This window comes from Loxodonta africana, chromosome 4 (assembly GCF_030014295.1).
Source record: "Loxodonta africana isolate mLoxAfr1 chromosome 4, mLoxAfr1.hap2, whole genome shotgun sequence".
Taxonomy (NCBI): domain Eukaryota; kingdom Metazoa; phylum Chordata; class Mammalia; order Proboscidea; family Elephantidae; genus Loxodonta; species Loxodonta africana.
In genome coordinates, this window is record NC_087345.1 from 80,923,760 (window position 1) to 81,060,792 (window position 137,033).

General features: G+C 46.6%; 10 protein-coding genes across 24 annotated transcripts in view; 6 read left to right on the plus strand and 4 right to left on the minus strand.

The window, feature by feature from the left end:
* Positions 1–7,016: 7,016 nt before the first annotated feature.
* Positions 7,017–8,824, plus strand: APOF (apolipoprotein F). Its single transcript, XM_023557603.2, has one exon. The coding sequence runs from the start codon at positions 7,700–7,702 to the stop codon at positions 8,618–8,620; it is 921 nt and encodes a 306-aa protein (XP_023413371.1). The 5' UTR covers positions 7,017–7,699; the 3' UTR covers positions 8,621–8,824.
* A 768-nt stretch (positions 8,825–9,592) lies between these two features.
* On the plus strand, positions 9,593–37,052 carry STAT2 (signal transducer and activator of transcription 2). Of its 2 annotated transcripts, XM_010598028.3 has the most exons (24): positions 9,594–9,789; positions 25,561–25,725; positions 25,885–26,038; positions 26,391–26,489; positions 26,852–26,941; positions 27,034–27,109; positions 27,489–27,574; positions 27,736–27,884; positions 30,030–30,188; positions 30,295–30,387; positions 30,606–30,665; positions 31,068–31,088; positions 31,309–31,402; positions 31,555–31,602; positions 31,683–31,766; positions 31,937–32,035; positions 32,147–32,282; positions 32,412–32,461; positions 32,579–32,673; positions 33,282–33,418; positions 33,621–33,803; positions 34,039–34,096; positions 34,888–35,210; positions 35,507–37,052. In XM_010598028.3, the coding sequence occupies exons 2-24, from the start codon at positions 25,595–25,597 to the stop codon at positions 35,650–35,652; spliced, it is 2,571 nt and encodes an 856-aa protein (XP_010596330.1). In that variant the 5' UTR covers positions 9,594–9,789; positions 25,561–25,594; the 3' UTR covers positions 35,653–37,052. The 2 variants fall into 2 exon arrangements, with proteins under 2 accessions (XP_064140135.1, XP_010596330.1); XM_064284065.1 differs by lacking the exon at positions 26,391–26,489 and having other exon boundaries at positions 9,593–9,789.
* IL23A (interleukin 23 subunit alpha) lies at positions 36,457–44,952 on the minus strand. Its single transcript, XM_003405556.4, has 4 exons — positions 39,126–44,952; positions 38,803–38,904; positions 38,483–38,629; positions 36,457–38,376 (listed from the first exon to the last, which is right to left on the minus strand). The coding sequence occupies exons 1-4, from the start codon at positions 39,288–39,290 to the stop codon at positions 38,215–38,217; spliced, it is 576 nt and encodes a 191-aa protein (XP_003405604.1). The 5' UTR covers positions 39,291–44,952; the 3' UTR covers positions 36,457–38,214.
* Positions 44,953–45,014: 62 nt separating this feature from the next.
* On the plus strand, positions 45,015–59,172 carry PAN2 (poly(A) specific ribonuclease subunit PAN2). 8 transcript variants are annotated; one of them, XM_064284056.1, is made up of 26 exons: positions 45,015–45,282; positions 45,928–46,330; positions 49,277–49,446; positions 49,555–49,675; positions 49,841–49,918; positions 50,312–50,579; positions 50,932–51,274; positions 51,474–51,570; positions 52,439–52,558; positions 52,775–52,894; positions 53,175–53,303; positions 53,437–53,636; positions 53,745–53,893; positions 54,007–54,113; positions 54,329–54,427; positions 54,547–54,620; positions 54,726–54,873; positions 55,170–55,313; positions 55,449–55,508; positions 55,715–55,805; positions 56,466–56,623; positions 56,723–56,866; positions 56,999–57,178; positions 57,301–57,394; positions 57,643–57,840; positions 58,182–59,172. In XM_064284056.1, the coding sequence occupies exons 2-26, from the start codon at positions 46,049–46,051 to the stop codon at positions 58,214–58,216; spliced, it is 3,609 nt and encodes a 1,202-aa protein (XP_064140126.1). In that variant the 5' UTR covers positions 45,015–45,282; positions 45,928–46,048; the 3' UTR covers positions 58,217–59,172. The 8 variants fall into 8 exon arrangements, with proteins under 8 accessions (XP_064140126.1, XP_064140130.1, XP_064140127.1 ...); XM_064284060.1 differs by having other exon boundaries at positions 54,726–54,867; XM_064284057.1 differs by having other exon boundaries at positions 53,745–53,890.
* A 203-nt stretch (positions 59,173–59,375) lies between these two features.
* CNPY2 (canopy FGF signaling regulator 2) lies at positions 59,376–62,734 on the plus strand. 2 transcript variants are annotated; one of them, XM_010597999.3, is made up of 6 exons: positions 59,376–59,491; positions 60,359–60,471; positions 60,631–60,746; positions 61,737–61,940; positions 62,099–62,195; positions 62,541–62,734. In XM_010597999.3, exons 2-6 carry the CDS (start codon positions 60,384–60,386, stop codon positions 62,582–62,584), a joined length of 549 nt encoding a protein of 182 aa, XP_010596301.1. In that variant the 5' UTR covers positions 59,376–59,491; positions 60,359–60,383; the 3' UTR covers positions 62,585–62,734. The 2 variants fall into 2 exon arrangements, with proteins under 2 accessions (XP_010596301.1, XP_003405178.1); XM_003405130.4 differs by lacking the exon at positions 59,376–59,491 and adding an exon at positions 59,555–59,779.
* A 6,876-nt stretch (positions 62,735–69,610) lies between these two features.
* On the plus strand, positions 69,611–101,454 carry CS (citrate synthase). 2 transcript variants are annotated; one of them, XM_010597982.3, is made up of 11 exons: positions 69,611–70,012; positions 89,660–89,710; positions 90,392–90,499; positions 91,452–91,517; positions 91,841–91,972; positions 92,211–92,399; positions 97,903–98,102; positions 98,669–98,798; positions 98,923–99,024; positions 99,356–99,565; positions 99,889–101,454. In XM_010597982.3, exons 1-11 carry the CDS (start codon positions 69,971–69,973, stop codon positions 100,057–100,059), a joined length of 1,401 nt encoding a protein of 466 aa, XP_010596284.1. In that variant the 5' UTR covers positions 69,611–69,970; the 3' UTR covers positions 100,060–101,454. The 2 variants fall into 2 exon arrangements, with proteins under 2 accessions (XP_010596284.1, XP_064140136.1); XM_064284066.1 differs by lacking the exon at positions 69,611–70,012 and adding an exon at positions 74,089–76,901.
* Positions 101,447–106,103, minus strand: COQ10A (coenzyme Q10A). The gene is made up of 5 exons (XM_003405129.4): positions 105,827–106,103; positions 105,174–105,320; positions 104,087–104,279; positions 103,335–103,436; positions 101,447–103,021 (listed from the first exon to the last, which is right to left on the minus strand). Exons 1-5 carry the CDS (start codon positions 105,946–105,948, stop codon positions 102,854–102,856), a joined length of 732 nt encoding a protein of 243 aa, XP_003405177.1. The 5' UTR covers positions 105,949–106,103; the 3' UTR covers positions 101,447–102,853.
* Positions 106,104–111,520: 5,417 nt separating this feature from the next.
* Positions 111,521–130,021, plus strand: ANKRD52 (ankyrin repeat domain 52). 3 transcript variants are annotated; one of them, XM_023557517.2, is made up of 28 exons: positions 111,521–111,624; positions 111,942–112,025; positions 112,466–112,544; positions 112,742–112,812; positions 113,825–114,025; positions 114,545–114,632; positions 114,779–114,921; positions 115,208–115,420; positions 115,681–115,759; positions 116,070–116,184; positions 116,377–116,459; positions 116,566–116,683; positions 116,895–116,963; positions 117,144–117,284; positions 117,364–117,444; positions 118,986–119,097; positions 119,312–119,383; positions 119,627–119,828; positions 120,294–120,381; positions 120,459–120,576; positions 121,115–121,334; positions 121,546–121,633; positions 121,747–121,830; positions 121,942–122,087; positions 122,322–122,404; positions 122,621–122,703; positions 123,422–123,576; positions 129,808–130,021. In XM_023557517.2, exons 1-28 carry the CDS (start codon positions 111,598–111,600, stop codon positions 129,912–129,914), a joined length of 3,150 nt encoding a protein of 1,049 aa, XP_023413285.1. In that variant the 5' UTR covers positions 111,521–111,597; the 3' UTR covers positions 129,915–130,021. The 3 variants fall into 3 exon arrangements, with proteins under 3 accessions (XP_023413285.1, XP_003405176.1, XP_010596281.1); XM_003405128.3 differs by lacking the exon at positions 129,808–130,021 and adding an exon at positions 122,849–122,940 and having other exon boundaries at positions 123,422–128,091; XM_010597979.3 differs by lacking the exon at positions 129,808–130,021 and having other exon boundaries at positions 123,422–128,091.
* SLC39A5 (solute carrier family 39 member 5) lies at positions 128,982–134,665 on the minus strand. Its single transcript, XM_023557557.2, has 11 exons — positions 133,754–134,665; positions 133,114–133,467; positions 132,442–132,625; positions 131,546–131,708; positions 131,223–131,392; positions 130,858–130,998; positions 130,385–130,481; positions 130,145–130,303; positions 129,878–129,958; positions 129,550–129,740; positions 128,982–129,285 (listed from the first exon to the last, which is right to left on the minus strand). Exons 2-11 carry the CDS (start codon positions 133,398–133,400, stop codon positions 129,142–129,144), a joined length of 1,617 nt encoding a protein of 538 aa, XP_023413325.1. The 5' UTR covers positions 133,401–133,467; positions 133,754–134,665; the 3' UTR covers positions 128,982–129,141.
* A 117-nt stretch (positions 134,666–134,782) lies between these two features.
* NABP2 (nucleic acid binding protein 2) overlaps positions 134,783–137,033 on the minus strand; it is a 4,524-nt gene continuing 2,273 nt past the window's right edge. For all 3 annotated transcript variants that reach the window (XM_010597969.3, XM_023557548.2, XM_003405126.4), the window contains exon 7: positions 134,783–135,312. In XM_010597969.3, coding sequence (XP_010596271.1) covers positions 135,113–135,312 — 200 coding nt within the window. In that variant the 3' untranslated portion in view covers positions 134,783–135,112. The remainder of the gene's footprint in view (positions 135,313–137,033) is intronic.

The following is a 137,033-nucleotide window of genomic DNA, read 5'->3' on the forward strand; positions in this document are numbered from 1 at the left end:
AAGGGTGTTACATCCCACCCTAATCCTCTTTAACCACAGGCAGAGTTATGATTTATAACACACAGGAAAGTCACAAAATGGAGGACACCCACACAATACTGGGATCATGGTCTAACTAAGTTGGCACACATTTTTGGGGAACATAATTCAATCCATGACTCTGATCATAGAGGAAAGCAACCATCTCTTGTGCTCCTGGGATGAGAATGGGACAGAGTGGCTCTAGACCTACCCGAACAGTCTCACTCCGCACCACCTGGACTGTGTGGTGATTTGGATCACCATAACTGCATGGACAAAGTGAAGCAGAGTAAGTCCCTGGTGATCTGGAAGGGCAGAAGACAAAAAGAGCAGTGGAGTCCCATTCCCATTTCCTGGGCCCTACCCTAGAAGCATCCTTAAGTGGTACAAACAGTTAACATGCTTGGCTGCTGACCAAAAGTTTGGAGGTTTGAGTTCACCCAGAGGCACTTTGGAAGAAAAGTCTGGTGATCTACTTCCAAAATATCAGCAATGGAAAATGCTATGGACTTCTATTCTGACACACACGAGGTCACCATGAGTCAGAGTTAACTTGATCGCAACTGGTTGGTTTGGTAACCTTAAACCAACAGGAGCTGGGATTTGATGGGCAACATGTCCTCTAACTGAGCCATGGGCTCCTTTCAGACCGCAGCCCTCGGAAAACACTTTGAGTGTTGTCTTCCGTTCTAGCATAGTCTGAAGCAGCTAGGCATTACCTGAGACCCATCGTGACCTGCTCCTTTACTGCCTTCTGCTGCAGCCTTTCGCTGCCATTTCATGTAGTATCCAGTAAAGACCATCATGCCCCTTCCCTTGTCTCTGGGGTCCCAGCCACCCTCTGCAGACTGCTGGTTTTCCCAGAACCTGCTCCCACAGTCCCTGCCTCGCTTCACCCACATGGCCCCTCTACCCGAATCCTGATGAATACCCTGGAGTAGGCTGACTGACAGTGCCTGGAGCCTGCACCTTTGGCTCTATAGGCTGAGGCATACGAAAGCCATGTAGGTTTTCTTTGACCAGATGCACGGCACTGCAAAGACAGCAACTCAGGGAGGGGCTTCCCAGGGGATGTCCTGATCTCCCCTCTGGCAGAGTTCAGCCAGGTTCAGAGAGAGTAAGACATGCCCTCTCCAGGGTAGACTGTGAATACAAACAGAAGCATCATGTGTACAACATGGTCCAGCTATTTCCAGGAGTAGGATCTACTGCAAATGAAGTCACAGCTTTGTATTATGCTGCTTAGAACTGCTCTGGCAAACCCAAGGAATGAGGCTGATGTTGGACCATAGATCTGGGCTACTACCTTCTGATGGCCATGCCAAGTCTGTTTGGGGACCCGTGGGCTACTGGTAAACTCTGTGCTTAAATTAAACCCGAAGTAAAGGCGGGGGTTCAGCAGCTGATTCAATATTACTATGAGAAGAGGCAAACATGGCTCTGCTAGAGACCAGTGAGGGAGGGCTTGGGACACTACAGATGTGAGCCACCCAGGAGTGACAAACAACATCCATGGCCTCAGAGCGCAAGACTTCAGAAGAAGTGAACTCATTTCCCTCCTTATTGTGGGCCTTATTCAATGGGAATTCCAGAACATTTAATTGTGCTTATGAGGAACCTGTACATAGATCAAGAGTCAGTTGCTCTGACAGAACAAGGGAATCCTGTGTGGTTTAAAGTCAGGAAAGGTGTGGGTCAGGTTTGTATCCTTTCACCATACCTATTCAATCTGTTAAAGGAAACAAAAACTCTCACAACTGGACCAATAAGCAACATCATGATAAACAGAGAAAAGATTGAAGCTGTCAAGGATTTCATTTTACTTGGATCTACAATCAGCACCCAAGGAAGCAACAGTCAGGAAATAAAAAGACATTGCATTGGGCAAATCTGCTGTGAAAGATCTCTTTAAAATATTGAAAAGCAAAGATGTCACCTTGAAGACTAAGGTGCACTTGACCCCAAACCATGGTACTGTCAATCACGTCATATGCATGCGAAAGCTGGACAATGAATAAGGAAGACGGAAGAAAAATTGATGCCTTTGAATTGTGGTGTTGGCGAAGAATATTGAATATACCATGGACTGCCAAAAGAACGGACAAATCTGTCTTGAAAAAAAGTACAACCAGAATGCTGCTTAGAAGCAAAGATGGCGAGACTGCGTCTTATGCACTTCGGACACGTTGTCAGGAGAGATCAGTACCTGGAGGAGGACATCATTCTTGGTAAAGTACAGGATCAATGAAAAAGAGGAAGACCCTCAATGACATGGATTGATACAGTGGCTGCAACAATGGGCTCAAGCATAACAATTGTGGGCATGGTGCAGGACTGGGGAGTGTTTCCTTCTGTTGTACATAGGGTTGCCAGGAGTCAGAACTGACTCGACGACGCCTAACAACAACAACAACAACATTCAAGAGCCATGACTTAGATACTTTTTCTGGGAGTCTTGCACTTTATAAAAAGAGGCTAGGCCCAGAAGAAATATATACTAATTCTTGACAAGCTATAGATGTGGTATTCAAAATCCAACTAAATGTCAGGTCTGATATCGATAAGACAGGCAGTACTTAAAAATTGAATAATTAAAAAGTATCACCAACTCCCTTGTCCTACTCCCCACATTTAGAATGGAATACTTAACTATGATTATGCCAGCCTGTGATTATCCATGCAGGTGAAGAGAATTCCTCTCACCTTAAAAAAAAAAAAAAGAAAAATTTCTCTTCTTAATAAAAACCACATGACTCCTTAAATCATACCTATACTTGCTTTATTCTGTTGGGCCCCGAATGCTACAATAAGTTTAAATTCCCCAAAGATTTGATGGTCATGGGAGGGGGAAAGGGGAGAGATGGGAAAATGCCACACAGTCCAGCAGGTCTTTCGCAAATATAATAATCCACACATTGACAATCAAATGTGATGTAAGGTTTTTCTTTTTAATTGTACTTTTAGTTGAAGGTTTACAGAACAAACTAGTTTCTCATTAAACAGTTAGTACACATATTGTTTAATGACATTAGTAAACAACCCCGCGACATGTCAACACTCTCCCTTCTCAACCTTGGGTTCCCTATTACCAGTTTTTCTGTCCTCTCCTGCTTTCTAGTCCTTGCCCCTGGGCTGTTGTCTCATTTTCTTTTATGGGCTTGTCTAATCTTTGGCTGAAGGGTGAACCTCGGGAGTGACTTCATTACTGAGCTAAAAGTGGGCTATACTCTCGGGTTTCTCCAGTCTCTGTTAGGCCAGTAAGTCTGGTCTTAATGTGACATAAGTTTTAATAGTCCTTTGTAGAAATTCCAGGTGGCTGGAATGCGATGATCCTCTGATCAGGGTGGGGAGGATAAAGCTTGGTGGTGCATTTAAATAGAATCAGTTAGAGTCTTAGGGGCTATTTGACCTCTTGTACAATTTCTAGACCACTGCTGTCCAACAGAACTTTTAGGGATGATGGAAATGTTATATATTTGTGCTGTTCAATATGGTAGACACTAGCCCCATGTGTCTACTGAGGACTTGAAATGTGGATAGTGTGACTGAGGACTTGGTTTTTTTTCTTTGCTTTCTTTTTTAATTTTATTTTCAGTGTTATATATTGTAAATGACTTTTTTTGGTCTACGGGTCTATGAACTTAAAACATGTATAGACCCATGTAACCATCCCTATAATCAGAATATAGAACAGAATAACTGAGTTTTTATGTTATTTAATTTTAATTAATATAATAAATAGCCACATGTGGCTAATGACTACCATATTGGACAGCACAGATCTAGACTTCTTTTAGAGCAGAGTTCCTCCTCCCTATATTAAGAGCACTTACTTTATCCCCAAGCAGATTTCCGTCCTTGGAAGAGATCTAGGGACAGTAGGGGTTATGATGTTATAAATACTTAAGCCAACACTTTTCTTGAAATACCCTCAGCAAAAACAAATGAGTAAATAAATTACTTAAATTAAAATAAGTAAATGAGGGGGTGGTTGAAAAATAAACAACAGAAAGTTTGATTTTGAAGCTGGGTAAAGGGTATATGAGGTGTCATTGTATTAAAAAAAAAAAACCTAGACTCCTTATTTTTGTGTGTACTTGAAAAATGCCATAATGAAAACAAAGTTTGAATGCAATATGGTATCCTGCATTGAATCCTGGAACAGGAAAATGACATTAGTGGAAAAACCAGTGAAATCCTAATAAAGTATATGGTTAATAATGGGAGTTCCTAGGTGGTGAAAATGGTTACCACACTTGATTGCTAACTGAAAGACTGGAGGTTCAAGTCTACCCAGAGGCACCTTGGAAGAAAGTCCTGGTGATCTGCTTCCAAAAAAAATCCACCGTTGAAAACCCTATGGAGCACAGTCCTGCTCTGACACACATGAGGTCACCATGAGTTAGAGTCAACTCAATGGCAGCTGGTTAATTTCAGGTAGTGCTGGACTCCTTTGCACCTAGTTTTTGCTTCTTTCAGTTTTGGCCCTGTGCCCCTAGAGACCTACTCTTCTTCTTCCTTCTTCTTTTGCTCTTAGTTGTTAGGAGCCCCTCCTGAGACGTGAATGAAATGGAGGGATCCTGGACCTCTTTCATTGGCCTGTTGTTCCCTTTGGTTGTCTGACAGAGGCAGATCACAGCACCAGAGGAAACTTTATGACACAATAATATGTGGGAATTTGTATTTAGAAGCCACCAGATCCTTCTTCCCCTAAATTTTGCACTGGAGTTACCCTTAAAAAAAAAACAGATAAAGCTCAATTCCTAGAGTTTTGGTGTAGATTTAGACAGTTACATCACTAGGGTTGGTGTCACCCAGTGTGGTAAGTCATGGTGTCATCCCCTACCATGGACCTCCTCCTGTATCAGACCATTCAGAATCCTTAGTAATGTTTATTATCAATTTTAATCATGGAATAATATGTGATTAATATAGTTGTAAATTGCTTAAATGTAATATTTCTTTAATTGGTGGGATCCGAAACACAGGTATAAAGAAACTAAAGCAAAAAAGATATTTGGATTGTCTTGTTCCTCTGGCTTGTGTTTTCCTCAGAACAATGAAGATCTCCCACAGCCTCTAAGTGCTAGGGTGAGGTGTGTTTAAGGTAATCAGAGTTTCCAAGGGCTGAGATACTTCTTCACTGTTACTCATCTGGTGTTTTTTAGCCCTTGCATTATTCTCAGAGAAAGCACCCTAGGGCTTTCCCCACCTTCCAACCTGAGCACTGCTTCTTTCCAGCAGGCTATTCCCGCTGTTCCACTATGGTGCAAGCTTTGCCACTCCTTTGCTGTGTCTTGCTGTCTCCAGTGGCTGCCTGTCCAAAAAATGTCCAGAATGGGGACCTGATTTTCCAGCCATCTTACACAGAGCTGGGGCCTCTGCCAAACATGCTCTCAGGCCAGGTCCTTCTCACAGATCAGTTGCTGGAATCTCTTCCTCAAAGCCCTCTCTCCTCCCTTCCAGCCCCTTTGCCTGAGTACCTGTCCAGTGTAGCTCTAAGGGTGGCTCTGGAGGAGATTGGCTGCCCAGCTGAGGCCCACCTTCTGCAGTTTTAGCAATTTCAGATGGGAGGAAAGGACACCACTGTAACCCTCATCTGTGAGATTCAAAAGCTCAATGAGGAAGAAAAGATTGACAATGCTGAGCTCGTTCTGACAGATTTGGGGGAACTCCCAGGGGAGCCTGGGTAAACCCAGCACTCAGCTATCCACTCTGCGGAGTATTTCACAGTGGAGAGTACACCTACTGGGGTAGTTGGTCTCTCATTTACTTCAGATGGTAATTGAGTTTGCTGAAGAGCTATCTCTCATGTTGCTGGTGCCATAGTTCAAATCTCCCTCTGTCAACACCACCAAGAACTTAAAGTATGAGTATTGGGAGAATTTCGAAGAATTAGGCAAAAGGCTGAAGAAGCCCCCAAATTAAGAACCTCTTATTGTCATTGTCTATGGATGATTAGATACAAAATGTTTATTTTTTTTGTAAAAACATTCCACAGCTATACTGAAGGCCTTTATAGGAGTATAGAGTCAGGAGTTTGTTCAGGTATACCTCAGATACGCAATGCCACCTAGGTAATGAGTCTCCTTCCTCAGGGTTGTGTTCAGGAAGGGGACACAGCAGATAGTTAGAAATGATAGAGACAAAGTAGGACAGATATACCTCTTCATTTCATTCCAGTGCTAAAAGACACATGTAACTGGTGTCTCCTCCTAGTAGGTCCCAGCCCCTATTTCTTATCCCATCTTCTCTTTCTTTTTCTTGCTTTCAGTCATCAAATATTGTGTATTTGATAAGTTCTAGGCATGACAGGCAGAGACTCTGGGTGGTACGAACATTAAGGAGCTAGGCTACTAACCGAAAGTTTGGAGGTGGAAGTCCACCCAGAGGCACCTCTGAAGAAGGGCCTGGCGATCTACTTCCAAAAAACCAGCCATTGAAAACCCTATGGGGCACAGTTCTTTTCTGGCACACATGGGGTTTCCACTAGTCAGAGTTGACTCAACAGTAATTGCTTTTTAGGCATGAGAAATATTTTAACTTTTTCTCATTCATCTACTCTGCACTGTCTAAATCCCCCCAGCTAAATGCTGTAGCTTATTTAATTTTTAAGCTGAAAAGAGAATCATAGACATCTAATCTCTCCTGACTCTGGGTCTCCCTGGCTTCTGTTATGAACTAAAGTGGGCATGTGGCAGGGATATGTAGGAAATGCCACAGGACAGGGTTTTCAGTATTGAAGATGAGTATGTGACAAGGGGACAAGGTTTGTGCAACCAGTACAAATGGGCAAATATTTGTAGAGATTACATCCTTAACTGGTCATAGGGGAAAGCAAATATCTCCCCTTCTCACAGGATACACAACTGGGCAGAACAGGACCGAGAAGCAACCAAACCAAACCTACCAGGGCAGTGTCACTTCTCAATGACTGGACCGTGTGGTACTCTGGGGCCCCTATAAGTGGGTGGAGGTCCCCGGGTGATGCAAATGATTAGCACTTGGCTACTACCCTAAAGTTTGGTGGTTCAAACCCATCCAGTGGCACTGTGAAAGAAAGGCCTGGCAATCTGTTTCCATAAAGATTACAGTCAAGAAAACTCTATGGAATCAGGTGGACACTTGAGACTGTGTTGGCATCTCCTGTCTGGAGGGAAGATAGGAGGGTAGAGAGGGTTAGAAACTGGCAAAATTGTCACGAAAGGAGAGACTGGAAGGGCTGACTCATTGTGGGAGAGTAAGTGGGAGTATGGAGTAAGGTGTATGTAAGCTTTTATGTGACAGACTGACTTGATTTGTAAACGTTCACTTAAAGCTCAATAAAAATTATAAAAAAAAAAAAAAAAGAAAACTCTATGGAGCAGAGTTCTACTGTGTAACACATGGAGTCGCCATGAGTCGGAATTGACTAGATGGCAAGGGGTTTGACTTTGGGTTTACAAGTGGGTGAAAGTAAAGCAGAGGAAGCCCCTGGTGACCTGAAAATGGGGGAGGCCAGATGGGAACAATTGGGTCCCATTTCCCATTTCCTAGGTCTTTATCTAAAAGGAAGAGAAGCTTGGAGGTGATAGGTGAGAGGTCCCCCAAGTCCTAGGTTCCTTTCAGATCACAGCAGTTAGGGAAATGTTTTCGGTGTTTTGGGCTTCTTCTCACTCCAGCGTGCTCTGTTCCAGGCATGGGTGGCCTCAGGCTCGTCATGATGCCAGTTGCACTGCTTCTTTGCTACCTCCCGCTGCATGTGGTAGATGCCATTTCATATGGAACCCAGACAAAGGCCTCGATGCGCCTTACCTCCTTGGGATCCCAGCCACCCTCCTCAGACTTCTTGTTCTGCCAGCTACTGCTCCCGAAGTCCCTGCCTGGCTTCACCCACATGGCCCCTCTGCCCAGGTTCCTGATAGGCCTGGCACTGAGGAATGCCCTCGAGGAGGCTGGCTGCCAGACTTATGCCTGGACTGTGGAGCGTCAGCTCTACCGCCTGGGAGGTGTGAAAGCCACACAGCTCCTCAACCGCCATCTCCAAGGGCTCCAGAAAGGCGGAAGCATACAGGGTGAGGCATCAGTGGAGGCCCTAATCTCTGCTCTGCAGCTACTGGCCAGGGAGCAGCCAGGCCCAGACAGAGCCCGGCGCTTCCTCTCCACTGAGGACTGTGAGCAGGAGCAGGAGCAGAGTGTGCAAAGTGTACTCCGCTGGTTGCCAATGGTGGGAACCTACTACAACCTGGGTTCAGCTTTGTACTATGCTGCTCAGAACTGCTTGGAAAAGGCCAAGGAACGAGGCCAAGATGGAGCCATAGACCTGGGTTATGACCTTCTGGTGACCATGGCAGGGCTATCAGGGGGCCCAGCAGGACTGTTGATCAGCTCTGCACTTAAGCCTGCAGTGAAGGTTGGGGTTGAGAGGTTGATCCAGTATTACTATGAGAAAGAGACAAACACCCCCCAACCAGAGACTAGAGAAAAGTTTAGTGGGCATCACAGATATGAGTGGTCTGGTGGGTGGACAACAACTATGGCCTCAGAGGTGTCAGAGGTAGTTAAGTTCAGTTTCCCATGGGAGGTGGGGCCCACTCAAGATCCATTACTTAGACGCTGAGGCTGGGAGTCTTGGGCTATAAGAAGGTTGTAGACACAGAAGAAAGGGGCCCTGGTGGGGCAATGATAACTAAAAGGTTGGCGGTTGTAACTCACCCAGTGGCTCGTGGGATCTGCTTTCCTAAAGATTACAGCCAAGAAAACCCTCTGGGGCAGTTCTACTCTATCACATGGGGGTCACTGTGAGTCAAGAATCAACTGGAAGGCACACAACAACAAACAGAAGGAATAAATCTAATATTCTGACAATTTCTATGTGTGTGATCAAATTCTAAATATCGGGTTCATTATTCAGGAGGAAGGCAGTGCTGTAAAATGTAGGAATCAAAAAGTTTGGAATTTGGAGTCTAAGGATTTGGCTTTGAATCCAGATTCCACATGTTTGTGCTTCTGTCATCACTGACAAGCGACGTCTTTTTCGAAGCTCAGTTTTTCAATCTCTAAAATGGAGATAATGATTCTCACCTCGATTGGTTGCCGTGGAAGTGAGAAGTGGTACAATGAATCTAAAGTGCTTAGCAAGGCACCCTCAGTAAAAGGGTAACCCGTTGCCATCAAGTCGATTCGGGCTGTCTGCTCGTGACTCTAGAGAACAGAGGGTTTGCAAAGAGTGGCGATGGATTCAAACTGCCGACCTTTTGGCTGGCAGCCTGAACTCTTAACCACTGTGCCACCAGGACTCCAACCTCTAAACACCGAAATTCCGGTCCCACCTCTTTGTACCCAGCCCTTAAAGCCCCCAGGGTCCTGGGCCAGTCTCGCTTCCGCGGCCGGGACTCAGATTCTCGGAAATCAGCTGTTTCGGGCTATTCCATTAATTGGATTCCTTCCCTCCGCGGGTACGGGGCGGGGCTTACTCGAGCTTTCCCCCCAATCGCGGGAGCTGAAGGTGTGGTTTCGGTTCCAACAGAGGGGGCGGAGTTGTGGCGGCACCAATGAGCTCGCAGCCTAGGGGAGCCAAGGATGGGCTTGGTTGAGTGGCAGCTAGGGTCCTGGTGCCCGGCTGGGAATCGCGAGTTCCGGGTTCAGCCGCCCACCGAAGCCCGCTAAGCAGGGTTGGACCGAAGCTGACGACTGGGCGGGCGGGAGGTCCTGGTGCAGAGCTCGCTCTGGGGACGGGGGGCCTCGACAACAGCCACCGGTGGGAGCGGGGACTGCGACCCCAATCAGGTACCGGCTCTGAGAGGGCGGGAGGGGATGGGGGCACGGATTCCTCCCTGCGAAGGAAGAGAAGCCATGGGGGTTACACACTGGAGGGGGCAGCTTCTGTCCCGAGGTTGAAATAGGAGCCGTCACTTGCTCTGCCCTGTATTTCCCGCTCTTGTCCAGCCTAGCTCCCAAACCCTAGTGCCCCCCTCCTGCAATTCTCCTGCAGCCTCCGAGACCCAGAACCTGGCATTATTGCATAAGTTCACTGTCTCAGCCAACGCTTTTACCTTCTGATCTGCATTATTATTTTTTGTGTGCATCATTTTTGATTCTCACAAAAAAAAAAAGTACAAAAGTGCATACGGTTTATCCTTATTTGTTACGTAAAAAGTATAAGGCACAGAAAGGCGAAACGATTTGCCTAAGGCCACACAGAAAATTCCGTTCCTTTTAGAAAAACTTATTGAGCATAAATATGTGCCTAAGAGAGTGAGAGATATTGGAGGAAAAGTAAAATGTTAACAGCCCTTCACCTCACAATGTTTGCGGTCCATATGGGGAGACCAGGTTTTCTTTCATAATTAGAGTTTACTGGCTGCCTTGCTCTTTTAATTTCAGCTGATTACTTCCTTGAGAACTGAAACCTCTTCATATTTTCTTTCTTAAAAGTAATGCAGGTACATAGTTTAAAAAGCCAAGCACTTGGTGAACATAACTGATGTCACCGAATTGTACACAAAAAGTTGTTAAAATGGCAATTTTTTTGTTATGTATATTTTACCACAGTCAAATTAATAAAAAAAAAAAAGTCAAGCACTGCTAAAAGGGTTAAAATGAAAAATAGGAGCCCCTGCTCAGTCCCTCCCCTTCCCTGTACCTATTTACAAGGTAGAATGGCAGCTGATTCATGCTGGTGGAGGAGAATCTCTCCCATCTCAAACATTTTTCCTTGCCTTGTAATAAAATCATATGACTTTTTAGATCACAGATGGGCTTGCTTTATTCTATTTTGTTAGGCTTAGGCTGCAACAAGAATAAGTTGTAGTTCACCAAAAAGACATCAGATGCAGTGGACAGGAAAAGGTGGGAAGAAAGATGTACGACCCAGCCTGCTTGGTGACAGAAAAAGCCAGTTTTTAGTGAAATTTCTGGGTTATTCACAAAGTTGATAATTCACGTTGAGAATCGGAGATTAACAGAGGTCGTAGAAGGTTTTTAGATTGAAAACATTATGCTGAGTGAAGTAAATCAGTCAGAAAAGGACAAATACTTATCCCACTTATTTGAAATAGCTAGAATAGGCTAATGTACAGAGACAAAGCATCTGTCAGTTTGTTGTTGTACTGTAGGGGCTTGTGTGTTGTTGTAATGCTGGAAGCTATGCCACTGGTATTCAAATACCATCAGGGTTGCCCATAGCATACAGGTTTCAGCTGAGCTTCCAGGCTTAAGACAGACTAGGAAGAAGGACTGGTTGTCTACTTCTGAAAAGAGTTAGCGAGTGAAAACCTTATAAATAGCAGCAGAACATTGTCTGATACAGTGCTGAAAGATGAGCCCCCAGGGTTGGAAAACAATCAAAAGACGACTGGAAAAGAGCCGCCTCCTCAAACTAGAGTCATCCTTAATGACATGAATGGAGTCAAGCTTTCTGGACCTTCATTTGCTGACTCAAAATGAGAAGAAACAGCTGCAAACATTCGTTAATAATCAGAACGTGGAATGTACAAAGTATGAATCTGGGAAAGTTGGAAATTGTCAAAAATGGAATGGAATGTATAAACATTGATATCCTAGGCATTAGTGAGCTGAAATGGACTGGCATGCCCGTTTTGAGTTGGACAATCATATAGTCTACTATGCTGTGAATGGCGACTTTAAGAGGAATGGTGTTGCATTCATAGTCAAAAAGAACATTTCAAGACCTATGCTGAAGTACAGCACTATCAATGATAATATCCATATACCTACAAGGAAGATCAGTTAACACGACTAATATTCAAATTTATGCACCAGCCACCAAGGCCAAAGATGAAGAAATTGAAGATTTTTACCATCTTCTGCAGTCTGAAATTGATCGAACATGCAATCAGGATGCGTTGATAATTACTGGTGATTGAAAAGCAAAAGTTGGAAACAAAGAAGAAGGATTGGTAGTTGGAAAATAGGGCCTTGGTGGTAGAAACAACACACTGGAGATTGCATGATAGAATTTTGCAAGACCAATGACTTCTTCATTGCAAATACCTTCTTTCACCAACATAAACGGCGACTATACATGTGGACCTTGCTGGGTGGAATACACAGGGATCAAATTGAGTACATCTGTGGAATGAGACGATGGAAAAGCTCAATATCCTCAGTTAGAACAAGGCCAGGGTTGACTGCGTAACAGACCATCAATTGCTCCTATGCAAGTTCAAGTTGAAGCTGAAGAAAATTAGAACAAGTCCATAAGAGCCAAAGTATGACCTTGAGTATATCCCACCTAAATTTAGTGACCTTTCTAAGGATAGATTTGACATGTTGAACACTAATGATCAAAGACCAGACAATTTGTGGAATGACATCAAGGACATCATACATGAAGAAACCAAGAGGTCATTAAAAAGACAGGAAAGAAAGAAAAGACCAAAAAGGATGTCAGAAGAGATGCTGAAATTGGCTCCTGAGTGTCCAGTAGCTAAAACAAACAGAAGAAGTGATGAGGAGCTGAACAGGAGATTTCAAAGGGCATCTCGAGAAGACAAAGTATTATAATGACATGCGCAAAGACCCGAAGTTAGAAAACTAAAAGGGAAGAACATGCTCGGCGTTTCTCAAGTTGAAATAACTGAAGAAACAATTCAAGCCTTGAGTTGCAATATTGAAAGAGTCTATGGGGAAAATATTAAATAATGCAGGAAGCATCAAAAGAAGTTGGAAAGAATACACAGAGTCACTATACCAAAAAGAATTGGTTGACATTCAGCCATTTCAGGAGGTAGCATATGATCAGGAATTGATGGTACTGAAGGAAGAGGTCCCAGCTGTACTGAAGGTATTAGCGAAAAACAAATCTTCAGGAATTGACAAAATACCAATTGAGATGTTTCAACAAATGGATGCAGGGCTGGAAGTGCTCACTCATCTATGCCAAGAAATTTGGAAGACAGCTCCCTGGCCAACTAACTGGAAGAGATCCCTGTTTATGCCTATTCCAAAGAAAAGTGATCCAATGGAATGAGGAAATTATCAAACGATATCATTAATATCACACACAAGTAAAGATTTGCTGAAGATCATTCAAAAGTGGCTGCAGCAGTATATCGACAGGGAACTGCCAGAAAGTCAAGTTGGATTCAGAAGAGGGCGTGGAATGAGGGATATCATTGCTGATATCAGATGGATCATGGCTGAAAGCAGAGAAGACCAAAAATATGTTTACCTGCATTTTATTGACTCTGCAGAGGCATTTGACTATGTGGATCATAACAAATTATGGATAACACTGTGAAGAATGGGAATTCCAGAACACTTAATTATGTACATGTGGAACCTGTACATAGATCAAGAGGCAGTCGTTTGGACAGAACAAGGGGATACTTGTGGTTTAAAGTCAGGAAAGGTGTACGTCAGGGTTGTATCATTTTACCATACTTATTCAATCTGTATGCTGAGCAAATAATATGAGAAACTGGACTGTGTAATGAAGAACATGGCATTAGGATTGGAAGAAGACTCATTAATAACCTGCATTATGCAGATAACACAACCTTGCTTGCTGAAACTGAAAAGGACTTGAAGCATTTACTGATGAAGATCAAAGACTACACCCTTCAGTATGGATTACACCTCAACATAAAGAAAACAAAAATCCTCACAACTGGACCAGTAAGCAACATCATGATAAATGGGGAAAAGATTGATGTCAAGGATTTCATTTTACTTGAATCCACAATCAACACTCATGGAAGCAGCAGTCAAGAAATCAAATGACACATTACACTGGGCAAATCAGCTGTAAAAGACCTCTTTAAAGTGTTAAAACGCAAATATGTCACTTTGAGGACTCAGGCGCGCGGGTGATCCAAGCCATGATGTTTTCATTTGCCTCATATGCATGTGAAAGCTGGACAATAAATAAGAAAGATAAAGGAGAATTGATACCTTTGATTTATGGTGTTGGTGAAGAATATTGAATATACCACGGAGTGCCAAAAGAAGGAACAAATCTGTTGTGGAAGAAGTACAGCCAGAATGCTCCTTAGACGCAAGGATGGCGAGACTTCATCTCACATACTTTGGACGTGTTATCGGGAGGGATCAGTCCCTGGAGAAGGACTTCATGCTTGGTAAAGTAGAAGGTCAGGGAAAAAGAGGAAGACCCTCAATGAGATGGTTTGACAGAGTGGCTGCAACAGTGGGCTCAAGCATAACAATGATTGTGAATATGGTGCAGGACTGGGTAGTGTTTTGTTCTGTTGTACATAGGGTCACTGTGAGTCAGAACTGACTCGACGGCACCTAACAACAACAACAGCATAGAGACCAAAGGTTATTAGTGGTTACCAGGTGTAAGAAAACCAAACCCACTGCCATTGAGTCGAATCCCACTCATAGTGACCCTGTAAAACAGAGTAGACTGCCCCGTAGGGTCTCCAAGGTTGTAAATCTTCACAGAAGCCAATTACCACATCTTTCTTTTTATGGCGTGGCTGGTAGGTTGGAATCACTGACTTCTTGGTTAGCAGCCAAGCACTTTAACCACTATGCTACCAGGGCTCCTCCCAGGGCAGGAGGGAGAGGGAAAGGGGGAATCATTGTTTAGGCAGCATTGAGTATCTGTTAATGGTGATGGAAATTTTGGTAACAGGTATGGATGATGGTCACTGAATCGTACATGTAAAAAATGTCGAGTTGGCAAATGTGTTACATATATATTTTCCCACAATTAAAAAAAGTATTTTTAGAAATTGCAAGTGGTTTGAGTGAGACTGATGCTGTGGTCAGGGCAGGGAGGAGGGCCATGAAGATGCGTTAAAATAGAGTCAGGCACAGCCTTAGGGACTGAGTGACCTCTTGTATGGTAGACAGACATCTTCTAGAATGAAACTCTCCCTTTCTACACAGAGGGCAGTTTATAGGGCAGACTTTCCTTATCTCCAAGGAAATTTTAGTGCCTAAAAAAGCTTTGGGGGGGGGCCAAGATGGCTGACTAGGTAGACGCTACCTCGGATCCCTCTTGCAACAAACACTTGGAAAAACAAGTGAATCGATCACATACATGACAATCTACGAACCCTGACCAACAAACACAGATTTAAAGAGTTGACCTGAGTGACAGAGACCGTGAACGAACAACTACGGGGAAGCAGTGACTGTTTTCGGAGCCTGGAGTCAGCGTCCCAGTCAGGTAACCTTGGCGCCGGGCTTTGGACTGGGCGCAGGGGAGCTGAGCACAACATCCTGTGACGGCACAAACACGGGGCGCAACCCTACCCCCCTGAACTGACCTCGGGAGGGGGCCCAGCCAGTCAGCGCGGGCGGCGGGGCGACGCGGCTGGCGGGAGGAGAAGTCGCCGGGAGGCAGCGACTGTTTTTGGAGCCGGGAGTGCAGCGTCCCAGCCGGGGAACCTTGGCGTGGGGCTTTGGACCGGCAGCAGAGGAACTGATTGCGGCTTCTGAGACAGCTCAAGCACGGGACAGGGGCCTGACCCTCGGGGGCAATCTCTACCCAACCAGCGCACACAGGCAACGCGCCCCTCCGGAATCTCAGATAAAACAATCATCCCAAGCAAGATAAGTAACTATGTCTATATTCCGGGGTGCTACTCTCTCCTGTTTTTCTGAACCCGCCCCCCACTTCCTAGGCGGCTTCATTAACATTGGAATTTCCTGAGCCAGAGGGAGAACTGCTCCGCGCTTTTCCTTTTCTTTTTTTTTTGGTCTTTTCCTAACCCATTCTTCTGGCCTGAGAGAAGCAACCACAAAAAACCCAGGGACCAAAAATCCTTCCCTAATTGGACTAAAAACACAGAACCAGCTCCAGCCAAGCATAAGTGATCCACAGTCTCGGGCTTTCATCCCTAAAGGGAACAAGGTGGCTATTATAATGCAAAGGCATTTCTGGTAGGGATCTGACTGCATTTTTTTTAAGTGGATTTACTGGAAAGACAAGTTTCCCAGGTCTGATATCTGTGCGTATTCAACAGAGCCCTCACTGACCCACAACAGGGAACTGAGGGCTGAAGCTCCCCCCAGACCACCTAGCCTCCTGCCTTAGGGGTCTAAGGAGGGTGACACCTACCAATCTGTAGAGGTACTTGCCCTGGGGGCCTAAGGTACAGCTGCAGAGCCCACCCACCAAGGTGCTTTAGGAATAGAGACACACCTACCTCACTGACACTTGGGGGAAGCCTGTCAGCATCCTGCCCCCCCTGGAGTGTGAACCCCAGCTGCTACTAGAATCTGGTGCACACAACTATCACCACTACTTCTCAAGGTGGATAGGCGACAGGGTGCATCACACACTTGATGACCCAAAATCAGATTCTACTCAAGAATAGTGAATGGACTCAGGCATATATATCTGGTAACAGCCCAAACCAGCTGGTAATAGGTCATAAGTAAGTCAAGGGCTACAACAATTAAGACAGCACAATCTAGTAGCCCATCCATGTATACTGAAAGAAAACAAAACAAGATAAGACTCAGTGAGCAAATATAGAATAAATTACTACAATATCTTAGTGATGGCTCGGAGTCAGTGTCGATATCAAACCACATAAAGAAACAGACCATGACTGCTTCTACAACCCCCCAAACAAAAGAATCAAAATCTTTCCCAAATGAAGATACAATCCTGGAATTATCAGATACAGAATATAAAAAACTAATTTACAGAATGCTTCAAGACATCAGGGATGACCTCAGAAATGAAATAAGGCAATCTGCAGAAAAAGCCAAGGAACACACTGATAAAACAGTTGAAGAACTCAAAAAGATTATTCAAGAACATAGTGGAAAAATTAATAAGTTGCAAGAATCCATAGAGAGACAGCATTCAGAAATCCAAAAGGTTAACAATAAAATTACAGAATTAGACAATGCAATAGGAAGTCAGAGGAGCAGACTCGAGCAATTAGAATGCAGAGTGGGAAATCTGGAGGACCAGGGAATTAACACCAACATAGCTGAAAAAAAATCAGATAAAAGAATTAAAAAAAATGAAGAAACCCTAAGAATCATGTGGGACTCTATCAAGAAGGATAACTTGCATGTGACTGGAGTCCCAGAACAGGGAGGGAGGACAGAAAACACAGAATAGTTGAAGATCTGCTGACAGAAAACTTCCCTGACATCATGAAAGACAAAAGGATATCTATCCAAGATGCCCATCGAACCCCATTTAAGATTGATCCAAAAAGAAAAACACCAAGACATATTATCATCAAACTTGCCAAAACCAAAGATAAAGAGAAAATTTTAAAAGCAGCCAGGGATAAAAGAAAGGTTTCCTACAAGGGAGAATCAATAAGAATAAGTTCAGACTACTCAGCAGAAACCATGCAGGCAAAAAGGCAATGGGATGACATATACAGAGCATTGAAGGAGAAAAACTGCCAGCCAAGGATCATATATCCAGCAAAACTCTCTCTGAAATATGAAGGCGAAATTAAGATATTTACAGATAAACACAAGTTTAGAGGATTTGCAAAAACCAAACCAAAGCTACAAGAAATACTAAAGGAAATTGTTTGGTCAGAAAACCAATAATATCAGATACCAGCACAACACAAGATCACAGAACAGAACATCCTGATATCAACTCAAATAGGGAAATCACAAAAACAAATTAAGATTAATTAAAAAAAAAATGCTCAAAACAGGGAATCGTTGAAGTCAACATGTAAAAGATCACAATAATCAAAAAGAGGGACTAAATACAGGTGGCATAGAACTGTCATATGGAGAGGGATGCAAGGCGATATAGGACAATACAAGTTAGGTTTTTACTTAGAAAAATAGGGGTAAATAATAAGGTAACCACAAAGAGGTATAACAACTCCATAACTCAAAATAAAAACCAAGAAAAACATAAAGTCAAATACTATGAAAATGAGGAACACACAATTTACAAAGAAAAACATCTCAGCACAAAAAAGTAAGTGGAAAAATGAAATTGTCAACCACACACATAAAAAGCATCAAAATGACAACACTAAACACATAAAAAAAAAAAAAAACACATACTTATCTATAATTACGCTGAATGTAAATGGACTAAATGCACCAATAAAGAGACAGAGAGTCTCAGACTGGATAAAGAAACACGATCCGTCTATACGCTGCCTACAAGAGACACACCTTAGACTTAGAGACACAAACAAACTAAAACTCAAAGGATGGAAAAAAATATATCAAGCAAACAATAAGCAAAAAAGAAGAGGAGTAGCAATATTAATTTCTGACAAAATAGACTTTAAACTTAAATCCACCACAAAGGATAAAGAAGGACGCTACATAATGATAAAAGGGACAATTGCCCAGGAAGATATAACCATATTAAGTATTTATGCACCCAATGACAGGGCTGTAAGATACATAAATCAAATTTTAACAGAACTGAAAAGTGAGATAGACACCTCCACAATTATAGTAGGAGACTTCAACACACCACTTTCGGAGAAGGACAGGACATCCAGTAAGAAGCTCAATAGAGACACGGAAGACCTAATTACAACAATCAACCAACTTGACCTCATTGACTTATACAGAACTCTCCACCCAACTGCTGCAAAGTATACTTTTTTTCTAGCGCACATGGAACATTCTCTAGAATAGACCACATATTAGGTCATAAAACAAACCTTTGCAGAATCTAAAACATCGAAATATTACAAAGCATCTTCTCAGACCACAAGGCCATAAAAGTGGAAATCAATAACAGAAAAATTAGGGAAAAGAAATCAAATACTTGGAAACTGAACAATACCCTCCTGAAAAAAGACTGGGTTATAGAAGACATTAAGGAGGCATTAAGGAAATTCATAGAATGCAACAAGAATGAAAATACTTCCTATCAAAACCTCTGGGACACAGCAAAAGCAGTGCTCAGAGGCCAATTTATATCGATAAATGCACACATACAAAAAGAAGAAAGAGCCAAAATCAGAGAACTGTCCCTACAACTTGAACAAATAGAAAGTGAGCAACAAAAGAATCCATCAGGCACCAGAAGAAAACAAATAATAAAAATTTGAGCTGAACTAAATGAATTAGAGAACAGAAAAACAATTGAAAGAATTAACAAAGCCAAAAGCTGGTTCTTTGAAAAAATTAATAAAATTGATAAACCATTGGCCAGACTGACTAAAGAAATACAGGAAAGGAAACAAATAACCTGAATAAGAAACGAGATGGGCCACATCACAACAGACCCAACTGAAATTAAAAGAATCATATCAGATTATTATGAAAAATTGTACTCTAGCAAATTTGCAAACGTAGAAGAAATGGATGAATTCCTGGAAAAACACTACCTACCTAAACTAACACAATCAGAAGTAGAACAACTAAATAGACCCATAACAAAAAAAGAGATTGAAACGGTAATCAAAAAACTCCCAACAAAAAAAAAAAACCCTGGCCTGGATGGCTTTACTGCAGAGTTCTACCAAACTTTCAGAGAAGAGTTAACACCACTACTACTAAAGGTATTTCAAAGCATCAAAAATGACGGAATACTACCTAACTCATTCTATGAAGCCACCATTTCCCTGATACCAAAACCAGGTAACGACATCACAAAAAAAGAAAATTACAGACCTATATCCCTCATGAACATAGATGCAAAAATCCTGAACAAAATTCTAGCCAATAGAATTCAACAACATATCAAAAAATTAATCCACCATGACCAAGTGGGATTTATACCAGGTATGCAAGGCTGGTTTAATATTAGAAAAACCATTAATGTAATCCACCATATAAATAAAACAAAAGACAAAAACCACATGATCTTATCAATTGATGCAGAAAAGGCATTTGACAAAGTCCAACACCCATTTATGATAAAAACTCTCACCAAAATAGGAATTGAAGGAAGATTCCTCAACATAATAAAGGGCATCTATACAAAGCGAACAGCCAACATCACTCTAAATGGAGAGAGCCTGAAAGCATTTCCCTTGAGAACGGGAACCAGACAAGGATGCCTTTATCACCGCTCTTATTCAACGTTGTGCTAGAGGTCCTAGCCAGAGCAATTAGGCTAGACAAAGAAATAAAGGGCATCCAGATTGGCAAGGGGGAAATAAAATTATCTCTATTTGCAGATGACATGATCTTATACACAGAAAACCCTAAGGAATCCTCCAGAAAACTACTGAAACTAATAGAAGAGTTTGGCAGAGTCTCAGGTTATAAGATAAGCATACAAAAATCACTTGGATTCCTCTACATCAACAAAAAGAACATCGAAGAGGAAATAACCAAATCAATACCATTCACAGTAGCCCCCAAGAAGATAAAATACTTAGGAATAAATCTTACCAAAGATGTAAAAGACCTATACAAAGAAAACTACAAAGTACTACTACAAGAAACTAAAAAGGACCTACTTAAGTGGAAAAACATACCTTGCTCATGGATAGGAAGACTTAACATAGTAAAAATGTCTATTCTACCAAAAGCCTTTTATACATACGATGCACTTCCGATCCAGATTCCAATGTCATTTTTTAATGTGATGGAGAAACAAATCACCAACTTCATATGGAAGGGAAAGAAGCCTCGGATAAGTAAAGCATTACTGAAAAAGAAGAAGAAAGTGGGAGGCCTCACTCTACCTGATTTCAGAACCTATCATACAGCCACAGTAGTCAAAACAGCCTGGTACTGGTACAACAACAGACACGTAGACCAATGGAACAGAATTGAGAACCCAGATATAAATCCATCCACATATGAGCAGCTGATATTTGACAGAGGCCCAGTGCCAGTTAATTGGGGAAAAGATAGTCTTTTTAACAAATGGTGCTGGCATAACTGGATATCCATTTGCAAAAAAATGAAACAGGACCCATACCTCACACCATGCACAAAAACCAACTCCAAGTGGATCAAAGACCTAAACATAGAGACTAAAAGGATAAAGATCATGGAAGAAAAAATAGGGACAACCCTAGGAGCCCTAATACAGGGCATAAACAGAATATAAAACATTACCAAAAATGATGAAGAGAAACCAGATAACTGGGAGCTCCTAAAAATCAAACACCTATGCTCATCTAAAGACTTCACCAAAAGAGTAAAAAGACCACCTACAGACTGGGAAAGAATTTTCAGCTATGACATCTCAGACCAGCGCCTGATCTCTAAAATCTATATGATTCTGTCAAAACTCAACCACAAAAAGACAAACAACCCAATCAAGAAGTGGGCAAAGGATATGAACACACATTTCACTAAAGAAGATATTCAGGCAGCCAACAGATACATGAGAAAATGCTCCCGATCATTAGCCATTAGAGAAATGCAAATTAAAACTACGCTGAGATTCCATCTCACACCAACTAGACTGGCAGTAATCCAAAAAACACAAAATAATAAATGTTGGAGAGGCTGCAGAGAGATTGGAACTCTCATACACTGCTGGTGGGAATGTAAAATGGTACAACCACTTTGGAAATCCATCTGGCGTTATCTTAAACAGTTAGAAATAGAACTACATACAACCCAGAAATCCCACTCCTCGGAATATACCCTAGAGATACAAGAGCCTTCACACAAACAGATATATGCACACCCATGTTTATTGCGGCTCTGTTTACAATAGCAAAAAGCTGGAAGCAACCAAGGTGTCCGTCAACGGATGAATGGGTAAATAAATTGTGGTATATTCACACAGTGGAATACTACGCATCGATAAAGAACAGTGACGAATCTCTGAAACATTTCATAACATGGAGGAATCTGGAAGGCATTATGCTGAGCGAAATGAGTCAGAGGCAAAAGGACAAATATTGTATAAGACCACTATTATAAGATCCTGAGAAATAGAAAAAACTGAGAAGAACACATACTTTTGTGGTTACGAAGGGGGGAGGGAGGGAGGGAGAGGGTTTTTTATTGATCAATCAGTAGATAAGAACTGCTTTGGGTGAAGGGAAAGACAACACTCAATACAAGGAAGGTAAGCCCAATTGGACTGGACTAAAAGCAAAGAGGTTTCCGGGATAAAATGAATGCTTCAAAGCTCAGCGGAGCAGGGGCTGGAGTCTGGGGAACATGGTTTGAGGGTACTTCTAAGTCGACTGGCAAAATAATTCTATTATGAAAACATTCTGCATCCCACTTTGAAATGTGGCATCTGGGGTCCTAAATGCTAACAAGCGGCCACCTAAGATACATCAATTGGTCTCAACCCACCTGGAGCAAAGGCAAATGAAGAACACCAAGGTCACACAACAACTAAGAACCCAAGAGACAGAAAGGGCCACATGAACCAGAGACCTACATCATCCTGAGACCAGAAGAACTAGTTGGTGCCTGGCCACAATCGATGACTGCCCTGTCAGGGAGCACAACAGAGAACTCCTGAGGGAGCAGGAGATCAGTGGGATGCAGACCCCAAATTCTCATAAAAAGACCATACTTAATGGTCTGACTGCGACTAGAGGAATCCCAGCGGCAATGGCCCCCAGACCTTCTGTTGGCACAGGACAGGAACCATTCCCGAAGACAACTCATCAGACATGAAAGGGACTGGTCAGCGGGGGGAGAGAGATGCTGATGAAGAGTGAGCTAATTAAATCAGGTGGACACTGGAGAGTGTGTTGGCAACTCTTGACTGGAGGGGGGATGGGAAGATAGAGAGAGAGGGAAGACGGCAAAATTGGCACGAAATGAGAGACTGAAAGGGCTGACTCAATAGGGGGAGAGCAAGTGGGAGAAGGGAGTAAGATGTATGTAAACTTACATGTGACAGACTGATTGGAATTGTAAATGTTCACTTGAAGCTTAATAAAAGTTAATTAAAAAAAAAAGTGGGCAAAGGATATGAACACGCACTTCACTAAAGAAGATATTCAGGCAGCTAACAGATACATGAGAAATTGCTCTCGATCATTAGCCATTAGAGAAATGCAAATTAAAACTACGATGAGATTCCATCTCACTCATTAATCCAAAAAACACAAAATAATAAATGTTGGAGAGGCTGCGGAGCGATTGGAACTCTCATACATTGCTGGTGGGAATGTAAAATGGTACAACCACTTTGGAAATCTATCTGGCGTTACCTTAAACAGTTAGAAATAGAACTACCATACAACCCAGAAATCCCACTCCTCAGAATATACCCTAGAGAAATAAGAGCCTTCACACAAACAGATATATGCACACCCATGTTTATCGCAGCTCTGTTTACAATAGCAAAAGGCTGGAAGCAACCAAGGTGTCCATCAATGGATGAACGGTTAAATAATTTGTGGTATATAGAATACTACGCATCGATAAAGAACAGTGACAAATCTGTGCAACATTTCATAACATGGAGGAACCTGGAAGGCATTATGCTGAGAGAAATTAGTCAGAGGCAAAAGGACAAATATTGTATAAGACCACTATTATAAGATCTTGAGAAATAGTGTAAACTGAGAAGAACACATACTTCTGTGGTTACGAGGCGGGGAGGGAGGTAGGGTGGGAGAGGTTTTCTTACTGATTAATTAGTAGCTAAGAACTGCTTTAGGTGAAGGGAAGGACAATACTCAATACATGGAAGGTCAGCTCAACTGGACTGGACCAAAAGCAAAGAAGTTTCTGGGATAAACAGAATGCTTCAAAGGTCAGCGGAGCAAGGGCGGGGGTTTGGGGACCATGGTTTAAGGGGACTTCTAAGTCAATTGGCAAAATAATTCTATTATGAAAACATTCTGCATCCCACTTTGAAATGTGGCATCTGGGGTCTTAAATGCTAACAAGCGGCCATCTAAGATGCATCAATTGGTCTCAACCCACCCGGATCAAAGGAGAATGAAGAACACCAAGGTCACACGATAACTAAGAGCCGAAGAGACAGAAAGGGCCACATGAACCAGAGACCTACATCATCCTGAGACCAGAAGAACTAGATGGTGCCTGGCCACAATCGATGACTGCCCTGACAGGGAGCACAACAGAGAAGCCCTGAGGGGGCAGGAGATCAGTGGGATGCAGACCCCAAATTCTCACAAAAAGACCATACTTAATGGTCTGACTGAGACTAGAGGAATCCCGGCGGTCATGGTCCCCAAACCTTCTGTTGGCCCAGGACAGGAACCATTCCGGAAGACAACTCATCAGACATGGAAGGGACTGGACAGTGGGTAGGAGAGAGATGCTGATGAAGAGTGAGCTATTTGTATCAGGTGGACACTTGAGACTATGTTGGCATCTCCTGTCTGGACGGGGGATGGGAAGATAGAGGGAGTTGGAAGCTGGCAAAATTGTCACGAAAGGAGAGACTGGAAGGGCTGACTCATTAGGGGGAGAGCAAGTGGGAGTACGGAGTAAGGTGTATAAACTTATATGTGACAGTTTGACTTGATTTGTAAACGTTCACTTGAAGCTCAATAAAAGTTAAAAAAAAAAAAAAAAAAAGCTTTGGGGCCAAGAGGGATCATGCTGTAATAAATACTTAAGACCAACGCTGAACTTTAAATACTGCAGCACAAAAGAAAAAAAAATACACGCAAAAATGTAAAATAAATAGGGTGGTGATAAATGAAATAAGAAAGGTGGATATGTCATTAACAGGTGTTGAAACTGGGTGATGGATATATGGGTAATCATTGTACTATTCACTCTACTTTGGTGTGTGTTTGCAAATTACAGTTAAAACAAACTAACAAAAAAAAAACCTCACATATTGGAGCTATTAAATGGTGCTCTCTGGAAGAATACATACCAAAATTATAACAGTGATTGCTTCTGGAGAGAAGGGAGGAACCAAGATTGGGGGTGGGGTCAACATGGACCTCAATTTTTTTTCTTCTTTTTTTTTTTTTGACAAGGAGAGTATATTCATGTATTACTTGTAAAAGTAACATTTTTAATTGTTTTTTATTGTGATTAAAATATACATAACAAAACACACACCAGCTTAACAATTTCTACATGTATAATTCAGTGACATTGATTACAGTCTGGCTGCTATCCTTTTCCAAATCACCCCACCACCATTAACATAAACTCAATGCCCTCTAAGCAAAAACACCCTCTTCCCTCACCCCCATCCCTCGTAACCACTAATCTTAGGTTTCTATATGTTTGCTTATTTTGTGTAAGTGAGATCATACAGCATTTGTCTTTTGCGAATGACTTATTTCCCTCAGCATGATGTGTTCAAGGTTCATCTATGTTGTGTCATGCACGAGGATTTCATTTCTCCTTAGGGCTGAGTAGTATTCCATTGTGTGTACAGATTTTTGTTTGCATTCCAGCCTTCACTTCTTCTGGGTATATACCTAGGATTGGGTTTGCTGAGTCATATGGTAGTTCTATGCTCAACTTTTTGATGAACTGTTTGATGACCTGGAAGATGCAAAACTTTTCCACAGTGGCTGTATCATTTTACATTTCCATCAGCAATGGACAAGGGTTCCAGTTTCTCCACAACCTCGCTAACACCTATTGTTTTCCCTTTTTTTCTTGATTGTTGCCATTCTAATGGGGTTAGGTTGTATCTCATTACAAGTAACAGTTTTTTAATTACTAATAAACAATCATGAGACTGTGGATGATTTAATCCATCAAATTTTCTAGTTGGAAACGTGCATCCTTCAGACTCAGACTCCAAATGGCGCAGTGGGAGATGCTGCAGAATCTCGATAGCCCATTTCAGGAGCAGCTACACCAGCTCTACTCAGATAGCCCCCTGCCGGTGGATGTTCGACAGTACCTGGCCGTCTGGATTGAAGATCAGAACTGGTGAGGCCTTCAGGAAGTTGGGGAGTTGGGTGGGAAAGGTGATTTCTTTCTTTTGAGTCCCCAGGACCCGGGAGACACCGAGGGCAGGAAGGGATTGGGAGGCCTCAGGACAGTAGAAACTTTGCAGGGACACTCATCTTTGTCTTTCCTGGTCCCCAGGCGGGAGGCTGCACTGGGCAATGATGATTCCAAGGCTAACGTGCTCTTCCACCACTTCTTGGGCCAACTGGACGATAAATGTAGCCCCTACAATGAGGACCCTGAGTGCTTGTTGCTACAGCACAATATGCGAAAATTCGCTCGGGACATCCAGGTACTTGGAAGAGCTGAGAATAACTGGGCAGGAATGGGATCTTAGTATAGAGGAGTAAGGGTTGGGGTATGGAACAGAACCTGGAGGTGCAAAGGGAGGGGGACAGATCTGGAAGAGGGGGGTGGAGTCTGAACTTGGGAGATCACTGGCAGAGAGAGGGGAAGAGTCCATTGCGAGGGGGCCAAGGTTTTAGGGGGGCTAGTGGTGAAAGAGAAGAAAGGTTTGGGGACTCTGAGGGAGGGTCCTGGGGTTACTGGTGAGAAGTACTTTGGATACTGGTGGGGAGAGTCTGGGGTTGTAGGTCTTGAAGGGTAGTTGAATTGGATCAATCCTTTCCCTTATCCTGCTTTAGGCATTTCCCAAGGGTCCTACCCAGTTGGCCGAGATGATCTTTAATCTCCTTCTGGAAGAAGAAAGAATTCTGATCCAGGCTCAGAGGGCTCAGTCAGTGGTAATGTTGGGAGATCCTGGAGTAGAAAGGTTCCATGGAAAGGTCTGAGGGAATTTGTCTCAGAACAGGGTCTTCCCACATCCTGTAGTGTAATTTTAGGGATGAAAGATCAGAGGTGAAATGTGCTACAAAAAAAGTTGCTGACAAGTCAGTTCCGACTCAGGGTGACCCCATGTATGTGGAGTAGAACTGCACTCTGTGGAATTTTCAAAGCTGTGATATTTTGGAAGCAGATTGCCAGACCTGTCTTCTGAGGCACCTCTGGGTAGATTTGGACTGGCAAACTTTAGGTTGGTAATAGAGCGCTTACTGTTTTGTGCCACCCAGGCACTCCAAAATGTGCTCAGAGCCCCTTATTTCAGGACCAAAGTGAGCCAGCCCTCAATGCACCTGTGGAGAGCCAGCAGCATGAAATTGAATCCCGGATCCTGGAATTAAGGGCTATGATGGAGGTTGGTAGATAGGACAAGAGTTGGGGTGGGCAGGGCTCAGCCCCACTTCTTCCCACAGAAGCAGCCTCATTTGGGTTCCTTCCCCTGTACAGAAGCTGGTGAGGTCCATCAGCCAACTGAAAGACCAGCAGGATGTCTTTTGCTTCCGATATAAAACCCAGACCCCAGGTAGGAAGCACACTGAGGGATGGGAGAAAGATGGGTGCCTGCTGGGAGGCCAAGGGTGGCAAAGCACAGAAGGGAAGAACTCCTTTGAGCTTACTGGCTACAGTCCAGCTGCCATGCAAAACTCAAAGTGCCAGCATATGTGATAGGGGCCAGGGACCGTTTGTGAGTGTTGAAGGAGATGTGTGCAGACTGCCTTAGTGGATTGAGTGGGCTTCCGGTGCAAGCCTAGAGATGCCTATGCTTTGCATGATTTCCCCTTCTCCCCCCAAAATTCCCCACTTCTGACTCTGGCTGAGCTGGATAAGACCCCAGTCAGGAAGGAGAGGGACCCAAGCCCTGGGTTTGAGTACTGGTCTGACTCCTGCTTCCTGCCATCCAGTGAGGACACCCTCTTTGGACCCCCATCAGGCCAGACAGCAGCAGCTTCTGCAGGAAACTATCAATGAACTGGACAAAAGGAGGAAGGTAGGAGTCCGGGAACAGAGGGCGTGGGCAGCAGGATACTGGGAAAACGAGGGACCTGGGAGTCCTGGCCTTTTAGCCTTGGCACCTGTCTCTTCATCCCCAGTTGGGTGGAAGAGGGAGATGGTGAGAAGTGCTCAGTGCTCACATCATCTCTTTCCTAGGAGGTGCTTGATGCCTCCAAAGCCCTGCTGGGCCGATTAACTACCCTAATCGAGCTACTGCTGCCACAGTTGGAGGAGTGGAAAGTCCGACAGCAAAAAGCCTGCATTGGGGCCCCTCTGGACCATGAGTTGAAACAGCTGGAGAAGTGGTAAGAGACACCTCCCACCCCCAGGCTCACCCTACCCTGGCCATCCCCTAGGCTTTGTAAGTTGCGATGCACTGTATACATCAAGAGATACTGCCCCCATCAGCCTCTGCTTCCCAGACCAACCCCAGCTCTACTGTCTTAACTGCAACTACACTCTACAGCATCGTTCTCACCACACAGGAAACCCAGAGCCACTTTGTGAAAGCGATAGATTAGCTCTCAGCCTGGTTTCTCCTTTCTTTTCAATCACCTGAGAAATATTTTCTACGTTTTTTACTGCAATGAATATAATACAAAAAAAAATTACCTAGTATCTTATTACTCAGATACAGCTAAAAATAATAATATCAGATATAGCTACTGTAGTATTATTAACAAAAATTGAATCATACTGTTTATACTGCTTTGAAATCTATGGGCTTTTTTTTAAACTTAGAAATACATTGTAATGTTTTCCTATGTCACTGATAATGGCTATATAATAGTCCCCTATGTGGAAGTATGGAAGAAAGGCCTGGCAATCTGCTTCCATAAAAATTACAGCCTAGCGAACCCTATGGGGTAGTTCTGCTCTGTAACACAAGGGGTCATCATGAATCGGAATTGACTCCATGGCAACAGGTTTGATTTTTTTGGTTTTATAGACCATATTCAGTGTTTGGAACTCTGATGGTGAAGTGGCTAAGAGCACAGGCTGCTAACCAAAAGGTCAGCAGTTTGTATCCACCGGCCACTCCTTGGAAACACTATGGGGCAGTTCTACCCTGTCCTACAGGGTCGCTATGAGTCAGAATCAACTCGACAGCACACAACAACAACAACAATTCAGTGCTTAGGAGCCCTGGCTGTACAGTGGTTAAGTGAGCGCTCGGCTGCTGATCGAAAGATTGGCAATTCAAACCCACCAGCCACCCCATGGGAGAAAGAAGTGGCAGTCTGCTTCCATATATACAGCATTGAAAACCCTATGGGGCAGTTCTACTCTCTTACAGGGTCACTATGAGTCAGGTTCCATTCAGTGGCAGTGGGTTATATGGAAGTAATATAATTTAATTAATGAACTTGTATTTTTGGACATTTAGGCACCTTAATTTCTTGCTATGTTTTTTTCCAATAAGTGATTTTATGTTAATTTTATTGTGATTTGGAAAAATATATCCTTCAGCACACTTGAAAAATATCTTCTCTTTAAAATATTTTCTTGTGAGAAAGTTCATTGTTATTGAAACTTTCAAAAAATACTACAGCTCTTCAGGTAAGTTAAAAGAACAGGTGTATAGGACTTAGGATCAACATTTAAATTGCAGGTGCAAATACATCCAGCATCTGGTACAAGGACTGGCAAGTGATTGCTTGCTTTCAACAGTGCTGCAGTACACATCCTCACAGCTGCATCTATATTTACATCCTTAATTATTTTCTTAATATAAATCCCCAGAAGTAATATTCCTGAGTTAAAGTATATGCACTTTTTCTTGCTGGTGGCGACATGGTTATTGTATTGATCCTTTGTTTCATTTTTTTTTTATGGAAAGAGCATTATTGCTTTTTTGATTATAAATATAATGTATATCCATTGTCAACTTAAAAGACAAAAGAAGAAAGCAAAAACTAACCACAAGCAGTACAGCCAGAAGGCTCCTTAGAAATGAGGATGGCGAGACTTCGTCTCATGTACTTTGGACCTGTTTTCAGGAGGGACCAGTCCCTCGAGAAGGACTTCATGCATGGCACAGTAGAGGGTCAGTGGAAAGGAGGAAGCCCCTTAATGAGATGGATTGACACAGTGGCTGCAGCAATGGTCTCAAACATAATAACAATTGTGTGGATGGTGCAGGGCTGGGCAGTGTTTCATTCTGTTGCACGTACGGTCGCTATGAGTTGGAACCGACTCGATGGCAACTAATAACGACAAACATAAAAATTAGCTATTATGTTAATCTTTTATCAGTTTTATATATTAAAATGGATTTCATGTTTATTTCTTAGATTATGATTCATATTGAACAATCTTTCATGTGCTTCCTGAATTCTTTTTTTGCCCCCATTTCCAGCTCTCCACATGGTTAAAGGAGAGCCCCTGGGGCCTGGATCAGGGCTCCAGGACACTCATCGATTCTCTCTTCTTTGGACTCTATCACCCAGGTTTACAGATGGAGCAAAGTTGTTGTTTCATTTGCGGCAGCAATTGAAGGAGCTGAAGGGATTGAGTCGCATGGTTAGCTATTCCAAGGACCCTCTGACCAAAGGGGTAGACTTGCGGGAAGCCCAGGTCACAGAGTTGCTACAGCGTCTGCTTCAAAGGTCTCGAGCCAGGAAGGGACTACTGGGGAGGGACAGAGGAAAGGGATGAGGGGAACCATTCTTGTAGATACTGACCTATGTATTCTCTTCACACCTCTCTCTCCAGTGCCTTTGTGGTAGAAACCCAGCCCTGCATGCCCCAAACTCCTCATCGACCCCTCATCATCAAGACTGGGAATAAGTTCAGCATCCAAGCAAGGTTGGCATCCCAGAATTCATTCCTGCTTCCCTCTTCTAACCTTGGGCTCTGTGCTTTTTCTGCCTTCGCAGATTTTCCTACTCTTGGCCTTCTCTCTTTTCTCCTCCATTCACTTACCTCTTCAAATCCCTTCTTCTCTTATCTTTTTCAAATATCTGACCTGTCTAGGAGATTGAGTTTGATCACTGTCTCCCCCATCCACCCCCTCCCCTCCCCAGGCTGCTGGTGAGACTCCAGGAAGGTAATGAGTCACTGACTGTGGAAGTCTCCATTGATAGGTAAGTCAGGGCAGGTGAAGGGTGGGACCAAGGGATGGTCTGGACATGGGCTAGTTGGGTGGAGGAAGTACCCAGTCTTCACAGCAGTGTCGTCGGGCCTTCTTGTTTCCCCTTTCATTCCTACCTCATAGAAATAACTCATCCCTTTTGTTGGACACTTACTATGTGAGATGTAGCATGTCAAGTACTCATTTAATAGTCAGGCAACCCCATGCGTTAGGTATTATCAGTGCACCATGCAAATCAGGAAGTGAACTCAGAGACGTTATGTCACTTGCGCAAGGCCAGATAGCTAGTGAGCTTTAGAGTTGGGTTTGAACCCAGGTCTGTCTGATCCCAAAGACTAAATTCCTAACCTCTAGTTGGTTTTGTTTCCCAAAGATTTTTTTAATTTCTTTTCAGGAATTCCCCTCAAATACAAGGGTAGGTATCTGACAAGGATGCTGTAAACACTTGTGTCCTGCGTGAGCACACGTCGCAGCCCCGGAGGGAGCAGAAACGTGGAGGAGGGCGGGTCAGATGGGGTGTGGACTGAGGGAGAAAGGCGGGGTCTGGAATGAATTGGAATTCTGATTGTTCTCCTGCTGGGTCTTCAGTATAACTCTGTTTCTGTCCTCCATGTGTCTGCTTCCTCCTGGAGCAGCTTCCGGAAGTTTAACCTTCTGACTTCAAACCAGAAAACTTTGACTCCTGAGAAGGGGCAGAGGCAGGGCTTAATTTGGGACTTCGGATTCTTGGTAAGAAGGGTTGGTAGCTTAGACTTCCAGTCCAAGGGAGCAGGGACTGGAGGAGGTTCCCAGGCCTTGGGAGGTCTTAAGGGCAAAACAGGGTTTCCAGGGACCCTGGAGTCCTCACTTTGGCATTGTGTCTCCTCCCTCTCAATTCACAGACTCTGGTGGAACAACGTTCAGGTGGTTCAGGAAAGGGCAGCAATAAGGTGAGGTCTGGACAGAGGATTGGGGGCCAGAAGGGATTTGCCAAAGGGTCCTTTGATCACTATGTCCTTGGCTGTCCCAGGGGCTGCTGAGTGTGACAGAGGAACTGCATATCATCAGCTTCACGCTCAAATACACCTACCAGGGTCTGAAGCAGGAGCTGAAAGTGAGTGAGAATGGAGGGCAGGGAGAGATGAAGCCGATTTGGGAGAAGGCACAAGAAGGGGATAAATAGAAACATCAGTCAGGGTGGGACATCAACGCTTGCCCCGCACTAAAATGTCTGCAGCTAGAAACATCAGATCCTTTTCCCTGTGACTCCTGTGTTCTCCCTAGACGGACACCCTCCCTGTGGTGGTTATTTCTAACATGAACCAACTCTCTATTGCCTGGGCCTCCGTTCTCTGGTTCAATCTGCTCAGCAAAAACCCCCAGGTAGGAGGTGGGGAAAAGACTGCCACCAGGGGAAGGTGGGGGAGGAGGGGTGTGAAAGCTTGGTGTGAGGGGGCTGCTTCTGAGCCATCCTGCCCCCTTACACCCCTGCAGAACCAGCAGTTCTTCTCAAGCCCCCCCATGGCCCCCTGGAGCTTGCTGGGCCCTGCTCTTAGTTGGCAGTTCTCTTCGTACATTGGCCGAGGCCTCAAACCAGAGCAACTGAGCATGCTGAGGGACAAATTATTTGGTATGGACTTCTTTTTAGCTCAGCCTCTTCCCCAGCCCTAGTCTGCTTGGCCTTCTGACTGCTATCCATCCCAGGACCCCTGGCCTTGCCTCCTATCTTCTGAACCATCTGTGGTTATCTGTCCCTTAGGGCAGAACTCTACCCCGGAGAGTGCATTGTCCTGGGCTGACTTCACTAAGGTAACTCCCTGCAGCTAGATTCAGCCTTCAGCCCGGATACTGATCCTTGCCCCGGCACTGCTTCCCTACACCAGGGGCAATTCCACATCTCTTCCTGTCTTGCCCTTCCTCCTTCAGCGAGAAAGCCCTCCTGGCAAGCTACCATTTTGGACATGGCTGGACAAAATTCTGGACTTGGTACATGACCATCTGAAGGATCTCTGGAATGATGAGTAAGGCCTTGGTCAGCCCTCCCTGGCTAGGCTAGCTGCCTCCCTTGGGTGGGGATGGATGCCATGCGCCCTCATGTGGCGAACAAGGAGAGAGAAAACGGATGCAAGGTCACACCCCCTCACATTTGTAATAATCATAGTCAGTAGGTGTAACCAGCATTTGTCAGTCCCCTGCTGGGTTCCAGAGCTTGCTGGGTGCTCTCCATGAATTCTCTCATTTAATCCCTACAGCCACCCTCATTTCCAGGTGAGGCAACCAAGACTGAGAGAAGTTAAAGAACTTACCCAAGGGGCAGAGTTGGGACTTGAACCCAGGCCTCTCTGACTCCCGGCCTGAGCTGTTTCCACCACACTGCCTGGAGATCTGTATAGAATTAGAATATATATAGAATTATATAAGATGCTTTTCATCTACATGACCTCACCGAATCCTCACACTTCTTTAAAACTTGGGAGGTGACTATTGTCTGAAAAGTGACATGGCTTGGCCAAGATGGAACAGTTTACAAGTGACAAAACCGGGGCCAAAACCTAGCGCTGTCTCCCTCTGCAAGGAGAGCAGGGGACAGGGAAGCAGGAAGGCCTCACAGCTGCTTTCTGTGCCCCAGCTGCATCATGGGCTTTGTGAGCCGGAGCCAGGAGCGCCGGCTGCTGAAGAGGACCACCTCTGGCACTTTCCTACTGCGATTCAGTGAAACATCAGAAGGAGGCATTACCTGCTCCTGGGTGGAGCACCAGGATGATGGTCGGAATCACAGCTGCCCTGTCCTGCTGTTCCCACAGCCCCTTCCTTCTGCCTGGCTCACCCCTTGTCCATCTGCCTCCTTTTAGCTTCCCTAGCCCTGTCGTGATTCCCTCAGCAGCTTTGGGGTGGGGCAGCCAGGGTGGGGAGCTCCCAGGCCCAGCCGCACCCCTGCAGCCTCCATGTCTTTGCACATGCTTTGCAGATAAGGTGCTGATCTACTCTGTGCAGCCCTACACCAAGGAGGTGCTGCAGTCAGTCCCGCTGACTGAAATCATCCACCACTACCAGCTGCTCACTGAGGAGAACATACCTGAGAACCCACTGCGCTTCCTTTACCCCCGAACCCCCCGGGATGAGGCTTTCGGGCGCTACTACCAGGAGAAAGGTGGGAATCATTGACACACTTCCCTGCTAGATTTCAGGATCCTGAGGTGTCCACAAATCTACCTCCTGCAAAGATGGGCAAATCAGTGTGCAGAGAAGTTAAGGGATTTGTCCATGGGGTTGTGTTAGCTAAAAGAGAGGTAAGACTTCTGGGACCATCTGCACTAGTCTCCTAGACTTGGGGCTATGTGTCTAACCCACTGATTGCCTCAGCCTTCTGTTTATGTCTCCCACAGTCAATCTCCAGGAACGGAGGAAATACTTGAAACACAGGCTCATTGTGGTTTCTAACAGGTGAGATACAAACTCCCCACCCATCTTTCCTAACCCTTTTTGACTTATATAGTGGCTCTAACCTGCCAATTCCAGGCTCTCCAGTCCTTTGTTCTGCTTACCTACATTCTCCTGGTCTTCTAGCCTCTCTCCTTTCTCGTATTTTCCTACTGCCATCCTTAGGGTGTCTCCACTGACGTTAATGGACACCTATTTCATGCCAAGCATGGTACTAGGTTTGTAAAAAACATTTTTTCAGTTAATCCTGTGACAGCTCATCAGAATAGGTAATGATGATAATAACAATAAGAAGAAGAACAACCACACTTACTGAAAGTTTATTATGTCCCAGGCACACTGGACTAAATGCTTTATGTTCATATGCTCAATATCAAATCTTCACAATAGTCCTGTGAAGTAGACATTATTATTGTTGTTTTCTGCTGAGGAAACTGAGGTTTAGAGTGGTGAAGTGGTGTACTGAAGGTACATGGCTACTAAATGATCCAGACCCATCAGACTTCAAAGCCCTGCTTTTCACCGTCTTATACCGCCTTGCAAGTATTATTACCTATTGTTGTTCTCATTTTACACATGATAAATCTGAGGCTCAGAGAAATTAGATAACTTGCCTGAGGTCACCCAGCTAGTAGATAATAGAATTCAAATTCTTGCAAATCTGACCCCAAAACTCATGCTCTTAAGCCCTCTGCTCTGCTGACTTTACTAGAGACAGCCTCTGCTTGCTCTACCATTCCCCACTTCATCTGAACCACTAAGCCCTGCCCTTTTATCTATCTTGGGGTATCCAGACAGGTGGATGAGCTGCAACAACCGCTGGAACCTAAGCTGGAGCCAGGGCAGGAGTCATTAGACCTGGGGCTGTTACTAGAGCCAGAGCCAGAGCCCGAGCCCGAGCTAAGCCTGGAGTTGGGGTCACTGCTGGACGCAGGACTGGATCTGGGGCCAGTGCTGGAGCCTGTGCTGGAGCCCACACCACCCATGATACCACAAACAGTGCCAGAGTCAAAGCTGGAGCCAGAGCTGGAGTCCATTCTAGAGCCCATATCAGAGCCAGTGCCAGAGCCAGATTTGCCCCATGATCTGAGACACTTGAACATTGAGGAAATGGAAAGTAAGTGATGGAATGGGGCTAGGGAAGAGGGGACCCATCCCTTTCCCAGCTCCCCTCCCATTTAAAAAAGGGCTGTACTCCAAGCTCCCCATCGGAGAGAGGCTCATTTTTCTGGTGATTCTTTTTACAAGGAAGTGCACAAACTTCCTCCCTCCATGCCCCATTGTCCCTCTACTCCTTGTATGCCCCCTTGGGCCCTGTCCAGGGCTCTCAGGCCATCTGCCTTCACTTTCCCTGCTGGGTTAGTAACTCCTTGCCTGAGATCAGGTCCTAATTTCCCTCTCTGGACCACCTAGTCTTCAGAAACTCTTCTATGAAGCTTGAAGAAATCCTGCCAAATGGTGACCCACCATTGCCTGCCCCGAGCACCATGGATGATGTCTACGTCTCCTGCCCCAGCCATTTCCACACGGATGGACGCTGGAGTCCTTGTGACTTCTAGGAACTACGTTTCCTCTGTTCTTTTCCCTATTTCTTGCCCCTTGTGCCGCCCACATTTCCATGTTCCTCTCCAATGCTGGGAAATCAGACATGTGCCCCTTCTAAACTGGGAAAACCCTGGGATTTTGGGTGAGAGATGAAAGGGTATAGAAGGGCACCAACCAGTCAGAATGCTGGTCGTAGCTCTCAACAGGATCCTGGACACTGCCTGCTGTGCTGGGGAGGTGTGAGGGGAGGCCAGGGGTGAGCCAGGATAGCTGGGGGTACTTGGAGGGCTTAGGGAAGTGACTCTTTTCCAGTACAGAAGAATTTCAACATTTTAGTAGCTGGTAAAGCAAAATTGGGAGCACTGTTGGCACAGTTGGTAAGTACCTTGCTGCTAATCAAAAGGTCAGTGGTGTCAATCCACCAGCTGCTCCTTGGGAGAAAGATATGGCAGTCTGCTCCAATAAAGATTACAGCCTTGGAAACCCTATGGGGCAATTCTACTCTGTCCTATAGGGTCACTATGAGTTGGAATTGACTCGGTGGCAATGGGTTTGGTTTGGTTTAAAGCAAAATTGGTGCACATTGGCATTGCATCCCCTCAGTGGAGAGGGAGACACATGATAGGACTCCTTTTCTCTCTTGTGGCTCCTTCATGTCTAGGATAGCCTTGTCCTTTCTTTTTCCCCTCACTCCTCCTGACTCAAGTCCTAAATTTCTTCTTGACCCACAGCGGCCGAGAGCTTTCTGCCTCTTCCCACCATGTAATGCTCCACCCTGAAGAAGGGGATAGGAGGTAGACCCTCTTCTTGCCAGTCTCTTCCATCGCTCCCATGCCCCCCTCCAAGCTAACTGCACCCATCCCTCCCCTATAAACATGCTGCCAACCAAACATGCTTGTGAAGCTTTGCACACTAACTTAGACTGCCTGGTCTTCACTTCCCCTGTGCTTAAGAGACAGATCACTCTGGCAGGCCAGAGATGGTAGGTTACCGGGAATTTAGGAATTGCTTTTTGTAGTATTAGATAGAGTTTGGTATTTATACAGAGGAAAAGAAGTCCTAGCTATTTGTCTATTAAGGTATCATCTATTTGCTTTTGTACAATGTAGTGTTTGCCTGAAAGGAGGGTATCTACTCCTTGGGTGTGGTCCTGGACAAAGACCAAGTTCCTAGCACTTAATAACTTTAAATGTTTATTATGGGACTCTAGACAACCTCACACCTCAGCCGTGCCGGGGAATCCCAGGAGACAACCACGATTGTCCAAGATGTGCTGCTTGGTGTAACTTGAGCTATCAATGAAAGTGAGGCCCTGTGCATGTGGCTATGTCCTGTCTGGCATGTCAGAGGAACAGTCCTGTTCAGAAAGGGGCCCTTCTGAGCAGAAGTGAGTAATAAACACTGTAGCACTTCACCTTTGAATTCCTTTACTTCTCTGCTCATGGAGACTCATGTCCTTTGGTATACCAGCAGGCTGTATAGGGACAAGGTCAGCAAATTTTATAGCCTCTCTTCCACCCACCCCAGTATGCCCCTCTGGTCATGTTTTTTCTTCCCTCCTCTCTTCAGGGCAGCCCTTCCTATCCCTTAGACTCTCCTAGGAGAGGCTTTGAGCTATACATGTGTTGTGGGGAGCATGAGTATTTGTATAACTAGCCAAGTGTCACTCAGCTGGTTGGTGACAAAGCCAGGATACAAGCCTGGTTCTACCTGACTCCAAAGCCCATGTCCTTTCCATGCTGTGACTATGGAGAAGAGGAAGGGAAATAATCACTAGTCCCTTCCTCTCCTCTTCCTTTCAAAAGCAGTTTAGTTAGCATCTTGGGTAGCCAAATTCCCTTATGAAAGGGCCCGCAGATGTCCTTCTTTAAGGGAGAATCCTGTTGGTTTGGGGGATTTACTTACATCTTCCTGGAATGCCCTTCTTGCTCAAAACAGAGCTCTGACTTTTGGTCCTGCAGTGATTAAAGCTCCTGTTTTTGGCTATATATACTCTTGGCCCAGAATGTAAAGGAGGCACTGAATTGACGATCAAATGAGGGGCCACATCCAGGGGCCCCATGGCCTAATCTCAACCTCCTGCAATCCCACTCTGCTTGCTTAGCCGTTAAGGGGTTAATACCAGAAAGATCCCAGGTATCATGCTGTACACAAAGAGGTCATGAGAAAATACTCTCCACCCGTACCCTTCAGAGTAGGAGAAAGGGATACATACTGTAGTCGTCCCATGACCCCACTTTTCCATTCTGTTTCTCTCAACCAAGCCTAGAAATTAGACCCAGACATCCACATAAATAAATCTTTATTGAAAAAAGTATATAATTAAGTATAAATACAATAAATAATACTCCTCCCAGGAGGATAAATAAACTCAAATGTTCCCTTCCCATCTAATAAATACTTAACTTTGTCATAGGTCAGCATCGTAAATCAGTCAGTATTGATAATCATTCAACATATGCAAGTCCCATTAGAATAAATGGGCTAATTGTTGGCTCGAAGGTTGCTGGGGTGATAGATTGATCTTGCCATTGCTGAGCCGTGGGGACCTGGGTGCCATTCTTAAGCTGTTAGCTTTAGGGGCTCAGGGTTGCTGCTCCATGGGCAAAGACCCGGGCAGCTACAGCCACAAAGGCCTGGAGGCTACGAAGGATCTTGAGGCGCAGAAGGAGGCGCTGCCACGGCAGGCTGGGACTGGGGGTTGGAGTCGGCTGAGTCTCACTGTGGTGACCCTCTGGCTGAAAGGACACAGGACACAGTCAAAGAGAACTCTAGAGCCTTAGCATTCCCAGCTCCTGTCTCTGACACCTGTAAGCCCCCATCCTCCAGGCCCCCAGATCATACCTGCAGGAGTTGGCTGAGGCCCAGTAGGGAGGCATGAAGCTGGCCCACAGGGCCATCAGGGAGTAGAGAAGGCTCCCCTCTGAAAATGTCTGAGCCTAGTAGCTTCTCATAAAAAATCAGGCCCTGGTGGATTCTCTGCAAGCAGAACTAGGGAGAGAAGAAAGCAGTAAAAGAAGGTGAATATCCTCTTCCTACTCCATTTGCTGAAGACCCACCCAGTTGTCTTTTACCCTTCTCAGACACAACTGCTAGTTCATCATGGTGACCAGCCATGTCCCTGGTCACCTCTTCCTCGTGACCCAGCCCCATCTTAGTAGTACCTGACTATTGTCTCTGAGTCCCTGGGGATCACAGCCATCCCAACACTGGATACGGGGAACTTCACTTGTAGTCTCGTCATCTCCCTCTTCTCTTGGGACATCCTGGAATGGAGGAGGGGGTGGAAAGAGTGAAAAAATGAGTACTTTCAAATCCCAGCTGGAACCTCGGGTCCATGACTCTTTCAGGAACCCCGCAATCTTACCCCCTCTCACTCTTTGATGGTCTTAAACCCTCCAGCTTCTACCCAAGGCCTCAGAGTCTCCCATCACAGCCTTGGAGGACTTGGAGAGGCTCCTATTAGGTCCCCAAGGCTGCCACTCACCACATGTGCTATTGATGGATGTGCACTCCAGGCCAGCATGCACAGCTTCTGAGAGAGCTGCTGGCCCTGAGCCCAGGCAGGGCTGCTGCTCCCAGGCACGGCCCAGCCCTGAGGGGTCCAAAGCAGCAGCAACAGCAGCATCACAGCTTTACTACCCAGCAGCATCTCGGGGCCTGCTTCCCAAATCTGGCTGGCTCTGTGCCTGACACCAGTCCTCGTGGAATCTGTCCACTTCCTCCTGTCTGAGCCTGATTCTCTGTTCTGTGCGTCTCTGGTTTGCTTACTGCTGTTATTTGAGCTGCTTCCTGTTGCTTTTCTCCTTTTATCTCTGAGTCTCTTTTTAAGGTCCCTGCATTGTATGGCCCGCCCTTTATACTAGCAGGTGACTCACAGCAGGTGGGATTCCCCTCCCTGCATCATCCCACTTCGTGGGGAGCCCAGGTATGCAGCTTCAGTTCCAGGGGAAATGAGTGGTTTGGTTGCTGTGGCTGGAGGCCTGGGATGGGATGTATGTGTAATGCTCTCCAGGAATCAGAATGTGTGTAGAAGGGGTGAGGGGTGGGAGTGTTGAATATTTAAATTAATCTGGTCCCAAGTTCCTTTCCCTGATCTTACAGGGTCGCTATGAGTCAAAATTGACTTGATGGCAACGGTTTTTGCCTCTCAAAGCTGTACCCCACTTGAGCCCTTACTCTCTCACCTCCCCCCTGAGGAAAAACAAAGAGAAGCATTCATCCCAATAGGATGACAAGCTCAGTTCATAATGAAGATGTTTGATTCCTACCTGATGCCCCCTATCTCAGAATAAAAAAACAAACAAACAAACAAAAAAACCCAAACCTTGTCGACATTGAGTCCATTCTGACTCATGGCAGTCCCATCTGTTACAGAGTAGAATTGCTCCATAGGGTTTTTTTTGGCTGTAATCTTTACAGAAGTAGATTGACAGGACTTTCTTCTGTGGCACCATGGTGGGGTCAAACTGCCAACCTTTAGGTTAGTTGTCAGCACAAACTGTTCGCACCACCCAGGGGTCTGATCTCAGAATAAGGGGTTTATTTTTCTCTGTTGGGAACAGTGTTATTTTCACTGGGTGGCTCTGGTTTCATAGGACAGAATGGATGTGTACACAGTTTGTGAACTGGGAAGGCATGTAAATGCTGCATAAGGTATTATTGCTCCCCCATTTCAGGCCTCACTGAGGAGGTTGGAAGCAATTTTGCAGAGAGAGGGTTGTTGCTAAGAACTAGCCGATTCTTCAACTCTAGTGGCCCAAGGTTCCTGATTCCTGGGGGGGGCTCCAGTATAAGCAGGGGCTAGAAGTCCAACTCAGACATTCCAGCACCCAGCCCCTACCCTATGCCTAGGAAGAATACGAGTTCTGGGTAGATGAAGGTGCACAGTGCCAATGACCCAGCCTGGTCCTTCAGCCTGTTGCAGCCGTGGGTAAAATCCACTGACACTGATTTCATCACCCTCCCTGATGCAACATCCAGTGAGACAGCTGAGAGCGTGAGGTTGGGTGTGGGAGTGGAGGGTGGTCCAAAGCTGGGACTGCCCCGACCCCAGTGGAGGGTCCCAGGACAATTTGGACGTCAGTATGAGGCCATGGGTGACCACACAGCTGGCCCCCAAAGCCTCCCCAAGGGGTTGACCCTTTTCCTCTGAGAAACCTGTCTTTGAAGGGGGTCTCCCTTCCCTTAAAACCATTCAGAACTGCTCAACAAAACTTTTGGTTCAAATATTATGACTCTGTGGTAAACCTACCCTTTGGATGAAACATATTTCCAGTTTCAGAGAGGTTATCTAAGTTTGGTTAAGAAATGGTTTGCCACCCACCTCCACAGCACAGACACAAATGAAATAAGGAAATTAGAAGGAGTAGGGTAGGGGAGCTCACATCACTTGTATATAATGTCTCTTATGCTCTTCCTGCCTCTGGTCCCTATTCTGAGAGCCCTAAAGGATAGGCTATGAAAGGTAAAAAGGAAGAAGAGGAGAAGGAGGAGGAGGAAGTAGAACCCTGGGGTGAGAAGGACAAGGGTGAGTTGGAGGCATGGGGCTCTGCCGCTTTGTTTCACTTCCTGGTGCTGAGGGTGTTGGATAGGAAGCAGGATTGGTGGGGCAATTGTGGGACTGTTGTGTTGCAGGGACTACTTCCAGGGCTGCATCTGACCTGGTGCTACAAGGAGCCCTTGACGTCATCTGGGCCCCAACCGTTATGCAAATCACATTTTCAAGACACTCCTAAGCAGACCTTTTCCAGTTACATGTCCAGACGCCAAATCCAGGTGAAGTTTCCCCAGACAGTTAATAACAATGGGTAATATATATATACATAAAATATATAGGAAGACCCTCAATGAGATGGATTGACATAGTGGTTGCAACAACGGGCTCAAGCATAACAACGATTGTTAAGGATGGCTAGGATTGGGCAGTGTTTCCTTCTGTTGTGCATAAAAGTGGCTATGACTCGACAGTACTTAACCAGAACAATATATACCCAACTCTCACTTTATGCCAACTACTTGGTTTAAGCACTTTACAGTTACAATCCATTTAATTCTTACAACCACCCTATAAGATACTATTATTATGCCCATATTACAGGTAAAGAAACTGAGGTACAGAGGTAAATAATTTGCCCAAAATCACACAGCTACTGAGTGGCCAGAATCTTAGTGCAGACAATCTAGCTTCAGAGCTTGCATTCTCAGTCACTGCATTATATCGGGTACCGTGAGGAGAGGCAAGAGTATCTATGACTTATTAGCCATCAGAGAAATGCAAATCAAAACTACAATGACATACAATCTCACCTTAACAAGGCTGCCACTAATCCAAAAAACACAAAATAATAAATGTTGGAGAGGTTGTGGAGAGACTGCAACACTCATGCACTGCTGGTGGGAATGTCAAATGGTAAAAGCACTCTGGAAAATGATTTGGTGCTTCCTTAAAAAGCTAGAAATAGAAGTACCATGTAATCCAGCAATCCCACTCCTAGGAATACATCCTAGAGAAATAAAAGCCATATGCACACCCATGTTTGTTGCAGCATTGTTCACAACAGCAAAAAGATGGAAACCAACCTAGGTGTCTATCAAGAGACAAATGGATAAACAAATTATGTTACATACACACAATGGAATACTATGCAACAATAAACAATGATGAATCCAGGAAACATCTCACAACATGGATGAATCTGGAAGGCATTATGCTGAGTGAAATTAGACACAAAAGGACAAATATTGTACGAGACCACTATCATAAGAACTCAGAAAAATTTTTTAAAAATAATTTTTATTGTGCTTTAAGTCAAAGTTCACAAGTCAGTCTCTCACACAAAAACCCATACACAAGTTGCTACATACTCCCAATTACTTTCCCCCCAATGAGACAGCCCGCTCCCTCCTTCCATTCTCTCTTTTTATGACCATTTTGCCAGCTTCTAAGCCCCTCTACCCTCGCATCTCCCTTCCAGGCAGGAGATGCCAACATTGTCTCAAGTGTCTACCCTAACCAAGTAGCTCACGCCTCATCAGCATCCCTCTCCAACCCATCGTCCAGTCCAATCCATGTCTGATGAGCTGGCTTCGGGGATGGTTCCTGTAGTGGGCCCAACAGAAGGTCTGAGGGCCATGATCACCGGGGTCCTTCCAGTCTCAGTCAGACCATTAAGTCTGGTCTAAAAAAAGCATTCTTTGATGGTTACGAGGGTGGGGAGAGAAAGTGAGGGGAATTCATTAGTTAGATAGTAGATAGGGATCAAGTTTAGTGAAGGAAGGACAACACACAATACAGGGCCAGCACAACTGGACCAAGGCAAAAGCTAAGAAATTTCCTGAACACATCCAAACACCTTGAGGGACAGAGTAGCTGGGGCTGGGGCCTGAGGACCATAGTTTTGGGGGACATCTAGGTCTACTGGCATAACACAGTTTATTAAGAAAACGTTCTGCATCTCACTTTGGTGAGTGGTGTCTAGGGTCTTAAAAACTTCTGAGCGGCCGTCTAAGATGCATCAATTGGACCCATTCCACTTGGAGCAAAGGAGAATAAAGAAAACCAAAGATACAGGGAAAATATCAGCCGAAGAGATTAAAGGTCCACATAAACCAGAGACTTCATCAGTCTGAGACGAGAAGAACTAGATGGTGCCGGGCTACCACCAATGACCACCCTTACAGGGAACAAAACAGAGTTCCTGATGGACTGGGAGAAAAGTGTCAAACAGAACTCAAATTCAAGTAAAAAGACCAGACTTAATGGTCTGACAGAGACTAGTGGAACCCCCTGAAACTATGGACCCAGGATGCTCTGTTAACCCAGAAGGAAACCATTCCTGAAGCCCACTCTTCAGACAAAGATTAGACAGGACTATAAAGCAAAAAAAAAAAAAAAAAAAAAACATGTGAGGAGCGTGCTCCTTAGTTCAATCGGATATACAAGACCAAATGCACAGCTCTCCTGTCTGGAGGCAGAGTAAGAAGGCAGGGAGGGACAGGAACGGGTTGAATGGACACAGGGAACCTGGGGTGGAAAAAGGGAGTGTGCTGTCCAATTGTGGGCATTGCAACTAGTCATAAAACAATATGTATATAAATTTTCGTATGAGAAATTTAACTTGAGCTGTAAACTTTCATCTAAAGCACAATTAAAAAAAAAAGGATCTGTGATTTAGAAAGTACCTCATTTAGTACAGGTTTCTCAGGGTGCCTCAGGTTCTGTAACTCTCACAGGTTGTGCAGTCTTTCTTAATTTAAGACTGCTACATGTAAATTTCTCAAAGTATTGGAACCATCTAGATCTCTCAACATCCACCTCGTGAAGTTTTAAATCAAGGGACCTGTAAAGTCAGATTAGTTCGAGGAATCTTCTACGTTAAGGTGTTTTTCTCAGTCTAGGACCTCTGACTCAGTCTAGGAGCCCCAAGTCCTGGAAGTCTAAATTCTGGGGTCCTTTTTTCTTTACTGAGCGAGAGAAAAGCTTTAAAACTGCATCGTCTACTAGGAAAGAATTCTCCCACCAGATTCCCTCTATGTGGTCTTTAGAAATAGCTGAGCTAAAATGCCGCGGAGGCATCTCACACCCTGGATCCCTTCCAAAGCAGTTCAAGGTCTCAGCTAGACCCCAAGAATCCGTATGAGTTTTGGGAAGGCAAATGTTTCAATTTGCCATGTTTATCTTCTTCTGGTGGATAACGTCCAGCTCGACGAGCCCGGGGAATTTGCCAGCTTGAGGAGCCTGTACCTGGGAATGTTCTCGGGGCCTCGGGGCGAGTACAATCACAGCGCAAGTTTCAGATGGATGCCTTCGTAAGAATCCTAGAAGATGCAGCCACTTGGGCCGTGTCAAGAGCCTGGCTCCCGCTTCCTTTTTCTCTCCATATCTGGAAACGATAGGAAATGCCAGAGAGTTTCGGGGGCAACAGGGTCAGAGGTGGCGGATGGCTCACAAGAGCACTGAGGAAAGAGGGGGTGGAATAGACCATGCTGGGAATACCCAGCAGTCTAGTCCCCATGCTTTGCCCGTGGGCGCCCCTTTATTCTAGTTTCTAGAGTTATGAAAAAAACAAACAAGAAAAAACCCGGTGCCGTTGAGTCGATTCCCACTCATAACGACCCTACCGGACAGACCAAAACTGCCCCACAGGGTTTCCAAGGAGCGGCTGGTGGATTCGAACTAAAAGCTGGCAGCCAAGCTCTTAACCACTGCGCCACCAGGGCTTCCCTAGCGTTATAAGAGGCCTAAAAGTTCAGTGTCCAAGTTTTGAGCTCTTATTTTATTCAAAAAAAGCTTAAAACAGAAGAGGTTTCTTTTTACAATACCAAACAGTTCCAGAGTCTCACTCTTTTTGTCCCCATAAGCGCCCCGTCACTCTTGTTTCTCCTAGCTCCTACGTCACGCCTCCTCTCCGGGAGCCGCCTGTACCTGGCTCCTTCTGATTGGCTTAGGCGCGCCCCGAATCCTTCCTGATTGGAAGCATCGACTGGGAGTCGGACGTTCTTCCTTTCGTAAGTTAGGTTGAACCTGAAACGCGGGCGAGAATTGGGGAAACTGGAATTTCCCGCGGAACTGACGGCGCTTGCTTTCCCCCTACTCGTTTTAATTCCACGCGCTCCAAAATATCCGCCATGGAGAAATCTTGGTAATGACCCATTCCCCGTAAACATCCGAGGAACACATCTGACCTGTGCCCTAATCCCTCCCCTCCTTGCCTCCGGGGGAGAATTCTGGGTAACTGATTTCTCTGGTTCCCCCAGAGGATTCTGGGTAACTAGCCATTTCCATCACCTCCCCTACCCCCGCCCCAATAGTGGGTAACTGGCCATTCTTGTTTTTTCCCCCAAAGAATACTGAGTAGCTGTATTGCAGAGGATTCTGGGAAACTGACTTCTCTTGTTCTCCTTACCTCCCAACTCTCCACCCCCAATTCGGGGAAACACTTTACCCCCCTTTACCTGGCACCCCCCGCCACCGAAGTTTCTGCTCCCTTCACCCCATGGTTTAGGACTGAATCAAACAAATGAAACCTGAAGGGAGGTGAAAAGGAAGTAAAGGATTAGGTTAGATAATGGGGTGGTGGGGGTACAGAGGGTCTAGAGGAGGAGGAAGAGGGACAATGGCACCCCCACCTCCACCCATTGCTCATCCCTCTCCTGCCTGTTTATCCCCTACCTGGCAGCTTCACCTCTTCTACCTGCCTCATCTCCCTCCTTCCCACACAACCTAGAAGACACTAAATCCCAATAGCTAGACCTACCCTAACTCAGCTACCTCTTTCCCCTTGTAGCCCATGATGTCCATTCTATACCCACTGGTGCTGTGCTGCCCTGCTGCAGGTTGGGTCTGGCATCTAAAGGGGCTGTGGCAGAGAACGGTGTGACCCAGGCCTAACTGCTGCCATCATCATCATGAACTTCGAGGGTCTGGACCCTGGACTGGCAGAGTATGCTCCGGCCATGCATTCTGCCCTGGACCCTGTTCTGGATGCCCACCTGAACCCAAGTCTGCTGCAGAATGTGGAACTGGACCCAGAGGGAGTGGCCTTGGAGGCTCTTCCCGTCCAGGAATCAGTGCACATAATGGAAGGCGTCTACTCTGAATTGCACAGTGTGGTTGCTGAAGTGGGCGTGCCTGTCTCCGTCTCCCACTTTGACTTGCACGAGGAGATGCTGTGGGTGGGGAGCCATGGGGTAAGAACTGTACCCCCTTGTGAGAGGTGAAAGGAGATGATGAAGGTCTTTTGTCTGGGTTTAGCCCAAGAACAGCAGCTTTGCAAGGAGTCAGAAGTGAGCTGAGGTGATGAGAATTAGCTGGGTCTCTTAAGCCAAGAGGAGCAGTATGTGGGGAGCAAGCGGGAGCCATAGGACACAGGGATGAGTTGCATAGCTGTTCTTTGTCAGAAGGCATCCCACTTTTACCACAATTTGCCCATCCCATGCTTTGATTAATCTTGATAACTGTACCCATCAGTCAGTTCTGTAGCCATCCAAATCCAATCTCTAATGCCCTGCCTCTGTTTCCTGTTTTTATAATGATAGAATGTTTAATGCATGTTTCTGCATGTCTTATATGGGCTATTTTGTCTTCTCTGGCTGAGTGTAATCTCTCTCAGAGCAGTTATCAATGTCGTCTTTTTTTAACTATGTATCTGTATTGCCAATATGCTATGGAGCCCAAAGGTTTTGTAAGAAATAACATGTTGTCTGTTGTTCACTAATTCGCCTTCCTTGGGATGTGAATTGTTTTTCCAATAGAAGGGATGCATTTTTTTTGTGTGTGTGTGATTGATTCAGTTCAGTAGGCAGTGCCTATTGCAATGCTAGGCACAGGGAATAGAGCTGGATTAAACATACTCCATTCCCTCAAGGAGTTTACAGGACCGTGAGAGGAAAAAAAGACATAAGTAGATAATTTCATGGTACTAAGTGACATTGTGAAAATATGTGCTGGATAATAGAGAGCATAGAAAAGGGTCAGAGACAGCTTCCAAGAGGAAGTGGCACTGAACTGAGTCTTGAAAGATGAGCAGGAGTCAGGTGAAGAAGAGGTGGAAAGACTGTCTTGGCAACAGCAACAGGATAAGAAAGATTCCAAGGTATTACACAGCATGGTGAGTACAAAGTGCAGAAACTAAAAGCAATTAGGTTTTGCTGGACAGGAAGCTGAAGCTAAAGAGGTAGACGTTTATTCATTCAGCCAGTGTTGTATGAGCATTTACTAGGTGCCAGACCTTGTCCTAGGGTCTGAGTTTGAAATAAGCAGTAAAAAAAGACAACAAAAATATGTAAACGAGTTGAGGGTGGGAAATGTTATTTTAGATAGTTCATTAGGGAAATTCTCTCTGATAAAGTTACATTTGAGTAGAGACCTGGATGCGGGCTAGGATGTCCATTTTAGGCCCATTAGAAGGGAGGGCTGGAGTCATGCATATATCTGGGGGAAGAACATTCTGGAGAACCTCATATGCTATGTTAGGAGCTTGGACTTGATCCTTTAGGCTGTTGAAGGGTTTTTATCTGGAATGACAAGGTCTGGTTTGTGTCCTAGGTGGAGTGCTGAGGTAGCAGTATAGAGTTTGATTTAAGGGGGAGGGGGCAAGGCTAGATGGAGTGAGATCAGTTTGTGTAGGCTGTTACAGTAGTTGACATAAAATATGATGAAGGCCTGAATGAAGCCCAGTAGAGATGAGAGGTGGATACACAAGAAAAAATTTGGGAAATATCAAGAGAAGGACTTAAGTTGACTTACGGCTTAGTCAACTGGGTAACCATGCTACCGTAAGGAATATAGTAAGAAGAATTGAAATGGGGAAGATGGTGAATTTAGGATGTAATGAGTTTGAGGTTCTTAGGGGATATCTAAGGAGAGATGTTTAGCAGGTATTTGGATGCATAAATGAAGCTTAGGCAGTGGCCTGGGCTAGGGGAGAATATTAGGAATCATCAGCTCTAAGGTGGATGTTATCCATGAACAACTGCCTCCTTTGCCATGAGACCAGAAGAACTGGATGGTGCCTGGCTGCCATTACTGAGCATTTTGATCAAAGATTCTATAGAAAAATCCTGATCAAATGGTGGAAAATGCAAAACAGAATTTCAGATTCTTATGGAGTCCAGACTTTCTGGAGCCATGGAGGCTTGATGAACCCTGGAAACTATTGCCCTGAGATAATTTTTAAACTTAAACCAAAATATCTTCTGAAGTCTTCTTAAAACCGAACAATAGTTTAGCTTAACTAATAAAGAATGTCTTCTTTGAGCATTATGCTCTTTTAACATCTATCTATATGGGATCAAATTTACAACAGCAACTCAAAAGATCAGATAGGATCCTTAGGGGCCAGTGAGTGTATGTTAATGGGGGAGGATTCAGAAAAGGAGGGTGAGAATCATTGTACAATGTGAAGAATGTGATCAGTGGCACTGAAATGTACATGTAGAAACATGAATTGTATGTTTTTGCTGTGTATATTCTCAATAACAAAAAATAAATTATTAAAAAAAAAAGATGATGTTAAAACCACGAGAGTGGATGAGATTACCTAGGAAGACAAATACAGTAAGAAGAGAGTGGGTTGGAAACAGCCATGTTTGAGGACTGGTCAGAAGGAGGGGAGCACATAAGGAGAAAGTATGGTCTAAGCAATAGGAAGAGATGATGTCATAAAGCCAAGGGAGGAACGAGTTTCACATTTTCTGTATTCCAGCCTGTGACCCACAGTATACACTTCCCAAAGAGCTGGTAGAGATTAAGACTTGACTGTGAAAAAAAAAAAAAAAGACTGTGAAACAAAAGAAGGCCAGCTGGCCAGTGGAGGAGTGGACCCATATCCCTGACCTTTTGAGTATTGTTCTAACCAACTGAGCCATTAGCTAACCAACAAAGTCATTGTGACGATAAAATGAGGTAGAGTTTACAAAAGTACTTTGTAAAGCTTTAAACAAAAGTAAGATAGTATTTACTATCAATGTCTTTATCACTGAGACTGACTTGTTAGCTTTATGCCTCAGTTTTAGCTAGCTAGAAAGGCCAGACAATGGAAAAAAGGCTGAGCAGTAGCAGTCCCTGATCTGTATCTGCAGTGGCCCTACCTCTCTACTTAGGGAGTGTCCTTGTCATCTTTTTGTCCCAAGCAGGGCCACGCCACTTCGTTTTTCGGCCCAGCCTTGGAGCGCTACTCATCCTTTCAGGTCAATGGCGGTGATGACATCCGGCAGATCCAGAGCATGGAGAATGGTATCCTTTTTCTCACCAAGAACAACCTCAAGTATATGGCCCGTGGGGGCCTCATTATATTTGATTACTTGTAAGTGGCTAATCAGCCCTGGACTGGGAAAGAGGGTCCCTCATAGAGTGAAGCTAAGGGTCGACAGCTCTTGAGACCCTGAGCCTTAGCCTTTTCTTTCCCCCACAGACTGGATGAGAGCGAGGATATGCACAGCCTCCTGCTGACTGACAGTAGCACTCTGCTCGTTGGTGGGCTGCAGAACCACATATTAGAGATTGATCTTAACACTGTCCAGGAGACCCAGAAGGTATAAGGCAGGGATAGGAGATGATCATGCAGGGCTTGGGGTTATTGGGGAGATGGGGTATACCTGAGTTGAGAAGGTGCCTGAGATGTGAGTATGACCTCTGTACCTTTGGTCTATGGGAAGAGTCATTTTTCTCACACTGGTTTCTCATGCTTCCCTCCCCAGTATGCAGTTGAGACACCTGGAGTGACCATCATGAGACAGACAAATCGTTTCTTCTTCTGTGGCCATACATCTGGCAAGGTGACCAAGTTCCATTTTTCCTCCCATTACAGGACTCTGTTTCATCAGAAATCTGACTGAGCTTTGCCTTTCCCTTAACTTCGAGATTATAGTTGGATTGGAGATGAGGGTTGGGAGGATTGAATTCACTTCCTACTCAGTCATGTTAAACTAGGAGATTACCTTGCGGCCTGATGTTTTCTATCTTAACTAGGTACATTAGAGGCAGAAAGGTGAACAGGAGTTCTTTTTGGGATCCCTTCCAGCTTTTGGCTTCTCTTTTTGCTTTTTCTGTGCTATAATTGCCCATATCCTGGAGCCTGAGTTTCCTTGGTAGGGATCTCATAGGATTAGGTAGGTGGCAGCTACTCTACTTGATAACAGAGTTGGCAATAACAGTTATCTTTTCTTCAGGTTTCCCTGCGAGACCTCCGTACTTTTAAAGTGGAGCATGAATTCGATGCCTTCACAGGGAGTCTGTCAGATTTTGATGTGCATGGCAACCTTTTGGCCTCCTGTGGCTTCTCCAGCCGCCTCACTGGCCTGGCCTGTGACCGTTTCCTCAAGGTGTATGATCTTCGTATGATGCGTGCCATCACACCACTTCAAGTACATGTGGATCCTGCCTTCTTGCGCTTCATCCCTACCTATACTTCTCGTCTTGCTATCATCTCCCAGTCGGGTATGAAGGGGATGTAGGATGAGGTAGGAGGGGCTGATGAGCAGTGGGAAACTAGACAGTGCCAGAAGTGCTGGGGGGAAAGTAACCTGTCAGTGGGGTCCCAGGGCCTCATTTAGGTTTGGTCAGAGATTAGAATATTATTTTCTCCTTGGGGTAGGCAAAACAACTCTAGATTTTCCCCTTGCTGGGTAGCAGACCTCCCTGTGGTTTATGGGAAGGCATCAGATGGTATTCTTTCTATCACGAGGCATGAATTTGGGGCCTATCTTGCAGAGGAGGAGTGCAGGAAGGGCATAAAAGGATGGCTGTCTTTTACCTTCCAGGGCTCAGTGGGCTTCCTCCTCTCTCCTAGGGCAGTGCCAGTTCTGTGAGCCCACAGGCCTGGCCAACCCAGCAGACATTTTCCATGTGAATCCTGTGGGACCTCTGCTGATGACGTTTGATGTGTCAGCCAGCAAGCAGGCCCTGGCCTTTGGGGATTCAGAGGGCTGTGTGCACCTCTGGACTGATTCCCCTGAGCCTTCCTTCAACCCCTACTCCCGTGAGACCGAATTTGCTTTGCCCTGTCTCGTGGACTCACTGCCTCCTCTGGACTGGAGCCAGGACCTGCTGCCTCTTTCCCTCATCCCTGTCCCACTCACCACTGACACACTGCTGTCTGACTGGCCTGCTGCCAACTCTGCTCCAGCTCCCAGGTTGTACCTCACATCTAGGCCAAAAAGAGGGAAGGGGAAAGGGCCGAGATACTAGGATTCTCTGCTAGTCCGATTGTTACTCTCCTTCTTTTCTGATTTTTGTCTACCTTCAGTATTTTTTTTCTGGACCTTTCGGGATTGGGGATTGGATGGGTGGATACCGCAACCCTTCAAGTCTTAGAATTATGCTGCATTATAGGCGAGCACCACCTGTGGACGCAGAGATTCTGCGCACCATGAAGAAGGTGGGCTTCATTGGCTATGCGCCCAACCCCCGCACCAGGCTTCGCAATCAGGTATGTTCAGAGGGGACAGGTCAACCCCTACCCCAGCCCACTGGGGTTTCTCTTATCTTTTTCCTTTTGTTTTCAGTCAGTTAGTAAAGGCTTTTGAAGTCCTGCTGAATTGAAGGTATTATGTTAGGTCCTAGAGAAGATTCAGAGACATGGAAGATAGAACCCTTACTCTTGAGAAGTTTACTGTATGGATGGTGAAGATAAGACATCCGTATCATAAAATATTGATTACATTCTATCACTAAATGCTGAAAGCAGTGTTATAGGCATTCAGTGCCAGAGGTGTATGGAGGAAAAGTGATTTTCTGGGCTGGAATGATCAGGGAAGGCATAATGAAAGAGGTGGATATTGAACTAAAGAGGCTGGATATGGGTAATAGACAGTAATGGGAGAATACTCAAGGTGATAGAACAGTGTTAGTAAAGGTCTCAAGAGGCACAGATGCAAAAGGCATTTCTGAGGGGGAGTATAAGTATACTAGCCTGAGTAGAATAGCTGTTAGTATTGGGAGGTTTTGAGAGATTAAGGTTAGAAAGGTCTAGATTGTGAAGCCTTGAGGACCACAGTGTATAGTGGAAGAAGTGATGCACTGAAAGTAGTATTCTGGGAAGATTAGTTTGGTAGTGGTGTGCTGGACACAGTGAATGTAGGGGGGTCCAGTGTAGAGGTCATCACAGTTGTCCAGCTGTGAGATGTGATGAAGTAGAGTGATGGCAGTGGGAATAAAAAGGAAGCAGTGGATGCTGAAAACACTATGGAAATAGAAGGTTCAGGACTTGGTGACTCTTTTAATGTTGGGATAAAAGTAGGGGAAAGCCAGAGATGATTAAGACATCCAATAAGGTTACCTTTTTTAAAAAACCCTAGATTCCTTACCGACTTAAGGAGTTGGACAGTGAATTTGACAGTTTCAGCCAGGTCACTGAGTCACCGATAGGGCGGGAAGAGGAGCCACATCTCCACATGGTCTCTAAGAAATACCGCAAGGTGCTGGGGGACACCAGGATGGGGGCCCTGTGGGATGTGGGAAAAGGTGCCTGGGGAAGGGGATCGTATGAGAAAGGTTGAAGGACTCGGTCGAGAGGCTCCCAAACACTACCCTGGATCCAGGAGGGAGGTTCTGTGGAAGGTTATGGCTACTGGGAAGATTTGGGGGGAACTTTGAGGGTATCTTCACTCCTGCTCGGACTGCTTCTACTTCAGGTGACTATCAAATACTCCAAGCTAGGGCTGGAAGATTTTGACTTCAAACACTACAATAAGACCCTGTTCGCTGGATTAGAGCCCCACATCCCTAATGCCTACTGTAATTGCATGATCCAGGTAAGTAAGGGTGGGGTATTCCTAAGACTTGAACATGTGTACTGCCTTTCATCTTCCCTGTGGCCCCACAACATCTACCCTTTTTCTAGGTCTTCTCAACCAAGCCCGCTTTACCATGGCCACCAGTACCATTCTTCCTTCCCCACAACCTCATGTCTCTTATGTGAGCTCCACTTCTTCAGTGGACTCCTGCTTCAGTGGACATCAGCTTTCTTAACCTCCCATCTCTCCTCCTTTCCATCCCAGTTTCCTGAATCAGCTCTCCTGCTCTTCCTTCCAGGTACTCTATTTCCTAGAGCCTGTTCGCTGTCTAATCCAGAACCACCTTTGCCAAAAGGAGTTCTGCCTGGCATGTGAGCTGGGCTTCCTCTTCCATATGTTGGATCTCTCTCGTGGTGACCCTTGCCAGGTCAGTGCCTGGAGACCAGGGATATTTTAAATGGAAGGGAAGGGAAGGTAGACAGTTGGCAGGGATATCGCTGTGCAAAGGGCTACAAGAGAGAAAATAACTCCTTCCCACCAACATACTTCCTGGGTTCCAGGGCAGTAATTTTCTTCGGGCATTCCGCACCATTCCTGAGGCCTCAGCCCTTGGTCTGATCCTGGCGGACTCGGATGAGGCTTCAGGCAAGGGCAGTCTGGCCAGGCTCATCCAGAGGTGGAATCGTTTCATTCTCACTCAACTGCATCAGGATATGCAGGAGCTGGAAGTTCCCCAGGCTTATCGGGGTGCTGGAGGCAGGTATGGAATTGGGACAGTAGTAGTTAGAGTTACCAGGACAAGCCCCTCCGTGACTGAACCGGTCTCCTGACTCCCTCAGTGTGCATATATCGCTCTCCCCACCCTTAGCAGCTTTTGTTCATCGGGGGACTCTGTCATTGGCCAGCTGTTCAGCTGTGAGATGGAGAACTGCAGCCTCTGCCGCTGTGGCAGTGAGACCGTGCGAGCCTCCTCCACCCTGCTCTTCACGCTGTCCTACCCTGAGGGTAGCAATGGTGGTATACCCTGCACCTGGGTTGGGAACCCTCCTGTAACATCAGGGAGGGGGCATTGGGGGACTAACTGTGGGCAGAGGGGAGAACCTAGAGTGAAATATCCGGTTTCCTCTCAGATAAAACCGGAAAGAACTATGACTTTGCTCAGGTACTAAAGCGAAGCATCTGCCTGGAGCAGAATACACAGGCCTGGTGTGACAATTGTGAAAAGTATCAGCCCACGGTGAGTTGACTCTTGCACTGAACAAGAGCCTTGCCAGGGTTGGGGACTCAGCCACGGTCTCATCTGGGGCTGCCTGTGTCAGCACTGCCATCCAGGGATCTATGGGGAGTGGGAGGAACCCTGGTTTGAGGATGCAGACCCATATTTTACTGTTCCTGTTCAGGTTTCTTTCCCTCCGGGCTCCCTGCCATTCCTTGTTTATTTTGTCTGCTCAGATTCAGACCCGCAATATCCGCCATCTGCCAGATATTCTTGTTATCAATTGTGAGGTGAACAGCTCAAAAGAGGCTGATTTCTGGAGGATGCAGGCTGAGGTGAGAACTGGGGCTGGAAACAGGGCTTTTAGGAATAGCTTTTAGTTTTTTTCTCCCCTCTGATCTCCATATATGATTATGTTTCTTGAGGAATCAGATGTTTTCTCCTTTGTGTTCAGTTTGCCTTCAAGATGGCAATAAAGAAGCATGGTGGCGAAATCTCCAAGAACAAGGAATTTGCTTTGGCAGATTGGTAGGTACTGCCTTGGGAGTTGTCAACGGATTGAACTGGCCAGTGGCTTCAGTTGTCACTGGCTAGATCTCTTCACAACCAATTTCTCATTCCTCTGTCCTATAGGAAGGAACTAGGGAGTCCAGACGGCATACTGATATGTCCCTCCATTGAGGAGTTGAAGAATGTCTGGCTTCCTTTCTCTATTCGCATGAAGATGACCAAGAACAAAGGGCTGGATGTTTGCAATTGGACTGATGGGGATGAGGTGCAGGTTGTTGAAAAACTGGGAAGAAAAGGGGGAGTAAGGAAGAGAAGGTGGGGGCAGAAGTTGAAGCAGGCCAGGGGACTTTATAGAGGGAAAGGGGAGGGAGTAAGGCCTAATACTTACAGTTGTGGGGTTTTCCAGAGTGACTCAGGTCAATGTTTGAAGTCATAGATGAGCTAGGATGGAGATAACCCACCTTAGTCCCTCAGCCCCTATACCCCGAATTCCCTGTCCTCTTTCCCCATTCCCCTTCCTTCCTCATCCTTAAACTTAGCTTAGCAGCCTGGGTACCCCCCTCACAGTGGGGCCCAGCCAGGGCAGAGGAGGAGCATGGTGTCTATGTGTATGACCTGATGGCTACTGTGGTACACATCCTGGACTCACGCACAGGGGGCAGCCTGGTGGCTCACATCAAAGTTGGAGAGACCTACCACCAGCGCAAGGAGGTAAGTGAGGTGGTACAGGGTGGGGACCCTTCTGGTGATGGCCGCAGTGGAGTCCCAGGTCTGTCCCAGTCTTAAGCCTGAACCAGAGCAGTCCAGCCATCACTTTGGAACCAGTCCTTCTCTGTACCTCCACAGGGCGTTACTCACCAGCAGTGGTATCTCTTCAATGACTTCCTTATCGAACCCATTGATAAGGTTAGTTACGACACGTTCTATTCATCCGGTCCTTCCATCTTCAATTTTTCTAGCATCCTCACCCTCAGGGCCCTAGGGAATACCAGGCAGAATCAGGGGGAGGGATGTGTCCCCAGGAATAAACCATTAGCAGAGTCTTATCCTCTGTCTGATTTGGGAACAAAGGAGTATATACATAAGCCACAAGGGTTTTTTCTCTTCTCTAGCATGAAGCTGTGCAGTTTGACATGAATTGGAAAGTCCCTGCTATCCTTTATTATGTCAAGAGGAATCTTAATTCCAGATACAACCTGAACAGTAAGTGGTGCAGAATAGCCCAAGGGTATGGGCAGTTTAGATGGATCTTTGGGAAGATATCTTAGAAACAGCTTGTTAGGATTAGGATTGGTAACTAGTGTTAATATCTGCAGGGATATTACAGAATAAAGAGATTCTAAAAAAGCTAAACTAAGTAGATTCCACCTTAACAGGCTTTAACTTTAGAAGCTAGAGATCCTGAGGGCAACATGGGAAAGGGGGCATGGGGGATATAAGGGGATGGAACAACTCATTGAAGTGTGGTCAAAATGGCTAAGTTTATGACTTCGAGTCTAACCATTCCAAGCTTTCTTATCACCAAGTGAAGATTTCTTCTTTCTTTGGAGATGAACTTGTTATTAAGTGCCTTTTTGGTGCCTTCAAAGTATAAAGTTTCTGTGTAAACTTATTTTTCTGGATTTTCTAAGCTAAGGCCCACAGTGAAAATTTTACTCTTTCCTCTTAGCTGATTTCTTGATAATTTTCTGATTTGACTTATCTACCTGCTCCATTCATTAGACATCATCTTATTTACCTATGTGCTTTGATTATTGAGGGATCACAGTATAGACCCAAAGTCTCTGACCAGTCAACCTGGGCTTCCCTTCCCTGGTTACTTCCCTGTGCCCAGGCAACTGTCCTCTGCCTTTCCTCTTTTAGTCAAGAACCCTATTGAGCCGAATGTTCTGTTGGCTGAAGCCTCATTGGCACGGAAACAGCGGAAGACACATACTACCTTCATTCCGCTGATGCTGAATGAGATGCCACAGGTTGGGGACCTGGTGGGCCTGGATGCTGAGTTTGTCACCCTTAACGAGGTAACCAAGATGAGAAGGATGGGGCGTTGGAGCAGAACTCAGAGGATGTTAAGAATTGCAGGCATTTCTTTGATTTCCTTATTAACTCTTCTCATGTAGGAGGAAGCAGAGTTGCGCAGTGATGGCACCAAGTCTACCATTAAACCAAGCCAGATGTCAGTAGCGAGGATTACCTGTGTTCGGGGCCAGGGACCCAATGAGGGTATCCCCTTCATTGATGACTACATATCTACACAGGAGCAGGTATTAGGATATGGGGTATAAGTGTGGCAGACGTTATGCTTTTGTAAAGTGGTTTAGAACCCAGGGGGAGACTGATAGGGGGAGATTCTGCACCTCACTTTCTGGGTGACTTGTCCGTTTCTCTGTCCCTAGGTGGTGGATTACTTGACTCAATACTCAGGGATAAAGCCAGGAGACCTTGATGCCAAGATTTCTTCCAAGCACCTCACAACTCTCAAGTCTACCTACTTAAAGCTCCGTTTTCTGATAGACATTGGAGTCAAATTTGTGGGTCATGGTCTACAAAAGGACTTCCGGGTCATCAACCTCATGGTTCGTGCGGAGTTCTTTTAAGAGTCTTTGAGGGTGGCCCCTCAGGGTATAGAATTGAGCTTTTGGAGAATGAGAAATTATGGATCCCCTGCCCTCAGCCTCCCCTCTTTTATTTTTGCCAGGTGCCCAAGGACCAAGTCCTTGACACCGTTTACCTGTTCCATATGCCCCGAAAACGAATGATTTCCCTGAGATTTCTTGCTTGGTACTTTCTGGGTGAGTTCTACCTTGTGAGGCCCCTGTGATGCTCATAAAGAACAGGAAAACATGTTGGGGGGCCAAGGTGGAGCAGGGGATAGCCTGAGTTAATGGTGAGAGTTACCGTGCAGAGGTGTTTGATGCTTTCCCTTAAGGGCAGTCAGGTTTTTTACTGTTGTTTTCTGGGAGTCAGGAGTAGGGATGGAGGAACAGGTTCCTACCTCCCTTTGCTAGGTCCCAAACTCTTTCACTTCTACTTCTGCTAGACCTGAAGATTCAAGGGGAGACCCATGACAGTATTGAGGATGCCCGCACAGCCCTTCAGCTGTACCGAAAGTATCTGGAGCTGAGCAAGAATGGCACTGAGCCTGAGTCCTTCCACAAAGTGCTCAAGGGTCTTTACGAGAAGGGCCGAAAGATGGACTGGAAAGTGCCCGAGCCTGAGGGCCAGACAAGTCCCAAGAGTAAGCCCTGGGATGGGACAGGGGAAATTGGACTGGGTAGGTTTGATTTCATATGTGGGGATTATGCCCACAATAATGAGGATGATGATGATACCATCTCTACCTTATATCTGTAAAGCATTTAACAGTTTACAAAATACTTAATTCTCTCAACGATCAGTGAAATAGACTTTATTATTGAAACTCTCCATAGGTCTTACAACCTCCTCTTACCCAATTCTGAAATATTTGGGACAGGTCCATACTCTCTTTTCTCTTTGCATTTTGCCTCATAAGAAACATCCCAGGTGCTTTTTCTTCATAGACCTTAAGGGTCATGCTTTTGGTTTTGTCTCCAACAGATGCAGCTGTCTTCTCCTCAGTGCTAGCGCTCTGACCCACCATCTCTCAACAAACCAATCCCTCTCCCTGCAGTGCTCTGTGGCCCCAGAACTGGGAGATGGTTTCCCAAGTTGGCTATACCCTGTCTGCTTCCAGACATGGACCCGATTCACAGGGTTTACAGTTGGTGCTATAAAAAGAACTGGAATGCAGCAGAATTGTTGTGAAGGGTTTAGAAGCCTTCTTCATCCTTTGTAAAATAGTGGACCAGAAACAGTCGAGAACTGACCCAGATGGAAAGTAATTGGTATCTTAGTATCCTGTGTAATTAATACCCAAATTAAGAAGATCCTGAAACCAAAACTGTAGGTTCCCAGCTGGCTGGGGACTGAAGTCCTGAACAGTGACAGAGGATACAGCAGTAGCTCAAGCTTTGAGCGGGACTTTGCCCAAGCCTGTTTGAGGGATACCTGAAGGAGCCAGCATGTACAGTCTTAATGGCTCAGGCAGACCAGTGTTGCCAACAGCACCATTACCAAAAAGGCATTTGGGTCTTGGACAAAGCTTGGCTGCTGGCTTCCTGCTGACAGCTAAGAAGCATCTGTCTTCCATCCACTCTCCTGTCCCAAGTTTTGTTTTCTTAAAATTTTAAAATTTTGTTTTAAACTGCATGTTTTATAAAATAAAAACAAAAATATTATTGTCTATCATTTATTCCAGTAGAGAGCTGCTAGTGTGTGGTTCTCTGACCAGCCTTCCTCTCCTGTTTTCTTTGTGTTGCCTTCCTATTAGGACTGGAAGAACGAAGGTTGTGTTCAAATTCTCACCTTAAAATGAAGGTAAAGCTCTGGAGTACAAAATTATGGATATGGAAGGAAATAACTCTCTCTTTCCTGGACAATGTTAGGTCTTTGCTGTAGCTGCCTGTGGTTGGATTCTTTTAAGACACGCAGTACGGTTTCCCCGTTGTTAAAGGGCAGTCGGGAAGCTGACAAACTACAGGTCCCAGGATATCTTAAGACCTGTAGCTACTGACAAAAGATCTGTTTGGTGCCGCGGTGCTTCCTGGGAGATGGAGTTCTTCGTGTCTTAAAACCCAGGTTTCTCACCAGTTAGCCGTGCACCTTTCCTGTTGAACGTCTTACCCCACCTAGACTTGACACACACTTCCGCCTGAGCGTCCCCATACACCACGTCCAGACTCTGCCTTTGCTTCTGGCCACTCCTACTCTCCGGCCGACCCTTCGTGGTCACGTGGAGCTGCTCGCCACGCAAGTCTGGGTCCTTCTGAAAGCGGCCGGGGTCCTCGCTCTCTCGAGCTGCTCCTACGGTGCCTGTTCGCGCGAAAACTTGGAGGGCCTGGTTTGGGTTCGGTCTGGTGTATGGCTCGCCCGGCAGCACACCGGAGCCCTGCTTAGGCGCGCAGTTAGTGTGCGGGGAGCTGGGTCAGGCAGCCGCCGCGGCACCGCGTGCCTGGAAAGCGCTTTAGCACTCTGGAGAAGCCGGGACAGCTCCTCTCCCCCCGCAGCCAGGTGCTAGAGTCGAAGCCGGCGAGGCTACGGTGGGAGTCCGGCGGTCTTCCAGCACCTGGGCCACGGCGGCGGCCCTGGGAGCAGAGGTGGGACCAATGCGGTGGTGGAGGTGCTGGCGCTGGGGCTTCGGGATGGACTGGAGCGAAGGCCATGGCAGAGTCCTTAGGAAGGGGGCTGGTCCACACGGGAGATAACTTCTAGGCTGCAGGAGAGCGATTCAGTGTTCTTCAGTGCCGGGTCCAAAGGGGCCCTAGTTGCTGAGTGCTCTCCTCGCCGGCCAGCTGCCTCGCTGCCTCACCGGTCTTGGTGTGACTGAAGGTTCCTCGCTTGCAGCTCCTTTGTGCTTGGCGTCCTCGCTTAATTGTCAGCCTCCATCCTGTAGCTGCCGCATAGCCCTGTGAGCCCTAGACATCCGATGTTAAAGTACAACATCTAGGGCCTCACCTGTCGACAAAAACATAGTTTCTGGGGCTGAGCCCTGTCCCCACTCACCGCTGGGGGCGGGGGATGGAGACGCTTTGTGTTCGGGTCATTTCCTGGAAAGTAGAGCTGGGGTCACACCGAGACCTTTGAATATCTTGAGATTGGGTCGGGATGGAGACGGGAAGGAAATGGAGTTGCTCCTCACACCATCTATGCGTTGTTCCCATCCCACCCAAACCCAGGTGGAGCGACCCAGTGACTCTGAAGATGAAAGGCTGGGTTTGGCTGGCCCTTCTTCTGGGGTCCCTGCTGGGAACTGCATGGGCTCGGAGGAGCCAGGATCTACACTGTGGAGGTAAAGGCACAACAAGAAGTGGGAGGAAGGATGGTGAGGAAGATAGAGCCTTGAGAGGACATGAGATCCAAGCAATGGGAGAAGGCTGGATCAGAATCCCAGAGTTGATCCCAGCCCCCATCCCTCTCTTTACCCTGTCCCCATTCTCTTTTGCACCAGCTTGCAGGGCTCTGGTGGATGAACTGGAGTGGGAAATTGCTCAGGTGGATCCCAAGAAGACCATTCAGATGGGGTCTTTCCGGATCAATCCAGATGGCAGCCAGTCAGTGGTGGAGGTAACTGCTCTCCCAAATAAAGTAGCTCACCCTGGTTTTGAATGAGAATTCGACTAGTTAGAAAAGACCTTGATTTAATAGAAATGAAGAAACTATTGATCCAGGGAGCTGTCTAAAAGATCAGGCTCTGTCCCATTTGGAAGAGGCTCGAGGCCTATTCCTCATGCACTTGTTTCCCAGCTCCAAACCTTAATACTTTTGTTTCTGTTTTAAAGGTTGTCAGTAGATGGGGAACCCTGACCAATCCCCTTCTCCATGTACTTAATCTATATGAGTCATCATGTTCTTGCTCTAGCAGTATCATACAGTCATTCAAAAAAGAAATAGGCCTATCTTTGTAATTAGGAAATTTAGTTTGAAATACAACACACACATACACAAAGTTGTAGTTAGTGAACAATATATAAAGAAAGGTTGTGAAATGCTTGAATAGTTATTAACCTCAGAGCTTACACTACCTCTAAAAAAAAAAACCAAACCCATCGCTGTTGAGTTGATTCAGACTGATAGCGACACTATAAAACCCAGTGCCCTCGAGTCGATTCCGACTCATAGCGACCCTATAGGACGGAGCAGAACTGCCCCATAGAGTTTCCAAGGAGCGCCTGGCGGATTCGAACTGCCAATCCTTTGGTTAGCAGCCGTAGCACTTAACACTATACACTACCTCTAATGCTGTTTCATTGAGGACAGATATTAATCTCATTTTAATATAAAGAAATAGTATTACCTAACAGAGCACATAGTTGACTAGAGTTAATCAAAGAGATCTCTTTTGATCTATAATTTGGAGCTAATGATACCTATCTTTTTTTTTAAGACCATATACCTGAAAGTACTTTGCAACTATATAAATAAACTATACTGTTTTTAATTAGGGAAGGCTTTTTAGAATAGGTTGGTTGAGCTAGATTTGGAAGGAAAGTAAGGGTATAAATTACTAAAGTATAAAGGAAGAAGATAGTGACCCAAGGCTGAGGATATTTCTAGGTGCCTTATGCCCGCTCAGAGGCCCACCTCACAGAGCTGCTAGAAGAGGTGTGTGACCGAATGAAGGAATACGGGGAACAGATTGACCCTTCCACCCACCGCAAGAACTACGTACGTGTAGTGGGCCGGAGTGGAGAATCCAGTGAGCTGGACCTACAGGGCATCCGAATTGATTCAGACATCAGTGGCACCCTCAAGTTTGCGGTGAGCTATGGGGAGTGGGTAGCTGGTTTTTGCAGTTAAGGGGTTTGTCAGAGGGCCCAAGAAAGCTGGGTTAATGTCCCTGTTCTCCTTTCTGGAGACTGAGGCAATAGGCCTTTTCCTGCTGTCCTGTCTCACCCATTTCTCCCTTGGATTGGCAGTGTGAGAGCATCGTGGAGGAATATGAGGATGAGCTTATTGAATTCTTTTCCCGAGAGGCTGACAATGTTAAAGACAAACTTTGTAGTAAGCGAACAGGTGAGCTACCCCCACTTCACCCCTTGTACTGACAATCCTATAGAACCTGGCACACTCCCTAGCCCCTCAGAAACTCTATGATATTGGCCCAAGGGCTGGCTTCCATTTCCCTTGGCTTAAGGACTTGGGTTATCCCTCTTTTCTCTTCCTGTCAGCTTTCAGAATTTGTGGCTCCCTGACCTAACATATAAGTGAGGGGGGTGGTGGGGATGTTATGTCACATACAAGCATATGTCTGAGGAATGGTGGTTGGTATGCTGGATGGTTTTGGGTATTTTCTTGATAGTATCCATACTTCAGTATGAGAGTGGCATTTTCCTTCAAATTGTTGTGTGCCTGTTTTAGATCTATGCGACCATGCCCTGCACATATCTCATGATGAGCTATGAACCACTGGAGCGACTCAGATGGACAGGCTTGATGGATCACCCCCAGGAGGGGAAGAGCGTGGCAATATCTTTTATATTATGTTTTTACTGAAATGAACTGGAAAAACATGAAACCAAAAGTATAAACTGTCTTGTCTTTTCATGCCTGAATTGACCCTTACTTTATTAGACTTAAAAGATAGGGGATTCTAGACAGGAGAGAAAAGGGAGGGGAAGGAAGAACTTTCAGGTTGGTATAGAACAAAAGTGGGAGGAGCCTGAACCTTTAATTCTTACATCTTCCCAGATTCCTACTCCATTCATAAACTAGATAGGCATTTATTCAGTGCCTACTTAATACCTTATGTTTAGTGTCTAATTGTGGAAAGAAGAGGAATGTCTGTGAATAACCAAGGGAATACATGTATATGGTGATAGAGGATTCTAGAAATTCCCTATATTCATGCTGATGAAACGTAAAGATAGGGCTTGATCTTGAAGGAAATAATGGACATAAATTACTCTTCCCTTCCCGCCCTTCCAGATGTAGGGAACAGCAAGAGCAGAGACAGGAAGGGGAAAATGGATGTGACCAACTCAGCTGGAAAGTAAGGGTTTTATCGGATAGGGAGAGATGAGGTAAGAAATGTTATTTAATGAAAGGCCTTGCTTACTGGCCTAAGCTTTTCAATTTGATGCCAATGGCAACAATAAAGTATGTCTTTCTCATCTCTATCAGTAGCCCACTGTCAATCTGAACTATTTAAGTCTGTTCTACTTTCTGTGTGTAGAGAATGTGTACTGGGACATAGGAATAAAAACCTAAATGATACCTTCTTCTGAGAGCTGCTTAAAAACCCTGGTGCTGAGGTATGGCTGTCCCAGGGTTTGCAATAGAATGTCTATCCCAGGAATGCCTCTGGGAGAGAACGCCTGGATAGACATTTTAAAGACTTTTTTTAATTACTGAATTTTAGACTCTAAAGGGACCATGAAGGTCATCTAGTTCACCTCTGTCCATTTTACAGATGAAGAAACAGGCTCAAAGAAGCCACAGGTCCTAAAGTTCTATATTTAGTGGCAAAACTGGGTTTATAAGCTAACTTTCCCAAGTGCCAGTCTTTATCTATTATAGCCATAGATAGCTTCTACTTTTTTCTCTTAATAATACTTTGCCCTAAGCATGGCACACAGAATGGATGTATTCAACAAAGCTGTCCTGTACCACAAATCCCTATGAAAACTAGCATATTACCTAGCTAAGAGCATGCATACTGAAGCTAGCTGACTACTAAACTCAGGGCCTGGTGGATCTTCTCTCATCAACCATAAGAAATGCTGTATCAGGTCAAATCCGGTTTCTAGACCAGCTGTTACTAACTCTTTTTTTCCTTTTATGATGCCCTTGAGTAATGTTCACATGCTTCCTACCGCTTGAGTATACCCAGGGATCTGTCCATCGCCAGCCTGGCATCTGAACACTCCTTTCTCTTCCATCAAAAGCTTATCAGAACTGTAAGTGCACTCTTCTAGGCAACTTGAAGCTGTTTAATTTATAAAAATGCAAATTATTCACCAATTTTAATAAAATGAATGTTAATTGGTAACAAATCACTTGTGATGTACCTCACTAGTTTGTCAGGGTACAGCTATTAAGAACTCTCCAGGGTGAGATTCTTTGTCATTGATAATATAGGAGTGTGTCCTACATAAGAAAGGGTGGACATTATCCTCTAGGACCTAAGCATCAAAAGGTTAGGAGGATACACTTTGAACACTTCTTAATTCCTATCACAGGTTACCATAAGGAATTTTCCGTGAGTTATTTGAACTCTTCTGGAAGCTCACTATAACATAAATCATTCTAACTCAGTATTTGGTAAAGCATATACTCTTAACCTTGCGAATTTGGTTACACCTTAAACTTTAGGTGTCTTCTAAATCAATATATCAGTAAAACGTTAGGCCTTGGAATAAACATTCCCAAGGACAGCATTATGTGTTAATATAGTCCTTTAAAAATAAAGTTTAGAGGACTTTTGCTGTTCAGAAAGGATTCACAGTAGGGGCAAAATTCCTTTTAATACAAGACGGCGACAAATAGCAAGGCAACTAATATACGTTGAATACCTGTATAACAAGCACATTCACATTCTCATTTAATCTTTACTGTTCTAATAGATAGATGTTATTTCTATTGTAGGTCTCTGGGTGGAGCCCTGGTAGCGCAGTGGTTAAAGCGCTAGGCTAACTGAAAGGTTGACAGTTCAAACCCGCTAGCTGTTCTGTGGGCAAAAGATGTGGCAGTCTGCTTTCATAAAGATTTACAGCCTTAGAGACCCCAAATTCTCATAAAAAGACCAGACTTAATGGTTTGACTGAGACCAGAAGAATCCCGGCAGTCATGGTCCCCAAACCTTCTGTTGGCCCAGGACAGGAACCATTCCCAAAGACTACTCATCAGACATGGAAGGGACTGGACAATGGGTAGGAGAGAGATGCTGATGAAGAGTGAGCTACTTGTATCAGGTCGACACTTGAGACTGTGTTGGCATCTCCTGTCTAGAGGGGAGATGGGAGGGTAGAGAGTGTTAGAAACTAGCAAAACGGCCACGAAAGGAGAGACTGGAAGAAGGGAGCGGGCTGACTCATTAGGGGGAGAGTAAATGGGAGTATGTAGTAAGGTGTAATTATATGTGACAGACTGACTTGATTTGTAAACTTTCACTTAAAGCACAATAAAAATTATAAAAAAAAAAAAAAGATTTACAGCCTTAGAAACCCTATGGAGCAATTCTACTCTGTCCTATAGGGTTGCTATGAGTCAGATCAACTTGTTGGCAGTGGTGGGGTTTTTTGGGGTGGCAAAAATGGTTACGTACTTGTCTACTAGCCAAAACGTTGGCGGTAAGAACCAGGGGTGGATTATCCAATAGGTAAGGTAAGCATGGTGCTTACATTGCTTACCAGATCATCTGTAGTGGACAATTTCACATTTTTTCACATCATCAAAGATTCTGCTTCTAGGTATGTGTAGCATCTGTCTCTCTCCCAACCCCACAGCACCTTCCCGCAGAATCAAAGCCTCTTTTCAAATCCTCACTAATGGGTGAATGACCCAGTAAACAAGGTAAGCATGGGCTTACTTGTGCTTACTTACTAATCTGTAGTGAACAACTTCACATCTTTGATGTGGTGAAACTCATATGAAGTGGTTCACTACAGATGATCTAGTAAGCAAGGTAAACACCGTGCTCACCTTGCCTATTGGATAATCTGCTCCTGGTTTGAACCTACCAAGAGGCCTCGGAAGACAGGCCTTGCTATCTGCTTCTAAAAGATCACAGCCTTGAAAACCTTATGGAGTGGTTTTACCCTATACACGTGGGGTTGCCATAAGTTGGCATCAACTCTACGGCAACTAACAACAACATTCCTATTTTACAGGTGAAGAAACTAAGCTCAGAGAGGTCAAGTTTCTTGCTAGTCAGCAGGGAGCTAAAGCTTCAGCCCCAGTGATCATCTTAATCCTAGGTCAGTGGTCTTTCTGCTACATCTCACTTCATGTAGTGGAGTCTCCGTGTGATCTCCAGTGGCTGTGTAAAGTAGTACTTTTCTTTGAAAACCATCTCCAAGTTTGAAGGCATGCCCTCTAATTCTAGTATTCTGTAGTGAAAAATTATATCCTCTTCAACCGTGTTTCCAAACTGGTTGTTCTTGTAAGAAGCCCATTCTATCTCTCTGGTCATTTTAGGTGCTAATCATGAAAAAAGTCCTCTTCATTATGCATTCTAGGGATCACCATTTATCATGTATTTCAGGTATAAAGGTTTTACAGATGATTAAGCCTATAGTTTTGGAAGAAGTACAGCCAGAATGCTCCTTAGAAAGGAGGATGGCAGGACTTCCTCTTACGTACTTTGGACATACTATCAGGAGAGACCAGTCCCTGGAGAAGGACATCGTGCTTGGTAAAGTACAGGGTCAGCAAAAAAGAGGAAGACCCTCAACAAGATGGATTGACACTGTAACTGCAACAACGGGCTTAAACATAGCAATGATCGTGAGGATGGCGCAGGACCAGGCAGTGTTTTGTTTTGTATATAGGGCCGCTATGAGTTGGAATCAACTCAACAGCACCTCGCAACAAGACTATAGTTCCTTATCTTTTAAAATATCTTTAAATATAGGAACATATAAAGCTGATGTCCCTAGGAGACAATGACTCAAAATCCCCTTTCTGAGTTGCAGCTTTTAAGTCACAGTCTCTCGTATAAAAAGTACAGCTTAGCAGTTAAGATACAGGCTCTGAAGTGAGGCAGACCTCAGTCTGAATTCTAGTAATGCCAATTATGAGCTATGTGACCCTAGGCAGGATACTTTATCTAAGCCTTGGTATCCTCCTTTTTAAAGATACTATTATCACCTATATCCCTTAGAATTGCTGTGAGGACTAATGAAGACATGCATATGCCACATTTAGGTAGTATTTGGTAACAGTAAGTACTCAATAAATTTTAGCTATTAAATGCAGGTGTTTAGGTTACTGGTATGGACAGTTTACCAAACCAAAAAACCAAAACCACTGCTGTCAAGTTGACTCTGACTCATAGCGACCCTATAGGATGCAACAGAACTGCCCCATAGGGTTTCCAAGGCTGTAATCTTTATAGAAGCAGACTGCCACATTTTTCGCCAGTGGAGCGGCTGGTGGGCTCAAACCACTGACCTTTTAGTTGGCAACTGAGCCCTTCAGTGCGCAACATGGGCTTCTATGTGGACAGTTTTAACAAAACCCACTGCCGTCAAGCTGATTCTCACGGCAACCCTATAGAACTGAGTAGAACTGCTGTATATGGTTCCCAAGGAGTGGCTGGTGGATCCCAACTGCCAACCTTTTGGTTAGCAGCTGAGCTCTTAACCACTAAGCCACCAGGGCTCCTGGTGGAGTTTGAGTTTAAAGTTAGCTACAGTCTCCTATTTGTTCTTGGCCACAAGGGGGCACCATTGTCCCTGTCCATTTTAAAAAGGTCCTCCCAAGGTCATGATAACCTCAATACTCAGCCTTCTGTCTCTTGCCGCTTCCAGTTCCGAGACACTTAGTTGTATTTGGACCTAGAGCTCACTTGGATGCTTTATTCATTCCAATCTTTCCCCATTCTCTCCCCACCTCTCCAGGTCTCATCCATATTTAGAAAGAGATTCTAAGCCAGCTCCTGGGAGATCTCCTTTAGCCCCTTTGGTGCCTGGGCTTTCCCACTGGCCTTAAAGCAGTGGGTATCAGGATTCGACAACTTTCAAAAAGTCCATAAAGTGTTCATGACACTAGGCTCCAGGGCCCTGTGTCAAGGGGTTTAGAGCACTGCTGTTGCCCACCCTCCCTCCAGTGACTTAGAGGTCCAAAATAGGTTATCCTTATGTTGTTGTTAAGTGCCGTTGAGTTGGTTCCAACTCATAGCGACCTTATGTACCACAGAATGAAACACTGCCCAGTCCTGCACCATGCTCGCAATCGTTGTTAGGCTTGAGCCCATTGTTGCAGCCACTGTGTCAATCCGTCTCGTTGAGGGTCTCTTTTCTGCTGACTCTGTACTTTACCAAGCATGATGTCCTCCAGGGACCGATCCCTCCTGCCAACATTCCAATAGGCCATCCAATAATTGTCCCTTTGGTAGCCTCACCCTGATGATGCCACCTATCTCTTGGGTTACTGAAGTTCAGTCCTCTGGTCTGCTGGCTAGTCTCTGTGGATAATTAACCAGAGGGAAGAGAGTCAGGTCAGATTATTCTAGGGTTATGAGGAAATCATCTGTGAGAAGCTAAATGGGGAGCAAATATTGATCAATAGAGCTTTGAAGTCCTGAGGAGGTAGCTGAGGTCAGTGCTTCCTCTGGGCATTGCTTGGCTTCTCTTTATGACGTTCTTTCCTAGTACCCACCTATCTGATCCCCAAGCCAGAGGAGCATTCGTTAGTAGGTATGAGACTGGATATGAGGAAACTTGGGAAGATAAAAAAGGAAGCTTTCTTTTTTTTCTCCAAAAGCTATAAACTGTGTTGTGTATAAACTAGGCCTATCAAAACCTGACTTAGATGGGTACTGTGATCTCTGAACCTCATTAATGTTATGTAAGAAGATAAAGGGACTGTTCACTTGAGGCTTGGGGTTTGTAGATAAGGTACCCTGGTCCTATAAATTCCCCTTTGCCCCTGGGTCAATGACAATGACAGGTTTAGGGAGGTGGAAATGTCCTAAGGTCTTGTCCATCCAAAGAGGTAAGAGAGTGGCGTGGAAAATCACTTTAGTACCATAGGTCATTCAGTGGTGTCTGGAGAGCACAGGATAAGTGAGTACATGGTATAGCCAAGTACTCACTTATCCTGTGCTCTCCAGACACCACTGAATGACCTATGGTACCCAAAGATCCTATGGAAGTGATGTGACAAAGAGGATGTCTAATGCCTGATCTTGGATAGGGGTTGATCTGCAGCTCCTGATCTTGTGGTTAGATGTAGAGTGGTCTGGCTGTATAGGGTGTGTGACTGGGGTGGCAGTGACTAATGCCCAGGACCTAGAGGCTCTGGCCAGTGCTGGGAAGCCTTCATATTAAGGGGGTGTTTTTAAGACTTGGATTTTCTGGCACTAGAGCAGAACTGACAGCCCACAAAGAGCACTGGATATTCAGGCGCCTGCCTTTGCTCCCATTCTCCACACATTCCGGTCTGTTAGCATCTATAATACCATGGTCTGTGCTGACCTCAAATGAGCTCTACCAAGCGGCTAACTCTGGCAATCACAGCCCACGTCCCCATGATATCACCTCCATAGCCTTATGTCTTTAACCAAAGCCATTCTTCAGGAGAACATGCCAAGGGGGTAGGAGGAACGGGCAATAATAGGTTAAGGGATTGACTCCCGAGAACCTTCAAATATCGAGGTCCTGGGGCTTTTTCTCTAATACCTTAGAATTAACCTCAAATGTGTAAAGGGAAGGGAAAAAGCCGAAGAAGGAAGTTAACTGAGTTCTCAGGCACATACTTAGCCACCTACAAGATCCCCCGCCTCCACCCTTACCCTTCGTTATCCTAATCCGGCTGGTCCAATCCTCTCGGCCACAACCGCCGACAACGGCCCAGGCCCCGCCCCATATCCACACCGGACCAATGGCCTTACCCCAGGCTGGTCCCCTGAGAGGGACGGGATCCGGCTCGGGGCAGTAGGCGGGGCCTCACTGAGGACCCCGGACTGGGCCCCGCCGCCGGTTCGTCTACCCTTTCCCTCAGCCGCCTCCTTTCAACCTTGTCTACCGGTCGGTGCGGCCTCTGGTGCAGCGGCGGCGGCGGCTTCCGTTCCTGCCGCAGCTCTCTCCCCTCCCTCCCTACCCACCAGATCCCCGAGCGCGCCCGCCATGGCTTTACTCACTGCGGCCGCCCGGCTCTTCGGGGCCAAGGTGAGCGACTAAGGGAGGGAGCGCGCCGTCTCAGGGTGGGGCTGAGGCGACTGCCAGGCCCTCGCGCGCCGGGGTCTCCCTCTCCCATCCCTACGCACCCCTGCGCATTTTAAAGGGACTGAACGCTTGGCTGGCAGCCAGCCCTGCGTGGAGCTCTCGAGACCACGTGCTGCGTTGGCCTTCCAGCTCCTGGGTGTGCAGTGGGCTGCTCACCTCTGGTATGCGACCCCATGCAGGTGGGGAGGGCGGGCCCTCCTGTCCTCTCAGGTGTATAGGGTGGAAGAGGGTGATGAATGGCCTAGGAAAAAGGAGGAGCCACGATCAGAGTCGCCAGTAAAGAGGTGGTGTGTCCACAGGAGTTTGCTCCAGAGAGGAGAGGTCGGGGTAACGGGTGGGCGGGGATGAACAGAAGTGCTCATTCTGTTCTTTGGGCAGAGTTGGAGCAGTGGCTAATTTCGCCTTCTGCCTTGTAGGGAGAGCCTTGTCAGTTCCTGAACTCCCTGTTTCTTCTCCTCCAGCCCTGTTATTTAAACCTTTAGTGACCCAGCCGAAGCAGTTCCTGCTAGAGAGGTGGGACTTTCAGGTCCTGTTTGTCCTTGGGACTCTTGGACTTACTTTTTATATAGGAATAGTTTGGGTGGGGTGGAATGCTTCTATAAAACCTCCTGCATGATTATCACATGTGACTGGAGAAGGAATCGCAAAGAATGTTCTCCCCACAGTAGAGGTAATAAGTGAAGATACTCAGGAGGAGATAGTATAGCCAAGGTCACATGACCAGCCCTACTACTTGCTCAGGTTTTGCTGCTATTAAGTTTACCCGGTAGAAATTTCTGTTATTCTTTGGGACTCTTTAATTGACATTTGTTGCCTTTTGGATCATAAGAATATTGTTCCAGATATTTATTGCTTGTATTCAAATTGCCTGTACTGTTGGCTCTGGGTAAGGAGCCCTGGTGGTGCAGTGGTTAAAGCAATCTACTGCTAACTGAAAGATCGGTGGTTCGAAACCACCAGTGGCAGTGTGCTTCCATAGAGATCCACGGCCTTGGAAGCCCTATGGGGTCGCTATGAGTCGGAATCACTGGATGGCAGTGACTTTGGTTGGTTGTGGATAACTTGGTCCTTTAAACAGAAACTGCTGTGCTGAGGGAACTAGCCCTCTAATCCAAGCAGGGATGACCTTGACTTATGCAAAGAATTTATACTTCTGCCGATAGATTAAAGCTGCCAACACCTGAAACAAAGGAAAGTTTTAAAATGTTTTTGCCTTGCTGTGTGTTATCTTGCATGGTTGGCTGAGATAAGGTAAACCTGTAGAATTTACCTTGGGGTTCTTCCAGGCACCCAGCAGTAAGATAGAGGCTGGTCATTTGGGAGATAATTATCTTACTTGGCTGTTGCTTCTCTGGGAAAGGAAGCCTCTTGGGAAGTGAAGCAAGTTCTAGATAGTGTTTTGGCAGAATAGGGGATACTATAATTAGCTCATTCCTGAGTTGCTAACCCAGACCAGATAGTCTAAGCCTACAATAAATTTGAAAAAGGTCTTAGACTTTACCTTTTGAATTTGTTTCATCTTTTAAGTCTCTGGGGAAGCTCAGAAAGCATTTGGGATGACAGGGATACACAATCTTGCTATCATTGGTTTTTTTACTTCTTGTTAGAGATGGACCTATGGATCCCAGAAACCTATAAATTGGAAGCCGTTAGAAGGTGTTTGGGCCTTAAAACTAGTAAAGCCCGGCTCAAGAGTGGAAATTTTCTGAGAACAGAACATCCTGCCCAGGATACCAAGAAGCCTTTCAATTTGTCAGCATTGCTAACACCTGCCTGAGCTTTCCAGATTAGCCTGCTGCTTCATTGTTAGTCGACTTTACTTTTGCTGTTAAGGCTAAATAGGTTTCCGACATGGGAGAACTGACCCCTACCACTTTGACTTTCAGGGACAGGTCTAATTGCACTTTCCTGGGAAGAGTTTTTTGTTTTGTTTTGTTTTAAACCTTTCTGGGAAACAGAAATGCTACACATTGTTGTATTGTTGAAACCCACTGGCAGATTTTTTAAATGAACGTCTGAGTTGGAGGAATAGACTGATCAGAGCCTTGAGATCATTTGACTTCTTGTTTATTCAAACAGATTAATACTGAGCAATGGCCTTAGTATTGCCTGTAATATTAATAATACATTACTATTAGTCTTATGATGTAAAAACTGCCTTTTCATGGATGATTTTGGTTTGGATTTGGGCTGAGAACTGGAATAGGGCCAGTACTTCACTTCTGGACTCCTGAAGTCAATGTGACTTAGCCAGCCCTAGCTAAAGGGGATTATTTCTTCTGTTAAAATTGCCCCATCCTCCCAAGTTAGGATATTTGATAAACTTTGAGTAAGTCAGTCCAGAGGTGTTTGTGGATTATTTCTGGACTTTTTCAAAACAAGACACTTAATACCAAAGGTTCTTTTACTGCAGACCTACCCCACTGAAATTGGGGTAGTCAGACTAATCCTAGTCTAAAATTGGGTTCAACAAAATCAAATCAGTTTTGTCCTGTGAAATGCTAGGCTTAAAGCCCAAAACTTTTAAAGGCAAGGGCACGATTCACCTCTGGGTTACTGTGCCCTCCCTTTGGTTATCAGCCTGTCCAAAGTAATGGCAGTTCCTTGACGCTTCCTAGATGGACCAAAGAAAAATGGGTGGTAAAACATTATGTGTTAGTGGGAGATGATTGCTTTTGTTCTTCATAGAGGCCTTTAGATTGGCAGCAGGTGAAAGGACGAATGTGGGCAAGCAGCATGGATAGGACATTGGGCAGCAGTGAAGTAGTCATTGAGAGAAAAGGCCAGAGGAGGTCTCACAGGGCTTCAAACCGATTCATTCCAGTTGGAACCCCTGCTGAGAATTTTCATTTCCACCCCCCCATACACTGAACCAGAATCTACATTTTAACAAGATCCCACAGGTGATTCTTGTGTATAATAAGTTTTGAGAACCACTGCTCTACTTAGTGGTTCTCAGAATTGGTCCTTATCCAGCCCCATTAGCATCACCTGGGAACATGTTAGAACGAACCAGTTCAAAGCCCTGGTTCTTGTAATGCTTTATGCGATAGAGTTGATTGAGTAGGATGTGAATTTGTTTTAAATTGTAATGAGGCAACTTTAGCACTAGATCTTTCGTAGGATCTGAGTAGATTTCAATTCTTCCCCTCAACTACCCAAATTCCTTAGGTCTCTATTTCTTTTAACATGTTGCTATTTTAAAAGATCTGTGAACTCAGACTTTGGTGGGTTTTTAATCACCTGAGATGCTTGTTCACATTGCAGATTCCTCTAATTCAGCAGAGGTGGGATGGGATCTGGAAACTTGTATATTTTCAAGCACTTTACTTTATTAGTGGTCCTAGGATCACTGTTGGGCCAGTGGAGCCATATGCTGTCCTTTTGTTTGCAACTTTACTGGATATATTATACAAAACTTATGAACATTTGGTTCTTCTTTGGATTTGTGATTATTTTAAAGATCAGCTTCAGAAGTGACTTCTAAGCAGTAGGCTTCAGGCTGTTTTCTCTTGGCTCCCCATGCTCTTCCTCCCCCTCCTCCCCCTCCCCGCCACCCCCATGCCTTAGGAAAAGTTTCTTGTAAGCCTCTGGAGCAAAGAGTAAGGAGTTAAAACTTACAAGAACTCATAGTAGGAATGAGGGAAGAATTTCTAGTTCCTGAGAATGTAGGAGGGTGACAGATCCTATATACCTTTTTCACTACTGCACACTTAATATACACATAAGTAGGTGTTCAATAAATATTTCTTGATTCCCAAAGCCAACTCTTCAGACAAAGAATAGACTGGACTATATAAGACATAAAATGATACTTGTGAAGAGTGTGCTTCTTAGTTCAAGTAGATACACAAGACTAAATGGGCAACTCCTGTCTGGAGGCGAGATGAAAAAGCAGAAAAGGGTAGGAGCTGGTTGAATGGGTGTGGGAAATCCAGGATGGAAAAGAGGAATGTGCAGTCGCTTTATAGGGGTAGCAACTAGGGTCACATAACAATATGTGTAATTAAAAAAAAAAACTGGGGGGGGGGTGGAATATGTATGTATTTGTTGAATAAAAGAGCAGTAAAGGTTTCTACAAAAAGGAAAATTAAGATTGATTCTTTTCTGAAGCTAAAATGGTATCTTTTGCTGCCTTTCTCAGAGTGGTCAGTGAACCTTTTGGAAGAGACTTTTGGGAAATGAAACTTGGGTAGAAATATGAAGGAAACTCCTGTGAGTATGAAGGGGGGGTCGTCAAAGTATGAAATCTGAAGATTGCTTGAGCTTTTTCAGTGGCCTGACCAAGAGGTACAGCCCAACTTCCAATATCACCACTGTCAAACACAAATGTTAAATGGCTTTAGGTCTCTGACCTGGTTCTGAGGAAAGGGGAGGCTTTGTCCTACACTGTCCTATGTGTGTTCATTTTCCCTTAATGCAAGTTGTTCCTTCTGCATTGGGAGCCTCTGTAGCATAAGGTTTTCCTACCTGTTATTAGTGCATTACGTTTGCTTTAGCAGCTAAGCCAGTTCTGCTGGCTTGGAAAGCTCTGATCTTTTGTCGATGAAGGACAAGGGCTCTATTAAAACCAGGAGCATCTCTCTCAAGCTTTTAATGTTGGAACTCTTGGGTATGTGGCAGCACATGGTCTGAATGTGCCTAGGGTGGAGGGTAAAAGAAAATTGATTAGTTTCTCCCCTAGAGTAAGGGTCCTGGATGTGGACCAGTAACGACAATAGGCTAAGAGGGATAATGGGGAAATAACCTGTAAAAATGACATGATGGAAGCACTTAGATCACAAGGGGGAGGAGAATCACCATCAACATCAGCCCAAGGCTGATCCCTGTGAGGTGGAGGTCAAACATACCTCCATCCTCTAGTCTTTTTTACCAATTTGACACCAGCTGCCCCTCCCATAGCACTCTCTGCTTCTCTGATTGGTTTGATAATTCATTGCAATGGCCACACAGAACTCACAGATAATACTCAGCGATTATGGAGTTTATTACTAGGGATATAACAGGTTACCTACGATTCAGGATCAGGAATGACTCAGGATATAGTTCTTCTAACAGGACAGCTTTTCAGGCGTGCCCGCAGGCAGGCCTTTCTCTGGCCCTTGATCTCACCTCTGCCTTGCTGGGACAGTAAGCCTCCTGCCTTAAGGCACCCGGCCCTCTTGCGCTGTGGGTTGGCCCACCCACTGTATCCTTGATCCATGGGTCTGGAAGCCCACCATGCTGGTCTCCTGATTCTTACCATCTCATGTTACAGCTGTCTCCTGGGTCTAGGAGGTTCTCAGCGCAGGGACCCCAGGTCAAAAGGACATGTTCCATTCCTGGCTCTTATTTTTGGTGATAGTGAGGTCCTCTCTGTCTGCCTCTGGGATGATTCATTTTAAGCAGGGCTTCAGACCGGTTCTAACAAGTTCCATGCTGAGAATTTGCATTTCTACCTGAGAGATGCTGAATCAGAATCTACATTTTAGCAAGATCCCCAGGTGATCCCCTGGGAACTTGTTAGGAATGCAGATTCTTAGTAGAGGTTCAAACCAGATTGAACCTGGTTCGAAGCCCTGATTTTAAGCCTAGCAGGATGACAAAACTAACCAATCCCCTTATTAGGGTGACATACACCTTGTTTGCATGGTCCCACCACCACTTTATTTGCATTATTAGTAAGCTATCAATTCCCTTTGCGGGGGGCCACAAGCACCTCATTTGCATAGCCTCACCCAGTCATTTGGTGGGTGTTATAAGACCATGGCTAGAAAGGCCATATAAAAGCAATCCATTGCACCACAGGCCACTCTCTGGCTTTTCTGGCCATGGTTCCTTCATACTTGGAGGATAATTTCCTTGTCCCAATCATTTTATCCGTCCAAAACAGTTGTTAACAATTTGTCCTTCAGTAGGGCAAAGAGGCCTCAAGGTAAGGTTACTGAGATACCAGCCCTTCAGGTCTGCTGCAGGTGTCCATCTGATCTGGTCGGGTTCTCCAGAAGTTGTCTCCACTTCATCCTCTCTGATGTTTGATAAAATTTACCTGAGAGGAGATTATTCCCTTTCTCGGAGCCTCACAAGGTATCAGCATAGCAAAACCTTTAAGGAACTTTAGGTCCAGACCCTGTACCCTAGACCAGTAGTGCATCTCCCTTAGTCCACTCTTTCACCCTTATTTTTTCTACAATTACAGTTTTTACAATCACAGGTAACCCTATTAACAGTCAACACTCACAACCGAGTCGTATAATGCAATCAGTATCTTTACCCATCTCTTCCCCAGGCCCGTCAGGAAAAGAGGAATCTATTCAATGGGGATCCTTGCTTGTTCCCCTTAAGTATGAGCACACCTAGAAAAGTGTGTAAGCCAGCCACTTCATGTCTTTATCTCACCCTGTTTGATACGGTCAGTTTCTAAATTGTCTGTCCCTATCAAACCAGTACCCAGAGGGGACAAGCGTGTTCCTTGATCTGAAGAATCTTCATCTGCATCCATAAGCGAAGTACAGTCCAGAGCAAGCCATCAACTTGCTGCAGTCTGTACACGAGCTCACAGTGTCAAACATCTCTCCTCATTTGGTTGGGTTTTGGTAAGCTCATCCCTAGCCCCTGTGGGCTAGGTCAGTGGGTGCCAATGGAACACGTCCAGACTTTGCCCATGTCTTTTTTTTCCCCAGCCCATCTCTTCATTGCTGCACCTCCCCCACTTCCACTCATCTTTTGGCCCCAGGTGGTCACTTCAAGTGAGCATACCAGGCTGTAAAAATGGCATGGAGGCGGTGTCTGACCTAACTTCACAATGGGGAAGAAGAATCAAGATCAGCAGCCCAAGGCTGATTCCTACAAGGTAGAGGTCAGACATGCCCCCTCTTTCCGCCATCTTTACCAATTCTTACACCAGCTGTCCCTCCCACGGCACTCTACTTCTCTGCCGGGTTTGCTAATTCATTGCAATGGCCAGACACAACTCACAGACAACACTCAAGTTTATGGGGTTTATTAGGGAAGTAACAGGGTACAATTCAGGCTCAAGAACACTCAGGATACAGTTCTTTCCATCAGGACAGCCTCTTCCCGGCCGTGCCACAGGCACGCCTCTCTCTAGTCCCTTGGCCTCTGCCCTGTTCAGGCAAGTGTTACAAAGCCCTTTTAGCCCCTTGGCCTCTGCCCTGCTTGGGCAAGTGTTACAAAGCTCTTTCAGCTCTGCCAGTAAGTATCCAGAGGCACCCCACTCCGCCAGTAAGGCTCGGCCTAAAAGCATTCAGATTTCTTGCTCTGTGGGCCAGTATGCCCGCTGCACTGTCTCCTGCCAGTCTGTCCTGCCACCGTTTCTCTGCCACCACTTCTTGTCATCTGCAGTGCTACAGCTCGCTGTTTCTCCCTTGGTCTCCTGCTTCCAGGAGCTTCTCAGTACAGGGATCCTGTGCTCCACTCTTGGCTGTTCTTCTGTAGTGGTTGTGTGATCCTCTCCTTCCCATCTCTGGGGTGGCTCATTTCAAGCCCAGCAGGATGGCAAAACTGACCAATCCCCTTGGTGGGCCACAATTGCCCTATTTGCGCAGTCCCACACAGTTACTTGGGTGGGAGTTACAAGACCATGGAGAGAAGGGCCACAGAAAAGCAGTCCATCACAGCACACATGCTGTCTACTTGCCAACTCCCTTTAACTTCCAGTCCCAGAAAGAGGTACTTCTTATGGGCACTGGCTTTTCCTGCCTCAGTGCATCCTAAGGCAAACTGCTTGTCCCAGTTCAAAAAACAAAAGTCGTATTTTTCTCTGTAGGTCCTTCCTTCAAACGCAAATTTCGTGCTTTCCTGGGGGTTCTGGTCAGCTTATCCCTAGCCCCTGTGGGCTCCCTTAATTGGTACCAGCCATAGGGGTGGGTCTGCATGTCTTTTTAAATGCAAATTTCCTGACTCTGAAAGTTCTGAGCGTGGCTCAAGGATTTGACCCAATACAGTCATCTGCTGCTTAACTAACACCCATTCACATATCCTATATTTTTACCCAGGTAATGCATACCTCCTGTGTTTGTTTGCCAGCCATGCCCTCCCACCCCCAAGAGGTATTTTCATAAGTGCACTATGCTGATTTTTGTTTTTAACAGCAACATGTGGAAGAGAATTGGCATAGGGGCCCTTGTGAGGGTGCCTCACGGGGGGAAGGTGTGGCCGGCAAACAAATGCAGAATGTGCACGTTATTTGTGTAAAAATACAGTACAGTACGTCTGGTTCCAAAAGGTTATAATAGGGTTCAGAAATCCCGATCAGAGAATGGGATTTAGCGAGTTTAACTGTCTGTAGCTAATGCAACAGCTTCCCACATGCAATACGAGTATCTCTTATATACAAAGCAGTTGCCCTGCTAGATGTGTAAAGGTATGGTACATACATAATCCATAATACGTATGTCTCGATAGTCATAATAAACACCTGTGTTACTGGCTTATGTGTGTACTGTACTTTCTATCATTATTTTAACGCGAACTTTCCCTACTTTCAAATAAAAAGTTTACCATATAGCACTGTACATTTTGACTCATAGGCAGCAGCATCCAGTCTTGGGTATCACGCTCTTAAGTGATGTGGCGTTATCTCTCTGTCTCGTCTCTTTCAAAAATATTACTGTAAAGTGCGTCATGGCTCCCAAATGCAGCAAAACCAGTGCTAGTGATAGCAGCAAGAGGCAAAGGAGAAGTATCGATTTGGAAGTGAAACCAAAGGCTATTAAACAACATGGAGGTGGAAAATTAGTGAATGCTATTGCTCGAGAACTTAGACACGTTTGCACAACGTCCTGTTTCACAGAATGTATTGTGGGTGTTAAGTGACACATGACTGTGCTCTATACGCGGGGCTACTATGTTCAAACCAATAGTCTGTGTTTCTTTCAGGCAAACTCTAATTAATTCTCTTTTTAGCATATCTGATCAACTATTGCCTGAAGGTGGAGTTATACCTTCTCTGTAATCTATAACATCCAATATTCATTTCAAGCATACATTTAGGCCTGTTTTACAATACTAGGTACGAGAAACAGTCAGTATCCTTAATATACCCGGATAAACACATAACCCTTTTTAAAACATATCAGTTTTCACACCTTGACTATCTTCCCAGTCATATGCATATGGCCTTGGGCCTCTGGCTGGGTGGAACCAGAAGACACTGACCCTCCATTGATCATCTTGTTTAACCTGCCTGGCTTTTGCCTGAAGCCAATCCAGATAAGATTTTTTTTCCCCTTAGCTGCAGCCTAACATCTCTTACGTTCCTTTCAGCCATTAGAGGTAACAATAACCAAAGTAATCACCTAACATCTGCGAATCAAAAGTTTCACTTTTCATACGCCTTCGTATTTTTCTTACAAGTCCCATGCTTCCATGTGTCTGGAGCCATTGCAATAAATGCCGCTCCTGACACCAACTGTAAAAGTGGCATGGTGACAGTGTTGTCTGACCTCCTCTAACTTCACCTGGGAAGGAGAGACAGGCATCATCAGCATCAGTCCAAGGCTGATCTAGGGATCAGGTCAGGCATACCTCCACCCTCCAGTCATTTGACCAGTTCTGATATCAGCCCTCCCTCCCAAGACACTCTGCTTTTCTGCTGAGTTCAGCAATTCATTGCAGTGGCCACACAATTCAGACAATACTCACAATTATGGTATTTATCAGGGAAGTGACAGGTTACAGTTCAGCAACAGGAATGACTCAGGATACAGTTCTTCAATCAGGACAGCTGCTTCTCAGCTGTGCCCACAGGCAGGCCTCTCTCTGGCCCTTGGCCTCACCTCCGCCCTGCTTGGACAAGTGTTACAAAGCTTTTTAGCTCCACCATTTAGTCCCCGGAGGCACCCTAGTCCACCAGTAAACCTCCTGCCCAAAGGCACTCAGTTCTCTCACTGTGTGGATTGGCACATCTACTGTAGCCACCTTGCTCCATGAGCAAGGAAACCCACTGTGCCGTCTTGCACTGGTCTCTTAGTTCTGCTGCTGCCCTTTCTCTGCCGCTGCTTCTCTCACATTACAGTTTACTGTCTCCTGGGTCTAAGAGGGAAACCCTGATGGTATAGTAGTTAAGAGCTGTGGTTGCTAACCAAGAGGACAGCAGTTCGAATCCACCAGGCACTCCTCGGAAGCTCTTTGGGGCAGTTCTACTCTGTCCTATAGGGTTGCTATGAGTTGGAATCGATTCAATGGCAATGAGTTTGGTTTTGGGTCTAGGAGGTCCTCAGCATAGAGACCTGGGGTCCAAAGGATGCACTCCACTCCTGGCTCTTCTTTGTCTTTTTGCTGTTGCAGTTTTGCAGCATCTTATGGATTTTAAGAGATTAGGCGCTGATCAAATTCTTCGTAGCCAAAAAATTTTTCCCAGTCTGCAAGTTGTCTTTTTACTCTTTTGGGGAAGTCTTTGGATAAAAGCATAAATGTTTGATTTTAGGAGCTCCCAGTTATCTAGTTTCTCTTTTGGTGTCTGTGCATTGTTAGTAATATTTCATATACTGTTTATGCCATGTATTAGGGCACCATTTTTTAAAGAGACTGTCTTTTCTTCATTTAACGGACCTTGGGCCTTTGTCGAATATCAGCTGCTCATAAGTGGGTTCTCAGTTCCGTTCTACTGGTCTATGTATCTGTTGTTGTACCAGTACCAGGCTGTTTTGACTACCATGGCAATATAATAGGTTCTAAAATCAGGTAGTATGAAGCCTCCCACTTTGTTCTTCTTTTTCAGTAATGTTCAATTTATCCAGGGCCTCTTCCCTTTCCATATGAAGTTGGTGATTTGTTTCTCCATCTCGTTAAAAAATGCCATCAGAATTTGGATCGAGATTGCATTTTATCTATAGATAGCTTTGGGTCTTCCTGTCACTCCTGGCTCTTCTTTCATGGTGGTAGTGAGGCACCCCGACCACCTCTGGGACGGCTCATTTTAAACCTAGCAGGATGGTAAAACTGACCCAGGGTTAGGCTTCCATACATCTTATTTGCATGGTTCCACCCCGTAAGGATACCATGCAGCTTATTTGCATTAAAAGCAAGTTGTCCAGTCCCTTGGTGGGCCGCAAGTACCTCATTTGCATAGTTCCACTCAGTCGTTTGGTGGGAGTTACAAGACCATAGTTAGGAGGGCCATATAAAAGTGATCCATCGCACCACATTATTGAATAAGTGCTTTTCCAAATAGAATTCTGTCATTTCCAGAATTTGGGAGAGGGGAGTGTAGTTTCACCCGATTCTTAGTAAGTAACTTAGGCGATACCCTATTCCAAGAATGCCCTAAGTATTATGGGCAAGTCTTTGGTAGACTTTCCTGTATGTACTTTTAGTCCTTTTCCTTCTTTGGCCCTGTAGGAAGAGGTTCTTTTTAATAATTTTACTTTTTTTTCATCCTAGCACATTTGAGAGTCACAGCCCACTCTTATCAATAATAACAACAAATTCACTAGAGGAGTTCTTGCAAGGGATGTCAGCATATGAGGTCTGAAAAAGCCTCTTAGTGATTATGACACCCCTTACCCAGTAGAGAAGCTCAGGTGTCAGACTTTGTGAGCCAGGCCCTTGTCTTTGAAAACAGCTCTTTCCATTCTTTCCCCATAAGGGAACTGGCCTATTGAATGAGGTGACTGGCTGATTCACCTGACAGCTGCTGTTCCACTGGGGTGGCTACACGTGACATGCATCCAGAAGCCAGGGCCTAGGGTCAGAGCCCAGTGGCCACACCTCCAGAGTTGGGGGGGCTGGGAGGTGGAAGTTCTGGTATGACTCAGACGTAATCTGCCCTGCCCCATCAGTGAGTATAACCTGAATGTACTGTACACAGCCATTCAGGCAGCTTTCTTTGGCAGCCAGCGGGTAAATGAAATTGAGTTGTGAGGCCTTGGACATAACAGTCCTTTAGCACCTCTTGTCTAGAGACATTTATGTTGTACTTGTGATTTAGGGTTAGTGAAATTTCTTTTCTCTCCCTGAGACTCCTCCCCTCTTAGCCAAGACGACCTTAAAAGAGAAACTGGGGCTTTTTTTTGTTTTCTGTTCCACAGCTGGAAGGAATTACTGATTCACTCCTTTCCCCACCTTCCTCTCCTCTCCCCCCGACCCCTCACCCCCACTTGACTGCCTCTTTCCTGGGATCTAACTCCTGGGAAAGAGCAACATTAGTTCTGAAGATTGATATGGTAGGCAATAGGCCAACACATTTCTAAGAAACAAGTATTTATTGAACTAAGCTATGCACAAGGCACAGTTCTAGACGCTTTCGTGTAAGTTATTTCATTTAGTCCCTTGATTGTGAGGATGGTGCATGACCGGGCAGTGTTTCATTCTGTTGTACGTATTGTACATAGGGTCACTATGAATCTGAACCGACTTGATGGCACCTAACAACGACTCCTTGTCTACTCTGAAATAGACATTGTTACTATTTTAGAAATGTAAAAATTGAGATTTAGAAGTTAGGTTACATAGTCAGGATAACCCAGCTAGAAACCCAGCGGAACCAGGATTTACGGCTCTCTCCTTGCTAACTCCACACCCCAGGCTGTTTCTTCCCTGCTACTTTCTTTGTCCAACACTTAGACCCTGGGTGTATCTCAAGTTTTATTATTCATATGACTCTCCTGATGAGTCTATTAAACTGCACGTTTTGATTCAGTAGGTCTGATGTGGGGCCCAATATTCTGCATTTCTAACAAGCTCCAAGTGATGTTGATACTGTCGGCTAGGAGATCGCATTTGAAGTAGCAGGGCTTTTGAGTATCTTTACATATGTTGTTGTTGGATCCTTACAAATGGATTCTGAGCACTAACTAGCTTGAATGTTATCCTAAATACAGAGATAGAAAGGGAAACACCAGTTAGTTGTTTTGCTGTGGACTAGAACCCAGGTTTCCTTTCCCTAACTTTGGCATGATAGGTCACTTTTGTGTGGCAGATCACTTTTGTGTGGTGGTGTGATAGATCACTTTTGTGTAGCATTTTTTGCCATGGTCTTGTAATTTCCACCCAAGTGATTGGGTGGGACTGTGCATATAGAGTAACTGTAGCCCACCAAGGGGATTGGTCAGTTTTGCCATCCTGCTAGGCTTGAAATGAGCCACTCCAGAGGTAGGAGAGAGAGGATCCTGCTACCACCAAGGAAGAAGAACCAGGAGCAGAGAGTGGACCTTTTGGACCCAGGAAGCCTGCACTGAGAAGCTCCCGGAGTCAGGAAACCAAGAGAGAGCGAGCGAGTGAGCTGTAACCCATAAGACGATGAGACTGGCAGGAGTCTACCCATTGGGCTTCTTGGCCCATGGAGTGAGGAAGCTGAGTGTGTGGGGTGCCTCTGGGGACTTACTGGCAGGGGCTAAAAGAGCTTTGTAATACTTGCCTGAACAGAGTAGAGGCCTAGGGCCAGAGAGAGTTGTATCTGCGAGCACAGCTGAAAAGAGGTCCTGATGGAAGAACTGTATCCTGAGTGTTCCTGAGCCTGAATTGTAACCTGTTACTGCCCTAATAAACCCCATAATCATGAGTATTGTCTGTGGGTTTTATGTGGCCATTGCAATGAATTATCAAATCCAGCGGAGAAGTGGAGAGTGCTGTGGGAGGACAGTTGGTGTCAGAATTGGTAAAGACGGCAGAGAGGGAAGGCATGTCTGACTTTTGGCCTCATAGGAATCAGCCCTGGACTGTTGATCTTGATTCTCCTTTCCCCTTGTGAAGTTGGAGGAGGTAAGATACTGCCCCCACGGCAGTTTTACACTAACTCTGAATCAATGCTCTGTCCACTACATCATTAGAGGTAAAGTTGTCCTAACTTGAGTCTTTCCTACACTAGCTGTTACCCGATTAGGGTCCGTGCCCTGGAAGCAGTCGAGCCAATAAAATGTACTCCAAGTTAGAGTGAGAAAGTTTAAGGAGATGTATACATCACCAGGGACCCAGCAGCAACACAGGCTGTCTCTATGGCGTCCCAAAGAGCACGTTTACATTAGAGCTTATATAGAATCTTACAAGGGTTAGAAGTGTCTTTGTAGTCCAGATGGCCTGCCAGAGGATTTATTCATTACAAGATAGTGGCAAAAGACTATTTATCAGACTAAAGAGATAAATATCAGACCCTTGGGCTCAGATTTTCATTTTCTTGTGGGGGGGGTGGTTGTAAATCACAGGTGGTCGGACAGAACAAAACGAAGTTGTTTGCATCAGATCAAACAAAGAATAAACTCATTAACATTAGGTCAAAACAAAGTCATTATGTGAAGGAGGAGGTAGGCAGAGGAAGGGGGAAAACATAGGTTCATCATGGGGTTAGTTATGGCAAGCTCTCAGTCGCCCATTTTGAAAAAAGGAGAAAACATGCTAGGCGGTATTGGGGTCACATAGCGTTTTGAGCGATCATATCAATGAAATAAAAAAAAAAAAACATTGCCATCCAGTCGATTCTGACTCATAGCAACCTTTTAGGACAGAGAACTGCCCTTTAGGGTTTCCAAGGCTGTAATCTTTACAGAAGCAGACTGTCACATCTTTCTTGTGCATAGTGGTTGGTGGGTTCACACCACTGACCTTTTGGTTCACAGCCAAGAGCTGAACCACTGTGCCTCCAGGGCTCCTTATCAATGAATTGCTATATTTTAAACAGCTCTGATTTCTTTTTTTTTTTTTTCCCTAAGCTTCAGGGTTAGGTAAAAACATGAATGAACCTGACACTGAAGGATACTAGAAAGGGCCTATACTATTTTATTTATTTGTTATATAGCAAATACAAAGCATTTGCTGTGTGCCAAACACTGGTTTAAATGCTTTGTAAATATTATATCATCCTCATAACAATCCTTTGAGGTCGGTACTGTTATTTTTCCATTTTACAGATAAGGAAAACTGAGGCACAAAGGCTGATTGACTTGGCAGGAGTCACACAGCCAGGAAGTGGCAGAGGAGTTTAGTAGAAACAACATACTAGTTTATTCTGTATATACGTAGCAAAGCTGTCTACAGCTGGCGTTGCTTTACAAATTGGAGATCTGGCTAAGAAATGTTGCTGATGGAGATTAGGGACAGTTGAGGTCAGCTGTCATTAGATTGCTCCTGAGGCTCTTCATTAAATGGTAAAAAAAATTAGAATTTTGAGGGTGAAGTGGGGAGATAGTTCTAAGCTCCCCTTCCCTAACGGTTCTCTTAAAGTAGCACTCATACAAACGGATCTAAAAGATGGCTGTAACTAAGCAGCAGTCGTGACCCATTTGATTCCTTTTAAATTATGTTGTATTCTCACAGCCTTATTGGGTGGCCTTTCACCTTTTTCTTTCTGGTTCTCCACCTTTTTTTTTTTTTAATGCCTAATGAAGTAAAAGAAGAAGGCATCTCATTGGTTCTAGCAGTTCTTTCTCACAGGGGGGGAAATTTTAATGGTCATACCAGTGGAAGAAAAACCTCTCCAACATGAGGGAATTTCCATCTTCATCTTAAGATTTGGGTTGTTATTCTATCTGTTGATCTTGGTTAGACTCTTTAACCTTAAAATGTTCTCCTTACAATCTTTCCTCCCTGCGAACCATTGTAGAAACTTAAAGATGGTTTAGAAGTGGAAAAATTATCATTATGGAGAACTTTCAGCATCTCTCAGATGATCTGTGTACTATAGCCCCTTTAAAAACAAAAACCCCACAACAATCAACCACAGTTAAAAGATCTGCAAGGCTGATGTGGTATCTCAGAGATGGGAGTGGATCTGTAGAGCCTTGGAACATAGACTGGCTTGAACAAGATTAGGTCTGTAGAACAATAATTTGAATTTATTCACATGTTCCTTTTTTGGTGACTAATTTTTTAATAAGAAAAGGCAAAGTTATTTCTTGAATGCTGAGTTCAGCTTCCTGTTTGCCCCACTGTAGGGTGAAGGAGTTAAAAGGCTGTTTGTGCTGCCTTCTTCTTGCTGAGATATACCTCAGTCAGCTGGAGGAAACTCTAGAAAGGAGTTAAAGACAGCCCTGGTTAACAGCAAGTTGAGGTATTCCCACTTTGCTTTGGGACATATTAGCTTGCCTCATGTTCTTTGAATTTGGCTTTGGTTGGATTGATTCTTTTAAAGATAACCTTTTCTGGATGAATCTAGAGGACGTTATGTTGAGTGAAATAAGTCAATCACAAAGGGACAAATACTTCATGGCCCCACTATTACAAAAACTTAAAGAGTAGGTATACACACAGAAAGCAGCGTTCCTTGATGGTTACCAGGAATGGTGGGAGGAGGGAGGGGGAATTACGTTCTAGATCGTGGACACTTGTTATTTTTGCTGATGGGAAAGGCAATACCGAATACAGTATGGGTGAAGTCTGCACAACTCGAATAAGGTAAATGAAGACACTAAGAAGTACACAAGAAAAAGGGACAACTTTAGTAAATATTATACAGTTATGCAGCAACAATAATAACCAAAAAATGTGTGTGTGGTTACATAGATATGTATGCATATATGTGTATAGGAAGGCATATGCAAGTGAGTGCACTGGCATGTGTAGGTGTATCTGTAGGCGTCTGTGTATACGGGTTGATATGTGCTGCAGATATATCCAGTGTCCGTTTATGTAATGAAACACGTGGGGCCACACTTATGGAGACTTCCTAAAAGTATCCAAACCACTTCCAGGATTGGTTTACTGGCTTAAAAGGCAATTTAGTAGTCAGTTGGCATAACATAGTTCATAAAGGTAATGTTCTACACCTTAGTTTGGTGAGTAGCATCTGGGGTCTTAAAAGATTGCAGGTGACCATCTAAGAGACAACTATTGGTCTCTAGTCGTCTAGAGCAAAAGAGAATGAGGGAAACCAAGATTCAAAAAAGAAACTAGTCCACAGGATTAATCGCCCACACAAACCACGGCCTCTTCTAACCTGAGACCAGAACTAGCTGGTGCCTGGCTACCACTACCTACTGTTCTAACCAGGGACACAATAGCAGGTCCTGAATAGGATGGGAGAAAAATGTAGAACAAAACTCAAGTTCCTAAAAAAGGCCAAGACCTGCTGGACCAGTAGGGACTAGAGGAACTCCAAGAAACTATCGCCCTAAGATACCCTTTGAACTTGGAATTGAAGCTACTTTAGCAGATTACCTTTTAGCCAAATAATAGTTTGGCTTACTAAAATAAACATTATTACCAGTGAGTAATGTGCACACTTAAACAATCAACTATATGAGACCAAACAGTCAACATTTACCCAAAAACAAAGATGAGAAGATCAGATCAGTGGAAACAGAAGAAACATAATGAAAATATTGACACATTGTAGAAATTATAACCAATGTCACAGAGCAATTTGTATAAAAATTGTTAAATGGGAACCTAATTTGCTGTGTAAACTTTCACCTAAAACACAAAAAGTATTTAAACAAAACCTTTTCTGAAGAATCTTCACTTTGCAACCCGCCCCCACACCGCATTCCCCATCCCTGCCGCAACAGAAAATGCTAAATTCTAAAAAGCCTTGGGTCCCACAAAACTCTCCCGCTAGGGCATATAGCTGTTTGGAATTTAGTTTGCAGAATGGCATGCACATCCGTGGTCATTTGTCATAGGACTGCCCTGTGAAGTGTGTGGTTTATCAGCATCATTTTATAGATGAGGAAACTGAGGCTTACTTTGACTGTCTCATTGGATCTTCAAAGTAATCTTTTGCAGAAAAGTTAATCTGCTTGTGTAAGGCCTTACAGCTAGTTAGTATCATTGGTCTTATTTCAAAGTTGAACTTTGTTTGGCAACTCAGCAATCTTTTCATAGAAAATAGTTTTACTTTGGGGAAAGCACCTTTCTCTTAACATAGGCATGACTGGCTACACTATTTCTGTAGTAAGGAATAGCCTTCTTGAGTCTCAGACCTATCTTTCTGGATGATTTTCCTGCTTTAAAAAAAAAAAGAACCCATTGTCATTCAGTCATTTTAGACTCATGATGACCCCTCATATCACAGAGTAGAACTACTCCGTAGGGTTTTCTTGGCTCTAATCTTTATGAAAGCAGGTCACCAGGCCTTTCTTCCATGGAGCCACTGAATGAGTTCAGACTGCCAACCTTTAGGTTAGTGGTTGAACACAAGCCATTTGTGCCACCCAGGGATCTTTCACTTCCTAAAAGTATATCTTTAATATTTAAAATTCCTTTAATACAGGTGTGTAGGTGATATACCCTTAGTTTTCGTTTACCTGATATGTCTTTATTTCACCCTCTTTAAGTGTCATGTCATTCTCTTTTCCAGTTCTTTAGTTTCTGTTGTTGCTATTGAGTAGTTTTCTACCTTCTCTGCTTTTTCTAAGAGCATTAGAAGTATTGTTAGTATTAGGAAAGGCTGCCCTCTGCCTATGGGTTCTCCTAGGCTGGAGAGGTTGGTTACCGCAAATTGCGGATTCGTGCTGCTTGCCGCAAAGCCGATACTGAGACAGGAGGAGGTAAGAGTATTTTATTGAATACCGGTATTCAAGAGACAGAGAGGTTAAATTGCTTTCAAATTCTGTCTAAACTAGAGGACTAATTGGAGGGTTTTTATAGGGGGAAGATCAGGGTTTAAAAGGTTTTCAGGAACGTTGGTTTTTCTTTGAGGTAGACATGATGATGAAGTGATCTATTACTGAAGTTCTGTAAGTCTCTTCATGTCATCCTGGAGTCCTGTAAGTCCATTCATGCTGTCCTGGTTCTTGTCACAAGATGGATTTAAGCTTTGTTCAGCTACCTTGGTTTTGTGTGTGTTTTTCTTCTTCGGGAAAGGAACATAATTTAAACAACAACTAAAAATTGATTACCTTATTCTTCATAGAAACAATCATGAGACGGATTTTAGAGCAAGTAATTATGTTTGAAAACTAGAAATTAATCACAGTTTATACAAATATACTAAAACACTAAAAATATATTTTCTCTATTCTAATACTAAAAACACCGATAAAAACATATTTTCTCTACTTCAATATTAAAAACACTAAAAAAAAAAAAATTCTAGTTCAGGTTGAAGTACTGCCAAAAAAAACTAGGTACAGGAGGGACCTTACCAGCAGGGTTAAGTAGTAATTGCCCAGGTTACACATTTGCTTTCCTTGGGGCCACTTAGAATATTGACATCTAAATTTGAGAACCCCAGCAATTGGCTCTCTGACCTTTTCTCTGTGCCTAACAAAGCCTTGCCCTGGAACCAAGATAATGGGAAAGAGACTCTCTTCAGAGAATGCAAAGGAAGCTATGAATATTAGAAGCTGAGTTAAACCTGCTGCTGCTTCCAGGCTTGTGATTCCTCTCAAGCTATTCAGGGCCTTTTAGAGCTTTCTATGTCAAACTGGAAACCCTGGTAGCATAGTGGTTAAGTGCTACGGCTGCTAACCAAAAGGTTGGCAGTTCGAATTCACCAGGCAGTCCTTGGAAACTCAATGGAGCAGTTCTACTCTGTCCTGTAGGATCACTATGAGTCAGAACTGATTTGACTGCAGTAGGTTTGGTTTTTTGGTTTTATGTCTAAGTGTCCTAAGAAGCTAAGATGAAAAGAGGTTGAGTCACTGAAATGCCTTCCTGTTAATACACAGTAGGAAGGAGTAGCTATTACATAATGCTTTTATGTTTTCTTTGCAGAATGCCTCCTGTGTTGTTCTTGCTGCCCGGCATGCCAGTGTTTCCTCCACGGTAAGGTTTGGAAAAGAGAACTAAGAATCAGTGGGGCAGCCTGACCCTAGGATGAGGGAGGGATTAGGCTATCACCTGGCCTCTAGTCATTATCCTGGTGTCTTAGGCTGAGTTCTCTAGTGTTGTTATAACAGAAATACCACATATGGATGGCTTTAACAAAGAGAAGTTTATTTTCTCACAGTCCAGTAGGCTAGAAGTCCGAATTCAGGGTGCCGGCTCCAGGAGAAGGCTTTCTCTCTCTGTCAGCTCTGGAGGAAGGTCCTTGTGATACATCAGTCGTCCCTTGGTCTGGGAGCATCTCAGTGCGGGAACCTCAGGTCCAAAGGACGCGCTCTGCTCCTGGCCCTGCTTTATTGGTGGTATGAGGTCCCTGTTGTCTCTCTGCTTGCTTCTCTCTTTCTGTCTCAAAAGAGATTGGCTTAAGACACTACCTAATCTTGTAGACCTCATCAATATAACTGTTGCTAATCCATCTTATTACATCATAGTGATAGGATTTATAACATATAGAAAAATCACATAAAATGGTGGACAATCACACAATACTGAGAATCATGGCCCAGCTCAGTTGACAGATATTTTTGGGGGACACAATTCAATCCATGACTACACCTCTACTTTGTAGAAAATCTAATCAGCTTTCTGACCATCACTTAGCCCTTCTTTTTCTCTTTTTAGAATTTGAAAGACGTACTGGCTGACCTGATACCTAAGGAGCAGGCCAGAGTTAAGACCTTCAGGCAGCAACATGGAAAGACAGTAGTGGGCCAAATCACTGTGGACATGGTAAGGGCTCTGGGGGTCGGTCTTGGCTGGGAGAAATAGCTCTAACGTGCCTCAACAGAAATACCATTCTTTTCACGAGCTATTCAAAAGTGTTCTACCTCATACAAGGAAATGTCGAGGTTATGGTATTCATTAGAGATTACTTTTTTCCTTACAAACTTACTAGTTGAGCCTAACCTAATTCACCAAGGGAGGAATGAGTGAAGTTTCCATTCCTGTTCCCAACCCCTTATCTTTTGGGGCCAGGACTCTGTCTTTGAGTTGATGCTATATCCACCATCCAGTTAAACCACAGCCCTAGCAGGCCCTGTAGAACATATTTAAAAAAAAAAAAAAAAAAAAACATTGCCATTGAATCAGTTCTGACCCTTAGCAACACTATAGAACATAGCAGAACTGGCCCGTAGGGTTTCCTAGGCTGTAATCTTTAATTTTTACGGAAGCAGACTGCCACATCTTTCTCCAGCTGAGTGGCTGATGAGTTCAAACTGCCAGCTTTTCAGTTAGCAGCCGGATACTTAACCACTGCATCACCATAGCTCTTCAGAACAGACTTTTTCCCTGGCTCTGAGACTCTGAGCAGCTCAGATGGTAGTTCCACAGCAATGTTCAGCCATTGGTCTCCATTTCCTTCCCCTGTAATGGAGCTCATTCTGTTTACTTTCGTTGGTGGGAATGAGAGGGGAGGGTAAGGGTAAAGATCAGAAAAAATAAAATACAAGAAGAAAGGAAGCAAATAGCGGCAGAAACGTTGAAGAAAAACTGACTTCTCAATTTAATATTTTCATTTCCAAAGTTCTGTTTTATAGTAAGTTAGCTCCTCAGAGATCTTCTTCCTCCAAATGAAGTCTTGCAAGTCAGAATAAATTTCCTTTCCCAGATCCCATGAAGCTTTGACAAGCTCTAGCCTGAATAATACTGACTATTGGTCATATCCTCTTCTTTTCTTTAGATGTATGGTGGCATGAGAGGCATGAAGGGATTAATATATGAAACATCAGTTCTTGATCCTGATGAGGTGAGACACCTTCATGTCAGTAACTATAATCATCGCACTTACTACTGCACACAGCATGGATTAGGCCAGTGAGAGTAAGGAGAACAAAGCAAAACACCTACCTTCATATTTGGAAGGTGGAGAATAGGTATAAATGAAATAACTGAAGGATGGTTACCATTTTAATATAAAAGTACAAAAATAGAAGTAAGTTATGTGACAATTTAAGCTTTACAGGTTCTTTTCTAACTTGTTGAAAGGTCTGCTTTAAGTAGGATCAGTCAATTATATGACTTCCAGGACAGTAAATTTAGGAGTTGTAATTCTCACTCTTCTCCCTCAAGGGCATCCGTTTCCGAGGCTATAGTATCCCTGAATGCCAGAAACTGCTACCCAAGGCTAAGGGTGGGGAAGAACCCCTCCCGGAGGGGTTATTTTGGCTGCTGGCAACTGGACAGATCCCAACAGAAGAACAGGTAAAGGAAAAGGACATCAGCCCTTCCCATCCTCCTCCTTTGCCTTTCTCTAATCTCAAACACTTCATCCTGATTTGGCTACAGGTGGTAGTTACAGATATGCAGTGAGGGGAAGAAATCAGAGCAGAATCTGCTATGTGAATAGACTGGGTTGAATTCTCGGTTTTCTGTGCTCAGCTGTCACTGTCCTTTTCTCCTGTCTTTTGCTAGTATTCTGAGCTGTATTTCTGTCTCACAGGTATCTTGGCTCTCGAAAGAGTGGGCAAAGAGGGCGGCTCTGCCTTCCCATGTGGTCACCATGTTGGACAACTTTCCCAACAATCTACACCCCATGTCTCAGCTCAGTGCAGCCATTACGGCCCTCAACAGCGAAAGTAACTTTGCCCGAGCATATGCAGAGGGCATCACCCGAACCAAGTACTGGGAGGTAAGAAATTTGGGTGGGGTAATTAATGTGTGATAGAGATTCAAAGCGCTTGAGTGTGAAGGGAGAAGAGGAGAATATAGAATCTTAGGAAAATTACTGTGCAGGAAACTCATTTAACAGATTTTTATTGTAGCTTACTTTGTATCAGTTATGGGGATTATAAAGATGACTAGAGAATGGTGTCTATCACTGAGGTTATCTTGCTGTAGTTAGAGGTATGTACACAGGACTGTTGGAGCATCGAAGAGTTCTCAGCTTAACTGCAGGATCTCTGAAGGTCTCTGAGAAAGGTTTTGCATAGCAGTCTCACCTTAGCCCCAGAGGGTCACTCATTCCCTTTTCCCTCTTCTTTAAATAAGGAGAACCTTGAGAAAACTTTGAAGTTGGGTGAATAGCAACTAAGGCAACTCTAGAGTCTAGAGTAATTAATACCAGTCAGCCATAGTTTTGTGCTAGCCCACCCAAGATACCTGTTAGGTGGGAAGATGGTTAGTAACAAATGAGCTTTATTTTCTGACAATGAAATATAAGCTTAATAGTTTGAACTCTGTTGTTCGGGTATAGTAAAGCTCTTCTGCCTTTTCCAGATACATCGCACATAATTCCTTCCGTCTTCTTTCCATTGCTCCATAAACAAACACTGGATAAAGTACAAGTTATCTGGCTATGTAGGATATCTCCTGTGCTTTTATTTCTTATTCGGGGACAGGTAGTACAGGAATAGAAAAGTTCCTTTTTGCAAAGTTGTTGTTGGATGCTGTCAAGTCGATTCCGACTCATAGCGACTTCATGTGACAGAGTTAAACTGTCTTACAGGGTTTTCTAGGCCGTAATCTTCAAGGTAGCAGATCGCCAGGTCGTTTTCCCACAAAGCTTCTGGGTGAATTCGAACTGCCAACCTTTTGATTAGCAGCTGAGTACTTAACCATTGTGTCACCAGAGCTCCATTTTGTACACTAAATGATTTTTGACCACGAAGTGCGAAACACCAGAAAGGCCCCGAAGAGTTCACTGTGGTGCAAGGCACAGAATAACATGATACACTGGTCTGATGAAACCCCCTTGGGTCTTGGTAAATCCTGCTTGACTTGGTTGGTCAGTATTCAGTGCCAACTCTGTATAGAGAATTGTGTTTGCTCTTGTGGGAGAGAGGGAGGGGTTGATATTGATGTTTAATCTGGTTGGAACTGGGGAAGAAGGTATAGGTGTCTTAGTTACCTAGTGCTGCTATAACAGAAATACCACAAGTGAATGGCTTTAACAAACACGTTTATTCTCTCACAGTCTAGTAGGCTAGAAGTCCAAATTCAGGGTGCCGGGCTTTTTCTCTGTTGGCTCTAGAGGAAGGTCCTTGTCATCAATCTTCCCCTGGTCTAGGAGCCTCTCAGGCCAGGGACCCCAGGTCTAAAGGATGCACTCTACTCCTGGCACTGCTTTCTTAGTGATATGAGGTCCTTGTGTCTTTGCTCGCTTCTCTGTTTTGAGACACAACCTAATCTTGTAGATTTGAGTCCTGCCTCAGTAACATAACTGCCACTAATCCCACCTCTTTAACATTATAGAGGTAGGATTTACAATATATAGGAAAATCACATCAGATGTCAAAATGGGGGACAGTCACATAAGACTGGGAATCATGGCCAAGATGACAACATTTTTGGAGGATGCAATTCAGTCCATGACAGTAGGAATGGCACAATATATACACATTCACAACCACTTAAAGCATTTATAAAGCCACACATCAGCAGGTATAGAAGGTCCTATGATCTGCATGTATTGCTTTTAGTTTTCTTTTTTAAATGTTATTCAAGTAATTGTTCTCTGTATGGGTCACTGCAGTCCGCTAGCATTAGAGCTCATCTACGTTCAAGAGGAGGGATGAGAATCAAGAAAACACAAAGCTGAATGCTATGAGTGTAGGTCAGACATACCTCCGCTTGGCAACTTTTTCACCATTTCTGAACCCAGGCATCCCCCCCTCCTTCCATAGCACTCTGTACCTTCTCTGCTGGGTTTGATACTCTGTTGGGTTTGATAATTCATTGCAGTGGCCACATACAACTCACAGACCATACTCATGATTATGTGGTTTATTAGGGAAGTATCAGGCTACAACTTGGCATCAGGATCAATTTGGATAGTTCTACTCTGTCCTATAGGGTCCCTGTGAGTCGGAATCAACTTGATGGCAATGGGTTTGGTTTTGTTTTATATTTCCCAGGCATCTAATGCTGCATTGCTTGACACTGTCCTTTACTGAATCACTAAAATGAATCTTGTTCTTCTCTGCTTGCTGTTATATTACCTCCATTTCAGTGTGCAGCCATTGCTTGACTATTCTGTCATCATCTCTTTGTGAGATGTGATCCAAGGGTAACTGATTTCAGGTAGACAGGTTGTATTTCAGGACTTTGCTGATCTTCTGGACAGTATTTGTAAGCAATACTTACACATTTGTCCATCTTAGGTTGTGTGTCTAGTAAGTTTGCACTGTACAAAGGAACTGTTCTAGTTCAGTGGGGCCTGATGCGCTTTTGCTGCCATCTCCCTCTCCCCTCTCCTTGTCCCAGCTCAGTTAAGCTATTTCACTTTAGTTCTCTGTCTGGTTAATTTAACCATAGGCTGTCCAAGTAGAATTACATGATAGCATTCAGCTGGTTATTTCTAATTAAAAATTTGTGGTAAGGCATTTACATGTTGTCGAAGTCTCTCCCATAATCATCAGCTCACACTGTTTTTTACATGTACCACAAGAGGATGATCTACCTACAGCACTTCCTCCATAACAGTTTCCATAACATTAGATGACTGGTATAATCTCTTGAATTGAAAGAGTTTAATCAGCTTTTAGGTCTCTTTCTGACTGACTAACTTCGTTCATGATGGAAGATTGCTGTGATGCAACCAGCTATTGTGAACTAGTAGCCTTAAGATGTTGTCGAATTTAGTAATATTTGCTAAGTAGCTGATGGATGAAGTTTTGTAGGGCTTATGAATGGTATATGTAGGTTTTGAAGCTGTTTATAATAAAATCATCATCATCCCTAACAGCTAACAACTCTTGAAAACATGCAAAGTATCGTGCTTAAAGGCTTTATATTCATTATCTGATTTAATCCTCAGAACAACCCCGTGAGGTAGGTGTTATTTATTATTCCCATTTTACTGAATACGGAAACTGAAGATTAGAGAAGTAACTTGCCCAAGGTCACACAGCTAGTAAGTGGTAGAGACTAGATTCGCACCTGGGTTTACTTGACTCTAGGGTCTCTTCACCATTAATACTGCCTCTTCTTTTTGTGTCTTCTTAATAACAATTGATAGCTAAATGAAATAACCTTGACCAGATTTTTCCTGGCAATAGAAATGGTGCTTCATGATGATGATTATAAAAGTCTTTGTTACCTTTATCAGGACAGTTATGATGGTGTCATGTTTTAACATCTTTCTTCCAAGGCTTTATTGATGAAGAATAAGTTGGTACAAGTATGTAAATAGCACCTTGGTCTAAGTTTATTAAAGAAATAAGCAGGAATTCTCTGTCACGTTCTTTTCTTTTTAAAAAAACTCATCTTCAATGATGGAAGTTGAAATAATCTTCTTTTTGTAGTCCCTTTATGATGTGGCCATTTATCTTCCAAATAATTTTGAAAATGAGTATATACTCCACAGATTCCAGTTGGCCTAGCCCAGGATCCTCTTCTTGACATTCTGCTAATGATTGCAGGTTCCTTAAAACTGCATATCTTGGTGCAGACTTCTGGAAGTAACGTACTTCCTTAGGAAATGTAAACCTGTAAGGAAATGAAGTTAATAGTATAATTATTATGTAAGTAATCTCCGGAGAACTTGCAAGTGTAAGCTAAGTATTTCTTGCTTTTTAATTTTTGGCTTTATTCTCATTGAATCCTGGCGGCATTGATAAAATTCAGAGAGTACCTGAGTAATAGGCTAGTTATTACAGATTTTGCTCTTTGTTCCAACAGACCTACTGAAATGTCATGACTGCTTGCAGGAGCACTTAGCCAGTTATTCCACTTGTTGGAATAGCACTATGTATTTATTCTATGTTATGTACCTGAAACTGTGGATGAAAGCAAATTTTTTAGATTGTTTAATAACAACAATAAAGAATTTTCCCTTCCCCAAAAGAACTTAAAATCCTTTTGAGAAGATAAAACTGAGACATAAAAGTTGAAGCAAGCTATTAACATCACAAAAAGAAACACACCAGACATTATAAGCCTCCTGCTAAATGAACACAACACTACATACTTATGAAGTAGTCTTACTTGAACTTGACCCTGCTCAAGCCTCTAGATCTATCAGTAGACAAGAGGAACCTATTAAATGACATCACAGCTATATAACCAGCAAAACCTAAACTGTAGGAAACTCTGCAGAACAAATTATCCAGATTTCCACAGAGTCATTGCACAGATAAAAAAAGGGGAGCACTTAAACTGATTAAAAGAGACTTCAAAGACATTTAAGACAATTGCAATACGTAAACTGTATTTTAGTCCTGATTCAAACAATTGAACCAGTGGTGTGGGGGCTTAAGCTTCAATCAGGCAAATTTTAATATTGGCTAGATATATAATGATATAGAGAATTTGTTAAAATTTTCTTAGATAATGCTTTCGTGATTTCATTTATGAAAAATCTTTATCTTCTAGAGATACATGCTTATTTACATGTTGAAATATATGATGTCTGGAATTTGCTTAAATTGGGAAGTGAGTATAAGGGTATAGATGAAACAAGAGTGGCTGTGAGTTAATAATTGTTTCAGTTAGGTGACGCCTATTAGCAAAAGGGCTGACCTTGTACAAGTTACTTAATCTGGCCAAGCCCCAGTTTCCTCATCTATAAAATGAAGGATAGGGATATACAGGATTATTTTAAGAAAAAAAAAAAAAAATGCAAATAATATATCTAGCACAGAACCTGATATATAGTAAGGGCTTAAAAAATGGAAATCTTTGCAGTAATAGTAAAATGCCACTGTTTCACTTTTGGTATATGTGATGAATTTTCTTTGGAAGATAGAACACAGAATAAATTATTAAAACCTAGTATCTTAGCACATTGAGTGCAGAGGACTTATTCGTCCTTTCATGATGTAGTGGGAAATGTGGTTAAATGTATTAGGGTTCAGAACCTGAATTCAGCATATAACTGAATGCTCTGGGTCTTAGTTCTCTCATCTATAAAACAGAGGTCATTCTATACTTTGTAGGGCGGTAAGAATTGGGTCACTGTTTTAATATATGCAAGATAGTATGTGCGAATTAATTAGTGCTATGCCTGTGTCACAGTTATTTAGTTAAATGGTTATTGTTGTTATTCTGTACTTCGAAAACATACTCTGTATATACCATTCAGCATATAACTGTCAACCCGAATGGCCCCATTCATGGAGGGCAAGCATCCCTTGCCCAAGTTCTTCATTGCTAATAATTCCTCTTTTTTCTCTGTCTTCCTTTTCTCCCATCAGTTGATTTACGAAGACTCTATGGATCTGATTGCAAAGCTACCTTGTGTTGCAGCAAAGATCTACCGGAACCTCTACCGGGAGGGCAGCAGTATTGGGGCTATTGACCCTAAGCTGGACTGGTCCCACAATTTCAGCAACATGTTAGGCTATACTGATGCTCAGTTCACTGAGCTCATGCGCTTATACCTCACCATCCACAGGTGAGCTAGACCCAGTAACCGTAGCTATCAGATGCCTGGGTTGGTGGGACATTTTAAGGAAAGCTCTGTAACATTCCCATCTTCTGGCAATAAGTGATAGGCAACAAGGAGATGGAAACATGGCATAAGGGATGATACAAGGCAAGAAGGGAGTTTAGTAAGGAAGGTCAAAAGGTCTAGGGAAATTACTGTAACCATGCTAAGAACTAGATCATATCTCTAGCTAGGAAAAGGTACTAGCTGCTCACATGAGGGTCCTAGAGCTTTCCAGGAGCTCCCTCTTCTGGCCATTGCTGTTAAAACTAAGGTGGGAGTCGGGTAGCTTGGCATACAGGCATTAACAGCCAGTAACTTCTCTGGCTCTGTGGATTAATAAGCAAAAGCTGGTAATGGCATTGGTCCATCTCTTAAAATAGCTTGTGTATGTCTGATTGGCTATAGGCTCCTGTCAGCCCAGAACTAGGCTAGTATGTGACAAGAGAACAGCAAGGTTTGTGTTTCCATAATCTGGCCTTACTTTCTCTTCCTTCCCTTGGCCTTGACTCTCCTTTTTCACTTCCCCACAGTGACCATGAGGGTGGCAATGTAAGTGCCCATACCAGCCATTTGGTGGGCAGTGCCCTTTCAGACCCCTATCTGTCCTTTGCAGCTGCCATGAATGGGCTGGCGGGCCCCCTACATGGACTGGCAAATCAGGTGAGACTATTCTTTTTCTTTTCCGGCTTTATGTTTTTCTTATTCCCATGCCTTGTTTTTGATCTTGGCATTCTGTCCCAGCATATGTATTGATGCTCCCTTATTCTCCAAACCTCATCCATAGGAAGTACTTGTCTGGCTTACACAACTACAGAAGGAAATTGGCAAAGATGTGTCAGATGAGAAGTTACGAGACTACATCTGGAACACACTAAACTCAGGACGGGTAAGCAGAGGTGCTTAACAACTAGGAAAGAACCCAGGTTCTGCAGTTTGGAAGAATTAAGAGAAAAGAATGAGAGGTCCCCATGCTGTAGAAGGAGATTTTTTTTTTTCCTGTGTGTCCACTCTGAAGAATTTAGGAAAGATAGTAGGACAAGAATTTCTACTCGATTAGATAAGAAGCTTAGGGGACAGTAAGTTTATGTTAATGGAGGAGGAACAGTTTGGAAAAGGAGAGTGAGAATGCTTGCACAACTTGAAGAATGTAATCAATGTCACTGAATCGTACATGTAGAAATCGCTGAATACCAACTTTTTTCCCACCCTCTTTGCAGGTTGTCCCAGGCTATGGCCATGCAGTACTAAGAAAGACTGATCCACGATATACCTGTCAGCGAGAGTTTGCTTTGAAACACCTGCCTAATGATCCCATGTTTAAGTTGGTTGCTCAGCTGTATAAGATTGTGCCCAGTGTCCTCTTAGAGCAGGGCAAGGCCAAGAATCCCTGGCCTAATGTAGATGCCCACAGCGGGGTGCTGCTACAGGTGAGTCCTCCCTTTCCTACTTCCCTTCCAGTTTGTACCAGATCCTACTGTTCTCTGCCACGCACGCAATGAACTCCCTAGTCAGAGCATGGACTCTTACACCTCCTCCCTTACCCTTTGGATAAAGTTGCCTGTGGGGATGTGTTCTCTTTTCAGAATCCCAATTGCTATACTTCACCCACTGTCATTTCTATTTAAGGCTGACTAGGCTAAATCTTTGGAGAAAAGGGGAAAATGGAATCACTAAGGTTTTCTGTCGCTCTGGACTTTTATGTGCCTACCTCTGGGACTTTAACAAAGCATTTTTTTTTTTTACCTTACAGTACTATGGCATGACGGAGATGAATTACTACACGGTGCTGTTTGGGGTGTCACGGGCACTGGGAGTGCTGGCACAGCTCATCTGGAGCCGAGCGCTAGGCTTCCCTCTAGAGAGGCCCAAGTCCATGAGCACGGATGGTCTGATAAAGTTTGTGGACTCTAAGTCAGGGTAAAAGTGGAGCCTGGGGGGAAACTGACTATCAGAAAGTGAGAAAACTTTAAAAAGTATACTTTTATTTGAGGGGGCCTTTAAAAATTTAAGATTAAATTGTATCTGAGGCACTGATAATAAGTTTAAAGTTAAAATATAAATTAAGACCTTAAAAGTGACCCCTTCTCCCTAACCAGATCCCTTACCTTGCCCAGTATGAGTTACCCATCAGGTATAGGATGACCAGGACTAATGCATGTGATATGGTTCAGGTTTGGCTTCCTGCCATCTCTAGAGTGGGAATCTGGCCCCTCTCCCCCAGATCAGAGCTAGTTACAAAGACTGCAGTCACTTTGGAGCTTTTGGTTCGACTCTGCCCAGCCCTCAGTATGCTGACAAACCAGGACTCTGCCCTGTTTCCATAGGAATCATGTTGGATTGTCAGCTGTACTAAAGCCCATTGCCCTCTCCCATGCCCACAAACACCACCAGCAAGATCTGTTTGTTAGCTGGATATACTTTGGCAGCTTTTTATGCTACCAGATGAGCATAGAGGCCACCAACATTTGTTGTGATTGACACCCAATGTTTGATTTTATTTCCCTTTTTTAAACGGTCCCATCAAAGTTAAGGTCTGGGGGTGTTCTCTTTCCCACTACTTTAGTATTCGCCTCCGTTCAGACTCTCTGTACCTGCTATGCCTCAGGCTAAAAATGGTCTGGACCTTCCCCTCTTGGTCCCTACTAGAAACGCCTTTCACAGCAGGTTGTACATATCACTGTCTGATGTGTGGTCTTTCCCAGTCATTTGACTTTATCAGTGCTTACTGTGATCTTAGTTTTTTACTTCCATGGAACAGAAGTCACTACCCTCTGGCCTTTTTTTTTCTTTTTTAATCTACCATGGGGCAGAGAACAGGGACTTGGGAACGATCAGCATGATACCTTCATGATCTGGCCACTGGGGTACCATCACCTCTTTGTGAGCAGGAAAATTATTCAAGATTGGACATGGTCCCCTTTGAATATCAGGTCCTGAGTCTGAGGGAATTAAAAATAGTAAGCCTTCCTCCTCATCCCCTGTCACAAGAAAATATCCTCTTATTTATCAAGGTCCTTTTCTTGACTCTTCCCCAAGAGCTCCAAGTACAGTATTTGTTTTAGAAGCCCCGTTTATACAGGTTTTCAGTGACTCAGAATGCTCTACCGCCGTTTCTTTGAGAAAGGACTGAAATACACTCCTGCTGTCCCCCCTTTCTCCCTCCCAACTCCTGCCTGTGTTTGTGTGGATCCCCAATTCCCAGAAACACACTGTTGAGATGGATACACTGTCTGTAAACCTCTGGGTAACTGTTAAGTCTTGTTGCAGACTTCAGGTTGTTCTGTATAAAATGCAAAATAAATGTTTTTATTAACAATTCTTGAACCTGCTATTAAATAAGACTTGAAAGACAATTATGAGGTAAGGAATCTGGCTAGTAAGAACCTGCACTAAGTGGGTTATAAGTTATCCTGTGTATATCTTTAAGCAGGTTTGGCATTCATTCTAATTAGAGAGGCCAGGCTCCCTGGAAGATTTCCAAAGGAGATTTTTGTTGTTCCTCAAGGTTAGTAAGTCGTTGACTTTTAGCCCCGATCCTTCCTAATTTTGTCATAAGGCAGAACACTCAAGGTTTATAGCTGAGACCTCACAACTGCTTATCTGACTAATCCAAGGAAACTGGTCCAGCCCACTGGGTGAAAGGAACAAACTCTGCCAAGGACAAAATGGGATAGGGCTGCTAGCTCAGGACCTGAGCCACTAGAGGGCTCCAGTACTTCGTGGAGTGTCCACTCTTTTTTACATCCTCCCTTAAGGAGGCCCCCAAAATATCAAGAGGTGGTCCTGAGGGCAACAGATACATGGGAGGTCTGAGACCAAATGCTTCTGTCCTGAGGCTCCTGCTGTAACTGACCTTCTGAAAAGTCTATAAATAGGCAAGGGGGTGGGTCATAGGCCCAGGCTTGTAGAATGTGCTACTATAGTTAGCTGGGACACTATGTCCAAGGCCTTCCTGCTGTACCTTCATCCCCCCGGGGGGAAGGAAGCCATGACTTCTGTTCTGCTCTATCTACATTATTCCCCTAAGAAACGATGCAAGAAAGCCAAATTCACACTGTCATAATTTATTAAAATTTTATAAAAACTCGGGCTAAGTGGAAGAATAAGGTACAACCCAAGTGTACAAAGACAACTCTGTTCAGTACTTTTTTTCCTCCTTGGCCCTTTGGCACTGATGGTAAGCCCCTTGCTCTCCACTAGCCAGATAGCATGGAAATAGTCTTAAAGTGAGGTTGTATGGATTTCAACCTGTGGGGGCAGGTTGCCTTTTCCGTAAACCTTGGGCAGGGCAAAAGTTATATACCACTCGAAACCCCTGTGCCAAAGGAGAAGGAAAAAGCTCTGCTTATTCATTCCCTTGAAAAGTTGGTGTCTCCCCCTGGTGAGACACTAAGACACCATGTTGGGGCCCAGGGACAACCACAGAGTCCTAATTCTAATTCTGTGTGAGAAGGTTGTGGGCGTATGGGGCTCTCAGGATGAGCCTGAGCCTCTCCTAGGTATGTCTCCTTTCCATACCTTCTGCCTTTTCCTTCCCTTCCCCCCAGCACTGCCAGCCAGTTTAGAGCCCAACTTCTGGGTAATTGAGAGAGGAGAACAGTATTATGAACAGACTCCTCTCTCAGGCTGCAGCAGGAGCCAAACCATATAAATAAGAGAATTCGGTGGGGGGGAAGGGGAGGCATTGAGGAGAGACCAGGGAACAATCTTTTGCCTCAAGTCTGGTGCACCTCATGCAACATCATTTCACGGGGGACGGCTGTCTCTGGACCAAACTTGGTGGCTGCCCGGCGCTCGAAGGCAGCAACATTCTGTTTAACAACCTCATCAAAAAACATGGTGGCCAGCTGGGAGTGCAGCAGAGATCGAAATTCAAAGGAAATCTGGGAATGGGAAGAGATAGTCAGAAACTCTTCAAGACAGTGTTGGACAGTCCCTGGCCAAATGGCAAGAATACTGTTGCTCAGTGCCTTTCCATACTTTCCCCCTCCAGTTCCTTAGATACCCTCTAAGGCCCCAATTTAAGACTGAGCACGGAGTGAAAGTTTGATAAAAACTCAGAGCTGTGGAAACTTGCTGCCATTGGCTTGAGAAATGCTATGCGCTAGTTATTCTTAAAGAATAACACTGTCACTGTACTTCAACTCTGCCCCCACACCCAATCCAAACCTTTTGCCACACAGCCTCCTAACTCACCGAAAAGTCCACAGTGCAAGTTCGGGGGTAGGCAGGAATTCCAGGGCTGAATCGCCAAATGGTCTCTAGGTGGTTAAAGAGCTTGCCATCAGTGCAAACAGCCTAGAATAACAGGACAGCAGCCAAGTAGTTAAATAATATTACGATGGAATAAAATGTATACTAAGTATATCTTTAAAAAACCAAACCCTTGTGAGTTCCGACTCATGGTGACCTCATATATTACAGAGTAGACTGCTCCATAGGGTTTTCTTGGCTGTAATCTTTACGAAAGCAGATTGTCAGGCCTTTCTTCCATGGTGCTGCCAGGTAAGTTCGAACTGCCAAACTTTAGGTTAGCAGATGAACACAAACCATTTGTGCCACCCAGGGACCTTATACTAAGCATAATCGAAATCAAACCCATTGCAGTCGAATCGATTCCGACTCATAGCGACCCTACAGGACAGCAGAACTGCTCCGTAGGCTTTCGAAGGAGCGGCTGGTAGATTTGAACTGCCAACCTTTTGGTCAGCAGCCGTGCTTTTAACCACTGAGCCACCAGAACTCCATACTAAATACAGGAAGCAAAAAGAACCAAAAGCAATTTTCCTGCTTTCTAATATTAGGGAGGTACTTGATAAACAGATAAATTTATAAAAACCCATTGCTGTCGAGTCAACTCTGACTCATAGATCAAAATAGCCCTTAAATATGAAAATGCTAGAGAATGCAAAAAACTTCTTGGTCAGTCCCTCCCAGACAGGTCTTACCTTGACCATGTGAGGTTTGACCATAGAAACTGCTGAGGTGTAACGTTCCACGACAGGTGGGAAGCCAACCTCCAGTTGGGCCTTCAGGTGCCCCTTACGGCTGGATACCACCAAAGACTTCTTACACCAGGGAACAAACTCACGATACTCCTGGACATTGGACACCACCTCGAACATCTCCTGCATTGAGTACCTAGAGGAAGGGGATTCACAGAGGCCAAGGAACTGCCAACTGGGTCAGCTTCCTCTGCCCAGCTAACCATGCACCCGCAGGAATTAGAGATCCCAAACAAGCCTGGATGAAATGACTTGCTGAAAACAAATGTGTAAATTCCCATGGTATTAATGATACCTTATGTTTTGCAGTTTACAGAATGTTTTTGTATTACCTATTTTGATCTTAAGAGGGACCGTCTAGGGAGAAAAGGCTGTGATCACACAAGGGCTCACATCCCAGCTCTACAACTTTATAACAATGTGGCCCTAGGCAAATTACCTGTGCCTCCATTTTCTCACCTATAAATTGGAGGTAATAGTACCTGATCGGGTTTTTGGGATGATTAAATGAAAAAATCCACATAAAACACCTAACAGCCTAGCTGCTAGCACATAGCAGGTGCTCAGTAATTGTTAACTATTGTACTCGGGGTACATAAAGTTGGGTCACCAGAGAAATAATACCCTGTGGTCCGACTAACGAGCCCTGGCGTGCAGTGGTTAAGCCTTGGCCGCTACCTGAAAGGTCAGTGGTTCTAACCCACCAGCTGCTCTGAGAAAGATGTGGCAGTCAGCTTCCATCAACATTTACAGCCTTGAGAACCCCATGGGGCAGTTCTACTATGTCCTATAGGGTGCCTACGAGTCAGAATCAGCTTGATGGCCACAGGTTTGGTTTTTAGTTTAGTCCAGCTCTAGCCACGTTTCACTTAATACAGGTGCACAGAGAAATTAAGGTTGGAAGGCTGGGAAGATATAGCTGGAGAGGGGGTGGCTGGGGATGAATCCTGCCCACCAATACTACCCTTACATTTTAACCTGGGCATGGTTGGTTGTGGGGGAGCGATGCAGGGCAGAGGAAGATGCTCACCCCATGATCCTACGCTCCGAGTAAGCCTTTCGCTTGTTGGTGAAGGGGGCTGTGAAGCCCATGAAGGAACGGCTGGGAGGTAAGCCTGTCTCAGACGCCAAGATCTGTGCAGACCGGGGCAAGAGTAGGCTGCAAGAGGTCAGAAACCTAAGGCCAAAAAGAGAGGCAACATCACAATTCTTGTTCTCTTCAACCACTCCCAGGTGAAAGAGCATCCCACAGGAAGGTCGTCCAGACAAGCTTCACCCCGAGCACCTGCTGCAGCCCTCACGCAGTCACGAGTGCGAAAGGTCGAGGGCAGCTGAGGACAGGGCCGGGGGAAGGGATGGGGAAGAGCGGGGCTCCAGTGAGTGAAGAGCTAATATAGCCTTTGACTGGGGGCTGTGCTACTCCTGAAAGCTAGGACTCTAAGGAAGCATCACCATCCCAGGGCCCCGCCGAGCTTGTCACTTTCTGGGCGCCGACCCCGGGGCCTTCGCCTCGCCTACAACTTGCCAAAATCCTTCTCCAAGTCTCTACATTAGACCCCAGGGCATAACTGCTGTCGCCCTCCGCCGCGCCTGGATCCCAGGGTTGCAATCCTCCACCGCGGAACCGTGGGGCCCTGGACGACCCCGTTCCCTCCGGCGCGAAGGCCCGTGCCTCCTTCTCACCTCATTGGTCGCGGGGGGCCCGGGGGGCCCGGGGGCGGGGTCGGGTGGAGCCGGAGGCCGCAGCAGCGCTGAGCCGCCGCGCTCGCCCCAGCCGAGAGTCGCCGCGCGCTCGCCGAAGCCATGCGCGCGCTTCTGCCTTGCCTTGTCGGCTCTGAGCCCCGCTGCGCCCTCCTCACCCCAGAGGACGAGCAGCAGGACGCGGCCGCCGGGCGGGCTCAGGGTCCCCGAGGGCAGGGGCGGCGCAGGGCTACAGCTCCTCTCGCCCTGCACCCGCCCGGGCGGCCGGCTCGGCTAGAACTGAAGCCGCGACCGCTGCTCCCGGTATCCCCACGTCACGCCGTTGCCATGGCTCAGGACGGGGAGGGGAGGAAGGGAAGGGGCAACGCGGCCTGTCGGGAGATGTAGTTTCACACCTCTGGGAAGAAAAGGTGCTGGGGTGTGTGTTTGAGAAGCTGCAGAGATGGCCAACGATGCGACGTCGCCAGGCAAACTACTTAGCGAGGTCTATGGTCGCGGGACCTGATGCATAGGCACAGGGGCGACTTCGTGTGCTGTTAACAGTCGGTCCTCTGAACGTCTCGTAGAGGCTTTATTATCATATTCTGCCTTGTTTATAGTTAAAACCTCTCTTCATCTTTGTAGATCCCGTAGTGCCTAGCGCTGTGCTTTACATCCTTCGGAAAGGAAATTAATATTCCAGGCTCTGGGCTAAGACTTCGCATAGTTTTCTATCTTAATATTTATGGAAAGAATTCGGGGTGGGAGGAACGAGAATTACTTTTAGGAGAGAGAACCATCTTTGTCTGGAAAAGTGTGCTCCGGAAGAAGGGTGACCCCATGGGCAGGAACCTAGGCAATGAAATATCACTTACTGCTTTCCGTGATGCAAGGAGAAAAAAATACTGCACTTGATAAAAGTAGGGAGGACAAAAGTAAAAAAAAAAAAAAGAGGGGAGAGAGGAATCACCTTTGTTGGGTGGCATGGAGTCCTTTTTGCCAGGTCTTTCTCCCCAGAGCCGCTAAAAAAAATTTCTTTTTAATTAAAAAAAAAAAAAAAGTTGCCGTCGAGGAGGTTCCAACTCTAGTAGAACTGCCCCACGAGTGGGTTCCAACTCGAGTGGAACTGCCCCATAGGGTTTCCAAGGAGCAGCTCGAACTGCCGACCTTTTGGTTAGCAGCTGAGCTCTTAAGTACTGAGCCACCAGGGCTCTCCACAGCCACTGGGTGGGATCTAACCACCAACCTTTCCTTTAGCAGCCTAATCATTTGCACCATCAGGGCTCTTAGACTGCATCTGGGTGGATGCAAAAGCTGTTGAAATTCTCCCATGGAGGAATGGAGGAAGGATTTTTTTAAATGGTAGTGCCTACTGTTATGTTTAAAGATGTTTATACCACTACAATGCAAGCCCCTCCTCTGCTTGCTTTCTAAAGCTTTAGTAAACTCTATTCTCAGGAATGCTTTGCCGGAGTGGTGTATGTGTGTTGGGGGTGGGAGGAATGTAAAATAAAGGGTGGCCAGACTGCGTATTACATACTTTGGACATGTTATCAGGAGGGATCAGTCTCTGGAGAACGACATCATGCGTGGCAAAGTACAGGGTCAGTGGAAAAGAGGAAGACCCTCAACGAGGTGGATTGACACAGTGGCTGCAACAATGGGCTCAAGCACAACAAGGATTGTAAGGATGGCGAGGACCGGTGGTGTTTCCTTCTGTTGTGCACAGGGTCACTATGAGTCGGAGCCGACTCAACGGCACCTATCAACAACAAAACAATGTGGGTCTAATTGCTGTCTAAGAGAGACTTGTTTTGCTCAGAAACAGGGGCCTCGAAGCTGATACAAGTCCTCCAACTCCCCCCACTCCTTGAGCCTTAACTTTGGGACTTTTACGGATTTAAATTGATTTAAAGTTTGAGCCCATCTGATCAAGATTTCAAAGAACAGGAGCCCTCCTTTAAACTCTGGCTTACATTTAACATTTTGTAAGGAAAGCATTTTTATCCTTATTTTATATATGCAAAAACTTCACCCAGTTAAGGGGTGAAACAGAACCCAGGTCTAGGTGATCACCAAACCCATTTTTTAAAAATTATTCTGCCTCCATAACATTTAGAACTAAAAAAAAAAAAAAAAAAACCTAACCTGTTGCCAACTTACAATGACCCTACAGGACAGAGTAGAACTGCCCCATAGGGTTTCCAAGGAGAGGCTGGTGTATTGGAACTGCAGACCTTTTGGTTAGCCGCTGCAGCTATAGCTCTTAACCACTGTGCCACCAGGGCTCCCATTTAGTACTACTTGACCAAATGAGCATGTTTTGTCACCTTTCCTTTTCATTCACTTTTCTTCCACCTATTAGGGAGCAATGAAACCCCAAGTTAGGGAATGATCTCACTTCTTTTGCTTCCTTAATATTTCTTCTTTTCCCCTCAGCACCGCAGGGAGGGCCTGTTAGATCTGTTCCCTCCCACCACCACCACCGCTACCACCACCAGGATACAGTATCTCCTCCCAGTTCAAAGATGATAATCTAGAGCCACCTTCAGATGGGCATGTGACCTTGAAGGACAGATTTACTCTTTCCAACCCTATTCTTTTGTATAGCCCCACTCCCTTCTGATTAAGGGCTTACACATATGAGACAGCCGCTTAGAGTGAGGAGTTAAGGACCTGGCTGGGTAAAAGACAGAAATTAACTGGGATACATGACTGAACTGTGACCTCATTAATACTCTGCCTTAACGGAGTTAACAGCAGCAGAATCCCCAAGGTACAATAGGCCTGCCGAGCCAATTTGCTTGCTGTCCCCCTATTAATTAGATTAGCTAATTACTGCCATTTAAACCTTTCCTAGTCACTCCTTGTGCTTGAAACAACCACTTTCCTGTCATTCTACATCTATAACATCTTCCAAGTACTAATTCAAAACACACCTCCTCCAGGAAGACCCCCTTGACTAAAGCCACCCCTCAACTTTACTCTGAACACATAATGCTACGTAACTGGCATGCATCCTATATTTTCTAGCTGTTTCTACTAAAGTACAAGCTCCACAAAGATGTTAAGTGCCGCCAAGTTATTTTGACTCATAGCAACCCCAAGTGACAGGGTAGAACTGCCCCATAGAGTTTTCTAGGCTGTATCTTTATGAGAGCAGATCGCCAGGTCTTTCTCTCACAGAGTTGCTGGGTGGGTTCTAACTGCCAACCTAGCACTTAACTGTTGTGCCACCACAGAATCATTAACTTTTAAGTTTTCATCTCCAAATCATTAGGCAGTGCTCTATGTGATGGTTAGTCTTCAATCAACATTTGTTAAATAAATGAAAACTGTGGCTTAAGACAGTCAAGCATCTGCCTAGAATTATCCAAATGTGAAATGAATTCAGTAGTTTAATCCAAGAGGCCTGTCCGCAATAAGAGGGCTTTGCCATTACTGTCTGCCTTCCCTGACCCCTACCCCTTGTGCATCTCCCTGAGCCCTGAAGTAGCAGTATTACCTACAACATATCTCCTTTTCCCTGCTAGAAAATACTCTTTCTGTGCTCTGAATAATATTAAAAATAACTCTTGTAACCCTTCCTCCTCTTTCCAGCTGCTCAGAAAACCTAGCTGGCAACCTCCCTGTTCACCTCCACTGCTGTGCCAGACTCAAGCATGTGACCCCAGCTAAACCCCTGACTCCAATTCCTCAGGTTACCAAGAACTATTTTGGGCAATAGAGACCATGTATTCCCCTCCTCCCCATCCTCCGGGCCATATTGTAGCTCAGCCCTTCCTGAAAGGTACATCATACCCAATAGCCAAGTCAGCATGTCCCAACACCCATACGCATTTGAACTACATATATAGTTTTGTTTTCATTTTATTTATTTATTTTTAAAATTTTTTGTTGTTTTTGATTTTGTGAATATACACAGCAAAAAATACACCAATTCAAGTTTCTACATGTACAATTCAGTGACATTGATTACATTCTTCAAATTGTACAACCACTCTCACCCTCCTTTTCTGAGTTGTTCCTCCCTCATTAATATAAACTCACTGCCCCATAATGTTCCTAATAAGCAATACTTTTAATATGGTAAAAATTCAAAAGATTTTAAAAGGTATATGTTGGTAGGTGCCGCCAAGTCGTTTTCCACTCATAATGACCATGTATGACACAGTAGAACTGCTCTATAGAGTTTTCTGGGGGGAGAAAAGACCTGGCAACCTGTTCCTGTAGCCTAGGAAATCCTAAACGGCAGTTCTGCTCTGTCCTATAGGGTCACCATGAGTCAGAATTGACTCAATGGCACACAATGACAACAATCTTTAAGGGAGCAGATCACCAGGTCTTTTTCTTGAGGAAATGCTGGGTGACTCCAAACTGCCAACTTTCCAGGCAGCAGCCAAGTGCTTAACCATTGCAGCACCAGGGCTCCTTAAAAGATATATCCCGTTGCTGTCGAGTGGATTCTGACTCACAGCGACACTATAGGACACAGTAGAACTGCTCCACAGGGTTTCCAGTAAGCAGCTGGTGGACTCTTTGGTAAGCAGCCTGAGCTCTTAACCACTGCGCTACCAGGGCCCCAAAAAAGGGTATGTGTGATAGGTAAATTTCTCTCTCATTTCTTATCTTTGTTCCTCTCCAGAGAAAAGCACTGTTACCAATGTCTTAGGTATCTTTCCAAAGGGAATCAAGATATTGAAGGCAGTGAGGGACATAGATTGTTGGAGACCAAGAGAAGGCTCTAAATCCATGCCTTGACAGGGGGCCAACAGGCTACGTTTCTTCCTAAATGTGTTCCCTTTTTAGAACACACATACTGAGTGGCTGAGTTCTGAACAGGACCCCTGAATCACCTGTTATAAATTTTACCAGTTTTTCAATATCTACCTTTCTTCTTCCTTCTTCTGTTTCTGGCCTGGGACCTCTGTTCAGTTCCCTGAGTGGCTGCTCTCTGGCCTCTCCAATGAGAGGGGAGCTGAGGCACTCCCATCCTTTTCTCGGGAGAAAACATTGAGTCTTTTCAAGTGTAGTCATCCTATCCCCTTCACCTGACAGTGGACTAATTAGGTTGTAGAAAAGGGCCCCTTGGAGGCCATCTTCAGCTGCCAGGTGCTTTAGCCTCTGTGGCGTTTTTTCTGCAGCAGGAGGGTCCTTCTTGGGTTTTCTCTCTGCAGTTCAAGTACCCTTGCTTATGTCACCTCCAGTGGAAATACACGCCATCCCTCCCTCTGGGGCTATGACCGCATAAAATTCCCAGATCCTTACCTCCAGTTTCTCCTAGTCTGTGGGAGATTTTGGGATGTGGAATCGCTGACGGGAGGAGAAGGTCAGGTTGGGGAACTATGCCTGAATGGGATCTGGCCAGCAGTTTGGTCCTCAGGTTGGGAGGCACCGCGGGCCCGGGCCCAGTTGTCGCTAGGGTCTTGTGGGGCACCCCGGGGCTGCCAGACTGAAGTAGAGAGCACTGCGGGGACGGCCGAGGGAACCGGGGAGCCAGTGCGCGAGTTACCGGGCGCCGGAGCAGCTCTGGCCGCCAGGGTGGGGCTGGGGCCGCAGTGGCCCGGGCCTCCTGCGCCGCTAGCGCCCTGCGGCCGGGCCCCGGATGGCCGCCAGGGAGCGCTGCGGGCTCCCGCTCGCCCGCCCTCCGGTAGGCGGGGCCGCGCTCTCCCCGCAGCCGCCGCCGCAGCCGCCGCCTGGGCCGCCCCGTGTCCCCGGTGGAGCCGCCGCCGCCGCCGCCGGGAGCTCGATGCGGACGGAGCCCGGGCCGGGCCATGGGGATCCTCAGCATCACGGACCAGGTCAGCTCTTTTGCCTTTTTCCGCTTCCTCCTTCCAGGGCCCGGCGCCGCCGCCACGCGAGCCCGAGGATGTGCGGCCTAGGCTGGGCCAGAGCCCGGGGCTCCTGCGGCTCCCGCCCCGCCCCACGCCGCGCTCCTCTCATCCGAGCCGGTGTCCTTGGGGGCCTGACGACTGGCGGAGGCGCCAGGGGGACCCACGGCAGGCAGGACCCCCAGAGCGGAGCCCCTCCAGCGACGCCTCCCTCGCAAGCCTGGATGCCCCCCCTCGGGTCCTGCTGCTGCTCCGGCCCGCTCCCTGACCGCCGGTTTTCCCCGCAGCCGCCCCTGGTCCAGGCCATCTTTAGCCGAGATGTGGAGGAAGTGCGTTCCCTCCTCTCGCAGAAGGAGAACATCAATGTGCTGGTGAGTTGGGAGCGGGAGGATGGCGAACCCGGAGTCCGGGGTCCGGTGTTCTGGACCCCTCCCCGTCAGTGGGGCGGCTCCGTGCCTCCTGGGCTCTGAGGCCGCAGATCTTTCCACCCTGGGGTGGGTATCTGCTTTGCATTTGGGGATGGAGAGCTGATCAGGCTCGGAGTACACACCAGAGGGTCTGGGGATGCCCAGAAAAGGTGTTGTCTTCTCAACCATCAGGGTCTGCAGCGCCCCCTCCCCTCCTGGAAGAAGGAGCAGCTTCCCGGGCCATGGCCCAGACTCCACCCTCAAGTGCTTGTCTTAGACTCTCAGCATCGGGATTTAGGAGGCTGCAGGGCCCATGCGAAGAGCCTGGAGCATTAAGACTTGGCCTGTGGTCCTCCAGCCAGGATAGTTCTCTCCTCAGCCCTTACTCTTTTCTGCCCTCCCAGGACCAAGAGAGGCGAACCCCATTGCATGCTGCTGCCTACGTAGGCGATGTCCCCATCCTCCAGTTGCTACTGATGTCAGGTGAAAGTGGGGAGCTGGAAGGTGTGGCACCTCCGGGAGGAGGAGAAGGGAGGAGTCTTTTCTTCCACTCATTATATCCAAGGGTTGTTCTTGGGAAGTTGGTCCAGGGGAGGCTCCAGCGGCATCCAGATTCTCTGGCCTGATTACTGGCTTTCTTCCCCACCTCTCATCAAAAAAAGGGAATTATGTTCTCACAGGTGCTAATGTCAACGCTAAGGACACACTGTGGCTGACCCCTCTTCACCGTGCCGCTGCCTCCCGAAATGAGGTATGGGCCTTTGCCTCCTTTCACCCTTCCAAGAGAGAGTTGATTAAAGGTGAAGGTTGAGGTTGGAGTACCTCAATCCTCTGCCCTATAAATTGTTCTACCCCCAAGTAGGGAGATGATCAGACCTTGGCCCCTCCCTCCTACCCCTGGAACTTGCGGGGAAGGGGGGCTGAGTGCTGCCAGCTGATATGATGTCAGGGAGAGCTTAACACCAGGCTGGCAGACTGCAGGGGGCCCTGCTGCCAGGCCTGAGTGACTCATCCCTCCCCAGGGGGCCACCTTAGAGTCTGATCCCCCTTTGGGCACTGAGATTTCTTTCCTTCCAATGGGACCATGGGGATAGCGATGTGTTGCATCACTGCCCCTCAAGCAGCAGGAAAACTGACAGCACAGGGGCCAAACAGACCTCATCCCATCAACTCTGGAGAGGAAGAAAGGAGACCTCTCTGTTGATGAGACAGCCACTTCCCTGGTTCCAGCACCAAGGGGAGGGTCTGAAGCCAGTGGGAGTGAAGTGGGCGATGGTTAGGAGAGGCATTTTAACCTCTGTTTTGGTGAGAGACCAATATCTGTTTGTTTATAGAGGTAATGAAAATGGTCTTGGTACCCATGGAAGGACTGAAGGAGGGTGTTCAGGGCATTAATGTAGCAGAAGAGTTTATATTTCCTAGAAGTACTAGGGGGTTGGAATCCCCTACATGTGTGGGTTTGCTTGGGAGTGGATGTATGTGCGAGTGAATATATGCAGAGTCTGGGTTGGGGAGTGATACCAGGTGGTCTGAGGAAGAATAAGGGATTCATGTCATCCCCAGCAAGGTAAGATGCTCTAAGAAGATCCAGAAAATGGGAAGTAGGTATTGAGAGGCTAGGTATGTTGGAAAATTGAGTGGAGACTCCATGCTGGGCGCAATGGGGGTGTATGTGCAATGCTGACCTATTCCTCCTTCCATGTCCCATTGTTTTACCTCCCACTGCCTCTCTATCTTCTTTCTTGTCTCCTGCTTCTCAACAGAAGGTGCTGGGGCTGCTGCTGGCACATTCGGCAGATGTGAATGCCCGAGACAAGCTGTGGCAGACACCACTGCATGTGGCTGCTGCCAACCGGGCCACCAAGTGTGCTGAGGCTCTGGCACCCCTGTTGAGCAGCCTCAACGTGGCTGACAGGAGCGGGCGCAGTGCCCTACACCATGCAGTGCATAGTGGGCATCTTGAGGTGAGGACTGCTCCAATCCAGGCCCAACCTAGTCCCTTCCCTTTCCATCCCTTTCGACGCATGTCTCCCTGATTCTGGGCCATCAGGTCTGGTGGGGGAGAAGCCCAGATAGTTATATAAACACTTGGGCTAAAGCCCCAAATGAATGGTTGAACTAGTTGACTTGGACATCAGGGGGTTGATGCACCCTTGGAAGTTGCATGCAAAATGTTTGTGTACATACCTTTTTCTGAGGAGAGAATCCATGTCTTCCAACACATGTTCAAAGACTCAGAAGAGTTTAAGAACTACCCCATTGCCTAGGGAGACTCCCTTGAGTTTCCTTTGAACCTCCACGTCAGTGTGGTATATCCTTCTTAGTACCTGCTTCCTCTGTCCCTTCCAGCTCTTCACACTGTTCTGGTCAAGGACAAAGGCATTGGGCTGCCTCAGCTTTTTCAGGAAATGGGGCCTCTGCTTTTAGGTAGGTTGAGGGCATGTGCCTGGCTCTGAATAGGTGTCTTCCATATCCTGCTACAGACGGTGAATCTGCTCCTCAACAAGGGAGCCAGCCTCAATGTCTGCGACAAAAAGGAGCGGCAGCCTCTGCACTGGGCGGCTTTTTTAGGTGAGAAAGAATTCATGGGAAAAGCAGGAGTTTTACATATAGGACTTCTCTGCAGGAGTATGGGGTTTTGTGGCCTTTGGGGGAGAGGAACTCAGGGCCTTAGAGTTTACCCTCTACCTCCTTGAGAGCATTCTCTCTTTTACCAGGGCATTTGGAGGTCTTGAAACTGCTGGTGGCACGGGGAGCAGACCTTGGCTGCAAGGACCGCAAGGGCTATGGGCTGCTCCATACAGCTGCTGCCAGTGGCCAAATTGAAGTGGTGAAGTACCTGCTCCGGATGGGAGCTGAGGTCAGGGCAGCGGCTGGGGACTAAGGGCAGGGAGTTAGAGGGCAGAGTCTGTTACGGAGAAATGAAAGTGCTGAGATTGTTGGTGTGGTTTTGGGAAGTTGGGGGGATTTGTGAGAGCATCTGAATCACTCTTACCTTAAGTAATAGTGTCCTCGGTCTTCTGGGTCAGAAACCTAAGGGGACTGAGATAGTCGTTGGAGTTCTGGTATTCTCTAGGCTATACGTGCCAGCTTCTACTTTGTTTAAACTGATACCCTACCCCTTACCCTCACCCCTGGAAATCCAGATCGATGAGCCCAATGCTTTTGGAAACACAGCTTTGCACATCGCCTGCTACCTGGGCCAGGATGCTGTGGCTATTGAGCTGGTGAATGCAGGAGCCAATGTCAACCAGCCGAATGACAAAGGCTTCACACCACTGCATGTAGCTGCAGTCTCCACCAATGGAGCACTCTGCTTGGAGCTGTTGGTCAATAACGGGGCCGATGTCAACTACCAGGTGCCTGAAGGGGCAAGGCTAAGATCAGTGGGAAGAGGAACCTAGCTCTGGGTGTATTGCCTGTATCATCCCTTCTGGATAATTCTCTTGGGGAATTGTCCCTCCTGAGGTGAACAGACTTTGCCAGAGACTCAACAGCATGTGGCCCGAGAAGATGCCCATATGACCACTCTGTCCACAGAGATGTGTCGATGTGTCCTTTGGAAGGGGGAACAGAGTATCCTCTGTGCTTTGTACTAAAAAATACCGTGTTTCCACAGAGCAAAGAAGGGAAGAGTCCTCTGCACATGGCTGCTATCCACGGCCGTTTCACCCGCTCCCAGATCCTTATCCAGAATGGTATGGACTCTGGAAACTGCTTTCTCTCCTCCTCCTCCTCCCCCCAGGGACCTCATGCCTAGAAACCCCCTTCCTTCCTTATGCCACCTCCCACTCCATCTTCCAATAAAGATGGGTACCTGGATCCCTGAGCAAGGTACCTATGGAAATGGGCCCTGCTCTGCCTTTTTTAGGGTTATAAATAAGATAATACATACAAAGTGCCCACCACCTGGCACATAATAAGCATTCAATAAGTGGTAGCTAACTAGTGTAAATGGCCTTAAGCCTGAGGTTTGCCTGAGTTTGTGAGCATGTATCCTCCTCTTAGGCAGTGAGATTGATTGTGCTGACAAATTTGGGAACACGCCACTGCACGTGGCTGCTCGCTACGGACACGAGCTGCTCATCAGCACCCTCATGACCAATGGCGCGGATACCGCCCGGTGAGTCAGGGCCCCTGGCCCCAACTTCTGGGTCACCTCAGATCTACACAGACCTCTTACATCAAACATGGAGGCATAAAGAAGCTTGCCGTCTCTTACTCTGACTCTTCAGCTGGTGGGGGCGGGCCACAGAAAAGAGATTTATAACTGCACCTTCTGGACCCCAGGACTGAGTCTTCAACTTCTCCCCAGGCGCGGCATCCACGACATGTTCCCCCTGCACTTAGCTGTTCTCTTTGGATTCTCTGACTGTTGTCGCAAGCTTCTTTCCTCAGGTATGTGCTGATGGGCCGGAGGGCTGGGTAGGTGTGTAGGAAAACAGAGGCCTTCCCTCCCTGCTCTGTGCCATCTGTTATGATTTGTGATGTTCTACCCTTCCAGGTCAGCTGTACAGCATTGTATCTTCACTCAGCAATGAGCATGTGCTTTCGGCTGGGTTTGACATCAATACTCCTGACAACCTTGGCCGCACCTGTCTTCATGCTGCTGCTTCTGGAGGGTGAATTCTCCTGCCTTTCTTCCAAGCCTTGAAAAGAGAGCCGGGCAGGGGTCTGGGCCCCTGGTTCATTCCTATCCAGATCTATTCCCTCTCTCATAATGAAATAGTAACAGCATAAGGGGCTGTTGTTCCATCCTTCCTCAGCCCCTCCCTGGGTCTGTGGCTTCTCCTTGAGGCTCTTACTCTCATCCCGCATCTTCCTTCCTTTCAGGAATGTTGAATGTCTTAATTTGCTGTTGAGCAGTGGAGCTGACTTGAGGAGGAGAGACAAATTTGGAAGGTGTGTTAGTGTGGGGGGATATACACAGGAATGTCTGATTAGAGAGACAACTGGAGGGGAAGGTGGGGTGGGAGACTAAGTGAGGAGGATATTACAAGCCAGTTTTTGGCTACACATCTGGTTGCATTTTGATCTGTCCCTGATTCTTTCACTTACCCTCCTCCTTCGCTTCTCCCTCAGGACCCCACTGCACTATGCAGCCGCGAACGGCAGCTACCAGTGCGCGGTCACACTGGTGACTGCTGGGGCCGGCGTCAATGAGGCCGACTGTAAAGGCTGCTCTCCCCTCCACTATGCTGCCGCCTCTGACACTTACAGGAGGTAGACTCCCACTTTGGCGGTTCTCAACCCTGCTCACCTCTCTGAGCCTTCCCCGACTTCATCACTTTCTTTCCCCCAGAGCGGAACCCCACTCAGCTTCCAGTCACGACGCTGAAGAGGATGAGCCACTGAAGGAGTCCCGTAGGAAGGAGGCCTTCTTGTGAGTAGCTGGGAAGGCTCCTGGAATGCACTTGCCTCAACTTTCCCAAAACGCTGACTCTGATCATACTGTCCTCCCACCCACTCTGACTCCACTGCCACTCCCCTGCTGCTCTCCCGCAGGTGGCCAGCAGTGTTTCTCAAGCATTCTGGGTTTAGCCATGTACTAAGCAGTGTGGGCAAGACAAGTATGTGACACAGTTCCCTCCGTCAAGGAATGGGTAGTCTTGAAAAGATCAGAAATACATACACATAACAAAATCATTTGTTATCCCACAAGCATTAATTTACTGTTACCAAGTACTGTGCTAGGTGCTAAAAATAAAGGTGAATTATTCCAAATGCCTTCCCTTTGGGAGTTTATAATCTGGCAGGGAAAATAGATAAAAGGACACTCACACATACTAATGTAAGATGTTTATAATAGGGGAAGCTAGACAAGGGGTGTACGAGAACGCTCTGTACTGTCTTCATAATTTTTCTGTAAATCAAAAACTATTCTAAAATAAATTTTTTTTTTTTTTTTAAAGACATCTAAAATCCAAGAAGCTCATCTGTGTGACCTTTGGCAAATTATTTAACCTCCCTGTGTCTCGGTTTCCTCAGCCATATACCCCGAACCAAACCCATTGCTGTCAAGTCAATTCTGACTAATAGTGACCCTGTAGGACAGAGTAGAACTGCCCCAAGGGGTTTCCAAGGAGTGGCTGATGGATTTGAAGTGCTGACCTTTTGGTTAACAGCCAAGCTCTTAACCACTGCGCCACCAGGGCTCCTCCTCAATCGTGTAAGTAGGGATAAAAATAGCATCTACCTGATAGGGTCATTGGAGCCCTCATGGCATAGTGGTTAAGCTCTCAGCTGCTAACCAAAAGGTTGACAGTTCAAATCCACCAACAGCTCCTTGAACTGTTCTGCTGTGTTCTATAGGGTCGCTATGAGATTGAAATCCACTTGAAGGCAATGGGTTTGATTTTGGATAGGGTCATTATGAGGATTAAATGATTTAATACACATGAAGTGCTTAGAACAGTGCTTGACACATACTAAGTGCTAAATACTTTATTACTGCTGCTGCTACTATGATAACTACTAAGCTATGAGAAGGGTGTCAAGGGAGTACAGAGGAGGAACACCTAAATGGGAAGGTTGGGGAAGGCCTCACAGTGGAGAAGGTACTGGGACTGTGTTTGAGATGACTAGGACTTCTTCAGATGACCTAGGAGGAGAAGGCATTCTAGTCAGGGGAAAGCATACCTGGAAACCGGAGTTAACCAGCAGAAGGTTGGTAGCAGATAATTGTGTTCTAGGTTCTCTAGGAGAGAGTTCGAAGGATAAAGGAAGGCAGTTCAGGGCAGACCTTGAGGAGGAGCTGGGGCTGAAGAATTCGCAGGATTTAGAGAAACCACCTAGAGCAGATGATGGGTGTTGGCTGAGTAGGCCTGGAGGGGCTCCCTCGCCCCTCTCCTCTGCCCCTCCCAGAACTTGCCCCTCCTAGGGCTGGGTCTGTTCCTGCCTCACAGTCTACCCTCGGCTCCCCAGCTGTCTGGAGTTCTTACTGGATAACGGTGCAGACCCCTCCCTGCGGGACAGGCAGGGCTACACAGCTGTGCACTATGCAGCCGCCTATGGCAACAGACAGAACCTCGAACTGGTATGTGTCTGACCCGATCTGGGCTGGGAGGAGCAGAAGGGGCCGGGCACACTGCCTGCCTTTGGGTTTATGGGTTCCGAAACCAAGGGGTGGTTGAGACTAGGACTTAAATGTGGTGTATAAATAAAGGGTTTAAGGATTGCTGTGGTTGAGGGATGGGGGCAGTATCCTGGGAGTTCCAGCACCCCAGCACTTACTGTCCTGTCCATTGCAGCTCTTAGAAATGTCCTTTAACTGCCTCGAAGATGTGGAGAGCACCATTCCAGTCAGTCCTTTGCACTTAGCTGTGAGTTCCAAGTGTCTTCCTCTTCCCTTCCTTGTCCTTGCCTGTGCTCAGAGCCATGCGAAGGTCCTGGCACTTCTGAATCCATCCTACTTCTGCCTTCTTGTGATGGAACAAGCAGTGATATGGAGAGAGGAGGGGCAGGAGGCCTGATGAGCCTTCCCAGGACCCCAAGAGCAGGGTGTGGCAGGGAGGGGGTAAAGGCGTGTTCTGAGCTGTGTCCATTGGTTGCCTGCATGGATCCAGGCCTACAACGGTCACTGTGAAGCCCTGAAGACGCTGGCCGAGACGCTGGTGAATCTGGATGTAAGGGACCACAAGGGCCGGACCGCGCTCTTCCTGGCCACTGAGCGAGGCTCTACTGAGTGTGTGGAGGTGCTTACAGCCCATGGCGCCTCTGCCCTCATCAAGGAACGCAAGCGCAAGTGGACACCCCTGCATGCTGCTGGTTAGCACTCCTTTCCACACCAGGCCTTGAAAACTGGTCCCCAAATTCCTACTGGATGGGCTTGAGTTGAAAGTGGGGTAGGGCGAGAAGGATGGAGATTTTAAGTCCTGCTTGGAAGCTTACTATCCCCAAAGACCTCTCCCTACCTCAGGCCTTTCTGTAATCTCCACCCTAGAGTCCTTTAGGCAGCTTGGTGGTACAAATGGTTAAGTGCTTGACTACTAGCCAAAAGGATGGTAGTTCGAACCCACCCAGAGGTACCTTGGGAGACAGGAGTGGTGATCTGCTTCCAAAAAGTCATAGCCTTGAAAACTCTATGGAGCAGTTCTACTCTGCACACATGGGGTCACCATGAGTCAGAATCGACTCAAGGACAATTAACAAAGTAACAGAGACCTTTAGATTGGACCTGGCCTCCCTCCCCAACCCTGGCCCTTCCCTGATGTTGGCTTCCTTTTCTCCTAGCTGCCTCTGGTCACACTGATTCCCTGCACTTGCTGATCGACAGTGGGGAACGAGCTGACATCACAGATGTCATGGATGCCTATGGACAGTGAGTGTGGCACAGGGTGGGGCACAGGTTTTCTCATCCCTGCCAGACCCTCACCCTTTCTCCTGCCCCCTCTGCAGAACCCCACTGATGCTGGCCATCATGAATGGCCATGTGGACTGTGTACACCTGCTGCTAGAGAAAGGATCCACAGCTGATGCTGCTGACCTCCGGGGCCGCACCGCCCTCCACCGCGGGGTGAGTGAGCTCCTGTAGCCCTGGGTGGGGTCCCTCTTAGATAGGCCTGCAATGTGGGAGCACAGGACCCACCAGCAGTAGGGTATCAGACTATCTAGCAGGTGGGCTGACAGAATTTTGTACCCAGGGTCTTAGTGGGCCTTACTTAGCTCTGTAATTACCTTCTCTGTAATCATATTCAACCATGTGCTCACTACCAAGACTCCTCCCTGAGATCACTTACTGGCCCTGTCCCATTGGATAGTGAGGCCACTACCCCTATCTTCTCTACCATCACCTGCCTCCATTCTTTGATCCCTTAGTCTTCTTTCTCCTCCTTTGGTCTCCTACTCAGAGCTCCAAGATTAACTCTTGCCATCCTGATTGTCTGTTGGCATAGAGAGAGACAAGGAAGGAGATGCTGATCCCTGACACTTAAAAGTCATTGTTTTGAAGACAAAGATTGGAGTCCTGCTCTTACTCCTGGGCCAGCCCTCAGCGCTGGCCAGTGAATAGGGAGTGGTTCCTCCCTCTTGCTGACCCCTCATATCACCCGTAGGCAGTGACTGGCTGTGAGGACTGCCTGGCTGCCCTGCTGGACCATGATGCGTTTGTGCTGTGCCGAGACTTCAAGGGCCGCACCCCTATTCACCTGGCCTCGGCCTGCGGCCACACTGCAATACTGCGGACCCTGTTGCAGGCTGCCCTTTCCACAGACCCCCTGGATGCTGGGGTGGATTATAGTGGATACTCGCCCATGCATTGGGCCTCCTACACTGGTAAGGGTCTGGGGCCCTCAGCAGATGCAGGAATGTGTGGGTTGGGTGTAGGAGAGGGCAGACAAGAGCTAAGACCAAGGACAAGTGGGTTGTGGGGGAGAACTGAGTTGATCGAAACCTGAGAGTGGAATGGAGTGTCAAGAGATGAGGTAGAACAGATAGAAGGAACATGTCCTTTCTCTGATCACCGCTTTTTCTTCCTCGTACCTAGGACGTGAAGATTGTCTGGAGTTGTTACTTGAACACAGCCCATTTTCATACCTGGAAGGAAACCCCTTCACTCCTTTGCACTGTGCAGTGTAAGGCCCTTCCTATGCCCCATACTCCTCTCAAGGGTCAGTGGCCTGGGTTTATGACAGGTGGTCCATTTCCCTTGCCCGTTCCTGGTGACCCCTCCTCCCTCTTCCCCCAGAATTAATAACCAGGACAGCACCACAGAGATGCTGTTGGGAGCTCTGGGTGCCAAGATTGTGAACAGCCGAGATGCCAAAGGACGGTGAGTGATGGAAGCCTAGGGAGAAACCTGGGGAGCCTCTGTCTTCCTCTTTTGGCTCAGGCTGAAGATCCTTCCATACTACTTCACTCTACCCTGACCCCCACCCCACAGGACCCCCCTTCACGCCGCTGCCTTCGCGGACAATGTCTCTGGGCTCCGGATGCTGCTGCAGCATCAAGCCGAGGTGAACGCCACTGACCACACTGGCCGCACTGCGCTCATGACGGCAGCTGAGAACGGGCAGACTGCTGCTGTGGGTGTGTTGGGGCCGTGTGTGGAAGGGAGGAGCTCCCCTTGGGTTTTTGCAAGATGGGCCAGCCCTGTGTGTGGGTGCTTGAATGGGCCGAGGCTCAGAAAGCAGGAGGGATGCCTTTGGATGTTTGGCCCTCTGTGGACCAGATCCAGAGTCTATGCAGATAGAGGGTAGAGAGCCAGGACTGTTGCTGCTCTGGAGGGAAGGGTCAGCCCTCTCTGTCACCTTTCTCCTGTAGAATTTCTGCTGTATCGAGGGAAGGCAGACCTTACTGTGCTGGATGAGAACAAGAATACTGCCCTCCATTTGGCTTGTAGCAAGGTACGGCCTGGAGTGGTGGTGGGCTGTCTGATACAAGGAGTAGGGCTTCATGATGGGGGCTAGGTCTGGCTTAATGGAAGAGAAGACTAGAACAGAAGCTAGCCTGTCTAATTGGTGGGATAGCTCTTGTCCCCCTGCCACCCTTCCCAGCTCCTGCTCCTCTGCCTGTCATGTTTCTACTTCACAAGTCTCCATTCTTTGCTCCTTTTCCCTCAGGGCCATGAGAAGTGTGCCCTCATGATCCTGGCAGAAACCCAAGACCTTGGCCTTATCAATGCTACCAACAGTGCGCTGCAGATGTGAGTGCCTGGGGAAGGGGGCTCCTGGCTGGGGAGGCAGGTGGGTGAAGAGAGAGTAGTTCAAATTCCATGAACCCTCTGGAGCTCGCAGTGTTCGCAGTGGAGCACACTAATGTCAGTCTCCCTCGTTTTCCTTCCTTCCAAGGCCTCTCCACATTGCTGCCCGGAATGGTCTAGCCTCTGTGGTTCAGGCCCTGCTGAGTCGAGGGGCCACAGTGCTAGCTGTGGATGAAGAAGGTGGGTGGGGTCTAGAGCCCCCAGCTTTTCCTGGGTTTGGGGTCAGGGACATTCTTCAGGAGGTGACTTCTTAACTGTGCTATAAAATTTAGATTTTCTTCCCAAAGGGACTCTTCAGAGCAGGGACCCAACACCACTACGCCTGGGTCTCTGAGGGGAGTCTGACAGAACTGGGTAAAGCCAGCAGGGCCCTCAGGAAGACCCACACACCCAGCCTCCTGTCCCCACCCACACACCCAGCCTCTTGTCCCCATCCACATACCCAGCCTCCTGTCCCCCATGCTCTGCCTCCCCGCCTCAACACTTTGAGAATCTGCCTGTCAGTGTCCCTGTATCCTCATAGCCCTTGAATTCTGACCACACAGAGTGCTTGCCTGCTTCGCTCACCTCCACAAGAAGGGAGTTCAGGGCCTGGGTGAGGATGGATGGGGACCCAGGATGTAGGGCTCTATGCCTCAGTTCCCTGAACTTTGCCCTGCAGGTCACACCCCAGCACTGGCCTGCGCCCCCAACAAAGACGTGGCAGATTGCCTGGCCTTGATCCTTTCCACCATGAAGCCTTTCCCACCCAAGGACGCCGTCAGTCCTTTCAGCTTCAGCCTGCTCAAGAACTGCGGCATCGCAGCAGCCAAGACGGTGGGTGGCTGCGGTGCCCTGCCCCATGGGGCCTCCTGCCCCTACAGCCAGGAGCGGCACGGCGCCATTGGGTTAGATGGCTGCTACTCGGAGTAGCCCCCCTCCAGTTTCCCTCCCCCTGCCGGTGGCTTGATATCTTATTCTATTTATTTAGAAAAAGTCTATACATTTAGGGCACTTTAAAGGAGAACACGACTGGGTAGGGAGGTGGAGGGGGGAAAGAAGCACTGGGGAGCAGCTGCTCACCCCTTTGCCACACCATCCTGGCCTGGCAGGGCTCTGGGACCGACAGGGAGCACCCCAGGCCCTTAGTACCCCCAGGGCAACCCCTTCTGCCAAGTGTCCCAAAATGATTGCTAAATGCCTGGCTCTCCCTCTCTTCGACCCCATCTCTCAGTTCCCCCTTTCTGCTGCCAGCTTTCTCACTCTTCCTTCTGGCTCTCCTCTGTGTCCCCCTTCCCCCTGTCCCTCCTGCCAGGCTGATACCCCCCTCTTCTTCCATACCCATCACTGCCTCCCTGCTCGTCTGGCCCCTCCATCCCTGCAGCAGTGAGAAGCCTTAATTTCTGGTACTGTGTGAGCACTCTGGGGGTGCCCCCTCCCCCTTCTGGGGCAGCTAGAGGACGAGGGGGGAGGGTATTTAGCACTGGGGCCTGGAGCTTTTTCCTCACTTCCCTACCCATCACCCCTTAAGTTCAAACGCAAAACACTTGAAGCAGCAACTACTGTACCTGGGCCCCAATCCTGCACTCTCCCCTGGCTCCTCATATGCAAATCAAGGGCTGGTTCTGCCCCCACAGCCTGCCCCTCCCTTCTTCCCTCCCCCACTCCTGGCCTGGCCCCCTGACCACGCACTTTAACCTTGCTTCTTTCTTTTAACTTCTTTTGGGAGGGCAGAGCCTGTGGCCATTCCCTCCCTTAAGTTTGAGGCTTGTCATGAATTTTTAAGTGAGCATTTTATCCTTTAGGGGAAAAATCAAATTAATTTCCTGCCCATTTCAAAACCACAGCCCTAGTATGTCCTATGTGTTTTAGGCATGTAATTGCATGTATGTGGAGGGAGGGACTGTGTTCTTCCTCCTGTGCCCTCCAATCCCATAGTTCCTCCGTGCCCCCTGTCTGCCTCACCCTTTTGTTACGTCCAGAGTACCCACTCCCCCCAGTCACTCCTGATCTGAAGCCAAAGATGGTGGGAGGGGCAGGGCAGACTGGGGACCTTGGTTTCGGGACCCAGGCTCCCCTCCAGTGTGAGGGTGAAGCTCTGGCCTAGGGAGTGATGAATGGTTACTGCAGCCTGGCCCTGCCTCCCAGCACTAAGGAGAGATGGGATTGAGCTGGGGCTGTGCTGATAAGATTCCTAGAAGTTGCACCCAAAAGCCAAACTGGGCTGGAGTGAGGAGGGGGCAGTTTTCTCTCTAAATGTAGCATTGAATTTGGCCCTGGTCCTTTCAAATGCCCTGTCCATCCATCTCCTAGCTAAGCCTCCTGGACAGCTGGACCCACTCCCTCAGCCCAGTGTTCCCTTCCTCACACTCAATACCTCAGCCAGGGGCCAAGACACAGAACTTGAATAGAGGTCAGCCCCCTCCACCCCCACAGCGCATCCTTGCCCAGTTTGGCTGTTGTCAGTATTGTCCCTTGAGAACTGGACAGGCTTCGTTTACACAGTACAGGGGCTCTCCCCATGGGGGATTCCCTGGCCTCCTCCCCTCACCCCAGCTTGCTTTATACACTATTAGCCACTTTTCAATTTGTTCCCTGAAAGTCTTGCAATGCTTGCCAAGGGTGGGCTGAGGAGAGAGGGGCATCCCAGGGATCCCTCCTTCCCCAGCAGATCGATACCCTTGACCATACCTCATTCCAGTTCCCTGAAGCCTGGGGTGTTTGGCCAAGTCCTTACTCTACCCCGTGCCGCCCGCGGTCCCTTTTTACCCCTTATGTCTCTGTCTTGCTTCCCTCAACCCTCAGTTCCTGCACCATTTCAAAGCTTCCAAATGACCGTTATTGCTGAGAAGGGTTGTGCAGCTTTTAGTTTTTGTTTTCAAAGCCAAAGGGCCTTGCGACGCCCCTCTTCCCCACCTCCCTTCACATCCTGTCCTCCCCTCTACGACAATCAATGTGACCTCTCTTAAGGGCTGCAGCCCCCCCACCCCACCCCTGCTGGTTCTGCAAAGCTTGCCCCCTAACGTCAACTCTCTCTCCTGAAATCTTCCCATTCCGCCCCCCTCCCCTCTTATTTTGGTGCTGGGAATTAGGTGGTAGGGGGCAGGGGGGCAGGGAGATGGCTTCTCCAGAGGAGACTCTGGGGGTATCAGTCGTGTTCTCCTTTATCAACATTTGATGATGACAGGAAGACTCTTGAGTATTTGTCAGGAGCCCCATTGTTTTGCTAGATGAGATTGCTGGTGGCTGCCCATCCCTGTGGCCCCTTCAGCACACCGTCAGCCGTGCTGGGGAAGGTTGTGGGGAGTCCTCTGTCCCTCCTCATGTGACTATGAGGAGGTCTGGAGGACAAGCAGCCTCCTCTCCTTATGCCAAAGGAAATCCTATACCCCATCCCAGGTGCCCCAGCCTCTAGGGTTTTTTTGAAGCATTTTGATCGTTCTCATGGCCACTGCATATTTATTTTAATGTTAAGATTTTTTTTTAAAACCTCTTTGACTTAAACGGGTGTGGAGAAGTAAAACAGGCAGAATACCCCCAATCTTAAGGGGGTAGGGTGGGGAGGAAACATCTCCTGCCCTTCACCTCCTCCCCCTCCCTCTCTCCCCACCGCAGCTCTAAAGCACTTGCTTCAAGTAATAAGCACTTTTGTGAAAAGGCCTATTTTAAGTGAGGACCCTGGGAGCAACCCCTGGTCCCAGCAAAGGAGACAGAGTGAGGGCTACATAGGAGACAGGGAAACAGACATATGAATCAGAGGACGAGATGAAAGAGCCAGTTTTTAGTTTCTGATATTTGGGGGGATGTTTCTGATTGGGCGGTGGCTTTGGTAGGATTGTGTACTATCCTTCAGACAAACAAATGGCACAAACTGTGGGTCCCAGGATGGACCAACAGACCCAGGTCACTGCCACTGTCCAGCCGAGACTGATGGGCCACCTCCCCCACCCGTGGCCCCCTGAGCCATAGGACTGCTGAAAACCACTGAATGTACAGCCCAGGTTGGGGTGGGGAGCAGCCCCTGGGGGAGGGGGCTTCTCCTTTTGTTTGGTGCTCTGGGGGGTGGGAGAGATGAGATGGGAGGGACTGCCACCCCACTTAGACATGTGTTCCTTGGGGTGGAGGGGCTGAGGAGGGCTACCTCCCTCTCTATCCCCAGCCATGGCCCTCTTCCTTCCTCACCCCTATCCGTTTTGACTGTAAGTCCAGCTCACCTTTGCCTTCAATATGTAACCAAAGGAAAACTCAATACTGTTTCCACCGCTGTCTGCCCACCCGAGCACCTTCTTACTCCCTGGGCCTAGAAGGGGAGAAGAGGCTGAGGGTGGGGTGGGTAGGGCCAGAGTGAAGGGTTCTACAGCTGTATCCCCAAAACCTCCTCTGGGGTCTTAGAAGGGGCCCTGAGAGGTGGGGCTGGGGTCAGGCTGGAGGAGCTGGGGATAGGCACACTCAGTATATTATGCATGTGAGTGTTTCTTTGTTCAAATGACCCCAAGGACTTCATGCTCCAGCAGGAGGGGCCCCTTCCTCCTCCCCACTCAGCCATTTCTCCTCCTCCCCACTCAGCCATTTCTCCTCCTCCCCTGACACCCAGTGTTCATCCCCTATCCCTTCCTCCCACCGCAAAGGAAAATAGCCTTACAGACCCTAACCCAGAAACCCTGCTCCTGGGGCAAACCAGTATGGGGCCCCCATTCTATCTAGTTTGAACCCTACGTTTTCAGAAGGAGGGAAAAGGAGCAAAACGGCCCCTTCCCCTCTAATTGTGGTGGCTCCAGCCCTCCACTGCCTTGACCCAGGTTAGGCAAGGGTGGAGGTAAGGAATCTTTGAGGACCAAGCCCAGTGGTCTGGGACAGGGAGGTAGAGAGGGAAGGGTTTGACTTGGGGACTCCTTCCTCCTGACCCAACCCCTAGAGAAGCGACCAAATTCCAGAGATGGGAGGAAGCTGGGGTGGGGAGGGTCTGCTCTTTGAATTACTTGAAGGTACTGACTCCGAGGCTGCTGTTGCCCACTTAGGTGTGAGGGGGACACTGTCACTGCATTTGGGAGGGCAGAGGGTGGCGGGTGACGAGAGGATCCACCCTTGGCCCTCGCTTACTCCTGCTGGGCCCTTTCCCTGGGGAGTCCAGAAGCCTGACTTTGCCCCCAGGGAGATTGGGGAGAGCCTTCCCCTCCCATCTCCATCCCTCACTCCGGGCACCCTCTCCAATTGCACTAAAGTAGTTGTTGTGCCAGTCTTACCCCCATACCAGGGTGGGGTCTCTGCTTCCAGCCCTTTCCCCCTACTGCCTCTGCTCCCCTCCCAGACAATCTCCTTGTTCCCCTGTATTCCTGGATAGCTCAGCTTTGTATGTGTGTGTTGGGGGGGCGGGGGTGGGTTCTGGCTGGAATGGGTTTGGCAGGGGTTTGGGAAGGGCTAGGGGAAAGATGGAGGATGAAGTCCCCTCCTCCCTTCTCCAACCCCAAGCCACGGAAGCCTGGGAGGGAGGGTGTCTACTCTTGCTGCCGTGTGTGTCTTGCAGATGTGCCAAAATGGGGGTGGGTGGGAGGGGAGGGTGCCTGGCAGAGCAGCCCCCAGGGTGGCTCTCTCAAAGCAATACAGTTCTCCCTGCCTGGGGGATGGCAAGACGGGGAGAGGGTTGGGGTGGGGACCTGGGGGTTCCCCATGTACAGCTGTGTATATTCAGGGGTGGTCTCTGTCTGGTACCCGCTATGGGCGTCTATGTATGTGTGAACTTCCCCTTCCCCATACCCTGCATGACCTGTGATGCTGCAGACACCACCATCCTGTGTGCAGGTGTGTGTTGGGGGGCACAGAGGGCATGTTCCATGTCCTGTTGCACCCTCCACCCTGTGACCCATGTACTCGGTTATAGGAAGTAAAGAGAACTGAGCACAATTCACTGGATTCTAGTTGAATCTTTCTCTAAGCAATTTTCCCATTCCTGTCCTTCTCCCTGCCCCACATCTACCTGTGGTGCTAGTGTTGGGGTCGGGGTGTTTAATGCTGGTGGGCAGCAATAAAGGGCAGATCTGCCCAGATGCCTGTATCCCCTGGGTGCTGAGGACAGCAGGAAAAAGTGGGGACCTGTGCATTTGCCCCGCCCCTCCCTCCCCACCTCCCTGGGCCAAAGCACAATGCTCTCCCTGCAGATTGATGCCCCATCCCTTCCACCCTCTGGGCCCTACACATGTCCTCCCCTAGCCTGCTCTGAGCCCTCCCCCCACCCCACCCTGGTTTTCTATGCTGTTTCGGTGCAAGTACAACTGTCGTAGTCATGGCTTTGGGATGGGTTCTGTTTATTAAAATCCTATTGCTCCTACTGGCCCTGTGTCCCGCCTCCATTCCTGTGGTCAGGGGGAAGGAAGGGCAGCCTGCACCCCTTTCCACTGGCCCCTGTTAGCCCTCAGAGGCCAGGGGCAACAGCTGCTCCTCCAGCAGGGCAATGGTGAGCATGAGGCTGCCCCCCAGCAGCAGCCCCAGCCCCTGTAGTAGCACATCGAGCATAGGGAGGGGCTCAGGAGGACGTAGCAGGGCCGGTAGCTGAAAGGAAAGAAGAAAGTCGGAATCCTGGCCTGGCCTCTCACCCCTTAACGGGAGGGAGTGTGTCAAAGTATCAGCAGCCCCCACCCAGACTCTTCCAGTCCCTGGTTTCTCAGACTCCTGTAGGCCTGTTGTCTAAAACCCTTGCCCCAGCTCTCAGTCCGGTCTCAGGTAGATGGAGGTGGAGGGACTGATGCCCCCCCTCTCCTCCTCACCCACCTCCCCACTTCCCTTGGTTTTTCTGCTCTACCCCACATCTCTTACCATGTCCACTAGGGCCACATAGAGGAAGACCCCGGCAGTGACCCCAAATACCCAGGGGGTGAGGGGGACAGGGCCCACACTGAGCCCCACTCCCAAGGCTGCACCACCCAGTCCCAGGGCTCCAGACACCAGGCTCAGCAGTAGCAGCCGCTGAAAGGGCAGCCCTGCCTGGAGCAGCATTGCAAAGTCACCTGTTGGGGAAACAAGATAGAGTAGGAGAGAATAAGCCGGGGCTGCCCTCTCCCATGTCATCCGCAGCCTTCAAGTTCTGCCGCTTGGAGGTCCCTCCTTTCTGGAGTCCACCCCACCCCGCTCCTGCCAGTCCTACCCAGTTCGTGCGGCAGCTCATGGCAGAAGACTGCTAGGGTGGTGCTGAGGCCACTGGAGAAGCCGTCTGAGAAGGCAGCACCTGGGGTGGGCAGGATTGGAGGTGGTCGGTCCAGGAGGATGCTGTGTGAAGGCGCAGGGTCCTGTATCCCCTTTGTAGTCTGCACATGGTCTCCCCACCTTCCCGGGACCCTCACCCAGCCCCAGCTGATAACCAGGAGCCCTGGCCTCCCCTCTGGCCAGCTGGCTTCCATTCTGTCCCCCGCACCTATGGCCAGCCCATCAGTGAAGTTGTGCAGACCGTCTCCCAGGAGGACCATCCACGTGATGTTGGTACCACCACCACCTTGGTGCCCGTGACTGTGGCCTGGGTGCCCAGGAGGGGCTGGCTGGCTATCCTGCTCCCTCCGGCCCTGAGCCCCTGGCTCTGCAGGGAGACGGATAAGAACAGTGTCAGTTGCAAGTGAGGACTTGAGCTGGGAACCTATTAACTGTTTTCTCTAGTCACCTGGAGGTGCCTGCAGGGGCTGAAGGGCTGTCCCATGGCCATCCTCTGGGTCCACATTTGGTCTTTGGAGATCCTGTCTTTTCCACCTGCAGCAACTCTGAAATAGGAGGTCATCCCTCCTGGTGGAGGAGGCAGCAGTGCTGGGGACTAAGGGGTGGCCAGGCCACCAACTGGGAAAATGAACACCTGGTTCCACCTCTACACCTGGAGATGTTCTTTGGCCTCTCTACCTTCTTCCTAGGCCAGCACCTCCCTCTATTTCTTGTTGACTTAGACTCAGGGAAGGAGCCCATTTGGCCCAAAGTCCTAGGTCTACGCCGAGGAGCCTCTACCCACTCCCTGTTAGCTTTGCGCAATCAGGCGAACACCAGAGACCCAGGAGCACACTGCCTCACCTCCTGGTGTGTTTGGCTAGCTCTGGCCTGGAATTCTGGTCTCAGTAGAAGGAGGAGGAAAAGGTGTGTGTCACTTACTGGACTCAGTCCTTGGTGCCGCAAAAGCCCTAGGATGTTCTCCAGCACGAAGAGCAGGAAGAGGCCTCCGAGCACTGACAGCCCCGGACCCAGGTCCTCCTCCAGTCGCCCACTAGGCCCTGTATGTTGCCCTCCTTGTGCCTGATAGAGAGGCAGTCAGGGAAGACCCCGGAAGCCCTTACATCCAGCAGCACCCCCTTCCCCTGGAGGAGGTAGCACACCTTTACCACCCTTTAGGAGGGACTGGGATACAGGAGCTGGCAGGAAGGAGGAGGGGATGTCCTGTGGCTGGGAGCACCTTGGATACATGGAGGTAGGCCGCCACTGGGGGCAGGGTGACAAAGAAGGCTTTGGACCTCACGTACGTGTGGCAACAAGTGTAGCAGCGCATCCCCGCAAAGAGTGCCCACGGCCAGGGCCCCCAGGAAGCCCAGCAGGGGCCGCAAGAGACGAGGTCCCAGGAGCCTCAGCAGCAGCAGGGAGAGGGGAGCAGGGAGGCTGAGCAACAGGACTGCCAGGGCACTATGAACCAGGGCTGGGAGGACCAGGGGCTGGAGTCAGCCAGAGCTGGACGAGAGGGGCCCAGAGAGGAGACAGTACAGAGGGACGCTGCAAGGAGAGGCAGGACCCCAGGGAACCTCTTTCCCTGGCATGGTGCCCACTCCCCCGCCTACTCTCACCCACTGACCAGATAGTAGATCCCGTGGGGGCGCTGGGCTGGGGGACTGGATGCAGACGCGGCTGTCAATCTGATAAAGCAGGGCTGGGCACAGCAGAGCAAACTGACGTGGGGTCAGAGGAGCAGCAGGGCTCAGGCCAAAATTGACCAGCAGCTGGGAGCCATTCAGACACTAGGGGAGTTGAGGTGGGGTTATATATCGGGGAATCACCCAGAACTATGACTCAGATCTTTCAGGTCTGTCCTTTCATAGCAGGGACCCCCCAGTTCTCTCCCAGGGTCCCCTTTGCTCACACAGCCAGGTGCCTCAGAGACAGGTATGTACAATCAATGTGTGTTACATATTAGTGAGTATCCAATCCACATGCAAATTGGGTGCTGATGAACATTGCCATCATCTCCCTCCCTCCAAAGCCTTGGTGGTTTTGGGTTTGGTGACGGAGCTGCCCTCCAATCCAGAATCTTAGGAGACAAAAGAACCTGAAATGCTGCCCCACCTCCCATGTCACATGGTTGCCCAGTCTTGGCTGGATGCTCCATGTGATGGGAAGGTCACTGGGCCTGCTGTGTGTGGTCAGGCAGCTTTGGCTGCCCTGTGGTGTATGTGGAACAGGGTCACTGTCTTTCTAGATGAAGACAGCCATCTGCTCCCTGCAGATCTCCTCTCCAGGTATCCATCCCCAGATCCTGGGCTGCTTCTCTGATTTCTCTATTTTGCCAAGTATGGCCCCTAAACTGGGTCTTGGAGCTCTGGGTGTGAGCTCACTTGCTCTACTGGAACAACATACCCTAAGATTAGATTGGGATTTTTTTTTTTCTGGTAACTATTAAATTACTGACTAAACATTTCAGGCCATCTAAATCCCATTGGCTCTTTCCCAATCTCTAGAGATCATCAAACTCACATCCTCATTAAGATGGTCAGCCAGTGAATGGTCCAGCAACAGAAGCCTGTGAAAGAGGTCCAAGCCCGAGGGGGCTGGCCCACGGGGAGTGTGGGGGGCATTTGGCTCCTCCAGGTCACCCCATCCCGAGGGACCCAGAGGCAGCCCTGCCCAGACATCCACACTCAGCGCAGGGTCCTGCAGCCTGGAATGGATGGGATAGCAAGTCAGATTCTCGCTCATGTTCTCTTGGCCCCCTTTGAGAGGCTCCCACAAAGGTGGGGGAAAAGGGAGGACCAGCCACTGGCTCGGATTCCTGGGACCCAGAAACCACGTAGCATCAGTCCAGAGAATATAAGGGAATTGTCAATTTATAGGTGAGCCTAGGAGTAAAGGCTAGAAGTAAGAGGGAAGACAGCCAAAAATGCTACAAATTAGGAGCCAAGTCAGCCTGGAGACATTCAGCATTGGGACCAAGGGCTGGGAATCTAAGGGCCTAGGGACCTGGAGGAGAGAATTAGAAGGCAATAGAGGCAAGAGGGGCTTGGAAGAATGTGAGGAGTTGGGTCCTGAAGAATCTGTAATTTTAGGAGTCTAATTTTCAGAAGCCAGAACTAGGCAAGTAGAGACTGATGTTAAGCACTGAGAGGAGCTGGAGGATGTGGCATTTGGGGTATGAGAAGGGGTTAGTACCTGTGTGTGAAATTGTCTCCAGCTGGGGGTGCAGCCCGACTAGGTGGAGGCCCATGGTGTCCCAAGCGAAGCCCCTGAACCCGGCCGAGCCCCAGGCTGTGGAGAAGCCGCGCAAGCCCCCCTGCAGTCAGCGTCCCGTTCTCCCCGTACAGGCCAAACAGCTGGGCCAGGTAGTGGTTCTGCTCCTGCTCAGCAGGGCCCAGGTTGGCGGATGAGCCCCCTACCCATCCAAAGATCACCAACACACACAGGCCAGCCAGCAGGTGACTCGTTGGGGACCCCATCATTGGGGAAACAGGGATCAGAGGCTCTGGTTCGGGCTGCTATTTCTCCCAGAACATCCTGAGGACTGCCCTGGAAGAGTAAGGCGGAGGGGGTGGTCAGAGCTACTGCTCTCTTCTCCAGAGGAGGACCCTTACTCCATGTACTTGCTCTCCCAATTTGAATCCAGCAGGAGCTCCCAGTCTAGCCCCCTCCCTCCCTCCACTGCCATCTCCTGGAGCAGCCTCTTCTTTGCCCTGACCCAGAGCTCTCTTTCCCACACCAGATCCAGAGCTAGCTGGCCCTCCCCTGTTCTTCACATCCCACCCCTCTACCACTTTGACCCATCTTTCTGCCCCCTCAATCTCCAAGGCCTCACCCCACTGGCAGCATGAGAGCCTTCACCTCGGGTACCCGTCAGGCCTTGCAGTGGAGGTGAAGATTTTCCTGGGTGAGGGTTGAGGTGGGGAGCCTGGTCTCAGCCACCAGGTGCCCAGGTGGAACGGAGGCCACGTCAGGTAGAAGGCTGAGACTGACAACAAGCCCCCGCTTTCTAGCCCCCCCACCTTGGGGCGGGGCCAGAGGTGGGGCCAGAGTGGGAAGGCTCACATCAGAGAGGAGTTAATGGTTCACTGGTCTCTGGGGTGGGGGTCAAAGGTGAGTCTTAGCTGGGCCCCTGAGTAGGGAGGGGCCACCCTCTGCCCCTGGAAGAGCCACATGGCTAAGGAGAAGCCCAGCTGTTTTCTTCTCTAAATAATTCACCCTATCCCTAACCCAGCTGGTACCATTTTAACTTTTCCCTGCATATACTCCTATCTCACCTACCTTACATCTGGCACTGGGCTTCACCTCCAATCCCCACCCCCACATGTCCTGGGAAAGTTGGACCCAGGTGTTCCTACGCTGGGGAGGAGGGTGAAGAGGCAGATCAGTGAAAATCTCAGATGCTTCGGAAGGAAACTGCTCTTAGCAATTCCTTGCCCCAGGAAGAGGGAGCCAGAGCTCTGGGGATCGGTGATTAGAAGGGGAAGCCCTTGTGGGTAGAAGAAAGAAGTATCTGGGCTCCCCTCCGATGTCTGATCTGGCTTAAGATCAGGGGAGCAAAGGTTGATTGGGGCAATTGGTTGGGGGGGGGTCAAGGTTGGCATTACCTGACGGCAGGAGACAGGGAAGGACGCCCAGAGGAAGGGGGACACAGCCTTCTTGGTTCCAGCTTGTGGGGGGTAAGTAGGCAGGCGGACAAGGGTCACCTGCAGGGAGCGGATAGGGGAGGGACACCACCTTAAAGCGGCAGGCCTGCTTTGCTTAGACCTCCTTTTCTGTATCCTTCCTATCTCACAGGAACACCCCACCTTTCCAAATGCCCAGCTGCTGACCTATTCCTTTTCCCACAAAAAGCACAGGAGTCTAGTGCAGAATGATAACATTTATTAGGAAAGTGGAATTTCAGTTAGGCTCCCACATCACACACAAGAAATAGACTGTAACTGTCGCTTCTAAAGAGGAAGGAGGGCAGAGTGCTATGAGTCCCAAGGGACAGGCAGCTTCAGCTGGACGAGGGGCAAACACAGGCTTAGGGAAGATAAGGCCACTGCTCACTGCCCCACCAATGAAGTTTAGTGGCTAAGATACCGCTACCCCTCCCCACAAACTAGCAGCCCAGTAAGAAGGCTGTCTTGTTCTCCAGCAGAGACACCTGGGTTGCAGTTGGTGGCAGGAAGGAATGAGGAGTGTTTTGCTATCTCTTGCTGCTCCTTCGGGTTTCTTTGCCGTTACTGACAGGGTTGCTGGTGGGGCCAGGAGGGCCAGCAGATGTATGGTTGGGCTGGCTGCGGGTGATTCGGGTGCTGGGTGGGTGGGAAGGCGTGTGAGGAGGGTGCGGGCCACCACCAGGACCTGGCGGGGCGCTCAGCCCATTCCCATTCTGGCTCTCAGAGGCTAATTGTGGAAAAAGGGGAAGAAACAGGAATTAGAGTGCTAAAGTGGGGGAAGGGCCTTCCTCCATGCCCCAGAAAAGGCAGTGTGACCCTAGGGCACCCCCTTCACCAAGCATAGCTGCACCTTAATGCTGACTGGACCAAGTGCAAAAGAATGCAGATTGTGAGTATGACTGGAGCACTCAAGAACATTCAACAATCATTTTGGAAGTCGCCACATGAACCCTAGTATGATATTTTTTCTCTCCTAATCATCTCTGTATCATTTCAAGTCAGACCTAGAATCAGCTGTTTAGTTGCAGGCTCAAGGGCCTACATGTCCCTTTACCAAAGTGACTGTAAAACTCGGGAAACATGGGAAGGGCCTGACATTTCTGTGTTAAAATGTAAGGAGGATCTTAAAAAGGAAGGGAAAAGACGGTATATGTACATATATGTATGTCTATTTGTGCGTATGTCACAATGATACATGTTCATTTTTAAAAGTAGAGGTAAGTATAAGCAAAGAAATTATTACACATCATCTCACTCCTAAAGGTAATGACAAGTAACATTTTTGTATGTATTTTAAATATTTGATTGGAGCCAGGTATGTGAGACGTCCCATAATTCTCTGCATATCACTATCATTGCACTCACTCACAGTGTATTTTCTGTGTGTCTGTCTCCTTCATAGAGTACAAACTCCTAAAGGCTGGTGTTGTGTTTTATTCCTTGGTGCATAGCAGGCGCTCTATAAATTTGTCAAATGAAGACAGAGGCCTGCCTCTCACATACACAGGACGCTACAAACCCGACACGGGGTAGAAGTCATAGGCTAATGGTTCTCAAAATATATCCCTACTGAACGCTGCTGCTCCATGGAACTAAGATATTTACTGCCAAAACTGAAGAACGATGCCGCCATTTGTCCAATTCACAGAAAAAGTTAAGTGAATCTATAGAAGTCAATATTAAAGTTTTTATGCCTTTTTTTTTTTTTGGTGGTTGTTGTTAAACCTTTTGTACATGTTAGCAGATGACAACATGAACATGTGGCAAATGAATATCAGGGCAAACAGGCTTAAATGTAGCTTATTAAAAATATTTTCATAAATTACTGAGTCACAGTCACCTGAAAACATGTAATAGAAGTACTTTCTGTTAGAAACATGTATGCTAATTTTTGTGGTAGAATTAAATGTCGTTATTTTATGGTGTTCAAAAAAATGCCATGCCCCTCAGTGGCTCTGATATGCAAGCGATTCTGAAAACCATGGTAACCAGGGATGAAGACATAAACTGAAGAGGGGCAGAGGCAGCCTGAAACCTAATGTCACTGGGAGAAACTGGGAGGAGGTAAAGAAGAGAAACCTAAGAGACTGATCAGAGGCAAGAGAGAACCAAACACCCAGGGAGTAGGGTCAGCTGGGAGATGTGCTAGAGTCAAAAGCCAGGGGGGAGAAAAAAGCAGTAAATGCCAGGTTCCTGAGAAGCCAGGGGACACCAGATGCACTGGTGAAGGAGGTGCATCAGTGAGTGGTTCTCATCAAAAGCTGGTGATCTGCAGTAAGGTCCCAATTTCTCAAGAGACCAAAAAGTGGGGGTGAGATACATGAGATGGAAGAATCATGGCCTAGACATTATTTTAAGAAGGGTGGAGACCCCAAAAGGAAACTATTTAGTGTTCTCAAGTTGTGCAGTGGTGGACTCCATGTTGAGTTACGTAATTAACAGTGTATC

What these genes read in the sequence shown, in the direction of transcription:
- APOF (XM_023557603.2), top strand. Translation starts at nt 7,700, where the DNA reads ATGGGTGGCCTCAGGCTCGTCATGATGCCAGTTGCACTGCTTCTTTGC.
- STAT2 (XM_010598028.3), top strand. Translation starts at nt 25,595, where the DNA reads ATGGCGCAGTGGGAGATGCTGCAGAATCTCGATAGCCCATTTCAGGAG. An exon ending in AATTCGCTCGGGACATCCAG is followed by an intron (nt 26,039 to 26,390) that starts GTACTTGGAAGA and finishes ATCCTGCTTTAG; the next exon opens with GCATTTCCCAAGGGTCCTAC. An exon ending in GTGGAAGTCTCCATTGATAG is followed by an intron (nt 30,666 to 31,067) that starts GTAAGTCAGGGC and finishes ATTTCTTTTCAG; the next exon opens with GAATTCCCCTCAAATACAAG.
- IL23A (XM_003405556.4), bottom strand. Translation starts at nt 39,290, where the DNA reads ATGCTGCTGGGTAGTAAAGCTGTGATGCTGCTGTTGCTGCTGCTTTGG. An exon ending in GACTCAGAGACAATAGTCAG is followed by an intron (nt 38,630 to 38,802) that starts GTACTACTAAGA and finishes TTCTCTCCCTAG; the next exon opens with TTCTGCTTGCAGAGAATCCA. An exon ending in GCCTCAGCCAACTCCTGCAG is followed by an intron (nt 38,377 to 38,482) that starts GTATGATCTGGG and finishes GTGTCCTTTCAG; the next exon opens with CCAGAGGGTCACCACAGTGA.
- PAN2 (XM_064284056.1), top strand. Translation starts at nt 46,049, where the DNA reads ATGAACTTCGAGGGTCTGGACCCTGGACTGGCAGAGTATGCTCCGGCC. An exon ending in AGTTTGTCACCCTTAACGAG is followed by an intron (nt 56,624 to 56,722) that starts GTAACCAAGATG and finishes CTTCTCATGTAG; the next exon opens with GAGGAAGCAGAGTTGCGCAG. An exon ending in TCTTGCTTGGTACTTTCTGG is followed by an intron (nt 57,395 to 57,642) that starts GTGAGTTCTACC and finishes TACTTCTGCTAG; the next exon opens with ACCTGAAGATTCAAGGGGAG.
- CNPY2 (XM_010597999.3), top strand. Translation starts at nt 60,384, where the DNA reads ATGAAAGGCTGGGTTTGGCTGGCCCTTCTTCTGGGGTCCCTGCTGGGA. An exon ending in CCAGGATCTACACTGTGGAG is followed by an intron (nt 60,472 to 60,630) that starts GTAAAGGCACAA and finishes CTTTTGCACCAG; the next exon opens with CTTGCAGGGCTCTGGTGGAT. An exon ending in GTGGCACCCTCAAGTTTGCG is followed by an intron (nt 61,941 to 62,098) that starts GTGAGCTATGGG and finishes TTGGATTGGCAG; the next exon opens with TGTGAGAGCATCGTGGAGGA.
- CS (XM_064284066.1), top strand. Translation starts at nt 76,854, where the DNA reads ATGGGGAAGAAGAATCAAGATCAGCAGCCCAAGGCTGATTCCTACAAG. An exon ending in AGATCCCAACAGAAGAACAG is followed by an intron (nt 91,973 to 92,210) that starts GTAAAGGAAAAG and finishes TCTGTCTCACAG; the next exon opens with GTATCTTGGCTCTCGAAAGA. An exon ending in TTATACCTCACCATCCACAG is followed by an intron (nt 98,103 to 98,668) that starts GTGAGCTAGACC and finishes ACTTCCCCACAG; the next exon opens with TGACCATGAGGGTGGCAATG.
- COQ10A (XM_003405129.4), bottom strand. Translation starts at nt 105,948, where the DNA reads ATGGCTTCGGCGAGCGCGCGGCGACTCTCGGCTGGGGCGAGCGCGGCG. An exon ending in GGCCCCCCGCGACCAATGAG is followed by an intron (nt 105,321 to 105,826) that starts GTGAGAAGGAGG and finishes TTTTGGCCTTAG; the next exon opens with GTTTCTGACCTCTTGCAGCC. An exon ending in TCGGAGCGTAGGATCATGGG is followed by an intron (nt 104,280 to 105,173) that starts GTGAGCATCTTC and finishes CCCTTCCTCTAG; the next exon opens with GTACTCAATGCAGGAGATGT.
- ANKRD52 (XM_003405128.3), top strand. Translation starts at nt 111,598, where the DNA reads ATGGGGATCCTCAGCATCACGGACCAG. An exon ending in ACAGACAGAACCTCGAACTG is followed by an intron (nt 119,098 to 119,311) that starts GTATGTGTCTGA and finishes TGTCCATTGCAG; the next exon opens with CTCTTAGAAATGTCCTTTAA. An exon ending in ACTCCTTTGCACTGTGCAGT is followed by an intron (nt 121,634 to 121,746) that starts GTAAGGCCCTTC and finishes CTCTTCCCCCAG; the next exon opens with AATTAATAACCAGGACAGCA.
- SLC39A5 (XM_023557557.2), bottom strand. Translation starts at nt 133,400, where the DNA reads ATGATGGGGTCCCCAACGAGTCACCTGCTGGCTGGCCTGTGTGTGTTG. An exon ending in CTGACCATCTTAATGAGGAT is followed by an intron (nt 131,709 to 132,441) that starts GTGAGTTTGATG and finishes CAACTCCCCTAG; the next exon opens with TGTCTGAATGGCTCCCAGCT. An exon ending in TGCTACACTTGTTGCCACAC is followed by an intron (nt 130,999 to 131,222) that starts GTACGTGAGGTC and finishes CCTCTCTATCAG; the next exon opens with GCACAAGGAGGGCAACATAC.